Below are 144,179 nucleotides of genomic sequence, written 5' to 3'. Positions count from 1 at the left end.
TCACTATCCACCCAATTTTCAAAATTTCCCAAAACTTTGTATTATGACTGAAATGATAAATATCCAAACAGGGGTATAATCAAATATTAGAGATGATCCATCCCATGAGTACCTGTTAGCAACAAATTTACCTATTCAGAAACATTATTTAACAGTTTCTGAGGCAATTCAACCCCATGACCAGAACTCAAGTTAGCATTTCACATATCAGTAATATTTAGGGTTGACTCCAGAAAATGTCATATAGTGAACACAATTTCATTCCTGCGAGACACAAACACCCTCTTCTAAGAACAATAGAAATAAATTGACACTGAAAAGGGGAATATTTAGGCAATCTACATTTTGTTGTTTCAGATTTTGCTTTACACATACCTTCATTCTCAACTTCCATAGCGTCATCATGTTGATCATCGCTGCTAGCTCCTCCCCAATATAACCCCTCTGCATCTTCACTGTCTGCAAGAGGCACTAGACAGAGACCAAAAAAAAGCAATGTACATATAGCAGATCATTAATCAAGATAAATTATTGTTCTGGTTCCAAGATTTCTCTTCATCTATTATAACCAGATACCCATAACATAGCTGACACATTTGCTGATAGTGAAGTGAATGAATGAAAAAATCAATGAAACAATTAGGTAATACTTGGTCTCATATCCTAATTGCCCTTCACCCCCACCTCTTCGCTTTCTCATTTTTCATTTCAAAATATTTGTGTAATAGCATCCACAAATTGATCTAGATTACATGCATGTATTGAATTGTGATAACAATATTTTTTTCCAAATACATTTTCACTACACTAGACATCCTCTTCCAAGAAATGTGTCCTCAATGAAAATTATTCAAAGGGGAGGGTTAGGCAATCTTGGTTTTGTTATTGTAGACTTTTTGCATTGATTTATACCTTCATTCTCTACTTCCATAGCTTCATGGTCATCACTGCTCCTAGTTCTTCCCAAATGTAACGCCTCTGCATCTTCACTGTCTGAAAGAGGCACTATAGACAGGCAAAACAACAAAATAGGAAAACAGTTGAACATTAAATGAGGTTTAATGAATGTGAAGGCTGCTTGATTAAAACTTTGGCCCTCCTGTATATGAGCACATTTATTAATTCAAGTAGCTGACCCACATTTCTGTGGGATGATATAAGGACTTATTAATTGATAGCCTGAATATTTTACATTATATTCCACATACAAAGAGTCTTGCACTACGATTGGTCAAAAGTAATCACGTGATGAAAGATAGTTCGCCCATCATTGATGGCCTTTTGCCCGAATATTCACTTTCCAAAAATTGGCAAGTTTTCCGTTTTTTTCATGTCTCTCCCTTTTCCCATCCTTCACTTCTTTTTGTTTTATTTTCTCTTTTCCTTCACCTTTCTCTTTCCTCCTTCTCTCTTTCCTCTTCCCTCTCTGTTTTTTTCTGCCGACAGCAATTTTGAGGGGGGGGGGGGGGGTAGAGTTAATAAAAAGGGAACCCAGATTCGACTCAAAAATATTGTGGCAATCAGTATGTCTAGATTTAATCACAGATACTCACATTGTAGTATATTATGTTTTCTTAAAATTGACATCTTAATCAGTAAAATTTGACCATGGACAGCTGAACAGCAGCATTTTTTCCTGATTCATGACAATTTGCTTCATAAAAGTAACAAACATACCTTTGGCTCCACTTTGATTTCCATGAAGTCCTTCTACATCAGAGAAATGTATGCAGGCCACTAAATAGAGACAGAGGAATAAATCACAACTTTGTGTAAAACAGCAACAACTGCATAGCTGCTAAATACGTGCTTGTGGTACAGTAAGTGAATTTTCTAAAATTCATGCACCAAAATTAAACTGATTGGGTGGTATTCCGGTAGCGCGTAATAAGTTAGCGCGTAATAAGTTAGTCCACACTTTTATGTAGTGCCAGTTGCCAACTCATTTACCCTGTACAGATTATATTAATCCTTCAATGAAGTGTCCAAAAAATTAATTTTGCAATGAAATGGGAAGAAAAAGATAATATGAGTAATGAACTGAATTTCAACAAAGTCTTTGGCAGATTATCTTTGTCATGAATATTGAAGGAGGAAGATGAAACCTAGCATTCCATAGAATTGTAAACTAAAATTCTTGTTTTTTTAGTCGGCCGGCTTAACTTATGAGAATACTACCCATTGAATCTTTGTGCAGCACAAAACGTACGACCATTCAGTAAAAGGGTCTGAAAATCAGACTACCAGTATTACTTAAGTGATTGCAATCACTAAAGTCGTTTTGACAACTAATGTTCGTTATTTTCCCACTAAAAGCCATTTTTAAGCCGATCGTTTGAGGGTTGTTCTAAATTAGAATTGTCTTTCACATGCCGTTCAAATTTAACCTTTTCGTTTTTTGGGCCTGCAAATGGGACATACATGTAGTACCTATAAAGATAATATAGAGTTCTGGTAATATAAGCCCTCAAAATATTTTCGTCAGATTTCTTAGATTTTTGTTGACAAATAACAAGATACTTACAATACTAATTAAAACACAACTACATATTCTGAGATTTCCATGGTCGCAGCTACCATTACACGGCCGTAGGCGCTATTTGAAATTCATCCAAATATATCAAAATTGTCAAGAATCACTATCCACCCAATTTTCAAAATTTCCTGAAACTTTGTATTACCTTTATCCCTATTTCAGACCAGGTCTTTACTGAGGGGGGGGGGGGTCAATTTTGACCCCGTCTCCTAAGATCTTGGCCAATCGCCACAGAAATTTGCATGCATGTCGATTGAAGTGTATAGAATACTATGGTAATTTCAATTGTTTGAAAAATTCACTCATTTGCATATTTATGGTAATTTATGCAAATAAGGTAATACAAATTCACATTTTTACCTATGAATAATATATTATTCATATTAAAGCATTCTTTTTCACTACATATATTTGATAGACCATTTGGAATAATAATATGACCCAAAAAATGGGAAGAGCCAGGTTATTCCTTATGTTATCTTTTGTTTTGATAATTTCTTATGTTATTTCATTGTTTCTTTAACTTATGTATTTTATTGTTTTTGTTGTTTTATTTCATTTCTAACTACAATTCAACTATTTTGACACCAAAACAAACACCTAAACTTTAAACAAGACCAAAACAACCAATGTTTTATCTCTTTTTATGCGGTTCCAGAGTAGTCACTAAATTACTACAGGGGGGGGTCAAATCGAGCCCCCCCCCCCTCTTTAACATAGGGTTAAGCCCTGCATGCTTTGAAAAAATGGCACCATGGAAATTCCACATTTTTGAGGCAGACTTTAAATTTCAGATGGATGTAAAAGTATAAGATGACCATCCATGCCAAGTCATTAATGCTATAGACTGGATTGGACACAGTAATGGTATGAGCAGGTCCGAGCAGGAACTTGACCATACAACTTACTTGATAGTATTTTAGTACCCTCCTTACGTCCATCGAGCCCTTCAACATCTGAAAACTGGATTCTGCATTCCTCTACAGACATATCTGCACCTGCGTGTGAAATAACAGAATAATAATAATACAGAATAAACATACATGTACATGTATAGGCCTAATCAAAATCAATGAAAAAGTATCCCTTATTGAAGGGTATCATCACCTCTCACCAATCATCACTCCATCCATATTCCATTAAAAATCAACCAATGTTTACAGAAAGACAAAGTTGAAGTCTACTCACTCATAACTTCTTATAACTATTTTCATATGGCTCTGCGTCAATCAATAAACTAGGTGTACTACTTAACCTACACTCATGTTGATTAGCATATCAGACATAATAATTGTCAGTCTCACGAGCCCTCAGAGAATGGTCAGAAGTTCCAATAATCAAGATAGTCACATTGGCAACTATCAGAGGAAATTTGAATCTTGAAATATAGTTCTGGTCATTTTTGCCAGTCTGACAGCAAATTTCCTGAAGTGATTCTTGCAAAACTACCCATAAATGGGTATTAGACTAACTGGGTGTAAACCATTTGTATTATGGCAAGGAGTGGTAATAGACCAAATTTGGATACAAAGTGGCTATTAATTAGCCCTACTTATTAACAGGCTGAATGATAATTGGACAAGATGCAGTATTCTAGCTAGTGGACAAACCAGGTGTGCATGAAGTGATATAATAATAATTCTTATGATTTATAATATCCCAATCCCACTCTGTAGAGTGTTGAAGATGCAGAGTAAGATAAAGAAGTGAGAAAAATAAAGAGTAGAAATACAAAAGAAGAATTCAATAATCAATGGAAAGGCGCATTAAACAAGTAAGTTTTTGATTGCTTTTGAATAAATCTGAAGAACTGCAATTTCTAATTGGAGCAGGACCACCGTGGGCAAAAGCTCATCGTCCCCCCCCCCCCCATGTGTTTGTAGATTTAGAAACAACGAGAGAATCAGAGTTAGATGAATGTAAAGATCTGACAGGAGTGTATTTGTGAACTAGACTTACATTGTAATACGGAGCAGAACCCTTGACACAATGGAAAACGGAACCAAAAATTATTAAAATAAGGCGATCTCTGACTGGCAGCCAGTGAAGTGATTTCAGAGTATAGGGGTGAAAGGAGTGTGTTTCTAAAACAGCTAGGGTACCGTTGCGTGCTGCAGAATTTGGAGTTTGGACAACTGGGTTTATGGTAGATTCAAGTATTTGGTTTGATGGTTTATTTAACATAAATTCTATTTTACCGGCTTAGTAAAGGACCAAGTGGCACCGGACTAAATGGCAATAAACCATTTGTTACTGCTAATTTGACCGTATAACTTACTTGAAAGTTCTGTAGTACCCTCCTCATGTCCATCAAGCCCTTCTACATCCGAGAACTGGATTCTGCATTCATCTTCAGACGTATCAACTGTTGATTAGAAAAGAAAAATAAGTTTCATTTGCTATCCAAAGTGGAATAATGGTTTAGGAGGTTTTACTTTTTCAACCTTTTTTTATTGGAGTGGATGATAGGAATCTGGTGCAATTTTCTGTTTTTCACATAGAAAAATCCAAGTTGGATCATACAAGAGGATTGACAAAAATGAGATTGAAATACATGTACACTTTATTTTCATCTAGGAAATGCCAAAACTGTAGAAGAGTATATTTGAGAAAGCCTTTGAATCAGTCAAGCAGCATTGTTACAATTAAATTAAATCCATAATGACAAGTCCTATAACAAGTGACATCTAATTACCAATCATTGTGTCATATGTCCAATACCTATTTTTTCACTCTAAATATCCACACAAAAAAACCTGTTCCAATCCAACTAGATATATACATGTATAGACCATAAGAAATTGTAGATACTAATGGTAGATTCTCCATCTACATGTATATAAATTGTATACAGAAAGTGTGAAATTGGTAGTATTTATCAGTAAGATCCAAGTCAAGTTAGACCTATATAAAATATGTATGTCTTATTTTCTAAACTTGAAATAAGGGGGGATGCTATTTAACAGGTTAGCTAGGTAAAGGACCAAGTGGCACCGGACTAAATGGCAATAAACCATTTGCTGCTGCTAAATGACCGTACAACTTACTTGAAAGTTCTGTAGAACCCTCTTTATGTCCATCAAGCCCTTCTACATCCGAGAACTGGATTCTGCATTCATCTTCAGACGTATCGACTGTTGATTAGAAAAGAAAAATAAGTTGCATTTGTTATCCAAAGTGGAATAATGGTTTAGGGGGTTTTACTTTTTCAACCTTTTTTTTGGGGGGGAGTGGATGATACGATTCTGGTGCAATTTTCTGTTTTTCACATAGAAAAATCCAAGTTGGATCATACAAGAGGATTGACAAAATAGAGATTGAAATGCATGTTCGCTTTATTTTCATCTAGGAAATGCCAAAACTGCAGAAAAGTATATTTGAGAAAGCCTTTTAATCAGTCAGTCAGCATTGTTACAATTAAATTAAATCCTTAATGACAATAACATTGACTTTCCTCTTTCTTTTTTTGTATGGCCACAGAGCCACACTGAGGGTTGGCTGAAAATATATGAGAGGAGAAAGACGGAATGGGAATCATCTAGTCTAGAAATCTACTGCTTGGTCTATACATAACTTTTGCTCTCTCTCTCTCTCTCTCTCTCTCTCTCTCTTTAAAGCTAGATCAAGGTATGAAAGCTAAAAAAAATGTTGACAAAACATTTTTACAAGTGTGAAGGAGAAAATAATCTCTAAAAAAATAATCACCATGCAGCAAGGGTTTTAAAAATATGATTTACGAGTTTAACCTAGATGTAGTACTCTCTGATAAAGAGAAAGATCTCAGCTCTATGTTCATTTGTGCCTACTGCAGAATGCCTACCGGGTATACTGATTCATTTAACTTTAACTGGATGTTAGACATTTCCCATTAAAAAAATAAAAAATAAAGCGAAGTCCTATCATAAGTGATATTTACTTACCCTTCATTGTGGCATACATGTATGTCCACTACCTAATTTTCACTCTAAATATTAAAACCCTGTTACCCCTGTTCCAATCCAACTAGATATATATAGACCAAAATAAATTGTAGATACTAATGGTAGATTCTCCATCTAAATGTATATAAATTTTATACAGAAAGTGTGAAATTGGTAGTTTTTATCAGTAAGATCCAAGTCAAGTTAGACCTACCGGTACATGTATATACAATATGTACATGTATGTCTAATTTTCTAAACTTGAAAAAAGAGGGGGATGCTATTTAACAGGTTAGCTAGGTAAAGGACCAAGTGGCACCGGGCTAAATGGCAATAAACCATTTGCTGCTGCTAAATGACCGTACAACTTACTTGAAAGTTCTGTAGAACCCTCTTTATGTCCATCAAGCCCTTCTACATCCGAGAACTGGATTCTGCATTCATCTTCAGACGTATCAACTGTTGATTAGAAAAGAGAAACAAGTTGCTTTTGCTATCCAAAGTGGAATAATGGTTTAGGGGGTTTTACTTTTTCAACCTTTGTTTTTTGAGTCGATGATAGAATTCTAGTGCACTTTCCCCTTTTTTTTACATAGAAAAATCTGAGTTGGATCATACAAGAGGATTGACAAAAATGAGATTGATAACCCCTGTTCAAATCCAACTAAGGAAGCTATGTATAAGTCAAACAAAATTGTGAATACAAATGGAAGATTCTCCATATATGGGTCCGTCCAGAGAGTTAGGGCAGTTTTTGTGACAAACCAGAAACTATGTCTCCTATCAACTGTAACAATAACGTTTGCTCAAAATTGAGTTAAGCATAAAAAGCATAGCCAACTGTCTTTAGTAGAAGTACTCAAGCTTCATGGTGAATCAATATTATAGACCCAAAGTTTATGTAATGTTATATGAATGTGTCCATCATGTAACGCTGGTAAAAAGAGAAATGTGTATCAAGCAAAGATTTTGAAGAAAAGCAACTAAAGCAGAAACAATTCTGGCAGGGCAATATTTATTGCATAAAAATCTTCAACAGATAATTTCATCTTCCAGGTGTATAGTAGAAGTCATTCTCGTCATTCTAAATATTTAATTTGAAATTAAATTAAATTCATCTAACTCAAAAGGTTTACTAAAGCCTGCCATATCCTTTAAACGCTCCCGCAGGATAAAAATAAATGTTTGTATGTATCTTTTTCCTGATAATACAAACCGAACATGAATTATCACAAAAAAAACCTAATCTATGAAGATGCTCATTAATATATATGGCTCCATGAAATAATTCAAATTGAAATTCTCTTTGTTTTCTAATGAATATAGTAATTCTTGGTCTAACAAATATTTCTTTTAATTCTTTATCTATAAATTCATAATAGTTTTGCCCAACCCTTACCTGCAAATCATACGTTTGCTGTGGTAATGTCTTAACTTGTTCTTGAACCCACATCCAAAAACTTTATTTTTTTACCTAGAAAATGAAAATCAGTTTTACAGCTAATAACATCAACCTCGAGGAATTGTATTAACCCTGAATCATCCTTCCATAACCTGGGTATCGCATCATAAATGTCAATAATCATTAGCAAATTGTTACCTTTCATATTGAACAGACTTAACATGAGCTTTCTCAAACAAGTGATTAAATTGAAAAATCCCTCTTTCAAACAGTTAAATATCTATCAAATGTAGTTTTTTCCATTTAAACATATGTTCCGATTACTTTAAAAAAATGGATTCATATAACCATCCAAATATCTAAAATTATTTGTCTCTTTCCATGCTTGCAACATTCCGTATAGTATGGTGGAATATCTAAAACAAATTCAAACTTTTTTACATCATAATCACATACAAAAATAATTCTACCACCCATAAACTGTAAGCAATGATCAAAAAGCAATTTACATCTGAAATTTTTCTCACCATATAACAGACGTTTATCAAAATTATGCGCTGTATTTTAACGGGCATTTCAAAATTAATCATGCTTAATCCTCCAAAGTCATAATCCTAGTTTATTGCCCGTTTAATTCGATCTTTCCCCCTCCCTATATTTTCAAATGAAATTGTTGCAACTTCTGTGTATACCCAATGAGAGACAATAACGAGAGATGAGATATAATTTAAATTTGAAAGCACATAAGCTTTTAACAAATTTATTTTACCCATAATAGTTAAATCTTTTTGTGTCCACCAAGCAATTTTCTTTTTTTACTTAGAATTTATTTATAAGTCAAATCATCTTTTAGTCTTTGATCTAATGAATAACTAACCCTCAAATGTGTATTTCCTTAACCAAATTTCCAAAACATAACACATACTCACGCACACAAACGCACGCACACACACACACGAACGCGCGCACGCACACGCACACGCACACACACACACACACACACACACACAAACACATGTGGCAAGAATGTTTAGTCTAAACTTTTTAGCTTTTTCTTGAAATATATAGCAGCATTTGAAGAGCAATATTGAGTTTTCAGGGGAGATTTTACTATAATAATCTTCTAAACTGACATTACAAAATTTAGAATGTAATTTAAAGATAAGAAAGGGACTTTACAAATTCTGTCACCCACCCCTCCCCTCTTATATATCTCTCTCTCTCTATATATATTTCTCTCTTTCTTTCTATCTATCTATCTCTTTCTCTCTCCACTCTCTCTCTCTGCGCCACCCCTCAACCTTCCTCCCCACCCCTTCTCCTTTTCTTTCTCCTTCTCTCTCTCTCTCCCTCTTTCTCTCTCACTCTCTTTCTCTCTCCATCTCCCCCTCTCTCTCTCTCTCTTTCCCTCCTGGTACAGGTTTGTCTCACGATGGTTCTCCCGTTCTCATTCGAACTAAACGGAACCTTCTTCAGTTCGGTTGTATGATTAAGTGCGCCACCGGTCGCTCGGCCTTGGATTACATCGATTACGGCTGCTACTGCGGGAAAGGTGGGGGAGGAACCCCGGTGGATGAATTAGACAGGTGGGTTGGATAAAAGTTTGGACACGTGTGTTGATGAGAGTGTGGATAAGAGTGTGAATAATATAGCGTGGATAGCAGTGTTGATAATAGTGTGGATGAGAGTGTGGATAGTAGTGTGGATAAAAGTGTGGACGATAATGTGGATGATAGTATCGAAAAGAACCTGGATAATAGGAGGGGAAATAGTGTTGACGATCGTGTGTCAAATTTGAAAGAGCATACAATTCAAAGGCCAATTATACAACATTATAGCATGTGGTAAATAAATCGAAGGTTAAAACTGCCAAATATCACAGGCCATCTTAGTCACAGTACCTAATACAAGGCTAGTCTTATCCGTGGTAATTATTCAAACCATAACCAATGAATGTCCTAATCTCTAAAAACATGATTTAATTCCTATCAATAACTAAAATTTTACTGTAAATAGTAATTCACTCCGGTCATTAATTCATAGGAGACCGACGATCATTTTGGCGGCCATCTTAGATACGGTATCGAATACATGGCAACTCTAATCCTTTATAATTGTTTAAATTGTTGAAAATTCCAGAACTATCTCCCCGGCAAAGGCTCTGCCCCTTGGAACGCATCCGTAGAAATATAGGTGGGTCCGTAAGACAATTTTTTGTTGGTTAAAGGTAATACAAAGTTTTGGTATGGGGTCATGAATTTGGTTAAAATTAACATATTGGAAGCATATGCGATCTGACAATATTCAGTGATCGTTGTCGCGGTTAAAATATAGTCTCAAGTTATGAAATTGTAAATAATAAACTTGTTATGTTGTATAGCTCCCTCTCAAGGTCAAGATATGAATTAAGCTATAAAACAATGGTTCATGACTAAAATCGACCGATCAGCTATTCCCGTTTGGAAATTATTATATCACAACTACATATTCTGAGATTTTCATGGTCGCAGCTACCATCGTACGGCCGTAGTCGCTATTTGAAATTCATCAAAATTTACCGGGAGCACCGGTAAATTTTTATATTCAATTTTTCTCGAAAGCAGAAGTATTTCAGGGGCAAAATTTTCTAATGTTTATAATACATCCACAGAGGCATCCAAATATGTCAAAATTGTGAAGAATCACTATCCACCCAATTTTCAAAATATCCCAAAACTTTGTATTACCTTTAAGATTGTTCTCAGGAGAGGAGAGTGAGTTTTATGTAGGTAAGCTTTCGTCCATTCCTGTGGACCTTTGATTATTCACACAATTTATTTATTTATTTATTTATTTATTTATTTATTTATTGTTAAATGGGTACCCAGTAGGATGCAAGAGCTAATGTGCTAGATTAGCAAGTGTGCGCTTGTAAAAATGACGCCTGGCTGGAATGCTCCCCAGGGAGTGGAGAATGTGCGGGTAAGCATACATTGTGTGCGGGTAAAGCCTGAATCCGATGACTGGGGTAATAATATATATCTGTAAAGCGCTTTGATAGGGCCCTCCTGAAAAGCGCCATATAAAAAATAGTTATTATTATTAATATTATTATTATTATAAAAGATAGGTGACCATGAATAGCAAAAGTCTCTATACAGTGAAGGGTTAAATCCTCAGTTTTTTGTCCAGATTACCATTCTTGACTGGAAGTGCGTTTCAAACTCAATCATTGTGTGTATCATCCCATCGAATGTTGTGTCCGGCTTTCCAGCAATTAACTGAACATTGTTCTACTTATTTAGAAGTATACGATTGGCCGTAAGAATTTTTGGGTGAGTGGCATTCCATGTTTTGGACCGTTTAGCTTACATGGAAATCACATTTGGACCGCCAAAGAAAAGGTTCGAGAACCCACTCTCTTTCACGTTATCCCTCTCCCTTCATCCCTCTCCTCCCCCTCCCCCCCCCCCCCCCCCCCCTCTCTCTCTCTCTCTCTTCTTTCAGGCACAGCCCTACCCTTTTCACTAACATTTCTTATTTTCAATTCTCTCTCTCTCTTTCTCTTTCTTCTCTCCCTTCTTTTTCTCCTGTCTTCCTCTTCTCTTCCTCTCCGTAATATTCGTAACTTTTCTCCTCTTTTTCTAGACAAAATGTCGTCGAAGGAATGACATTTGAATGGTAAATGATAAATGAAATATTATTACATTGTTTAATTCAACAGGATTCATTTGTTAATCAACAAAACACCACAATACATGATCTCAAGCATTCACAAATCCCTAATAATGACTGAAGTTTATGGCTTGCAACATGATTAAATTTACAATTTCATAGTTTTGGTCACTCGCCCAAAACATGTACATTAAATGGAGGTCATAAACGATTTAAAAAGAGAGTTGAGTTCTGGTAAAGATGGAAAAGAAAACGATTTATGAGCTTTCTTATTAGTCAAACCTGCTATTAAATTAGTGACTGTCTACAAAGACCACATTTTTGTTTCCCATTAAAATGGTTTCTTATTGAAACATGTACTAAAGGAACCTGTCTACAAAGACCAATTTTTGTGTTTCCCTTGGGCAGTCGCTATAGACAGGTTTGACTGTATTTGTATGTCACAAGTTTGGGAGAATTTTATTGTAGAAGGATTTCTATTCATATATTTAAAATAGGAGTGTGTGTAGTCCCATATACACATTTCCGTGTGCAGTCAATATGATCTACAGCAAGACTGTCAATTTCATGCCATGGCACAAGAGACTTTTATTGCATTGTTATCTTCGATACTTAACCATATGAGAGGAATTAGTGCATGCATCAGTTAATTAAAGCAATGTTTGCATTGTGTATTTTGCATTCACTCCTTATAATACATACAATGTCTTCGATTTTCCCTTTCAAAAGTACATGGTGCATCAACACAACTGCTATTCTCGTCGGCAACAGTCAATGTCAAAAAAATGATACCGTGGGCCAAGCACATTACAAGTTACAAATAGCATCTGACGTAAAAATCATCATGTTAATATATTAAGAGACACATGCATATCATAAAAGTACTTGCGACCATGTCAAGTTCAACCCTTTAAAAGGAATTCAAACCATTTCGCATGTTCATAAGATCTATACATTTTAAAAAGACAGAGACGAAATGAAAAAGAATGAAAGAATGCACACTTACATGAAAATGGCAAGAAGAAAAAAAATACACACGACTACCACAATGGAAAGAGACAGTTAAAAATGAAGCTAAGATATATACAAACAAAATATGTACACAGAGGTCACCAACAAAAATGGGTGTAATGGTAATACTGATAGTTTGTCTGAAGCACACAATAATTGACATTAAAGGGAAATATCACTTTTATATCAAGGAGCTTTGAAGGAAAGAAATTTTTTGGTTGAGATATAGTGACATGCAAGCGACAGTCTGAGTGAATCAAATAAGCAAACAGAACGTTACAATAGTTTGACCAAAAAGATTTAAAAGTCATTTGAACCAGATCGATAAAATAAATGCATGAAGTTAAAAAATGACAGGATTTTGTGAAAGTTATGCCATCGTTATTGAATATTGTCTCTTGAGAGTAAGAGGGGAATTAACCAGTATTACAGTGACGTCATGCCCTTCCAGCAGCGAGCAGATGATATGCATCAATAGTATAGATATATTGACTGCTATGAGAGGCATAGCTGTTTCTATAGGCTCAAGGGGATGTTTCATCCTGTCATGACCCCAAGGCGGGCATTATGACCAATCAGATGACTAGATTTATTTAACATACTAAAGAGAGGTATATAAACCAGTTTACTAACATATTCAAATTGTATGCATACTATTTAAACAAAGTTTGTTCTTGACCTCCTGAAGGCTTGAGTGAGACTTGCCCGGCATAGCAACAAATTATGTATGCAGACTGGATTCCAAGTATTGCAGTTCATTCATTAAAAACAGGTTAATGGAATACCTCTAGATGCCCAGGAAAGAAACATCCATACATGTGTATAATAGTAAAACGGTCTATTGTGCATTCCATTATATCAGGTTTCATATTGAAAGGGAATTCACACGAGATCGCAACCAACGGTAGAAAATCAGAATATTCAAAAGTCTATCAAATTACATAACAAGTGCAATGTTAATGCAATCATTCATATATATCACCATAAAATCAGTAGATGTACTTTTATTAAAAAATCATTTGATTCTTTAAATTCATTACCATAGCAAGAAGCATGCCACGGTTCTACAGGTACAGTCTAAATATATTCACTTGAATTTGAGCATTGCGATAGCGAAAAGTTTGAAAAGAGTGGACTTTGGTGTAAAAATCCTTTTAAAAAACCCATATACAATCCCTATCATTATTAGCACACAATTTCATTTCAAAGTTCATTGAACTTGCACATTCGTTAATAAAAATCACGCTACTGTTATTGTTAATGCCCAGAAAAAGTTCGGCTAAGACAATGTCTGGCTGAACAACATGTATAGTATAGTGGGTTCAGTCATGTATAAGTAAGCATATCGTATTAATTATCATGAATAATAAGCACCGTGGCCTATGAAGATGGAATACATTTTTGTTCTTACATCTTTTCATGATATGATTCATGACGATAATAATGATTGATTCTTGATAGATAAAATTCATACATGGATCTTCTAGAAACATTATTGATCAATCTTTAAGGATTAATCTTGACGGATCAATCTTTAAGGATCAATCGTTATGGATCAATTATTGATCAGTCAAGTTCTGAGAGGATGTCAACTTTATCTATCCAGAATAATCATACTGTTACCATCATTCCATGAAAAGAGATCAGAAAAATTATTTCAACTTAATGGAGGACGATGATGCATGTATTTTCACTTTCAACTGTGTGCCATCATCCTTCAATTCCATCGAATTTCAAAACATTTTCAGCTCCGCAATCCAAAATTTATTTGGATATTTACATTTGAATTGCCACACTGACGTTTAAAACTTGTATGTCATTAAAATTCATGCTAAATATACATCTTATCATTCTTTGCTGCTAAATGTTCAGGTAAAATAATCGATAAAATTTGGCCATGTGGAGTCAATTTGAGGAATACACGTGCTACCCGATATCAATTAGACATTTAAAAAATCATTATCTCTTGCTGGTCTGCCTTTTGCACAAACATTTCATGGATACTTTTCATTGAATTTAAAAAACAGTGACATAAAAATCCATAGTGATCAGAATTCAAAATTTCCATTTAAAAGCCAAAGGACTCAGTCCACAACATTGGCAAATTTAAGAGGTAGAATGTCTTTGCAGCTGTGGTAATGAACTTGACTTACTTCAAACTAGCACCAGTAAGAAACTTGGAAACCTGTTTACACACGATTTAATTTTGTATTATTTCGCTTGGCAATTGTAGTGAACTCAATGGGGACACTATTTTTATGGGTGTGAAATTTACGTTTGAAGCAAAACGATTGCTTGCAAAACATAAAACTTTTGCAAATTTCATGATATGAGTAGTCAAGATTTGTGAAAGGTCTAATGGTTATATGCTTCAAAATAAGTGTATCACAACAAGTTTGGCAATTTGAGAAATTTTCTTGAGCGATATACACAAAATTTTGTTTCATAAAAATTGTTTCTTTAAGCCTTGTTAAGAAGTGTGGTGGTAAAAAGCTGCATCTTTTAATAACATAAAATGTAAAACCTTTCACATAACACAGAGCTACGTGAATACACATAGGACCTTTGTTGCAGGCTTTTGCAATTCATTTACATGTTAAAGAAACGCAGGGTTTTTGTTATCGTCATATCTGAACTATCAACGGGTGTATGAAAAATTAACTTTACTTGTTATAAGACTGACATGTAACAAGATTAATCAATGTTGGCTAATGTTGTTGCAATGCAAAGGACGTTGGAAGAGAACAAATGTCGTAAAATTTAATTTGTCTAACAGTTCCATGCATACACTCTTTTCCATTTAAGCGTCTTATTACATCTACAGTTAGAACCCTATTAGTATATTTCTACCCGCATATATTCCTCGGTATAATAATGAATGTTTTTGGTCCACTGGTTTCCTCAAAATACAGATTTACATCAGTAAGGTATCACACTTCAGAATAAAGACCCTAAAACCAATTTCTCTTCCGCCCCACCCCCACTGCAAACTAGGATGAAGGGTGTGTATAAATACTCCTAATACACTTTGAATGTAAAACACTTAAATCAAATGTGGTCCTATGCTTTGGGCATACTCCACTATAACAAAAAAAACTCCCTCCATAAAGTAAAGGAAAACAGAGAAAAAATGAGGTAAAAATGTATACTTAACTGTTAAATACATGCAAAGGAAGAAATGAATAAGCAATAATCTAAGTATTTACAAATCGTTTCATATGCAAATGCGAACACAAAACATGTATTCACCATCAATATCGAAGAGAAAATAGTAAAAAATAAGAGGCAAAGAATAATTGCCTGTTATATTTATTGTCATTAGAGAACATTTCATGCTCTGTTCACAGTGAGACTGCATATGATAACTTTCTTATAAAAATGGTTATCCTTAACAAACTAAAATGTACTCTGTACAATTCTGGTTTTCAGTGCGAACACATCACTGATATATTAGTAAATACTATGTTAGATAGCTGCTAGTAGTTTCAACAACAACAAAAAAGGATGATATAAGGTCAGAAATTCTATATCAAGTGAAAAAAGTTTACCGGTACTAAGAAAAAGTTTAGAGAAGTATTTCATTCAACAACTTTCTCACTAATTTCTAGTTTATTATTCACATTCCTACGTTATGCTCATGCAGAGCAAATTTTCTCAAGGTTTTCAAGATGCTTGGTCTATAGTTTTTGTTTCTTGTGAAATTTGAATATTACATATAGTAAAATGATCATGCCATGGAATAATACAAGAATATTAAATAAAGCAATTTTGTGCACAAATGTAATAATTTTTTTGGGACAAATCACTCAGCCTTTCATACTAATAAATTACAAATTTTATCTCTGCAGTTTCCAAACACAGGTTGTACATGAGAGCCACTACAAAACAATGCTAATCCCTTCACTCACTACAAAGGTGACCAAAAAACAGAGACTTAAGACATAAAACTCTTTATTCGGTTCAAGATCCTATTCTACAGTACTCTCTACTACCTCGTAGGACTGCATCAGCAACAGCGAAAGCTACGGCAATAGATCTGAACAAGCTTGCAGCATGGCAAGTGAAAGTTCATCTGTCTGTAAGACTTGACGCTCCTGGCCCTCCAAAGTTATTACCCCGGCTTTAGTATGGTTGCTCCTCCTCGCGTCTTACGAGCGTTTCTCCTCGTGTCTTACGAGCGTCTCTCCTTGTGTCTTACGACCGCTCCTCCTCGTGCCGTCCCGTCAGCATGAATAGCGGTTGCTCGGCGGCTACGTTGGCCGTCTGAAACTCATCGCGTAGTCTGAATCTCCACTGCTCCTCTAGGTCTAGTTGGACGACCTGACGCCGCAGCGAGTTCCGATCTGAACTGATCAGGCATAGCCGAGCACCTGGGGAAAAGAAATAGTGTCACTATTATAGCATTTAAGCACTCATCATGTAAGTCATACAAATGACTAACATATGTACATTATACATCCCGCATAATCAGTCTAGTTAAAGATGAACTTGAGTTCCAAAGGTCAAAATTCCCATAGAAACCAGTAGAGAAAACCAGTACAAATTTCTACTGGTTTCTACTGGTCTTCAAACCATTAGACTCTACTGTTTTGTAAAGGTTTCTACTTGTTTGACTTAGCATATTTACACCCATGTTCAAACCATTAGATCCTACCGGTTTCTATTGGTTTCTACTGGTCTTCAAACCATTAGACTCTACTGGTTTGTAAAGGTTTCTACTGGTTTTACTTCAAAGTTCCTCCTAAAACCATTAGATTCTACTGGTTTCTGGAAAACCAGTAGAAACCATTAGAATGTCTTTACTGGTTTCTACTAGTTTCTATGGGAATTTCAACCTGGGTCTGGTCATCGATTGCATTGTAAAAGAAACGGTGTGGAATCGATCAGAAAAGGTTGATCATCTAGCATATAAGTATTGGTGTGTACTGCAGGGTTCTAGAATTATCAAAATGATAGGAAATTTAGCCCAGTCTTGCATGGTAAAGTTACAAGCACTGTACACAGAAATATGTATATTGGATTAAACGAACATGTGGCATAAAAATCTGTCCTGATTTTCATGTTGTTACATGCCATATTTAGAATATTAAGGCATTTGAAGAGCCATGCTTTTCAGGGAACATTTTTTATCTGATATATTTCCCCACTTGCTTAGAAACAATGATAATGCTCACAAATTATCGTCCATCTCTTTTCAGAACTCAACCTTCTCTTTAATAGTGGTTGTGAGTACAATAAATCAAGTACAACTTAAGGCAGACCCAGATGATTTGAAAGTGTGAACTCACCATTGATAAACTTGAAATTCTTGAGGAACTCCCGTTCCATTGTTGAATGGCACATGAAGAGAAGAAGGCCACTGAACCGGGTATTCTCAATCAAGTCTTGGGATGGCTGCTGACTGGACGATGCAAAGTGCACTGGAAAAATGACAAGCAGTGGGATACATGACAATATTAAAGTAGATATTCATTGATTTTAAAAACGAACTTTATTTTCATTATTGCAAAGTTGAAACTTTGATTCGACAAGGTTATCAAAATTCAATGCTTGGAAACATAAGTAACGATTATTATAAATTACAAAACGCTTAAATACAGCCCCGGTATAGCACCTGAAGAGCTCTCCGAACGCTGCTGAGATGTGTGAGATCACAGTATGGACATGACTTGCACAAGCAGAAGATGCCCCATGACATCTCACACATTTTCAGTGCCTGTGTTTTCATCTTCTCTTGAGTTCTTTCTCTTCACAACCGTCAGGCTAAATGTATGATCTATTGCCTCACTCTAAACCCCACGCATGGTTTTATTTTGATGACAAATGCAGCGATATAAAAATAAAGGAATCTATCGCTTGTAAACAAAATAAGACGCTATTGTATATGCAGCTGCACACACTGGGGTATGTTCGGCGTTTCGAGAGGGAACAAATGCCGTTCTTAATATCATTCCGGGAGTTTTTCAAGTTGAAAGTCTGGTTTCTTTGATTGTTAATTAACCCCTATCCTGTATATTTACAAGCAATAGATTTTAGTATCAGAATCGGGTCATTTTCCCTTTTGAATGGTTTGACATGCCATTACGTTTATATACACTAAACTCATTATAATTTGAGAAATAATAGTTTTGCAATTATGTTCATTCTCTATGGGATGTCGTCTGCTTGGGCAGTGTTGGTCCATAGACGTCATTAATGCTAGGAGTCCACTGGGCCAGCGCCAGTTGGTGCCAGTTCGCGCCAAAGATTATGTGATTGGCGCGTAGTGGCTCGCAGTGGCGCCGAATTTATGTCCGCTCGGCATGTGTCGCCAAGTGGAATAAACTTGGTGCCATATGGCGTGCGCCAAATACCACCCGGCTTGCTCCAAAATGTTGCGCCAGTTTGCGCCAGTTCGCGCCATTACACGGCCATTTGATTCCAAAATTCACCCTGTTGGCGCCATTTGCGCCAATAGACGGCTACTTTGCGCCACTTGGTGAATAGTTTGTGCCAAAGGTCGCCAAATTGGTTTGAACTTGCCGCCGCTTGGCGCTACTTGCCGACCATATAAATACCGGCCATCGGCTACCTGGTTCAGACCCTCCTCAGCTGCTGTATGAACAACATCTCTACTAAATATTTACAATTTTGATATGTCTGAGGCTTTTGATAATGTTGGATTGATGATGCTGCTCCATCAGAAAATGATGAGAGATGCTGAGGTGGCCACTGCCTATTTGGCCATGTGGCGCGAAATCTCATTGGCGCAACTTGGCGCGCGCCATTACATTCCAGTGGATTCCAATAGGTGGATTGTTTGCGCCAAAGGGCGATATGTTCGCGCCATTTGGTGCCACTTGGCGGACACTTGGCGCTGATTGCTCGATGCAAGTGGCGCGACGAAAATTTCAAATTTTTTAAAATTTTCCTGCCGCCACATTCAAATTTGGTGCCATTACGGGCCACCACGAGCCAGTTGGGAGGCAGTTTGAGCCACTACACGCCACTAGGCACCTTATTGGCGAAACTAGGCGCTACAGTAAATTGCATTGGCGTAAACTGGCACCAACTGGCGCTGGCCCAGTGGACTCCTAGCATAAAACATCGCTATTTTCCCGGCGAATCTCTCGTGTATCCCAGCTGCTATGGAGGTGGTTGTATTTGCATTTTTATAAATCACCCGATATGTAGTTGACCTATAACTTGTACGATGGCCATCTGTTAGCTTACCAGTTTCTAGTGATACATTAGTTGACATATTTGTGATTTTCTTTGAATTTCACCTTTAATGAATTTATCATGAGTCCTGGGGGCGTAGGGGGCGTGTTTGTTTGAATTATGGTTTTTACCGACATGTATCAATCAGATATGATTATTTACATCTAGGGACCAACCTTGAGCGTCACCAACCGAAAGACATGACTCAGTTTCGAACCGACCAGGGTCGCCTGAGTCAGTTTGTAGGCAAAGACAGGGAGCTAACCAAGTGAACATGCCGCTAGACCCACTCACAAAGCCCTTTTTCAATGACAAATGGCAAGAATCAGTGACAAATCTGCTGATAACCAATCAGAAGCAAGGATTTCACAAGTTTATAACAAAAACTGTCTTTTGTCACTAATGACAAGTTTTGTGCAACGCCCCCTGAAATATCAATCTGTGACTACTTGTCATAGTAGTATTAAAGATCAGCAATGGCGAACGATTGTCCCTACAATTCTGCAATCGTCGGTTAGATTGCTTTTTCCTAAAAAAAAAAAAAAATTGTCTTGAAAACAGTCATAAAGCATTAGAACTAGAGTAAATAAGACACAATACTATTATGTTAACAAGTTAATTTTTCTGTATTAGTCCTCCAGTACCAAATAACGAAGCAAATCTCGAGATGACAATCATTTATCGTCTGTTGTCATGATTGTATTTTCTACTTTTTTCTTCTTTTTATTTGATTTCACTTTAAAATATGTACTCTAATGTTTCTTCTTTTCTCTTGATAATGTTTCAGCAAGGAATTGCGAGTTTTGGTAGACATCTCGGATCTAGTATAGCAATCAATTTTGGGTACATTATATTTGCATGATATAATTATGATAATTTGGATGAGAATAATAATAATGATAATTTAAGAATAATTGCAATATTTGTATTAACAATAATAAAACGGTAATTGCTATTATATTGACAACACTAATAATAATAACGGTAATAATGATCTCGATCTGCTGCTTTAATTTCTACTACTACTTCTTCTAGGAAGAAAAAGATGAAGGAGAAGAATCGTATCAGCGAGATAAGTGATTATTTTCTCGATGATCGAGTTTAACACATCCATGTTATATACTCTGTGCATTTGTAAGAAGGAAGAAGCAAGGTTATAGGAAGGCAATGACAAAAGGTGGAGAGAGAGAGAGAGAGAGTATAGCCCGGATTCAAATTCATTTTTCGTTATATTATTAAACCCGGTACTGTTGATCATTTTTTGGGCCATGTGATTGCCATGTTAAATAAGTACCAGAGTGTTGTCTATCGTCATCAAATATTGTTCAAATATTATTGAAAAGACGATGAACAAATAAGAATAATAATACGAGGTTGGTGGTCATGAGAACGTTTACTTCTCTTTTTGCTAATTAAATCGAACAATAGAATCAACCAAGAGGAATCAACTGTTTAATTTAATTTATCATGAGTCATGGGGGCGTGTTTGTGTGAAATATGTTTTTTACAGACATGTATCAATCAGATATGATTATTTACATCTAGGGACCAACCTTGAGCGTCACCATCCGAAAGACGTGACTCAGTTACGAACCAACCAGGGTCGCCTGAGTCCGTTTGTAGGCAAAGACAGAGGGCTGACCAAGTGAACATGCCGCTAGACTAACTCACAAAGCATTTTTTCAATGACAAATGGCAAGAATCAGTGACAAATCTGCTGATAACCAATCAGAAGCAAGGATTTCACAAGTTTATAACAAAAACTGTCATTTGTCACTAATGACAAGTTTTGTGAAACGCCCCCTGAAATATCAATTTGTGACTGCTTGTCTAGTAGTATTAAAGATCAGCAAGCGTTGCTTAAACTGCCTTTTCCTAAAAATTACCATACCACATAAAGCTAGATCGAATTATGAACGACAAAAATGATATTGTCTTGATAACAGTCAGAGAGCATTAGAGCTAGAATGACTAAGAAATAATGCGATTAGGTTAACACGTTCATTTTTCCTTGTTAGTCAGCCAGTACCAAATAACCAAGCAGAACTCGATCGAGATGCAAATAAGGGTATACTTAAAGACAATAATTCATAACTTATCTGTCATTGTCGTGATTGTATTCTGTACTTATTTCTTCTTTATATTTTACTTTATTTAAAAATGTGTATTATACAAATTTTTCTTTTTTCTCTTGATGATGTTCAGCAACGAATTGAGATTTTTGGTAGACATCTCGAATGTAGTATAGCAATTAATCTTGGGCACATGAAATTTGCAAAAGATAATCAGGATAATATGGATCAGAATAATACCACTACTCTACTACCAGGCCTACGACTACGTGCAGGCGCGTACGCAAAAAGGGTGGGGGTTCGGGGGGGGGTAGACCCCCTCAATGTTTTTTGTAAGTGGAAAGAAAAAAGAAGAACAATTAGAAAGCTCTTGGGTGTTGATTTTAAAAAAAGTGCTCCTTACCTTGATGGTGTGATTTTGATGGTTGGATATTGATAGTTGTATTAAAGAGCAGCCTTAACTGACACATAATAATCATTATCGCAACAATCATTGCGAAAATTGCTTTTGGGACATTAAGCTAAAATTAGACTGTGAGCGACGAAAATGATATTCTTTTGAATTCCCTAAAATTCCAATATGTTTTATTTGTTTTTGTTATAACGGCCCAGTGCTCACGTCCATCACCTACTTTACGGAAGCAGACAGACTATTACCACAAGCTTAAGGGGCAACAAGCATAATTATTCTGATAGGGAAGGGTCTTACATCCTATATCTGTACTACTTTAGCCAGAAGTTATTAGACCTCCCTGCATGGTCACTGACAGGTGGTTATCTCATCATATCAGCTCTCAATTAACATAAGAAAAAGGGGATCATGGGGGACCAACGGGTACCGCTTATGCATTGTTTGCTACACTAGGGCGCAAGTAGCTTTAGATAGTGCAGTCCGCCTTCATGATTGTGTCTTAGGTGGTGTGTTTTTCACCATATACGTGATATGTATACCAAGATACAATTTGTTTAGTTCTGCAACATTCTTTTGATAATGTAGAATGCTGCAAAAACAATGTTTCTGTAAAATTCAGGGTTTTTCAATCTTTTCAACATCAGCTTAACGTTTAAGAATCAGGTTCAAGTATAGCATACCACAGCTAAATGCATAAATGTTGTTCGGTATTCACGTTTTAGAGCCTTCACTTGTTTCCTGAATTACATTACATTTCATGTGAAATCCTTTTACAGATGGTGGACCTGAATATCAGGTAAAGTATCATAAACTAAAGCCAAAATATTGTTTCCATTTCTCACTTCAGTTAAATGTCATTCCGAGTTTTCACGAATATTATTTTAGCGAGGAATTTTTGTTTCAAAGCGGAACGAAGCATTACCCGCATTTTGACAAGCTTACACTTCAAAATTTGCTATTGTAATTTTACTCTGGAACAATTTATGCGAAAAACATGTTTTTGAGCTTCTAAGCACCCACGCTCCTCAGGTCACAATCACTGATCATTAACAAAGATCTTTCTTAATACAAAACCAACCAGCGTCAACATCTTTACAAAATTAATCAAGGTACGTTTCTTTTTAGAATTTTCCTTTCAAATGTGTTTGTCTATCTACTTTTCCCTTTGTTACAAGCCCAGTCGTATTAACCTACTGTGACATGATATAAAGAGCGTGCCAGTCCGTGTAACATAGATTTGTGTGGTTTCCAGACAAAGTCAATATTTTTGTCTCTCTCTCTCTCTCTCTTTCTCTGTTTTTGTGTTAAAAAATCCAGGGTTCCATGAGTAAACCAATATCGTTTATACATTATATATACTAAGAAGAAAAAGGAGGACAAAAAACAATACACACACCATCAGTTCCATACTACAATGTTTTTAATTTAGAGAAGAAAATTCGTTAGGCTGCGAGCAAGGTCATATGTAGAAATCTCAAATGTCACGTGATAAATTTGTTTTTAGAAAACCTCCTTCCTACATGATGCAATAATGACAAACTTATTTCATAGCTATAGTAATTTTAACAAATATTAGAATAATCCCTCTTACACGTCAACATGTCCAATCTACTAATTAAGCACAATCTTAAGTTGATTCCCCCTCCCGCTACAAGTCAAGAAAGTAACTGCCCACAATGCCATTGGCAGACTAAAATATAGTAATGAGTCTTGCAGGAATTTCCATCTTGAAAAGAATGTCAAAAGGACGACCGTCTACATTCGCTGATTGTTTGGTTGGTGTATGGAACAACTAACTTAACACATTTCCCGTATAAACTACACACGCACCCACCACCCACACATTCTCATTTTCTCTTCGTTGTTCCCCTTCAAGCACGCTCACAACCACCATGGCTGGGAATGAAGATGACAAAGAAGAGACAAAGTATTTAAAGGCCAGACCTACATTAAGCTTCGATGTTGTTTTTTCTGCCTCATTCGAACTTCATGAATGTTTTCTTAAACATTGTCGGGGAATTATATTTCAACTAAGTTCCTTTATGCCTTAGATTTAGATAGTAATACATAAACACATTTATAACAATTGTAATAAAACGAAACTCGATTGTAAAACCTCAAACATAATCAATTAGTGACTGGGAAACCAAAGCCTGGCATACCCTTAACCTCCCCAAAATAACATGTTTACATTTGCAACAGAAGATTTGGAATTGTCTAAGTTAGCTAGTACAGTAGATTTAACTATTTCAATTTTGGGAAAAGTACCCAGATGCAATTGAAGTCCCCTCGTACCACCACCACCCCCCCCCCCCCCCATCGTCATTTACATTAGTTTCTTTTCTGGGAACAGACTTAGGTTCCTATTTGTTAAGCGGAAAGCCAAGGCCACTTCATCACGTGATATTATTTGCATCCCTAACTGGGCGAGAGATATGTATTCTTTCGTTTGATTGGTTAGCTTTAATTATAGTATTTTCCTCTGGTTTCGTTTTTGGACCACGTGATTCAACCATGGACCTATCAGGTACCTGCTCAATGTCACGTCACCAGACGGTGAAATACAGACTCACGCAGCCTATATATTCTTCGACACACTGCGTGTGTTGGCATCTGTCAGACCGGACTCGTGACCCAGAGACAAACTCTCCTCTTATCTTGCGAAAGAGACATTGTTGACGCCTTCATAACACGTGCCAGAAGAGGACTCGACGCCTCATTTCGCATTTAGCAGGATCTAGGCAAACAGTGAGTATAATATATCATTTCAGTTTACAAAATTTCTGAGCTCGAGCAAAGCAAGCACAACAAATGTAGACATCTTTTTGTATAGATATTATACCTGGATAATGGATCAAATATCACATTTCCTAATATTTATAAAAATCTTCGCAAACTATGGTCACCCCCATTATGATAGGCAAGGGTACGCTTTCCGGAAGCTGGAGAAGAATCATTTTGGCATCGTATACTGATTATATTTCAATGATTTACACATCTTTCCAATCTGTCGCTATAGTATAACAGTAACAACCCATCTGTGACTGAGACTTCATTGTCAGACAATATTTAGTGACTGACTGGCTTTTCTCTTCTTTGGTAATAACATACATGAAATTAGAGGCGGATCCAGGATTTTCCAATAGGGGGGGGGGGGGGGCCGGATATTTGAAAATCGCGCAGACCGTTATTTCAACTCGACTTACCAATAGTGACAAGGTTATATTAAAAGCACGGTACCGGTACATACAAGCGGGTAATTTTTTTTTTCTCTCTCTTGTCCGATATCAACATTCCCCAAGTTTAAGTTATGTGCGAGCAATTTTTTTTACATTTTGATCAGGGGGGGGGGGGCTGAATCAACTTGCTAAAATATTAATTTTCTGGGTTCACAATTTCGCGAGTGAGCGAGCGACAAATTGAGCATATGTATGTTGTGAAAGTGTTATTTATCCCCAAAATACGCGAGATAAGACATTAAAAAACTGCATATTCGGTCAGGTTGTAATTTTTAAATTTGCGGGGAAAGAGAGGCTGTACCCCGCATTAACTGCAAGAAATGAAATTTGAATGCCTGTGGAGTAAATAAAGAAACAGCTCTGGCTGCAACCATGATTACATGAGAGCTTCCATTTTTGGGGAAATCCAGAACAATTAAACTCTTGTGGTGTTATATCTGTGTTTCATGACTGTCAAAATATATTTAACACTTTCTTTATATCTTTACATATTTATATTCATGAATTACTTCATCACTCTTGTTCGCTTATAAAATGCCAACGTGCTCGTCGTGCTGAGTTATTTGCTATAACTATGATTGCAATGAAAACTTCCATTTATTTGGAAATCCAGAACAATTAACTTGTGGTGCTCTATATGTGTTTCATGGCTGTCATAATATATTTAACACTTTCTTTGTATCTGTACATGTTTGTATTACTTTATCACTCTCGTTCGCTTACCAATAACAACGTGCTCATTTTACTCCGTATTCATATGAATACAATATAAATATTTTTATCAAATCCGCATCACCACCACTGTTACATGCAGGCCCCGTAGAACGTTTTTCAAAGTTGTTGGGGGGGGGGGGCTAAAGTATTTACGATCAGGTAGAGCGTAGCGAAAGAAACGAGTGAAGCGTAAATTGGCTTAGGGTCCAGGGGGAAAAGCCCCAGCGGGGGGGGGGGCAAGGGGCAGACCCCTCGGAAGCTCAGAAGTTCAGTTTAGGAAATTAATTACGGTCAGATGAGCATATTTTGATACCTTATTTATACCTTATCACTAATTAGCCCGGGGTCCAGGAGACTGAGCCCCATGAAACTCTGGGTTTTAGGCATTTAATAATGGTCAGATGATTTAAAGATAAACTTGAGTTCTGGTAAAAAAAAAAAGAAAATGAATTCTCACAGAATCTAACGAAACTTACACTGAATGTTCAAGATTACAAATAAATGTCATGTGTCACACAATTTTGGAAGAAAATGTATACTGGCTGAGTAATGAGCATAGAAAGATAAGGAAATCGGGGTAGTACTAGCCCCGACACCATTTGTGTTGTCCCATATACATGTTTCTGTGTAAGTGATTGTTACTTCACCAAGACTCTGCCAAATTTATGATGGTTTTGATGACTCCAGAACCTTGCATTACACACCATTACTTACATGCTTTATGATCCATTCCACACCTTTTCTTTCACAATGCAATCGCATTACCAGAACTCAAGTTTATCTTTAATTACGGTCAGATGGGCATATTTTGATACCTCATTAATTTTGTGGCACTGGCAGGTCACAATTTTTCTTTCTTCCTTTCTTTCTATTTTAATATCTTACACATACTTTTTTCTAGTGAGGGGGTGGCTTAAGCCCCCAAGCCCCGCCGTTCCTCGGGCCCTGACATGTGCCCATGCCTTGAGCCATAAAGTATGGCCGTACAGAGGATTTTTTCATGTTGGGGACCGGGGTAAAATGCAATGAGTTATTGATAATTTATTGCATTTTCTTCTTTTTTTTTTATTTGTGGGAACTGCCCCCTACCCTAGCCCCCGCTGCATACAGTCATGGTTCAGTGGCAAAGCAATGGCCTCGTAATTGAGGCTCCAGGATCAAAACCGTGTCGATGTGCCATATTAGTGCCCTTTTGTGGGGCATTAATCCTCATTACTGTCATTTATGACTTAAGGGCTTAGGCCCCTTAGTTGATAAGCATATTAGCATACACATGCTTTAGTAGTCACGCAAAACAAACACTGGCAAATCCTTATTCAATAATATCTGAGAATGTGTACTATTATCTAGATCTATTAGGAATAAATCATTGTCAAAATAATTCCATAAATTGGGGTAAAAATAAATATTCCAACGTTATGAGCGACAGTTTATATTCTCATAGTAATAACATTTTTTTTTTTTTTTTATCATAATCATACCTTGTCACATCAATACTATATCACATCGTTTCTTTTCATAAAAAAACATTATATTCTTGCATCACATGATATCGTATCTTATAATAAATATTTTGTTATCATTTCGTGCAATATTAAGTCAGGTGATATCACATGAATGCAATAACATAAAGATATCATATTTAGATCATGATCATATTATGTTATGTAATATCAATCATGTCGATCATATCTCCTTTGTATCATGATATTCATATGATTGTGCTGATAAAGTGTTAATTTGATTTCTTCAATCGTTAAGAGTTCATTTTACTGTACAAGTGTTGCCGTAATTATATGTCGCAATTATAATTTTGAAATATGAATGTAAATGTATTTATTCCATTATATTCTGGCCCGTTTCCTTGGTCCAGTGGTCAAGACATTGGCGTTTTAATAGCCAGTGACCCTTGTTCGATTCCCGGCGGAGTAATTTTTCCACATTCGCAATCAATTCCGAAAAGGGATGACAGCAACTAAAAGTATCTAGGAAATCAATGTATTTCCCTGGCTTTAGATTTCTGTTTTGTCTTCGATTTTCATACTTACTTTCAAAATAATCTTTCAACCTTAAATTCCTGCAAAATTCAGAACCATCTTATTTTTATGAAACTGCGGACGTAGTAAAAAAGTTAATTTCAAGGATTTGTATTTCAATTGTTTTAATCAGCATTAATAAACTCTCTTAGAGTAGGTTAGATAGAAACTTTATAATGGAAAAATATGCATCAGTATTAACAAACTTGACCCTTCTGTGGCGTGGAAAAGTGGTGTACCCTATTGTTCAGTGCTATCGTAAATAGACAGAAAGGTGGCAATTTAATTGTACTGAAAATTCAATAACCAACAGATGGAGCGTTCTCTTTTATACAAATATGGTTGTATTAACCAAAAAAATTGAAAATCGCACAGACCGTTATTTAATTAATTCAAGATCCCAATAACGACAAGGTCATATTAGAACATAATTAGTAAATTTTGATAAATTTCAAATTGCGCCTACGGCCGTACAATGGTAGCTGTGACCATAAAAATTTCAGAATATGTAGTTGTATATATGTAGTTGTATATGTATATGTAATTTCCAAATGGGAATAGCTAAATGGTCGATTTTAGACAAGAAACATTGTTTTAAAGCTTAATTAATATCTTGACCTTGAGAGGGAGCTATACAACATAAAGAGTTTATTATTTACAATTTCATAACTTTAGATTTAGATTTTAACCACGACAACGATCACTGAATATTGTAGGATCGCATATATGCTTCTCCTATGAACCAAATTCATGATCCAATACCGAAACTTTGTAATACCTTTAACTTTGAAATTTGTTATCCAATGAATACAAAAGATATATCATGAGTGCTTTTACATGAACCCTTTTTTAATAAATATATTATGCTGGATTCTGATCCAGATTGCACAACCTAAAATGATAAGATGGTCATCCCCAATACGCTTGCAGTTCTCAATTATGTGCACCCCTTCCTCCTTATTCCCTCATCTATCGTTACCGTCACTGCCATTGACGTATATGGCCGGCCCCCACTTCAATAAAAGCTCCCAAGACTTCTGGAATAACCCAAAATTCAGAAGTATTTTTTACTAACATTTTTAGGCACTACGGCTTAAAATAAACAAGCATGCTTACAATTTTTTGAAAATAAGCTGAATTCCGACTCAGTTTTGCACAACCTAAAAATTAGCCCCCCCCCCCCCCCCATGCGCGCGCATTTCACACGCACATACCCCCCCCCCCCCCCAGGTTTTCCCGTTTTCGTAGTTACTGTCACTAAGTGTCATTTCCTTGTTTTCCGGCTACTTTCTCACCCGGCTTCTAGCTCTCTTCTTTCTCTTTTCTCTCTCTCTCTCTCTCTCTTTCTTTTCTTTTCTTCTCTTTTCTCTTCTCTCCTCATTTTTTTCTTCTTCTTTTCCTCCTTTTTTTCCTTCCTCTCTTTTTTTGGCGCCGCCAATAGGGGGGCCGCGGCCGTTTCGGCTCCCCCCCTTGGATCCGCCACTGTGAAATGAGCTGTAAAGGGTACATGAGCATTTGTCTACATCAATAATCTACTTCTTGTAATGGCAAAATTAAACTGATTGAATCTTTGCGCAGCATAAAACGTACAACCATTCCGTACAATGGCTTGAAAATCAGACTATTACTTACTGGCTCTATAGCTCTTAATTCGATTCGACAACTTATAGTAGTTATTTTCCCACTTATCTTTCAAATGCCGTTGGAATTTAACCTTTTCATTTTTTGGGCCTGCAAATGGGACATAGTACCTTTAACATTTTTTATGGTCTTGCTGCTTCCAATCTTTGAGATGTAGGGATTGATGTCACACTTCCATCGGCTGACAGACAATCATCCACATAGACGATAATTTTAGGTGTTCTCAATGCCCATGTCAAATAGTATGTGGAAATATTTATCTGTTCAAACCCGTTAATAAAGTGCACAGTTCTATATAGAAAATCTGATATGATATGATTCAAGGGGGTTTAATGTCTTGCCTTTTCACCCTTAAAGTAGTAGCTAATTTGAATAGACCGGATTTTATCATTTTTTGTATCTAGTCATTTTATTGGTCATTATGAAAAAAATATATATATTTTCCTTTTTCATCAAGGTAAGTAGAACATTCTACATGCATCTAAATAATAGGTAATAAACTGGTACATACTCTTTTGTGAACATAGTAAACAAAATTATACATTAATTATCCCAAGCAAATTCTGAGGTTCCCAACAAAGGCCCCTGCAAACAACTCAATTTGATTGCCGCTAAGTTTAATTTGCCTAAAAGCGCGAGAAAAAAAATAGCAAAAGAGAGAGGTAAAAACACAGAGACTTCATCAAGCATGCCGGCAAAGCTTCCGAGTTCGGCAGTTTGTGGAAACATAAAATCAGTTCCGTAAAAGCGCTCGTAAAAGCCTATTTTGTTCAGAAAATTACACACTTTTATCTCCAGAATCTAGCCAAAAACACTCCATTCAGTTATACAGGTAGGCAGAAGACGACCTGTCAGTAATTTTTTTTTTTTTTTCAATCTGCACATAATTATATGCAAATTATATCGAACAAAATTAGTCTTATGCGAATTGTTTATTACTGTCACAGATGGGTCGGTACTGTTACACTATAAATTTATGGACAGATTGGATAGGTGTGTAAATCATTGCAATTTTAATCAGTATACGATGCGAAAATGATTCTTCTCCAGCTTCCGAAAACCAACCTGGGAATTTCTATTGTGTCGTATGCGGGATGCAATTACTCTCTGTTTTTTTCGAAATGTATGCGTGAGATTTGGTTTTTGGTGAGTCCAGGGGTGCGTTTATTGGGTCTTGCCACTAGATATGTACATATCGTACCCCACTATCATACCCCACTATCGAACCCCACTATACGAAAGTGATTTGCGGGATGTCGCGTTTATCGTCTCTTCACGATTCAAAATAAAGGCCTTGTGTCTGCGCAGCTGTTTTCCGCCGTTTGACCCGGGAAGCAGACAGTTTCTCGGAGGTCAACTACACACACACATGCTTGTACACAACATATGGCGCGCGCTAGCCTCCGAACCGGAAATTAACCTGGGTGGTCCGATTTGTCTGTGAGGTTCAAAACAGCTTTGCGTTTATCATCTCTCAGAAACGTGATTCTGGCTGTATGTCACATTCAAAACACACCTTTTTGCGTCTTTGGATATGCCCATATCTAAAGACCTTTAAAAAAGGCTTTGCGTTTATCACATTATAAATTTGCCTGCAAGACGTTTGAGAAATCTGATTCTAGCCACAAACTTGGTTAATAAACGCACCCCAGGACGCAAAAACACAACTAAAGCGCGACCCTTGCCTATGCAGTGCGTATACACAAAAAGTGTACCCAACTTTGGTAGCTATTAAATAGAATGTTACAATGTGTGTAACCTTGAATCATATTTTATTGTAAAGGAGAACTAATGCCCTGCTAATGATACCATGTTATTGAATGTACTGCAAAGGATGACTGAACAGCAGGCTTTTCAAAAAGTATTGTCAAAATCCCCTCGTACCAATTCAGGCTGAAGCAATGAATGTGGGTCAAAAGCCATTACGTGTGTGTTATTTCATTCCAGAACAATTGCTCCTTCATTTGCATTGAATATTAGGCAGTTGAAGACTCAAAGAATTGCTTATTACAAGCAAAATGTATGATATTCTCTTCGTTATGATGATTTCAATCTTGCCTTGATTTCAATCCCCTCCCCCTTCAAGGGGGGGGGGGGATGTGCTGAGTAAAACAAAATTAAAGCTCCTCAACCCCCCCCCCCCCCCCCACTGAGCGAAATATCGGTTGACGCGATTTGAATCGCAAATGTATCCTCAGTAGGCATTAGATATCATGAGACAAGAAGTTTAATAGTAGGCTGTTTAAAATCCCGTTTAATAATTAAAGGTTATCCTGCCGATGGAAGAAGGTTCTGAGAAAGCCTAGTTACATTGCATCATTTTAAACAATGAAGCACTGAAGCACGATGCATAACTTAAATATTAAATGGATTTAAGACTAAAGAAGCACATGCATATGGCGAGACGTATATTGGTCCCTAAAAATCCCGAACTCTCCTGCAACAAGGCGACTTTGACAACACTTTTAAAAGATCCTAGTGCTCATTCACCCTGGTAGAAATATTATAAAAATAAGTTACTCTTCAGCATGAAAGCAATTCCAAAGTCATATTGGTTATGAGTTTTCATTTAGGAGCTACCAAAGTTGGGTACACTTTGTATTGATACGCCCTGTATAAGCTCTACAAAGGAAATCTGCAACAAACTTCAGATATAAGTCAGAGAAAGAGATGATACGGTACCCGCTTGAATTATATTTCAAACAGAAATTTATATTTTAACCATTAATGTACTCATAAAATAAAGGGTCAACGTTCAATTTTCTATTCTTTAGCAAAGTAAGTGTCTCATTTGAATGAAATATTGCTTCAGACCATGATTTACGTCGTTCAAGTAAACAAAATATGGTAACCTGCCAGTGTCACAAATGAGGTACAGAAATATGCTCATCTAACCGTAATTGAATGCCTAAAAAAAAACTGAGCTTCAAGGGGCTCCGCCCCTAAACCTCGAGCCAAAATACTTCGCTGTACCTGATCGTTAACATTTAAGCCCCCCCCCCCCCCTCCCCCTCACTTTCAAAAACGTTCCACGGGGCCTGCATTCGCTGCATGCATGCACTGACGTCAAAGTTTTCGGACGACAAGCCAGGTCGCTCGGCCAGCCAGCCAGGCACCCCGCTGGCATACAGCAAAAAAGGCTAGGGAAATGGGCTCGGAATACGTCATCCGTATAGTCAGGCACGTGCCCCCCCCCCCCCCCCCTCAAAAAAAAATTCAAGATCGGTTGAACTTTTTTAGACCCCTGCCCAGGACGTCGATCGATATTATGTATGTGCCCCCCTCAAACAAACAAAAACAAAAAACAAAAAAAACATCAAACTCTGGCTACGCGCATTAGTATAGTGTGAGCGATGTGCGTTTTGTGCCGAAAGAGGAAGGTTTGCCGACCGTTACAGATTAAAAACTGTTTACATTTCGAATTCTTATCATAAGTATCTGCATAATCGAACTGGCGATTGACTTGTAAAACTCATGGGATTCCTGACAAACCTAAAAGTTTTTAATTATGATTGTAGCATAGGCTAGATCATTGATTTTGTTTTGGATCCGAGGCAAAGCTAGCTTTTCCCTTTAAGTGAAAGGGAACGGCTCCCATATCATTTTATATTTTATATCATGTAAGTTTTCATGCATGTCAGTGGTCCAAAACAAGCTGCAATTGCAATATATTTGGTTAACTGTCTAGATATCCTCAGATGCTTTAAGTATTTAAATTCCAGAACAAAAACATTAAAATAACAATAGACTGATAAAAAGGGGCTAGGAGGAGGGAAAGGGGCTAGGAGGAGGAAACGGGAAGATAGAAATAAATTTAATTTGGCCTAAACAATGATACATGTACACTGTAGATTAAATCGACTATCATATTTTGACCGTCACTCTTATTAACATAGGGAAAAAAAGGATACCGCGCAGAATGGATCGGAAGACATTGACATCACTTATTCTCCTCGTGACGATTTGCTTGTCGTGGGCCCATAAATCAGGTGAGTCTTTTTTTTTTTTTTTTTTTTTTTTGGGGGGGGGGGGTCTTCTTTTCTATCTTTCTTTCTTTCTTTTCAACTTTTAGTCCAGTCAAAATAGGCGTCCCATACATTAAACCTTGTGCACAGGTCATGTGATTAAATTCTGCAATAAACGGCCTGAAACGTGCTCACACACAATGTGGCATGATTGATTCGTCCAGACTTTTCTGCTTTTTTTTGGTCATATTTGAAATATAAAGCTGCATTTGAAGAGCAATTTCTATTATATCCCTCATGTATAGTTGTTTGCATTGCGATTGTACAGAGCACGAAAAAGGTATAGCTAAGTACTATCTACCTGAGATAGTAAGCAAATAACTACCGTTGGTGAAGGTGATGGGTCAAACTATCACTTCCGAGGCAATCTGGATGTAGCTATATTTCCGAAGCGAAGCTGAGGAAAGATAGCGTATACATTCTGATCGACGGGGAAGTGATGGTTTGCCATCACTTGAAACCAAAAGGTAATTATTTGCTTTATATTCCACATCTAAAACAATTTAACTACAAAAAGAAAAGGACGTGTATGCATCTACATAAAAGACACCAGGCCCAAATTCACACCAAAAAAAAGTTAAAAGTTTAACCCAACCCCTTGAGGGTACGGTGCGCGCATGTGTTTGCTTTAATTGCGCTCATTGGTAATGCGCGCTTAATTACGCCTGTTTTAGTGCGCTTTTGGATAATCTTCAGTGAAAGTGCGTTGCCCTTTGTAGATAGTACCTCTATCTTCAGTGAAAGTGCGTTGCACTGTGTAGATAGTAGTACTATCTACACAGTGTAACGAACTTTTTGCTTCTTCCATCAATAATGGGCGAACTATCTTTCATCACGTGATTTACTTTTGACCAATCGTAGTACAAGATTCTTAGTATGTGGAATATAATACTTATTGTAAAGTAATTTTTTGCTGCTACCCCACTTGCCCACCCTCGCCCATTGAATACGCATAGCAAAGTAGGTTACGCGAAATGTCAAAGTCAATGTCAATGTCAAATGAGCGCGCATCGACTTTATTACATGTATGCATGTTGCGCTTTGTAAAATCTAGCTGAAGCTATACTGTCTGCAGAATCAGTTCTTATTATTATGTAAAATTCACTTTAAAGGTAATACAAAGTTTTGGTATGGGGTCATGAATTAGGTTCAAATTAACATATTGGAAGCATATGCGATCCGACAATATTCAGTGATCGTTGTCGCGGTTAAAATATAGTCTCAAGTTATGAAATTGTAAATAATAAACTTGTTACGTTGTATAGCTCCCTCTCAAGGTCAAGATATGGATTAAGCTATAAAACGATGGTTCATGACTAAAATCGACCGATTAGCTATTCCCGTTTGGAAATTATATATCACAACTACATATTCTGAGATTTTCATGGTCGCAGCTACCATCGTACGTCCGTAGTCGCTATTTAAACATTTTCAAAATTTTCCCTGGAGCACCGGTAAATTTTTATATTCAATTTTTCTCGAAAGCAGAAGTATTTCAGCGGCTAAATTTTCTAGTGTTTATATAACATCCACAGGGGCATCCAAATATGTCAAAATTGTGAAGAATCACTATCCACCCAATTTTCAAAATTTCCCAAAACTTTGTATTACCTTTAAATGGACCTTATTGCCGATCTGGGATATAAAACAAATATTAACCTCCTTTATTCGGGCAATGGATACAAACTATCATCGCCTCGGTGATAGTTTGCACCATTACCCTCGTAGTCGATTAATATTTGCTTACTATGATATCCTTCTCAACTGACATTGAAAAAATGAGAATGAAATTTAAAGATATAAGAGGTAGTACATACAAAAAAAAACAAATATATACGAGGAAGTTCACAAATTCTCTCACCCACCCATCCTCTCTCTCTCTTTATCTCTCTTTCTCTCTCTTTCTCTCTCTCTCTCTTTCTCTCTCTTTATCTCTCTCTTTCTCTCTCGCTCTCTCTCCACTCACTCTCTCTCTCTCTTCACTCACTCTCTCTCTCTCTATAACAATTATAATGTTTGTTTTCTCTCTGCCCCATCCAATCAATCCTCCTTCCCACCCCCTCCTCCTTCTCTTTCTCCTTCTCTCTCTCTCTCTCTCTCTCCCTCTTTCTCTCCCTCTATCTCTCTCGCTCTCTTTCTCCCTCCCCTCCCTCCCCTCTCCCTCTCTCTCCCTCACACACACTCTCTCTCTCTCTCTTTCCCGTGCCGATACAGGTTCGTCTGACGATGGTTCTCCCGTTGTCACTCGAAATAAACGGAACATTGCCCAGTTCGCTAGTATGATTAAATGCGCCACCGGTCGCTCGGGCTTGGATTACAATAATTACGGCTGCCACTGCGGGATAGGTGGGGGAGGAACCCCGGTGGATGCAACAGACAGGTAGTAGTAGTAGTCGCTCTATACAGAGCGAATTTATTTGCATCTCGTTCAACATATTATAAACAATGACAGACAATAATAAACGTAATGATATAAAAGAAATTAGCATTGAAATATCTTTGACATTGTTTTATAGTCCTACGTACCTACTTGAAAGTAATGCATGTTGGGTGTAGGTTCGCACAATAATAATTAAACTTTATACATTAATGGCTGTAGTACGAAGCACTTTCCATCATCACCGATTACGTAAAATGTCATAATCATGTATCATTATCATTATTGATATCACTATTATTGATATTATTTTTAGCATCGTTATTTGTATCATCATTATTTTTATCATTATCATTAATATTGTCATTACCATTATTAATATGTGTATTACATTATTACTATTATTATTGTTAGTAGTAGAAGTAGTAGTAGTAGTTGTTGTAGTCAGGCGCGTACGCAGGATTTTTTCGAAGGGGGGTTTTAACATTTTAAAATCGCGTCGAAAATTTCGCGGGGGGGGGGGGGGGCCGGAGCATTTCTTTTTTAAATAATTCTTTGTCCCGAAATTACAAAATTTGACCAATCGAAATTTCTTTTTTTTTTTTTTTTTTTTTTTTTTTTTTTTTTGGGGGGGGGGGGGGGTGTAAGGTCACCTTTTTTAGGTCACCCATTAGCATTTTTTTTTTAATTAAAAAAAATAAAATAAAATTGGGGGGGAGGGGGGTTCCCTCCAAAACACACACAAACAAAATTTGAGGGGGTGTCGACCCCCCCCCCCCCCCCTGCGTACGCGCCTGGTAGTAGTAGTAGTAGTATCAATCAACCATACAGAATGAAGAGGAAAGACTTGATGCATGGTTGATCTTCAACGAAACGGAGTCAAGTCTTGTGTCAACTTTGTTTGTTGCTACGGCAGGCAGCCAGTGAAAACGAACTCGTTTAATCAAATCATAGAAATGCAAATATTAATTTAAAGAAACCGAACTTTATTATTCCTGGCTCTTTTTTCCTGTTTTAGGTGTCATATGAAAGGCAGGAATTGAACTTTTTAGAAATGTGATTTTCTCATCGAAATTCAGATACTAGAGGTCAGTGGTTTACGCGTAATTAAGATTGCGCCCATATGCAAATTATGATGTGAGCGCACAGCACAGGCAGTGACGCTACAATACATGCGCATCTGTAAACATTGATGACATCACTGCCTGCGCTGTGCGCTCACATCATATTTGCATGGGCCGCTTTCTGAAGCGTACCACTGACCTCTAGGGGTCAACGGTTTGTTTACTCGTAAATCAAAATGGCGCCCATTAGGCCAACCAAAAAAATTGTTTGGTTGTCCTCGATTGCTTTTCTGGAGTAGGGGCGGGCGGGCGGAATTTTTTTTTTTTTTTTTTTTTTTTTTTTTTTTTTCAAACTTCATTTTGTGTGTGTCTTTTTTTAATTTACTTTAAAAAAAAAAAAAATTTATTAATTTTTTTAATAATTTTTTTCCATAAAAAAATAAAATCATTGGGATTGTCAACCATTTAAACAAACAAAGTCTATAAAACTTCAAAAAATTGAATAAAAAAAAATGAATTAAAAAATAAATAAATAAATAAATAAAAAATATACGAGCGACCCGAACATGACGAGCGGGCGGTCGAGGACAACCAAACAATATTTTGTTGGGCCTAACCGTAAACTGGTGTATTATCGGAGATGTGTTATTATTCCTCTCTACAGATGCTGCGAGGCCCATGACAAATGCTATGATGATATCATCGCCGATGACAGCCTCGGCATTTTAGGGATTTGCTCCCCGTATGTGGCCACATACAAGTGGAGCGATAGCAGCTGTGACGATTCGCCGCCAACACCAACATGCATTACCAGTGAGTGCTATTGACCGGCTTACAGTAGAGCAAGAAGGACATTAACTCTATGTCAAGACGTATGAGTTTACGCCCTTCTTATTCTGACTAGGCAAAAATAAATGGAAGATAAGGCTTTATTACTCACAACCAGGCGCGTACGCAGGGGGAGGGGGGGTGGGGGTTAACCCCCCTTTTTTTCTGTGTTAGTTTTGCGTATGTTTTTTGGGAACCCCCCCCCCCCCCTTAGAGTTTTTTTTTTTTTTTTATTAAAAAAATATTTTAAAATCCTTATAGATGACCTAACAAAGATCACCTTACCCCCCCCCCCCCCCCAACTGAACGGAATGTCGATGGGTCAAAATTTCAATTTTCGGGACCCCCCCCCCCCCCAAAAAAAAAAAAAAAAAAAATATGGCCTCTTACCCCCCCCCCCCCCCCCCCCCCCCCCCCCCCCCCCCCCACCACCACTTATTCAGCGGCTGGCTGAGTCGTCGCGAAATTTTCGGCCCGATTTAAAAAAATTACCCCCCCCCCCCCCTGAAAAATCCTGCGTACGCTACTGATCACTATCGGAAGACAAGTGATCAGATGTTGGGATTTTCACGTCAAAGGTCAGAGGTCGTAAAGATCAGTCGACATGAAATATTTGACTTTTCGTTCTCATTGTGATATTTCCAAGAATAATTAAAGCCTTCATCTCAACTGTATTTAAGCGCAGGCATATTTGAGACGCAGTCGCATTTGTCTTGTTCTCCCTTTCTTACCCACCATTCGATTGTTTTGGGGGATTAGTGCCCCCTAGCTGGCCTCTACCCCCTAGCTATTTACACGCTTTGGGCTCTTTAAGAAATGTTTGTACCTCATTCTCGTTATGAAATTGGCGAGGTTGAGCGAATTGATAAGGGTGCATCCCTAAATGGCTCATCTTTTTATTAGAGACCGATGTCGGAAATATTTGAGACCATTATAACATGGACCTTATCACGATTATAACAAGCCATATGTTTAACTTAAGCAAGGGCTTCAGGGAAGGGGATTCTTGGTAACATGTAATTTATACAAAACTATTGGTGAATAGTAAGAAAATGACGTCATAAACTGATGAGCGAGTTGTCAATTTCTCGAGTTATTTACATAGGCCCCTAATTTTGAAACAGACTTTTCTTGCTATTGATCTCGTTGTCCTAATTCTATTTTTTTTTTCATTTTTAACCTAATTATTCTGTGACCACATTTGACGTTTTAAATATATATTTCTTGGTCGAGAAAAGGGGCAGGGGAGTCCGAATGGATGAATGGGTGTTATTTCTCAACATTTCTATTAAAGATTAGATTTGACTAATTGTATTGTTTTTTCCCCCTTTCAGCCGGGTGGTTAAACACGAACTGTAAGAAAAGAACTTGCCAGTGCGATAAGGATGCGGCAGACTGCTTCCGTGCAGCTCAAGAGACTTACGATGGAGAAAAGTACAAGGGCTACGACAAGGATAACTGTTCTTAAGATCCCAATCCAACTCCGACTCCAACTCTGACCCCAACTCCAAGTTCTAGTCATATTCCCATCTTGACCCCCCCCCCCCCCCCCCCCCGGGGTGAGAGGGGGGGGGTCTTTTAGCAAATATTTGTTCAATTACTTATTATTATTATTATTATTATTGTTATTATTATTAGGCATTTAGCTACGATATTCATAGTACACTATATCACAGCGCTTACAATAATATAATATTTTGTTTTGTATCATCACACTTAAAACCAGGCGGGATCAATAACAGAGGCGGTGCGGGGATGGGGTTGGGGAAATATGGCCCATTTTTGGCAGGTATACTACATCTACTTAAAACTTAAAAGTGCCCCTCTCTTTTTTATCTTTTTTTTTTACATCTGATAAAATGCCCTTTTTTATTTATACCAAGTGCACTTATCCTTCATGTTATGTGCCTATTTATATTCCTTTTTTGAATGTGCCTATTGTACTCTTGATGATTGCCCCCTTTTTCTTCTTTTTATTACATCAATAGCCGCATATTCCACGGCAAAATTCTTGAACTTTACTATTAATAGCTTAAGAGGAAAAAAATGGAATCTGTTTTTACTGGAAGTGGGGGTTGAAAAAGAAAGTGACCAGTCCATGATACCGAGATCTGTTCAGCGTTGTGGTCCCTTTTGCCTGGAGTTGGGAAAGGGAGTTATTAATCTGTAGACTGCCTGATGTTTCATAATTATGAAGTATAATGTTGAAGGAAATTCAGGCTCTGCAGTCTAGATTTGGAATTTAGAGCTTTTTAATAATTGATTTTATTAATACATACTAGTGTTCTCTTCAATCTTTCTATAACCTTACGTTAAGGAAAAGAATGTTGAGACAAAAATCAATTTTGATTAGAAAAGATAATAAATAATTTGTTTGCTTTTGAAGAAAAAAAATCCTTTCATAATAATTTGTGTATGTTTTATACAACAAAATAAGTGAAATGGGCTTTAGGCTTTTTACAAGGAGTATGAAACTTTTCTTAGTTATGTCTTTTCTTTTTTAATGATTCCTATAGGGGCATGGTAATAATGATTTATTTTCAATGTTGTTCGGTTAAACAAAGATATACTTTGCCACAAAATGGGAAGAATACTTTCCTTCTACCAAAATAAAAGAGATTTTATAAAGTAGAAATGTTAAGTTTTGTCACATTCATATTAGAATTTTATTGCGTATATCTTTACTTGATATTTATATCCATTTCATGCATTTGGTTGTTATTTGTGGTTCAAATAAGGTTTTATTCATGACTTGTCAAAAAGTCCACAGACTAAAAATGCAAGTTTACATCAAACATACAATCATATAAAAAGCATTCAAAAACATATGTACATATATATAAAGATAACATAGCAAATGAGAACAAATATATAACAATGAATAAATGTTTAAATCAAAACATTAAAGTAGTGACAATAACAACAACAAAAACAACAAAAACAAAAAAAAGAAAAGACATAATTAACATAGAAGTTATGTGGTCTATAGAGGTGTAAGTCTTATAATTATTTTTATGATATCTGTGTTGATGATTACCAATAAGTTTGCTTATACGTCTTAAGCATCAAACTTCTCGGATTGGTGGAATACCATGTACCTTTTGCACACGAACTTCAGGAAACTGATTGATTTGTTAAATTTCATCAAAATTTTGACATTTTAAAAATAAGGGCAACCGTCACCATTATAATTAAATGCTACGATATTTTTCTGATTTTGTTATTACAAATTTAAAAATATGTAACATTTAGAAATTGTATGGATTTCGATATGGAGAGTGTTAAACCGATGGTTTAAAAAAAGAAATTTGAAGAAATGGAATATTTTCAAGATAAAGACGAAGCCGTGAATAAATGGGAAGAGCTTTTATTGAATATCGCAGAAAAGTAAAGGCAATCTAAAGCAAAACGTGTAAAAACAAACGCGTGGTTGAATGAATTCCTTATACAATAATGAAACAGAGAGACTAAATTAAGCAAAAGGCTAAATATTTATTTTCTTGAAATGGCGAAGAATAACGCAGAAAAGTAAAGGCAATCTAAAACAAAACGTGTAAAAACAAACGCGTGGTTGAATGAATTCCTTATACAATAATGAAACAGAGAGACTAAATTAAGCAAAAGGCTAAATATTTATTTTCTTGAAATGGCGAAGAATAACGGGAAAAGTACAAACGCCCCAAAAATAAAATCACATCTGAAAAAAAAAGAAAAGCAAAATGAAAGTATTATGAAAAATAATATCAACAACCAAGGTAGAAATGATTCTTGGAGACATTTTAAAATGTAATTGTTACAAATAAAAATCTATTTTTATACTTTTCCAATATCTCCTTCTGACACTTTTCACAGAGCAAACGAGTTTATTTTACATTTTGCTAATGTAGTCAATGACATATTTAGTAATGCTTTTAAGAGATTAATTTCAATAAATATTAACCATAGAATTGTTTTATGTTCGGACTACTTAATACGTCAAGTCGTGATCGTATGTTTCAATAGGTGACGCTCAAAGCTGTCGAAATTGCGAAAGGGTGATTTAAAAAAGAAGTGGATGCATGTTCTATTGATGGTAATAGTGTGAATAGCGGTGTAAGTAATAGCGTGGATAACAGTGTGGATGAGAGTGTGAATAAGAGTGTGGATAAGAGTGTGGATGAGAGTGTGGATAGGAGTGTGGATAATACAGCGTGGATCACAATGTGGATAATAGTTTGGATGATAGTGTGGATAACAGTATGGATAATAGTGTGATTAATAGTGTGGATAAAAGTGTGGATGATAGTATCGAAAAGAACATGCATTATAGGAGGGGAAATAGTGTTGACGATGGTGTGGCTGATAAAGTGTGGTTATATCACGTATATGATGACAAACATACCACCTGAGACACAGTCTTGAAGCGGGACTGCACTATTTATAGCTACTTGCGCTCTCTATATAGCAAACAATGCCTAAGCGGTACCCGTTGGTCCCCCATGATCCCCTTCTCCTTATATTAATTGAGAGCTGATATGATGAGATAAACACCTGTCAGTGACCAAACAGGGAGGTCCAATCCCTCCTGGCTAAAGTAGTGTAGCTTTAAATGATTTTCCCCTGTTAATAAGGACCCTTTCCTATCAGAATATGCTTGTTTCCCCTAAAGTTTGTGGTGGATGTGACCACAAGGGCTATTACCATGTTAACGAATCCCGAACATTAGAATTTTAGAAAAATGTCATGTTAAAACATATTGTAAGTAAATCAATATATGTATTCAAAAAAATGAAATTAACGCTGCTTATTTTTTAGAAATAGAACTTTGGACAATTTCAAATGATGAATTAATCTTTTCTAGGACCCTCAGGTATGACAATCTGTCTGCTTTCAATAAAGTATGTGATCGACGTGAGCGCTGGGCCGTTATAACGAAAACGAATCAACAATATTAGAATTTTAGGGAATACTATGATTTTCAACAAACGGTAAACATTTAATAACTTCAGCTGTCCGTTTGATTATGATTTAAATTTGAGTCATTTCAAGTAACACGATAAGACCGTTGCCATAGAAACTAAATGTTAAAGAAGTCGTTATCTTTGAACCCCCCTCCAAATAAAGAAAAGAAATTTAACTAATCGCTACAAACCACAAAACAAGCAGAATAACAAACAATATCAAATGATACATATTTGTTATCCAGTACCCTCAGCCATCAGAATCTGCTCGTTTTGTCATAACTTTGGTGGTGGATGTGACAATCTACTATGGCCGTTGCCAATTTGATTTTTGTTTTAGATAAATATCACATTAATATAATTTAACAACAAATATACAAATAAATGTAAGCACCCAAATTTGTATCATTTTAGATTTCAGTTTGATTGCAATCCAATCTGAGGCATTTTAGGTCTCGATAATGTAGAAAATATTATCGATACTGAAAATCGTATTATACGACATTAAATATTGCGGAAAAATATTAATCTAACCGACTGATTTCAATAAGATATAATCGTGTCTCTGTACAAGAATGTCCAACTGTTTAACTGATTCAAATCCAGATCCAGAAGATTCTTTAAAGGTAAATATCATGTCTGATAGAGCAGTTGCTATGACACCTCATTGATACTAGGATGTGTTACCAAAGGTCCATGCTTTTCTTATGTCTCATGGTATACTCTTAGCACAACACCTTGCCTAAGGCAGCACTGATAAGTAACATACATTGGCAGTCAAGAGTCCTCACCAATATACCACAGTGCTCTATAATGTTTATTTTGCATATTCAGTAGCTGATAAATAACCTTATGACATTGTCTTCAATTTAATATTCAACATTCTCTTCAATCTTCACAATGAAGGGAAATTAAAAATATATATATATATTCTCACGATTAACGATAATGTATATTTAGATTTTCCCATTTATTTTAACACCTTTTCCATCAATTTCATACTTTTTTCACTCAAGTTTGTCCTAAAACTGTTTAAACTTGCACATGTCCTAGTCAATTTCGTCTGTGATAATTCATTTTTTTTTAAAACTTTGTCCAATTAGTTTCATCATTTGGTATCCAATTTCTTCCAAGTCAAATCAAGTTTGTCATCCTCGGCTGCCATGTTCACAATAATGTCTTAATAATTATATTTCCAATGTTTTCTATAAAAAAAATCAAAAGAATATAATTTTTGTCGATCACAGTTTAAATTTAGCTTAATGTCCCAAAAGCAATCTTCGCAATGATTGTTGTGATAATGATTATTATGTATCAGTTATTGCTGCTCTTTAATACAACCATCAATATCCAACCATCAAACTCCAACCATCAAGGTAAGGAACACTTTTTTTTAAATCAACACCCAAGAGCTTTTTAATTTTATTTTTTTTCCACTAACAAAATCATTGAGGGGGTAGTATTATTCTGATCCTTATTATCTTGATTATCTTTTTTGCAAATGTCATGTGCCTAGGATTGATTGCAATAATACATTCGAGATGTCTACCAAAGCTCTCAATTCGTTGCTGAAACATTATCAAGAGAAAAGAAGAAAAATTGATAGAATACATATTGTAAAATAAAGTAAAATATAGAGAAGAAATGAGTAGAGAATACGATCATGACAATAACACATAACTTATGAATTATTACCTTTAATTTTACCCTCATTTGCATCTCGCTCGAGTTCTGCATGGTTATTTGGTACTGGATGACTAACAAGGAAAAATAATCGCATTATGTCTTATTCATTCTAGTTCTAATGCTCTCTGACTATATTCAAGACAATATCATTTTTTCGGTCATAATTCTATCTAGCCTTATTTCACATGGTAATTGTTCGAAAAAAGCAATCTAAGCAACGATTGCCTTATTGTAGGGACAATCGTTCACCATTGCTGATCTTTAATATTGCTATGACAAGCAGTTACAAATTAATATATTTCAGGGGTGCGTTTCACAAAACTTGTCATCAGTGACAAATGAGAGTTTTTGTTAAAAGCTAGTGAAATTCTTGCGCTTGATTGGTTATCAGCAGAATTATCACTGATTCTTGCCATTTTTCATTAAAAAAAGGCTTTGTGCGTTGGTCAAGCGGCATGTTTACTTGGTCAGCTCTCCGTCCTGACCTACAAACTGACTCAGGCGACCCCGGTTCGAAACTGAGTCACGTCTATCGGATGGTGACGTTAAAGGTTGGTCCCTAGATGTAAGTAATCATATCTGATTGATACATGTCTGTAAAAACCCAATTACACACACACATACAAGCCCCCCCCCCCCCCCAACCAGGACTCGTGATTAATTCGTTTAACAGTTGTTTCCCACGATCGATTCTATTTTTCGGATTATTTAGCAGAAAGCGATAAAAGTAAACATTCTCATGACCACCCACCTCGTATTATTCTTCTTATTTTGTTCATCGTCTTTTCAATAATATTTGAACAATATTTTATGACAAAAGACGGCAATGTGGTATTATTCTGACATGGCAATGACATGGCAGAAAAAATGATAATCAGTTGGCCTACAGGGTTTAATTATTTAACGAAAAGTGAATTTGAACCCGGGCTATACTCTCTTCCCGGGGGTCTCGGTCATCTAAAAATAGTGTAAAAATGCGTGACCACAGGTTTTCAAGACACTCCTTAAACGACGATTTATTCTGAAGTTAAAATTTAAAATACAACCTAAATGAGGATTTCGCGTGGTCTTTCCCCCAAACTCACACCCTAAACGGGTATTTAAAAAAAGTGTACTCCTAAACAAGTATTGTAAAATTGTAACCCATTGAGCATTATAAAGTGCGATAAGCTAACAATGTAAAATAAATTAAATTGTGCTTCTGATCAGTGTAAAATTCACAATGTAAACATTTAGTTCAATAGAGAAGCAATGACATCAACTTGTATACTTCCAAATGGGTTTAGTGCACAGCCATTATAAGCCCTTTCTTGAAAGAAAAACACAATAACATTTCAAAATTGATCTATTTTATATAAATTACATGTATTAGAATGGCCCAAAATTGACGTTTTTGAACCCCTTAATTCGGCGTCCAATGTGAAAAAACAAACACAACCCTTTAAACGCATTTTCTTGGTCACGCATGCTTATACTTGACTGAGACCATACACGAAGACATACACACAGACACACACACACTCTCTCTCTCTCTCCCTCTCTCTCTCTCTCTCTCCCTCTGTCTTTTGTCATTGCTTCTTCCTTCTTATAGCTGCACGAAATATATAATGTGCATGTGTATGCCTCGATCATAGAGAAATAAATCACGCATAGGCGTTCCCCTTCTCCTTCATCTTCTTCTTTAGTAGTAGTAATAGGAGTAATAGCAGCAGTATCAGGATACTTATTATTATCATTATTATCATTGGTGTTGTTACTATAATAGTAATTATCATAATCATTATCATTATTAATGATAAATGATTATCATTATTATTGTATATTATTTATGTTGCAATAATTCTTAAATTATTACTATTATTCTTCTTATCCAAATCATCATAAACATATTTTGCAAACGTCATGTGCCCAGGATTGATTACTATATTACATCTGAGATGTCTACCAAAAATCTCAATTCGTTGCTGAAACATTTTTAAGAGAAAATAAGAAACATTAGAATACATATTTTAAAATAAAGTAAAATCTAAAGAAGAAATAAGTAGAAAATACAATCATGACAATACAAAATAAAATATCGTCTTTATTAAGTTTACCCTTTTTAAAATCTGTCTTGAGATTTACTTGGTTATAATTGGTACTGGATGACTAAAATGGAAAATGAACATGTTAACATAATCACATTATGTCTTATTTATTCTAGTTCTTATGCTTTCTGGCTGTTTTCAAGACAATATTCTATCTAGCTTTAATGCCCTTGGAAATATTTAGGAAAAAGCAATCTCTTAACAACGATTGCTGAATTGTAGCGACAAACGTTCGCCATTGCTGATCTTTAATACAACTATGACAAACAGTCACAAATAGATATTTCAGGGGGGCGTTTTACAAAAGTTGTCATCAGTAAAAAAAAAAAAAAAAGAAGAAAAAAAAGAAGAAAAAGAAAAAATATATATATAAATTTTTTTTGTTATAAGCTATAGTGAAATCCTTGCTTCTGATTTGTCACTGATTCTTGCCATTTGTCATTGAAAAAAGGCTTTTAGAATTGGTCAAGCGCACGTTCACTAGGTCAGCTCTCTGACTTCGCCTACAAACTGACTCAGGCGACCTCGTTTGGTTCGAAACTGAGTCACGTCTTTCGGATGGTGACGTTAAAGGTCGGTCCCCAGACGTAAATAATCATATCTGATTGATACATGTCTGTAAAAACCATATTTCACACGAAAACGCCCAAGGACACATAATAAATTCGTTTAACAGTTTATTCCACATGGTTGATTATATTGTTCGGATTATTTGGCAGACTTAACCCAGGTGATGTAAATGGGTACCTGGCAGGCATCAATTCTTTATAATGCTAGAGCGCCGTAATGGCAGCACAGCTAAAGTCGGGGTAATTAATATCCAAGTTTGGAAGCGCTATATAAAAACTGAGTACTATTATTAGAAGTAAAGTTTCTCACGACTTACGACCTTGTATTTTTATTCTTATTTGTTCATTGTCTTTTTAATAATATTTGAACAATATTTGATGACAATAGACTGCACTTTGGTACTACTTTAACATGGCAATCACATAGCAGAAAAAAAGATCTTCAGTACAGGGCTTAATAATTAATGAGACAATATACAATATGTCATAAATTATTGTCTTTAAGCTTACCATATTTGCATCTTGCTCGGGCTTGGGTTGGTTTTTTGGTACTGGATAATTGACAAGGAAAAATGAACTTGTTTTCAATTTCAAACAACGAAAATTAAACTGGCTTACTAACATTACTAACATTACTAACGTACATATTTATTGATGTTTCTTTCCTGGGCACCTAGAGGTATCTATTAACCTGTGTTTAATTATGAACTGCAGTACTTCGAATCCAGTCTGCAAAGATAATTTGTTGCTATGCCGGGCAAGTGTCAGGCAAGCATTTAGGAGGTCAAGAACAACATTTATTAAAAGGCATGCATATAATTTAAATATGTTAGTATTAAAACTGGTTTATATAATATATATATATATATATATATATATATACCTCTCTTTAGCATGTTGAAAAAATCTAGTCATCTGATTGATCATGATTCCCATACATGTCAGCATGATCATGATCATCATCAATATCATCTTGATGATCATCATCATGGTCTGATGATGATCATCATCAACATCATCATCATCATGATCATCATCATTAACATCATCATCATCATCATTATTATCATTATCATCATCATCATCATCGTCATCACCATTACTATCAAGATCATCATCATCATCATCATTGTTTACTTGTCTATATAACTTCTCCCTTTCTCAATATAGTAAATATTATAATCTATCATAAGACCTGAAGACAGACCACCTTATTCGTCCTCGTGACGAATTAAATTCTAGCGTTTACTTTGTAATTTTACAGCGGTTCAGTGAGCAGTGGTTGGATAGCTCCATCACAATAAATATGGGTGTTTGGGGTAATTACTATTAAATGCCCAATCCCTTCCCTCATCTAGCACACACGTTCATGTATATGTCCCGGGTATATGTTGTATTCATACATTGCACATGTTTACAGGCTCCCTGAGAACGCCCGTAGATTTGGCCAAGACCCGTTCTGAAATTATAATAGTAGCTTCTCGATTTTGCACACGAACCGCAGATTCTCCGTCCGCGTTGAGCTTTCGAAAACTCCCTAATGCCGTTTTTTTTTCACATACCCAGAACGAAATTTTCTTGAACCTATTGGTGTACCAGTGGTTGTAAGAATGAAAGGGAGGCTTGGGGTAGTTCCACGCAAAAAGTGGAGAGAATAAAGAAAAAAGAAAATCAAAAGAAAGAGCATTAAAAATAGAGAAGAAACAAATGAAAGAAGAAAAAAGGAGAAATGGATTTTCTGTTTCACATCTATTCGGCTCTTGCCACTTTTTTTCTTACAATTTAATTTGTTCCTATAACATCTACATGTAAGCGTCAAACAACCCCCTCCCTTTCCGTTGACTTATAGCCTTTCAAAACCAAAACAGATTTCACTTTTCGTACTGTATATGGTTTATTGAGGGTAGTAAGCCTAATCTCGATCCAGACGCTCTATACAGTTGGTATAGAAATATCAGAAGAGTACGTCCTTTATAAAGGTATATTACTGAGATTTCTTAGCATTTCTCCTCCATATAGAACGTTGTGACATAAGCCAACGAACCCCCTGTACCATAGCCTTAGATCTTATGCAATATCATTTCGTTCCCCCAGAAAATTGCTATAGCCGAGAGTGGCGGCCATCCCGGGGATTCTGAAAGCTGACAAATGGGAACATAAATATGAAATTATAGTTTAACGACATAGCACAATTTACATCAGCATTAATTTGGTGCTGGGCCTGTGGATCAGCGGGGCTCGAGGATGCTCTAGCCCCCCCCCCCACCCCACCCCCACACACACACTTTTTGGAAAAAGTATGTTAAAGAGAAATTGAAAGAAGGAAATAAAGAAAGACGCTATATCTTGAATCATGGTTAAATTTAACAAATCATACTTAATGGCTTTCCTTAAAAAACGGGAAAACTGACTTGATGTACCGTATAGAATATAATTTTATGTTAGTTTGTCAGTGTTAAGAAGGCTTAATTAGGCATGAAGGGATTTAAGCAAGGACGAAATGTGAAAAAGTCAGACGTGATTGGCATTAATATTCATGGATTTGTTGGTTTTACATTTGAAGAAAGTTTGTGTTACGTATATTAATTGTTAAATACAAAATGATACATTGTGCTCTTCACCCAAACCTCCTATTATAGCTACTAATACCAGGGAGCATCTTATTTCATCATGTGAGTTCATAACTATGATCTATTGTGCCTTAAAAGGATAGTTGAGTTCTATTTTCAGACCGCAAATGCCTTCAAAGTGCATGCTTATTGCTCTTATAATAATAATAATAATAATAATAATAATAATAATAATAATAATAATAATAATAGAGCGCAGAAACTATCCAACATTAAGTATAATACTGCGCTACAAGAGCTCCTGATATGCTTTGATTTACAGTTAATTAAAAGGATTATTTAGTGACATTATGTGTGTTTTAAACTATTGAACGATGACATCAATAGATTCTCCTGCCAGTGTCACAAATAATGTATCAAAGCACGCCCATCTGAATGTAATTGAATGCCACATTGCCTTGAGCCTTAAAAAAAAAAAAATTTACGGAAATTTTTTATTGTCAAAGGTCGACATTTTCTCATCGCATGAGCGAAGGCTCATATATACATTTCCGTCCATGGAAAGACAACTTCCGCCCATAAGGTGACATTTAAGTTTTTCACAGACCCAGAACGTAATTTTCTTGTACCTATTGGTTTACCAGTGGTTGTAACGATGTGAGGGAGGCTTGGGGTAGTTCCACTAACACCAGAAGATTTATCACATATCACTCCTATCTTGAAATCTCTGCACTGGCTCCCTGTTCAACAGCGTGTGATCTATAAAATTCTACTCTTAACCTATCGTGCACTAAATGATCTAGCTCCAGAATATATTTCATCCCTTCTATCACCCCACTTTGCAGGTCGTTCTGGTTTACGTTCATCACATAATATTAGACTTAAAGAAATACGTACCAAAAGAAATTGGGGGGATAGAGCATTTGCATCAGCAGCTCCTTCTTTGTGAAATAAGTTACCTCTCTCTATTCAGACGGCCAACACTCTTTCTTCTTTCAAAACTGGGCTTAAAACTCACCTGATGCTCAATGCATATTGTTACATTTATGTTGAATATTAATTTAAATTATTTGTATGCGCCTTGAGCATCTCTAGAGATGGATATGTTGCGTTTTATAAATATTGTTATTATTATTATTAAAAATGGAGAGAAAAAAGAAGAAAGAGCATTTTAAAAAATAGAGAAGAAACAGAAGAAAGCAGAAGGAAAAAAATGGTTGGTGTTACGTATATTAATTATCAAATACAGTGCTCTATACGTCAACCTCGTGTTTTAGATACTAATATCGATGAGCATCTTTGTCGATCGTGTGAGTTCATGATTCTGATCTATAGTGCCTAAAAATCTTCACTTTGTGACATTATGTGTGTTTTAAACTATTGCCAAATCACATTAATAGAGTGACCTGCCAGTGTCACAAATAAGGTATCAAAATATGCTGATATGCCCTTATTCAGTGCCTAAAATCCCCGGAAGCCCCACCCCAATTTACGCTACGGTCTACATCATCGCAAATAATTGGAACCAGCTCTGGTTCCAAGGTTTTTTCTGACATGTTTTTAATTACAGATCGAGCACGCGATCTTTATTTACTGGGTGCAAGCCAACAAAAATAATGTTTAAACAATCGAGATACAAAACATAAACGCCTTTATAAAACAGTCTGGAAGAGACCTCTCATGTCACTTGCCGCCAATTACTTTATTCGAACTGTGTTAGCTCGGCTATAATTGGATAACAAACTTTGAGGAGAGAACTCGACGCCTCATTCCACGATTCATTTTGCATTTAGCAGGAATTAGGCAAACAGTGAGTATAATATTTTTCTTTACTCGTTACCTCTAATTTTTGTTGATCCCATCATTAGCTAACTATATAAGCTATAAAATACAAATGAAATTTTGTGATAAAGTGGCACGGGTATTGACTGCTCAACAAGCTGTATAATTGAAATAGAGTTACATACAATCCATGTATATATTGCAGAAACCCTAATCTTTTATTAATGTAAAAAACAATTTGAACTGTTATTAGTATTGTGTTTGATGAGAAGGTGGACTATACCCACATTAGCATGTATTAAGTTTTTCAAGTCTATACCTGAGCAAGGATAAGGCATTTTGGCTTTGGTAGCGCATGGAACATCATCTTGTTTAAAGTTTTTCCCAAAAATTCCCCTATAGGATAGTGGACTTTGCATTTAATGATCCTAAAAAAGTGTCTTTCTTTTGAAGATTTGTTGTCGTTGTTGAAGATCATGGTATTGATTCGTGATCTCATGTCGTTAGAGAACAATTTCAATGTTGGGCAACTTGCATAAACTTTTGAACTTTTGATCAAAAAATGATATAAATGAAGAACATGAATTACCTTTTAGAATTATTCTTGATACAAGAACTAGATTATTCCAATATAAAATAAATACACGATGCTTACTGGTAAATGCAAAGCTGGAAAAATGAAAGTGATAGACAATGAAATGTGTTCTTTTTGTAAACAAGAGCCAGAAACGATTGCGCACCTGTTTTAAGAATGTTTATATACACGAGATTACTTGAACGAATTTCTAACGTGGTGGCATACTAGATTTAATAAAGAAATGTTACAAGTGACAGACGAGGAGATCTTGTTTGGGATACAAGCCAAACATTATGCTCTATTCAATCATTGTATTATCATTGCAAAGAAAACATTATATTTATGTAGATCTCTTGAGATACTCCCTTCTTTAATTTATTTCTTTTTAAATTAAATCAAACGTACCTTACAGAGAAAAAAAATATTATTAGAATAGATCCATGCATAAATTTCGCAAAAATGGAATGTGCTAGAATTAGGACGATATAATAACCTGTTTTAATATGTTGTTCTGTCTTTTGTTTTCTTTTTTTAATCCATAATTTCGGTTTCTACTCATACCTTATTTATCATCATTTTGTATTATGATAACTATATATTTAAAATACATGTGATTCATTTTAATTTGTATTAGGCTATGTATGAGAAGTTTTGACCGAAGAAACAAATAATATTTGAGCCCAATGTTCCATGATGATGCATGATACGTGTATTACGAGCTTCTGAAGGGAGTAGGATTCCATTCTGATGTTTATTTTGTAATTTAATGTCATGTATATTATATTTATAAATAAAGATCGGAATAGTTATCATGGAATATTGACAATGGATAGGTCTACTGTTAAATCGAAAAAAATATATCTTCATTCATTCATTCATTCGTTTTTGTATTATGTGTTCCATATGCAGGGTGGTCCCTACAGTACATAAAAACTGCTTTGCAAGATAGCCTTGTATTACATAATACAAATATTCCGAACATCTTCTTTCAGCTCCGATTAATCATAAAATAAGAACATTTCCATCCCATTATGTTTACTTAAATTAAAACAAATAAAAATGAGGGAAAGTGAAAATGAAATGTAAATCGTCCTAATTAACCCGCTAACGTCCGAAACTCCTCAACACTGAGTTGCGAAGATACCGGGCACACCAGTGAACAGTGAATGCAGGCTAAGTATAATCGGTAGATTCTACATGTGTTTTATTAGAAGTGCTGTGGTCGAGTGGATACGTCGCCGGACAGTCGATCACAAGGTTCGTTGTTCAAGTCCCGCCGCTGCACTAATGTCCTTTGGCAAGACATTGATCTACATTTGCTACACTCTACCCAGGTGAAATAAATGGGTACCTGGTAGGAATGTATTCCTAGGAATGAAATGCTAGCGCGCCGTATGGCAGCTGTACTAAAGCCAGGATAATAATCGGGACTGACATGAGCGCTATACAAGAACCCATTATTATTATTTTATTATTAGCGATGAATTTAAATGATTTTTATTTACTTTTTTTCTCCAATTATTCTCGGTGTCTTAGAGGAACTGAAAAATTAGTAAAATGTTCTTCTCATACAGCAAACGGGAAATGGGCGTTTCAAAACTGTTAAAACTTTACGATCGACGGTTTTATTTTTTCAAGATTCAAGATTCAAGATTCAAGCAACGGGAAATGGGTTCGAAATATGACATCAGTATAGAATGATGTATGCGGTGTTCGTTTCAAAACTGTTAAAACTTTACGATCGACGGTTTTCTTTTTTCGAATTCCGATCATAAATATCTTCATAATCAAACAGGCGATTGGCTTATAAAACTCATGGGATTCCTGATTGACCTAAAGGTTTATAATTATATATGATTGCAGCATAAGTTAAATCATTGATTTTGTTTTTTATCCGAGGCGAAGTTGATTTGATTGATTTGATTTATTTATTTCTGTTTGATTTTCTTTTTCTTTTGCATTTTTACAAATATAAAACAAACAAATCATTGCAAATTTTACACATTTCAAAAGAATATGATGTCGAATAAAGTAATGCTGGCTGTAACTAATCGAAAACATCAAACAGGAGGGTTGGCATAGTAAGCAAAGCTTAATAGCATGTCTACCCTCAATGGATACATAATAATACGAATATGGAGGAACAAATATTGGTAAAAGGAGAAAGAGAGAGAGAGTGAGAGAGGGGGGATGGGGGAAAAGAAAGAGGGGGTGTACATCAAGAATCATAGATGTATGTGGTGCAATGTTGATGGATTTCAATCTGATAAATGAAGTAAAAAAAGAAGATGCACATTGAATATTGGGTGGCCAACTTAGGATGTATTATAGAATGAGAAGACTCACGAGGTTTCTGGACTATATTAATACAAACGTTAGATCATTGAGCTGGTTTATATAGACTGTAAACCTTTGTTTGTATTCAAAACAGTGTTTAGTCAGTATCCCAAATATGCCACTCTTTATTCGTACGTTTAATTTAGCTTTTACCTTTAACTGAGGGGAAAATGGTCCAGTATTATTTGATATTTTATATGTACTTTTAATGTTATTGGTTCCATTTTAAGAGTAATAACAATATAATAAATGTACTGCCTTTAATTTTTTTCAAGCGTGTCAGGGGTCTAAAACAAGCTGTAATTGCAATATATTAGTCTTTCGGTTGACTGTCTAGATATCCTCAAATGCTTTAAATATTTAATTTCAGAACAAAAACATCAAATAACAAAATAAGACAAACTGAATTGGTTAGGAGGGAACGGGAAACTTAAAGATAAATTTCATTTGGCCTAAACGATGATACACGTAGTTTAATTCGACAATCAGATTTTGACCGTCAATCGTATTTAAATAGGGAAAAGGATACTGCGAAGAATGGACCGGAAGACATTGTCATCATTTATTCTCCTAATGACGATTTGCTTGTCTTGGGCCAATGAATTAGGTGAGTCTTTTTTTTGTTCTTCTTTCTTTTCGACTTAAAGTCCGGTAAAAATAGCGTCTCAATATATTGTGCACTGGTCATGTGATTACATTGTAAAATAAACCGCCTGAAACCAGTTGGGAAGGTTGATTTATATCTAATAGTAAAAAGGAATTTACGTGGGAAAAAAAAGGAAAGTCGACATCACGCTAAACAAACAAAAAATTGGGATATGAGACTACATGCACGCACACACTTTTTTCCATATCTATTTTTTATTAGAGATTTCATTCAAAATAAATCATGATATAAAAAGAACAATGTAAATAATCCATAGAAATACAAATCTTCATTTCATTTTCATAACACAAACATTATTAACAAAACAGTGAGCAGAGGAGGAGACTAATGGAATGAAATCACTAAATTTGTCTACTAAATACATATTTGTATACAATGCACCCTCTGTTACTATCCCCCGCCACCCATCAACCTATTTTGCTACTTAACCCCCCCCCCCCGTAAACATCCACATTAACACTCACAAGCTCGCACCTCACAAACATACACAGATATACACGCGCACAACACTGGACACGTCATGCCTGTTCGCATTCATAATCCTTATTCACTTTTAGTTCTTCCCACTTTTGTAGGTGCAAATTCAACTTGCCTACCTTCACTGCTAAGTTTTTTCTTCTCTATAAATTCCGCTATATATTTTTGTATCTTCACACTGGAAGGTACATGGCCTTGAGCCCGGTACAATGAAAGATTATATATTTAATAAATAAGATCAAAGAATTTTCACATTTATTTCTATTCGAATTATCAGGTAGTCCCATGGATATATCCCCCATTTCATATATCTTAATTCAGCCAAGCCGAAATATTGAATACAAAATTGCCATTACGGTTAACTTTCGTGCAGTTAAGAAATATATGTAAGTAAGACTCTGTCTCTTTATTACAGAATGAACAGTAATTGTCCTCCCAAAACCAAAATCAAAACCTCATCAAAAATGTATTTGTGTAAACACACACACGCACGCACACGCACACACACATACACACACACATGCACGCCTGCACACATATTTTTTATTTTTGTAAAGTAATTTTGTTCTATTCCTCCAAATTTTTAATACAAACACAAACATACAATTGAAAAAATAAACTTTTTAAAATTTGATTGCAAAAACTCATATGCAGTATATATAACTTAGTAACAAAGTAAACTTATAAATACCTTAAAATTACTATGTCCCTTTTGCAGACAACATCAAATAGTGTAAAATTTTGCAGGAATTATGAATATGTCATGTATGTCCTATCTGTGAAATTTAAACGTTAGCAGTGTCCTAATGTTCAAACTATGCAAGGAAACCCGTTTACTTGCTAGACTTCACTGGCAGACACTATTGAGTGACTGACTGGCTTTTTTCTTCTTTGGTATTAACAAACATAGAATGAGCTGTAAAGGGTACATGAGCGTTTGTCTACAGCAATAACCCACTTCTTGTAATGGCCAAAATTAAACTGATTAAATCTTTGCGCAGTATAAAAAGTATGACCATTCGGTACAATGGCCTGAAAATCAGACTATTACTTACTGGCTCTGTAGCTCTTAAGTCGATTCGAAAGCTAATTATTATTAGTTATTTTCCCGCTGAAAGACATTTTCAAGCCCCCCCCCCCCCCACCCTTTTTTTTTAGGGAAGTCCTAAGTATTATCTTTCAAATGCTGTTAAAATACAACATTTTCACTTTTTTGGCCTGCAAATGGGACAAAGTACCCTTAAGAAAATTTAATTTTCTTCTGCATTCTTTATTTCTTTAGGAAATGTATTCCTACCTTTCCCACTCTCAGTGCTATTTTCTTTTCCTCATTCCTATAATTAAAAATGCTTTTGTTCATCTTTTCTAAAGTCGGTACTTGCCACCCCCCCCCCCCCCCGCGCGATCTTGACATGAATATAACATACTTCACCATGAAAATTATAGTATTACAAATTGTTACTCTATCTTAACTACCTAACAACCCAACAACTATATCTCGCCATTCTAAATATTTAATTTCATCTAACTCAAAAGGTTTACTAAAGCCTGCCATATCCTTTAAACGCTCCCGCAGGATAAAAATAAATGTTTGTATGTATCTTTTTCCTGATAATACAAACCGAACATGAATTATCACAAAAAAAACCTAATCTATGAAGATGCTCATTAATATATATGGCTCCATGAAATAATTCAAATTGAAATTCTCTTTGTTTTCTAATGAATATAGTAATTCTTGGTCTAACAAATATTTCTTTTAATTCTTTATCTATAAATTCATAATAGTTTTGCCCAACCCTTACCTGCAAATCATACGTTTGCTGTGGTAATGTCTTAACTTGTTCTTGAACCCACATCCAAAAACTTTATTTTTTTACCTAGAAAATGAAAATCAGTTTTACAGCTAATAACATCAACCTCGAGGAATTGTATTAACCCTGAATCATCCTTCCATAACCTGGGTATCTCATCATAAATGTCAATAATCATTAGCAAATTGTTACCTTTCATATTGAACAGACTTAACATGAGCTTTCTCAAACAAGTGATTAAATTGAAAAATCCCTCTTTCAAACAGTTAAATATCTATCAAATGTAGTTTTTTCCATTTAAACATATGTTCCGATTACTTTAAAAAAATGGATTCATATAACCATCCAAATATCTAAAATTATTTGTCTCTTTCCATGCTTGCAACATTCCGTATAGTACGGTGGAATATCTAAAACAAATTCAAACTTTTTTACATCATAATCACATACAAAAATAAATCTACCACCCATAAACTGTAAGCAATGATCAAAAAGCAATTTACATCTGAAATTTTTCTCACCATGTAACAGACGTTTATCAAAATTATGCGCTGTATTTTAACGGGCATTTCAAAATTAATCATGCTTAATCCTCCAAAGTCATAATCCTAGTTTATTGCCCGTTTAATTCGATCTTTCCCCCTCCCTATATTTTCAAATGAAATTGTTGCAACTTCTGTGTATACCCAATGAGAGACAATAACGAGAGATGAGATATAATTTGAATTTGAAAGCACATAAGCTTTTAACAAATTTATTTTACCCATAATAGTTAAATCTTTTTGTGTCCACCAAGCAATTTTCTTTTTTTACTTAGAATTTATTTATAAGTCAAATCATCTTTTAGTCTTTGATCTAATGAATAACTAACCCTCAAATGTGTATTTCCTTAACCAAATTTCCAAAACATAACACATACTCACGCACACAGACGCACGCACACACACACACGAACGCGCACACACACACGCACACACACACACACACACACACACACAAACACATGTGGCAAGAATGTTTAGTCTAAACTTTTTAGCTTTTTCTTGAAATATATAGCAGCATTTGAAGAGCAATATTGAGTTTTCAGGGGAGATTTTACTATAATAATCTTCTAAACTGACATTACAAAATTTAGAATGTAATTTAAAGATAAGAAAGGGACTTTACAAATTCTGTCACCCACCCCTCCCCTCTTATATATCTCTCTCTCTATATATATATTTCTCTCTTTCTTTCTATCTATCTATCTCTTTCTCTCTCCACTCTCTCTCTCTGCGCCACCCCTCAACCCTCCTCCCCACCCCTTCTCCTTTTCTTTCTCCTTCTCTCTCTCTCTCTCCCTCTTTCTCTCTCACTCTCTTTCTCTCTCCATCTCCCCCTCTCTCTCTCTCTCTTTCCCTCCTGGTACAGGTTTGTCTCACGATGGTTCTCCCGTTCTCATTCGAACTAAACGGAACCTTTATCAGTTCGGTCGTATGATTACGTGCGCCACCGGTCGCTTGGCCTTGGATTACATCGATTACGGCTGCTACTGCGGGAGAGGTGGGGGAGGAACCCCGGTGGATGAATTAGACAGGTGGGTTGTAGTACGAAGCGCTTTCCATCACAACCGATTACGCAAAATTGTATAATTATGTATCAATATCATTATTTACATTATTACTATTGATGTTATTGTTATCATCGTTATTTTTCTTATAATTGTTTTTATTAACATTATTTTCTTTTATCATTAATAGTGTCATTACTATTTTTAATATTTGTAATACATTATCATTATTATGATTATTATCATCATTATTATAATATTAATTTGATATTATCATCCTTATCATCATTCTTTATATTAGTGTTGTTATTATTATTAGGCCTATTATTGTTATTATTATCATCATTAATATCATCATATTTTTTTTGAATTATTGTGTATCATTTTGATTATTATTATTATTTGTATTGGTTTTACCATTATTATTATTATTATAATTATTATCATTAAAGACAATTTTTTTTTTAAACGTCGTCATTATTGTGTATAGTTTATTATCATCATTACACTCATCATTATCAATATTGTTTATTCCCGTTATTGTGTTTTATTACCATTATTGTGTATTATTATCATTATTGTGTATTATTACTAGTAGCAGCAGCAGTAGTATCATAATGATCATCGTTATCATTGTTTTATATTGAGATATTGCTATGAATGAGCGGTCTCCTAAAAAAGTGGGGGTTTTCAATTCAAAGAATTTGTTCCTGAAGGTGTCGTGGTATAGTGATCATTCAATCCATGGGTTGGTGTTTCGAATCAAATCCCGGCAATTATATCTTTTGGCAATAAATTAACCCACATTTGCCACTGTATGTAAATGGGATGTAAATGGGTACCTGAAAACAGCTGGGAAACTAATAATTACAGGGCCCACATAAAGAACAGTGTTGATGCAGATGGTTTCCTTTTCATACCAAAATGTTATATTATTATTAGTAGTAGTATTAGCAGTAGTAGTAATAATAGTAACAGAAGAAGAACAAGGAGTATTGGTAGTAGTAGCAGTAATATAAGTAGTAGTAGTAGTAGTAGTAGTAGTAGTAGAAGTAGTAGTAGTAGTAGTAGTAGTAGTAATAGTAGTAGCAGCAGCAGTGGTAGTAGTAGTAGTAGTAGTAGTATTTATAATTGTAGTAGTAGTAGCAGTAGCAGTATGAGTATATAGTACCAACAGTAGGAGCATCAGCAGTAGTAGTAACAATAGTAGTAGTAGTAGTAGTAGTAGTACATGTAGTAGTTGAAGTAGTAGTAGTGGTAGTAGTGGTAGTAGTAGCCAAAGTAGTAGTAATAGGAGTAGTTGTAGTAGTATAAGTAGTAGTAGTAGTAGTAGTAGTAGTAATAGTAGTAGCAGCAGCAGTGGTAGTAGTAGTAGTAGTAGTAGTATTTATAATTGTAGTAGTAATAGTAGTAGCAGTAGTAGCAGTAGTAGAAGCAGCGGGAGCAGGAACAGTAGTAGTAACAACAGTAGTAGAAGTAGTAGTAGTAGAAGTAGTAGTAAAAGTATTAGTAGCAGCAATACTAGTAATAATAGAAGCAGCAGCAGTAGCAGGAGTAGTATAGTAGCAATGGTAGTAGTACTAGCAATAGTAGTGAAAGTAGTAGTATGTACAATGGTAGTAGCAGGAGAGGAGCAGTAGCAGTAACACATGTAGTAGAAGTAGTAGAAGTAGTAGTAGAAGAAGTAGTAGTAGTATTTTTTACTACTACTACTACTGGTAGTAGTAGTAGTAGTAGTGGTAGTAGTAGCAATAGTAGTAGTAGTATTTACAATGGTAGAACCAGGAGCAGGAGCAGTAGTAGTAACACATGTAGTAGTAGTAGTAGCAGCAGCAGCAGAAGTTATAGTAGAAGTAGTAGTAGTAGTAGTAGTTATAATTGTACATATTGCTCCGTTTAGTCTCATTTCACAACGCCCCTTATCGTCAGAGTCAGCAGCCTAACATGTTAGCCTATGGAATGTTACCCCCAAAAAATTCGTTAAAAATTCATGTTTTGTTTAAACGAAAAGGACATCCACCCCGACGTACGTTATCACTAGCTCTTTCAATGGAATCTTTATGTCTCATTGACTTTTGAAAGTTCACCCACTGTAATTTGATCAAAATAGGTTGCAAGCTCGTCATTGCCTATAATACACATGTGAAACAAGTCGAACTTTGGACTCAGTTTGCCAAGCGATTTTAAGATTATAGGTCAAGCACACGAAGGATAAGAAGCATGAATTATCATAGATCACTTCTGCTTGGTTCATTTAGTCCATTTCATCCAACCCGCCATCGTAATTTTTCCATTTAGAAAAAGCAAACATTTTGCCGAGGTTTGCAAAAACATGAATATTCATGAACGGTCAGACAATACAGCCTTTTGATCCGTCCAGGAGGTAGAGGTCAGTGGTTTGTGCTGGCAAAGTTCCAGCGAGCGAAAATGAGACAACCGGAGCCATATGAGTAGTATAGTAGTAGTAGTAGTAGTAGCAGAAGTAGCAGCAGCAGTAGTAGTAGTAGTAGTAGAAGCAGTGGGAGCAGGAGCAGTAGTAGTAACAACAGTAGCAGTAGTAGTAATAGGAAAAGTATTAGTAGCAGTAGCAGCAATAGTAGTAATAATAGAAGCAGCAGCAGTAGCAGGAGTAGTAGTATGAGTAGTAGAAGTAGTAGTAGTAGCAATAGCGGTAGTAATAGTAGTAGTAATAGTACTAGTAGTAGTAGTAGTAGTAGTAGTAGTACATGTAGTAGTAATAGTAGTAGTAGTAGTAGTAGTGGTGGTGGTAGTAGTAGTATTTACAATGTTAGTAGCAGGAGCAGTAGTAGTAACACATCTAGTAGAAGTATTAGAAGTAGTAGTAGTAGTAGTAGCAGCAGCAGCTGTAGTTTAGTAGTAGTAGTAGTAGTAGTAGTTATACTTGTAGTAGTATTAGTAGCTAAGCTAAGTTGTCACTGTGTTCCGTAAGGACGTGGCTCCACAAACATATTCAGTGAAATCCTAGTAGGCAGCACCTTCTAGAAGGCATATATTAGTAGCAGTAGATCTAGCTATTATGCTCTATAAGTAGTATCAGAAGTAGTAGTAGCAGTAATAGTAATAGTATACAAATATACACTGTCTTGAGAGGTTCTAGTTTAAACTATGCGCAAGAGGTGACTCCAATAGTACTATTTGCTGAGGGGCGCAGCCCCGAAGTAAATCTTTTTGAGTCATCGAGGCCAATAGTTTAACCACTACCTAGATTAGAAGGATGGTATATTTGTTTTATATCTTGCATCAAAATTTAATATATATTTTTTTTTTAAATACAATTTTTGGAGGAAAAAAAATTGGGAACAAAAGATTTGAAGAAAAAAAAAAAATCTCTTTTTCTTTTCCAACTCCCAAATAGTACTCCCAAATAGTACTCTCATATAGTACTTTTTCAGATGTATTTTTCAGAAATATTTCTGGTCACGTGACAAGCTCTCAACCAATCAAAAACCAAATGTTTGGTTATGCATGATATAATAGTTATTATTTTGTTATTATTCTTCTATACAGGTGCTGCAAAACCCATGACGAATGTTATGATCAGCTAGCTGGCTGGGGTTGCAACGTTTTCTCGCGTGCATACAGTTATAGCTTAGATGCCTGCAAGTCTACTTCGTATCGCCCTCGAATAAGTTGCAGTGAGTACTATTTACCGGCTTACAGTAGAGCAAGAAAGACGTTAACTCTATAAAAAGATGTATAAGTTATCGCCCTTCTGGCTACCACGAAATGGAAGATAGATATTTCTTACTCAAAACCTACATTAGAACAGCTATCATTAAAAGTTAAAGGTCGATAACTGCATATCAAAGCATACACTCTAAACAAAAATTATATAATAAAACATCAAAAGTGGATATCGGGTAACAAAATACCCAATTTGTTGGTAAATTTTACTTAATTTGAGCAAGGTATTACCCAATGATTCCCGATATCGGGTTCATAATTACATAGTTTTTGGATCGTTGTACCGATCAAACATGCCTGTCCCTATTTTTCGTCAATATAAGGGTACAATTTTACCGAACTTATTGTAAGTAGTTTATTAGTAAACCCACTTCTGACTCTAATGTTGTTGTTGTTTTTTACTCCTCTCAACCGGCATTCGGGGGAGCAGTCATTGAAGGGCACTGACATCAGGGGAAAGGGGTCACCGTCAAACTTGCAAATAAGCTTTTTGGTTTGGTTTTGATATATCATCCGTTTTAAAGTCAAACAATACATTTGAAAATAAAGAAAACTATTAGAAAAGACCTCCGATTGATTGCTCGATCGATTAGATTTTACTAATAGTCTCGTTCTTTCTTTCTTCCTCCTCCCCCCTCCCATTTTTGTTTAAAGACTCTAACGCATGGTGTCCGCGAGACCTGTGCGATTGCGACAGGGAAGCTGCATTATGCTTCGCTACAGCGACTTACTACGGGTGTTACAAAAACTACAACCAGAGGTTATGTTAAGATCCAGATCCAACTCTGACTCCAACTTCAAACCCAACTCCAAGTTCTAGTCCTACACCCAAAACGAGTGCTGGGATGTGTTTCATTGAGCTTTAAAATGGATCTTAAAATTGATCGTATCAAATTTAAGAGCCTAAAATAAATTGATCGATTTACGGCCCTATTCCATCAAAAACCCTTAAACTCAATTTTAAGCTAGAATATGGTCCATATCAATTTCAAGATCAATGTTATCCCTTTTTATCACACTATTGATCAGATATATTTTCAGCATTTACTTGCTTGAAAAATCATAAATGACAACTAACTTCGTTTTAATTATAGTAAAATAGAGAATCCTCTTCAAAATCAATGATTTTTTTTTGGGGGGGATGGGGCCTTGACCAGTGGGGGGGGGGGCGGGTCTTTGAGCAAATCTCTGTTAATTTGTTTTATTGTATTTAGTATCATCAAAGTTAAATCAGGTGGGACCAATAACAGAGGCGGTGCGGGGGTGGGGCAAAATGTCCCATGTTTTGCAAGTACAAATACTTAAAACTTAAAATTGCCACCCCCCTTTTGTTTTAATTGTAATTTGTTTACATTTGATAAAATACCTGTGTTTTTTCATTTATACAAGGTGAATTTTTTTCTCTAGAATGTGCCCAATTTTTTAAAATTTTGTATATGCTTCTTGTACTTCTAATGATTGCCCCTGTTGGCTTCTTATCAATGCCCCTTTTCTATATTGTATTACCAATATCGATTACAAAAATGTTTCCTAATTCCTTTCATTTACTCTCTCTGTCTCTCTGTCTCTCTCGCTCAACGCACAAACACACTCCCATCAAAACTCTTTACTTTTATTCCCTTTCAAAGTGATTGTTTTGTTCTTACATGCCCCCATCCCGTTTTGTATGTGTGTGTTTTTAATAGATAAATAAATTTAAAAAATAAATATTTTTTTGTTTAAAAGCTTAAAAAATAAGTAATAATAACACTTGCTTATGACTAAAAGTGTATATTGCTTGTTTATTTGGATATCCAAATTTAAAAAAACACAATCATTGAATCACATCATTGCCCTTTATCACGTTTTCATGATTACTACAATGCGCAAGAGTACAATCTCATCTATCAATTCTTCGCCTCCCCCTTATTTTCTCAAATGACAAAGCAAACAGTTCTCGCATGAACAAAATTAAATAATTATTTCAAGCTTTAATGTTTAACCATTATGATTATTTTTTAATGAAAGAAATTCATGTAAATTATGAGCAATAGCAAATTCATTTAAAGGATACAATAAGAACATTTTAAATGACAAAATGCTAGTACTGCTATTCAAGTGACAGCCAGTTGTTAAAACTATTGCAGCTGAGAGTTACCACTGTCTAGTCGAGGAACGTTAGTTGAGACTAAAAGAGTAATAATTGTGGTAAGGACTGCTGTTATACGTGGTTGTTAATTTAAGGGTAATACACATTGTCATGTAATGTCATGCAGTTGATGAAAATGTGTTTTTCTTGATACATTAGTTTTTCAATATAAAATAAATAATCAATTTGTTTCAAGGACAACACAAGTTCGAGTTGATATGTTTCCTGCTGGAACATTCTGTTTCCACTGCAATTACAATGTTTTGCATTTGATGCTACGATAGACACGTCAGGGTTCAACAGATAGTTATCGACGCATAGTCATGCTAGCAGTTCCTCTGGGAAGAGTCCCAAATAGGCCACCAAATTGGTTCACTGCTACTCAGATGAATTGCTACTTTGAAATGTCCAATTTTTATATTTTAAGATTTATTCCCATGAACAGAGTTATCTATGGAATGTCAGTTTGGAAATAATAACCTCTATGACAGAATCATTGCTTTTTAGATCAACAACAACACTGAACATGTTATTTCTCGAAGATGCAGGCCTAAAATATAGAACTAAGTATGGATTGTGATATTTGTTTAATCCTCCAACTGTAACTAGTTCCTTGTCTCAGTTTCTTCTGCAAGATTCTTAAATTATCTTTAAAAGACTGGAAATCTTGAAAGTATCCTTGTAAATGTTACTTTCTCTATAACAGTATTTGATAAAATCGTATAAAACCAGTAACCTCATACTTTAAGGCAGAATTCTTGAACTTTGAATGGAGCACTTTTAAAAGCTTCAGAGGAAGAAATTGAAAATCTGTTTTAACTGGAAGTCGAGGTTGAAAAAGAAAGTGACCAGTCCATGATACCGAGATCTGTTCATCGTTGTAGTCCATTTTGCTTGGAGTTGGGAAAGGGGGCTTTTGTCTGTAGACTGCCTGATATTTCATATATAGTTTAATGTTACAGGAAATTTAGACTCTGCAGTCTAGATTTGGAATTTAGAGCTATTTAATAATTGATTTTTATTAATACACACTAGTGTTATCTTCAATCTATCTACAACCTTAGTTTAAGGGGGGAAATTGAGACAAAAAGCAATTTTGATTAGAAAAGATAATAAATATTTTCTTTGCTTTTGAAGAAAGAAAAAAATCCTTTCATAATAATTTGTGTACGTTTTATACAACAGGGTGTTGATAATAGTGTGGATGATACTGTGGATAAGAGTGTGAATAATATAGCGTGGATAGCAGTGTTGATAATAGTGTGGATAAAAGTATGGACACGAGTGTGGATGAGAGTGTGGATAAGAGTGTGGATAAGAGTGCGAATAATATAGCGTGGATAGCAGTGTTGATAATAGTGTGGATGAGAGTGTGGATAGTAGCGTGGATAAAAGTGTGGACGATAATGTGGATGATAGTATCGAAAAGAACCTGGATAATAGGAGGGGAAATAGTGTTGACGATCGTGTGTCAAATTTGAAAGAGCATACAATTTAAAGGCCAATTATACAACATTATAGCATGTGGTAAATAAATCGAAGGTTAAAACTGCCAAATATCACAGGCCATCTTAGGTACGGTACCTAATATAAGGCGGGTCTTATCCTTGGTAATTATTCAAACCATAACCAATGAATGTCCTAATCTCTTAAACATGATTTAATTCCTATCAATAACTAAAGTTTTTACTGTAAATAGTAATTCACTCCGGTCATTAATTCATACGAGACGGACGATCATTTTGGCGGCCATCTTAGATACGGTATCGAATACATGGCAACTCTAATCCTTTATAATTGTTTAAATTGTGGAAAATTCCAGAACTAGACCTCCAGCTAAGGCTTTGCCCCTTGGAACGCATCCGTAGAAATATAGGAGGGTCCGCAAGACAATCTTTTGTTGGATAAGATTGTTCTCAGGAGAGGAGAGTGAGTTTTATGTAGGCAAGTTTTCGTCCTCTCCTGTGGACCTTTGATTATTCACACAATTTATTTATTTATTTATTTATTTATTTATTGTTAAATGGGTACCCAGTAGGATGCGAAAGCTAATGTGCTTAGATTAGCAAGTGTGCGCTTGTAAAAATGACGCCTGGCTGGAATGCTCCCCAGGGAGTGGAGAATGTGCATACATTGTGTGCGGGTAAAGCCTGAATCCGATGACTGGGGTAATAATATATATCTGTAAAGCGCTTTGATAGGGCCCTCCTGAAAAGCGCCATATAAAAATAGTTATTATTATTATTATTATTATTATTATAAAAGATAGGTGACCATGAATAGCAAAAGTCTCTATACAGTGAAGAGTTAAATCCTCAGTTTTTTGTCCAGATTACCATTCTTGACCAGAAGTGCGTTTGAAACTCAATTATGTGTGTAAAGTCCCATCGAATATTGGTCCGGCTTTCCAGCAATCATTGAACATTGTTCTACTTATTTAAAAGTATACGATTGGCCGTAAGAATTTTTGGGCGAATGGCTTCCCATGTTTTGGACCGTTTAGCTTACATGGAAATCACATTTGGACCGCCAAAGAAAAGGTTTGAGAACCCACTCTCTTTCACGTTATCCCTCTCCCTTCATCCCTCTCCTCCCCCTCCCCCCTCTCTCTCTCTCTCTTTTCTTTCAGCCACAGCCCTACTCTTTTTACTAACATTTCTTATTTTCAATTCTCTCTCTCTTTCGTTTCTCTTTCTTCTCTCCCTTCTTTTTCTCCTTCTCTTCCTCTCTGTAATATTCGTAACTTTTCTCCTCTTTTTCTAGACAAAATGTCGTCGAAGGAATGACATTTGAATGGTAAATGATTAATGAAATATTATTACATTGTTTAATTCAACAAGATTCATTTGTTAATCAACAAAACACCACAATACATGATCTCAAGCATTCACAAATCCATAATATGACTGAAGTTTATGGCTTGCAACATGATTGAACTTACAATTTCATAGTTTTGGTCACTCGCCCAAAACATGTACATTAAATGGAGGTCATAAACGATTTAAAAAGAGAGTTGAGTTCTGGTAAAGATGGAAAAGAAAACGATTTATGAGCTTTCTTATTAGTCAAACCTGCTTTTAAATTAGTGACTCTCTACAAAGACCACATTTTTTGTTTTCCATTAAAATGGTTTCTTATTGAAACATGTACTAAAGGAACCTGTCTACAAAGACCACTTTTTGTGTTTCCCTTGGGCAGTCGCTGTAGACAGGTTTGACTGTATTTGTATGTCAGTTTGGGAGAATTTTATTGTAGAAGGATTTCTATTCATATATTTAAAATAGGAGAAGTAAAAAGTTCAAAAGATTGGACCAAACAATTGTGTGTGTAGTCCCATATACACATTTCCGTGTGCAGTCAATATGATCTACAACAAGACTGTGTCAATTTCTTTATGTTGTAATCCGGTCATTCTAAAATTTCAGGGGTAACCTTTCCCCGATTACTTCCAGACAGTGCAGTACGTGTCTTTCGCAATCCAATCACATTCCCAGAACTCAACTTTATCTTTAAAAGAGTCTGTGAAAAATTATGCCAATGCTTGCCATGGCACAAGAGACTTATATTGCATTGTTATCTTCAATACTTAACCATATGAGAGGAATTAGTGCATGCATCAGTTAATCAAAGCAATGTTTGCATTGTGTATTTTGCATTCACTCCTTATAATACATACAATGTCTTCGATTTTCCCTTTCAAAAGTACATGGTGCATCAACACAACTGCTATTCTCGTCGGCAACAGTCAATGTCAACAAAATGATACCGTGGGCCACGCGCATTACAAATTACAAATAGCCTCTGACGTAAAAATGATCATGTTAATATATTAAAAGACACATGCATATAATAAAAGTACTTGCGACCATGTCAAGTTCAACCCTTTAAAAGGAATTCAAACCATTTCACATGTTCATAAGATCTATACATTTTAAAAAGACAGAGACGAAATGAAAAAGAATGAAAGAATGCACACTTACATGAAAATGGCAAGAAAAAAATACACACGACTACCACAATGGAAAGAAACAGTTAAAAATGAAGCTAAAATATATACAAACAAAATATGTACACAGAGGTCACCAACAAAAATGGGTGTAATGGTAATACTGATAGTTTGTCTGAAGCACACAATAATTGACATTAAAGGGAAATATCACTTTTATATCAAGGAGCTTTGAAGGAAAGCAATTTTTTTGTTGAGATATAGTAACATGCAAGCAACAGTCTGAGTGAATCAAATAAGCAAACAGAATGTTACAATAGTTTGACAAAAATGATATAAAAGTCATTTGAACCAGATCGTAAAATGCATGAAGTTAAAAAACGACAGAATTATGTGAAAGTTATGCCATCGTTATTGAATATTGTCTCTTGAGAGTAAGAGGGGAATTAACCAGTATTACAGTGACGTTATGCCCTTCCAGATGCGAGCAGATGATATGCATCAATAGTATAGATATATTGACTGCTATGAGAGGCATAGCTGTTTCTATAGGCTCAAGGGGATGTTTCATCCTGTCATGACCCCAAGGCGGGCATTATGACCAATCAGATGACTAGATTTATTTAACATACTAAAGAGAGGTATATAAACCAGTTTACTAACATATTCAAATTGTATGCATACTATTTAAACAAACTTTGTTCTTGACCTCCTGAAGGCTTGAGTGAGACTTGCCCGGCATAGCAACAAATTATGTATGCAGACTGGATAAAAAAATTGCAGTTCATTCATTAAAAACGGGTTAATGGAATACCCCTAGATGCCCAGGAAAGAAATATCCATACATGTGTATACGTTAGTAAACCGGTCTTTTGTGCATTCCATTATATCAGGTTTCATATTAAAAGGGAATTCACATGAGATCGCAATCAACGGTAGAAAATCAGAATATTCAAAAGTCTATCAAATTACATTACAGGTGCAATGTAAATGCAATCATTCATATATATCACCATAAAATCAGTAGATGTACTTTTGTTTATTAAAAAATCAATTGATTCTTTAAATACATAACCATAGCAAGAAGCATGCCACGGTTCTACAGGTACAGTCTAAATATATTCACTTGAATTTGAGCATTGTTATAGTGAAAAGGCTGAAAAGAGTGGATTTTGGTGTACAAATCCTTTAAAAAACCCATGTACAATCCCTATCATTATTAGCACACAATTTCATTTTAAAATTCATTAACTTTGCAAATTTGTTAATAAAAATTCACAGCTAATATGTATAGCTACTGTTAAGGTTAATTCCCAGAAAAAGTTCGGCCAAGACAATGTCTGGCTGAACAACATGTATAGTATAGTGGGTACAGTCATGTATAAGTAAGCATATCGTATTAATTATCATGAATAATAAGCACCGTGGCCCATGAAGATGGAATACATTTTTGTTCTTACCTCTTTTCATGATATGATTCATGACAATAATAATGATTGATTCTTGATAGATAAAATTCATACATGGATCTTCTAGAAACATTATTGATCAATCTTTAAGGATTAATCTGGACGGATCAATCTTTAAGGATCAATCGTTACGGATCAATTATTGATCAGTAAAGTTCTGAGAGGATATGAACCTTATCTATCAAGAATAAATCATACGGTTACAATCATTCCATGAAAAGAGATCAGAAAAATTATTTCAACTTAATGGAGGACAATGATGCATGTATTTTCACTTTCAACTGTGTGCCATCATCCTTCAATTCCATTAAATTTCAAAACATTTTCAGCTCCGCCATCAAAAAATTTATTTGGATATTTACATTTGAATTGCCACACTGACGTTTAAAACTTGTATGTCATTAAAATTCATGCTAAATATACATGTACATCTTATCATTCTTTGCTACCAAATGTTGAGGAAAAAGTCAATAAAACTTGGCCGTGTGGAGTCAATTTGAGGAATACACGTGCTACCCGATATCAATTAGACATTTAAAAATTCATTATCTCTTGCGGGTCTGCCTTTTGCACAAACATTTCATGGATACTTTTCATTGAATTTAAAAAACAGGGACATAAAAATCCATAGTGATCAGAATTCAAATTTCCATTTAAAAGCCAAAGGACTCAGTCCAAAACATTGGCAAATTTAAGAGGTAGAATGTCTTTGCAGCTGTGGTAATGAACTTGACTTACTTCAAACTAGCACCAGTAAGAAACTTGGAAACCTGTTTACACACGTCGCTTGGCAATTGTAGGGAACTCAACAGGGACACTATTTTTATGGGTGTGAAATTTACGTTTCAAGCAAAACGATTGCTTGCAAAACATGAAACTTTTGCAAATTTCATGATATGAGTAGTCAAGATTTGTGAAAGGCTTTAGGGTTTTTATGCTTCAAAATAAGTGTATCACAGCAAGTTTGGCAATTTGAGAAATTTTCTTGAGCGATATACACAAAATTTTGTTTCATAAAAACTGTTTCTTTAAGCCTTGTTAAGAAGTGTGGTGGTAAAAAGCTGCATCTTTTAATTACATAAAATGTAAAACCTTTCACATAACACAGAGCTACGTGAATACACATAGGACCTTTGTTGCAGGCTTTTCCAATTCATTTACACGTTAAAGAAACGCAGGGTTTTTGTTATCGTCATATCTGAACTATCAACGGGTGTATGAAAAATTAACTTTACTTGTTATAAAACTGACATGTAACAAGATTAATCAATGTTGGCTAATGTTGTTGCAATGCAAAGGACGTTGGAAGAGAACAAATGTCGTAAAATTTAATTTGTCTAACAGTTCCAAGCATACACTCTTTTCCATTTAAGCGTCTTATTACATCTACAGTTAGAACCCTATTAGTATATTTCTACCCGCGTATAGTCCTCGGTATAATAATGAATGTTTTTGGTCCACTGGTTTCCTCAAAATACAGATTTACATCAGTAAGGTATCACACTTCAGAATAAAGACCCTAAATCAAATTTTTCTCTTTCCCCCCTCTTGGTGTGTTTACATACTCCTAATAAATTTTGAATGTAAAACACTTAAATCAAATGTGGTCCTACGCTTTGGGCATACTCCACTATAACAAAAAACTCCCTCCGTAAAGTAAAGGAAAACAGAGAAAAAATGAGGTAAAAATGTATACTTAACTGTTAAATACATGCAAAGGAAGAAATGAACAAGCAATAATCTAAGTATTTACAAATCGTTTCATATGCAAATGCGAACACAAAACATGTATTCACCATCAATATCGAAGAGAAAATAGTAAAAAATAAGAGGCAAAGAATAATTGCCTGTTATATTTATTGTCATTAGAGAACATTTCATGCTCTGTTCACAGTGAGACTGCATATGATAACTTTCTTATAAAAATGGTTATCCTTAACAAACTAAAACGTACTCTGTACAATTCTGGTTTTCAGTGCGAACACATCACTGATATATTAGTAAAATACTATGTTAGATAGCTGCTAGTAGTTCCAACAACAACAAAAAAGGATGATATAAGGTCAGAAATTCTATATCAAGTGAAAAAAGTTTACCGGTACTAAGAAAAAGTTTAGAGAATTATTTCATTCAACAACTTTCTCACTAATTTCTAGTTTTTTATTCACATTCCTATGTTATGCTCATGCAGAGCAAATTTTCTCAAGGTTTTCAAGATGCTTGGTCTATAGTTTTTGTGAAATTTGAATATTATATATAGTAAAATGATCATGCCATGGAATAATACAAGAATATTAAATAAAGCAATTTTGTGCAAAAATGTAATAATTTTTTTGGGACAAATCACTCAGCCTTTCATACAAATAAATTACAAATTTTATCTCTGCAGTGTCCAAACACAGGTTATACATGAGAGCCACTACAAAACAATGCTGATCCCTTCACTCACTACAAAGGTGACCAAAAAACAGAGACTTCAGACATAAAACTCTTTCTTCGGTTCAAGATCCTATTCTACAGTACTCTCTACTACATCGTAGGACTGCATCAGCAACAGCGAAAGCTACGGCAATAGATCTGAACAAGCTTGCAGCATGGCAGGTGAAAGTTCATCTGTCTGTAAGACTTGACGCTCCTGGTCCTCCAAAGTTATTACCCCGGCTTTAGTATGGTTGCTCCTCCTTGTGTCTTATGAGCGTTTCTCCTCGTGTCTTACGAGCGTCTCTCCTTGTGTCTTACGACCGCTCCTCCTCGTGCCGTCCCGTCAGCATGAATAGCGGTTGCTCGGCGGCTACGTTGGCCGTCTGAAACTCATCACGTAGTCTGAATCTCCACTGCTCCTCCAGGTCTAGTTGGACAACCTGACGCCGCAGCGAGTTCCGATCTGAACTGATCAGGCATAGCCGAGCACCTGGGGAAAAGAAATAGTGTCACTACTATTATAGCATTTAAGCACTCATCATGTAAGTCATACAAATGACTAACATATGTACATTATACATCCCGCATAATCAGTCTAGTTAAAGATAAACTTGAGTTCCAAAGGTCAAAATTCCCATAGAGACCAGTAGAGAAAACCAGTACAAATTTCTACTGGTTTCTACTGGTCTTCAAACCATTAGACTCTCCTGTTTTGTAAAGATTTCTACTTGTTTGACTTAGTATATTTACGCCCATGTTTAAACCATTAGATCCTACCGGTTTCTATTGGTTTCTACTGGTCTTCAAACCATTAGACTCTACTGGTTTGTAAAGGTTTCTACTGGTTTTACTTCAAAGTTCCTCCTGAAACCATTAGATTCTACTGGTTTCTGGAAAACAAGTAGAAACCATTAGAATGTCTTTACTGGTTTCTACTGGTTTCTATGGGAATTTCGACCTGGGTCTGGAGATCGATTGCATTGTGAAAGAAACAGTGTGGAATCGATCAGAAAAGGTTGATCATCTAGCACAGGCCTTCTCAACTGGCGGCGCGCGCGCCACTTGTGGCGCTTGCGGTCAGTGGGAGTGGCGCGCGACTGTTGCAACAACAAAACAAAAAACAGAAAGAAAGAAAATATATATTTTAGAATTAAATACTCAGCTAAATCAAAAAGTTGCAGTTGAATTTGAGCCCAAAATGCCTGCTTAACAAACAGTGAGAAAGGGGAATTTATCGTTTTTTACCATTTTATACGATTCTAATTTATAAGGTCTGTACAACAAATAAGCTTACGATGGGATACCAACTTTAACATTGCCAATCTCTGGAAACATCTTGTTTTTGTCTATTTGATTTTCACTTTGTTTTGACATTTCCCATGTTTATTGCACACAAAAAACTACATATAAATATACCTCCAGTGTAATTGTACCCAGGAATTGTACTGTTTTTTCACATCAATATAAAATTAATATGATTGATTATATTGTGGAATGAAATAGTGTTAGAAATGCCCCATTTGGGCCTTTTGAAAGCCCTAATTCCACCATCTTCAGGGGGCACCGACCCCTGCTACCCCCGTTAGGGCTTCACCCCTGGACCCCACCCATTTTCGGCTCAGTTGCTACGCTCCCTCGCAGAACAGTCAACCATACAGGGTGGCACTTCAACTACAAATTCTTTTCGTTTTGGCACTTCTAATAAACTAGTTGAGAAGGCCTGATCTAGCATATAGGTATTGGTGTGTACTGCAAGGTTCTAGAATCATCAAAATGATAGGAAATTTAGCCCAGTCTTGCATGGTAAAGTTACAAGCACTGTACACAGAAATATGTATATTGGATTAAACGAACATGTGGCATAAAAATCTGTCCTGATTTTCATGTTGTTACATGCCATATTTAGAATATTAAGGCATTTGAAGAGCCATGCTTTTCAGGGAACATTTTCTATCTGATATATTTCCCCACTTGCTTAAAAACAATGATAATGCTCACAAATTATCGTCCATCTCTTTTCAGAACTCAACCTGCTCTTTAATAGAGGTTGTGAGTATACCGATACAATGAATCAAGTACAACTTAAAGCGAATATATCCAGATGAGTGAGAACTCCCCTTTGATAAACTTGAATGCTTGAAATTCTTAAAAGGCTTCAACTGATTCAAAAGTGTGAACTCACCATTGATAAACTTGAAATTCTTGAGGAACTCCCGTTCCATTGTTGAATGGCACATGAAGAGAAGAAGGCCACTGAAGCGGGTATTCTCAATCAAGTCTTGGGATGGCTGCTGACTGGACGATGCAAAGTGCACTGGAAAAATTACAAGCAACATTATACATGACAATATTAAAGTAGATATTCATTGATTTTAAAAACGAACTTTATTTTCATTATTGCAAAGTTGAAACTTTGATTCGACAAGGTTATCAAAATTCAATGCTTGGTAACATTCAAAGTAACGATTATTATAAATTACAAAACGCTTAAATACAGCCCCGGCATAGCACCTGAAGAGCTATCCGAACGCTGCTGAGATGTGTGAGATCACAGTATGGACATGACTTGCACAAGCAGACGATGCCCCATGACATCTCACACATTTTCAGTGCCTGTGTTTTCATCTTCTCTTGAGTTCTTTCTCTTACTTTACTACCGTCAGGCTAAATGTATAATCTATTGCCTCACTCTAAGCCCTGCACATGGTTTTATTTTGATGACAAATGTAGCGATATGAAAATAAAGGAATCTGTCGCTTGTAAACAAAATAAGACGCCATTGTATATTCAGCTGCACACACCGGGGTATGTTCGGCGTTTCAGGAGAGAACGAGTGCCGTCCTTAATATCATTTCGTGGGCTTTTCAATTTGAAAGTCTGGTTTCTTTGATTGTTAATTAACCCCTATCCTGTGTATTTACAAGAAAAAGATTTTAGTTACCAGAATCGGGTCATATCCCCTTTTGAATGGTTTGACATGCCATTACATTTATATAAACTAAACTCATTATAATTTGACAAATAAAAGCTTTGCTATTATGTTCATTCTCTATGGGATGTCGTCTGCTTGGGCAGTGTTGGTCCATATAGTGACGTCATTAAAACATCGTTATTTTTCCGGCGAATCTCTCGTATATCCCAGCTGCTATGGAGGAAGTTGTATTTGTATTTGTATAAATCACCCGATATGTAGTTGACCTATAACTTGTACGATGGCCATCTGTTAGCTTACCAGTTTCTAGTGATACATTAGTTGACATATTTGGGATTTTCTTTGAATTTCACCTTTAAAGATAAAGTTGAGTTCTGGTCACGCGATTGCATTGTGAAAAAAAAGTCAGAAAAATGTGATTACGTTACATGTTAGTATTGGTGTGTACTGCAAGGTTCTGGAGTCATCAAAATCATAATAAATTTGGCCCAATCTTGGTAAAGTAACAAGCACTGTACACAGAAAGATGTATATGGGATTACACAAATGGTGCCGGGGCTACCAACCTTGATTTCCTTATCTTTCTATGCTCATTATACTCAGCCAGTATACATTTTTACCAAAATTGTTTGGCAAATGACATTTATTTGTATTCTTGAACATACAGTGTAAGTTTTGTTTGATTCTGTGAGAATTCCTTTTTCTTATTTTTACCAGAACTCAAGATTATCTTTAAATCTAGTATAAAGCATATTCAAGAGAAAATCCCTAACCGTTGTTGCATATGCTGCACGTCCAATACATCATAACTCTTTTGCGATATTCGTTCTGTGTTGTGTAGTTCTTCCAGATTACAAAAAACTACAAATTCTGATGGCCTCCGAACTGGTCCCAGGATAGGATTGTTTAGATCCAATCTCTAATCCACATTTCTAATTCTTATCATTAAGTTTTTCCTTGCCGCATTAAAGTTCAAAATCCACCCATCTAGAAAGGTTGCTTTTCTTTTCTACCTTGATTTTCTCCATCGAACCAACTACATTGCATGCATATCATAAAGCATTCAATGTATTTGGAACCTTGAGTTCTTAAAATAACTGTATCTAGATCCAATTAACATTAGTGTGACCATCTGTGAAATCGAAAATGTCAGAATTCAATGCGCTTGAGATCAACTTACCTGCTATCCGAGGGCCTAGGTTGAAATAGCAATCGACTGCCAGCACTGGATTATCCGCATTATCCACCGCTGATGGAAAGATGCGCTTCTCGCTCATTCTCTCCAGAAAGCGCTCCATCAGGAACTGGGGCGGGGCCGCCAGGGGGATCAGCTCCTCCGAATCAGGGGCGCGGACATAGCTGGAAGGGTTGATGGTGTGGTGGGAAGGGGGCTTCTTGTGGGGCGTGGCCATCGGGTGGGGCTTGGGGGTAAAATGGGCGAGGTTGTTAGCCTCGATGGACTTGACCATGACGGAGAGGTAGTCCAGGCGCACCAAGGTGTGGCCTTCTGATGCGAGCTTCAAGTTGAAGTCGATATCCTCGTTGAAAAATCTGGAGGATAACATTAAATATTCTAATTATTGTCGTGTCATTGGAAGACGGTTGACCAGCGGAATATCTTCTTTGCAAATATATTACAACCTACATGTATCATATCCAACTCTCAGTATCTCTCTCTACCTCTGTACTCTTTCTCTGGCATCTGTCCACCTTCTCTATCTCCTCTTCTCCCATTCTCCCTCCCTCCCTCCTGCTCAGTCTCATCTACCCATACTACCCATACACTTTGACCGTCTCTCTTTTCCACCCCAACCATATATTCCTCTCCCTGTGGGTATGTTTCTTTCGTTCCATCTATCTATATAATAACAATAATATTCAGCTTTTATTTAGCGCTTAATACATCTCGTACGTCTTTACAGATATACTATTACCCCAGTCATTGGAGTCAGTGCTTGCTCGCACACAATATGTGCACAATCTCCACTCCCTGGGGAGCATTCCAGCTAGCTGTTACTTGACGCTCAAAAACTGTTCGACCATCAATGACGGTCGCATCCTACCGGGTACCCATTTAACACCTGGGTGGAGAGTAGTAAGTGTATATCCCCTTTCTCTCTCCATCTCCCGTTCTCTATCTACATGTATCTCTCCCACTCTCTGTGACCTTTCACTCTCCACTGACCTATTGAAGCCATAGTCCACATTCCTGGCTTTGTCCACGTTGAGGAAGATCATGTTGAAGAGGTGGCACCGCCTCGTCGGGGTCGTGGAGGTCATCGAGGTTAAAACGCTGCCTGTCGCTTGGCTGCTCCATTGCTGAACACCAAGGGCAGTGTACGTTTCAATGTCTGGGATGCCTTCTATCGTCTCCAAGACGGTCTTCAACGGCACAACTTTGTCGCTCCTGAGAATTTGTAAAAACCAGTCATCCTCTTTAAGACCAAACTAATTGTTACTGTTAGACAGAGCATGCACTTGAACCTGTATACATGTACAAGACCACTTAAGATAGGCAAGGACGAAGGTCTCTGTGTAATCTGGCTTTTACAGACGTGTATCAATCAGATATGATTATTTACTTCTGGGCAAGACAGATCTTTAACTAGAATACTCGAAAGGAATGACTCGAAGAGAAGCAAGGCATGAGGTTACCAATTACCATCCATTTAACATAACAAGTATCACATGCTTATCGTCATACAATGTACAAATTTACCATATAGTGCATAGATCTAGTCACCAGTAATGACATTATATTTGACCTTCGACCTATGACCTCAGTGAAATATGACATAATACTCATGCATTCTGAATCTGTTGGGTCACATAATTTATAAAATTCATACAATGGCTAGATCTTATCGAATCGTATTGCTGGGGGCACCCTACAAGAGTCCTATCTCGCACCCCGGGGCAACGTGCCTGACACGGCCGGTTGTAGCAACTACTCTGAAGATCAAGTTACATTAATCTTGATCTAAGGAGACACGAACGAACGAATTGAACTTACTCATGATGTTCGGCACCACTGCCAGAGGTCAACCTCCAGGTCACACAGTTGTCCTCCATCAGAGCAATGAAAGGCCAGACGACATCGGGCTGTAGGCCAAGCTTGCTCTGACGGTTCTTCTCTAGTTCCAGATTCCTGGATGCAAGCTCTTTGATGAAGTACTTGGCAGCACCTGGAAGTTGAGAGGCCGAACAGATATTTGAGTTGAGTTGAAATTAGATGTGTAAAGGTTACTTAGAAATGATAGTTATTTAACGGAAGTCTTGAAAAAATTGGAGGGTTCTTGAGATTGTAGGCTGTAGGCCAAGCTTGCTCTGACGGTTCTTCTCTAGTTCAGGAATTCCTGGACCCTAGCTCTTTGATGAAATACTTGGCAGCACCTGGAAGGTTATAGGTCGAACAGATTGTGAGTAGAGTTGAAATTAAATGTATAAAGGTTACTTAGAAATGAAAGTTATTTCACGGAAGTCTTGAAAAATTTGGAGGGTTCTTGAGATTGTAGGCTGTAGGCCAAGCTTGCTCAGACGGTTCTTCTCCAGTTCCAGATTCCTGGACGCTATCTTTGATGAAGTACTTGGCAGCACCTGGAAGGTTATAGGTCGAACAGATTGTGAGTAGAGTTGAAATTAAATGTATAAAGGTTACTTAGAAATGAAAGTTATTTCACGGAAGTCTTGAAAAATTTGGAGGGTTCTTGAGATTGTAGGCTGTAGGCCAAGCTTGCTCTGACGGTTCTTCTCCAGTTCCAGATTCCTGGACGCAAGCTCTTTGATGAAGTACTTGGCAGCACCTAGAAGGTTACAAGTCGACCAGATATTTGAGTAGAATTGAAATAAAATGTATAAGCGATTTTACAAACCAAAACAAAAGCAATTCTTTTTCATATACATGTATGACCTTTTGATCTTTGACCTCATGACCCTCAAATCTAATCAGTGCATTCACTCTGCAAGATTCATACACGTCCTGAGTTTGGCAGGAATCCTATTGGTTCTTGAGATCACAAGCTATTTTTGCAAACATAATGAGCCCCATGACATTTGACCTCATGACCCTCAAATCTACTCAAGTTCATTGGCTCTGCAAGAAACATACATGTTTTGAATTTGATGGTAATCCGTCCATCGGTTCAAATGATAATGCAATCACAAGCTATTTTTGCATACATAATGAGCCCTGTGACCTTTGACCTCATGACTCCAAAATCTAAGCAGTTTATTGGCTCAGCAAGATGCATAGGCCTACATGTTCATGACCCAAGTTGGCAGGAATCCATCAATCGGTTCTTGAGATAACACGATCACGAGAACGGGACGTATGGACGGATGTATATGGCCAGACGGACAGACAACCCGAAAACATAATGCCTCTGGCTACTTCGTAACGGAGGTATAAAAACATTGACATGTAAATTGAATCATCTGACATTGATCAACCCACCTGTCCCCGCTTCGTTGGCCACAGAGGGCAGTATAAGCAGCACATGATTCGGCCACTGCTTCTCGTAGGCCAAGGCATCCTTCTGCTTGCAGACGATGATGTGAACGTGTTTGCTGCCCTCCATGGTGTGATAGAGGTTAATCAAGGCTTGCTCCTGGCGACCGAAGGATGGCATGAAGATGGGCGTCTTCACAGCATTAGGACCCTGTTTAAGATGGAAGCAAGGAATAGATCCACAGTCACTTCGTATGCATGGCAACATTCAAGGTCAAATACAGTGTTTGAAATCTTTCAAATTCCTTAATTAATCCTGAAAATATGAAATTAAGCAAGGAATAGATCCACAGTCACTTTAGATGAATGGCAACATTAAAGGTAGAATTTGGTGTTTGAAAGTTTTCTGAATCCCAAAATTAATCCTTTAATTTCTAAATGACCTAAATAAATTTTTGATACAAGTGAAAGCTCTACTGGGTTTAGCTTTTGGAAAAGTGAGATTTACCAAAGCCATCCAAAGGACCTCAAACATAGACACCTTCAAACTACAAGCAACCAACTTTTTCCGCAACCAAGACTCAAGCAACAAGGACTATATAAGCAACAGTGCACACCCCTTCATCCTCCTCGTTTGGTTCCTATAACAGGACGTTGAGTATACCAAAGAAGAAGAAGAAGAAGGAGAAGAAGAAGGAGAAGGAGAAGAAGAAGAAGAAGAAGAAGAAGTACAAACCTGTTCTTGTTTAGTTGGTAGGACCATGCTGGACAGCTGACCGCTCTGCTGGACGAACACAAAGTGTTTCTCCTGTTGGGCTGGTATCACAAACTGCATCTCCACCTCACCGTAATACCTGGTGTTCAGCTGCACGCTGTATGCCTTCGTTTCCCTTGCCTGCAAAAAATGTGGAAAATAGATACATAAAGTATAACTTTGTGATATTTGCAATCGGTTAATACTTGTAAATTACACTATGTATTAACTGCTTTTTTCAGGTAGATATATAAGGTCATTTTCATTCTTTAATTTTTTTAGGGGTGTTTTTTTTTAACCTAATCACTTTATTTTCCAAGTAATGTTCAATTGTGCAACATTATAATACATCTGTGTATTTAAAAGAAATTCTCTTTAAGATTGACATAAAATTTTCCCTGCTTCAGACTCTATCTTTACGACTACAAATGTGATGTTAAAAAAAATTACAGTGAGGGGCTTTAATAAAGGTCCATGTATGTTCGTCTACATCTACATTATAGGGGATGTAGCATGGTAAATACTGGTTAACACCATCTACGACTTCTTTTGGACAACTGTACGTAAACGAATGGACTTGATTATCGGTCAGCGCAAGCAAGCGTTCGCGAAAAACTGCGGTCGCGTTGTCTGTAGTCGTATTATACCCGATTGGCCCTGAGTCAGGCCACGGGAAAGACATGTATCTTCGTCATGCTACCCCCCCCCCTTTAAACTACAAATGAGAAGTTGACCTACCTCGGTAGCTGTCAGGTACTTGTAATGCTGACACTGCTCACAGTGGTGGAAGGCATTGTGAGCGCTGTACTTGGTCAGTCTCATCGACGTCGTCTGCCTCTTCGGATCTTTCCTCTGGTCCAAGGCAGAAAACACTACAGCATGCAATGAACAAAGAGATTGAAGTTGACTTAGATCAAACATTCAAGATATCATTTGATCAGCACTTAGACACTAGCATTAACCCTTTCACAACAATTATTCCACATTTTGAGGTAAGTGGCTCAATAACCTGACCCTGGACCTGACCCTTACTTTTACATGAAATTATGATATGGCTTAACTTTAGAATACCCCACCAATAGGGTTTATATAAGGGGACCAGTTCACTGAGAAATTTAAAAAAAATGTCAATTTTTTTTTTCTTTAAATTCCATTTTATTTAGTATTTCATTAAGCTAAATCCTCAATTTAGGGTAAAAATTTGAACTAGAGTTATCTTATATAGTTGATTAATAGCAATTAACTTGTGTGAATTAATGACATTCAGGTGATTGAAAACTAAAATCTGAACTAAATATCTAAAATGGTGCAGTTTCTTTATTTTTCAATCTAGTTTGTAAAGTAAGAAGATATCATTTTGAAGGGCACTTTCTGCTCTCCAAGAATCACTCAATGTGTAAGTGTTTGCTGCCATCTGTAGGTGAAGACCTGGATAATCTGCCTACCATACCATGTGAGTCATTGCATGCAGTCACAGTATGATTGATTGATTGATTGATTGATTTTTATTCGACAAGCTTCCAACATACAACAATATACAATAATAACAGATCAAAAAAAAGTCAGCTTGAACAGGATAACCCACGAAAGCTCGAGAGCTTATTTCCAGTGGGTACAGACATGTATAAAATTAATAAGTTAAAATAGTAATATTTACAGACAGATAAGAAAATTAAAAGAACTACTTATTAAAGATAATAATAATAATAACAACATTAAACTGATGATAGAAATGATATTAAGTACAAGAAGAAAAAGAAGAAGAAAAAGAAGAAGGAGAAGAAGAAAAAGAGGAGAAGGAAGAAGAGGAAAATAATGATGAATTTGTAGAATTTCTATAACGTACGAAAACATAAGTATATACAACATGAAAAAGTATGAACCGACAGAAGAATAAAATTTCAATCATATAACATGTCATTCACTCCTCTTCTCTGACTGTCAAGTATTAGGTATTCCTTTAATTTCCTCTTAAAATGATCATAGTTTCCTATTTCTTTTACACCATTGGGATTGTATATCACATTTGTACACCAAAATGCCACGAAAACACCAGGGATTTGTCAAAAAGAGGAAAGGTTTCAATGGAACCAGGTGGGATGGTGTCAAAAGAGCCAAAAAAGATGATGCTACAGTTCCTCTACAAGAGACAGCTTCAGAAAGGAAGCTGAGACTAAACAATGCACCTGCAGCCCAAAAAATACAGCCCTGTCCCACCCATAAGGAAACGCGTCATGTTTTGGAGGGCTATTACCTGATCAGTGGGCCTCTCCTGACATCTGCCCTAAAAGAAGCTCATGTATGCCCAGGAGGTAAAATAATGTTAAAACATGTGTTTCATTTGATGAGTGTAATGTTTGTTTAGTTTTTGCTTACTTTAAAAGGATAATGGTTATAAAAAAACTCTGATTAGATATATCAAGCTCGAGTGAAGCTCAAATTTAATCTGCCTGAAACTGAAAGCTCATTGTGGTACAATAATTTAGACATTTCTGGAATAGATCTAGACCCTATATATTTCTTATAATCACGAAAGTAAATATGAAATATAGTGTAGAGTAAAGGAGGGGGTAATCAACCATCTCCAGTTTTCGGCGGACTGGTTGGATGCATGGCAGAGACGCTAAGTTCAAAGATCGGCAATGCTTGACATTTTCATGATCTGGCGCGTGAGAGGGTATAACACATGTAAAAGGTATAGCGTTTTTTCAAAATCTAGCGCGCGCGTCATGCGTAAGAGCATTTTCAGACCCTTGAAATGCGTGATGTCATGCCTAATGCATGATACTTGGTAGCTCTGGCATGGTAAAATCCCTTTAAAATACATACCATACCATGCCAGAGTCACTGAAGAACCACGTACATTTGCAATGGAAAATATATCCTAAAATATCATATTTTAGCGATGTATCAGCGGTCCCGCTACTTGAATCTGAAAAATCAAGTATCTTATGCGCGTCTGTAAGAAATATGGGTAGGCCTACCATAAAATGAGCTTTATTTCAAGTATTTTTCAGATTTTGAGCCCGATTTTGTGCGAGTCGCAAGCTTAAAAGTATCTCATCGCATGTATTAAATCAATGCAGCCGGACAACACACACACGATATCTCTGTCTAATTCAGATTCCAATTTCCGATCAATGCAGTGCTAGTTTTCGACATGGCGAGGACCGGGGAGCTCCGGCGTGGGATACCTGCTCCGCCCGCTAGTGCTATAAATCAGCGCGGAAACGTGCGGCGCATGCACGCGCTTCCTATTGACTTAGCACATGCGGTAGAAAACTGGCTCGCTATGTTGGTAACTGCCTCCAAAACAGTAAAAATTGAAATGAATATTGTCATGGCAATTCGTGAGTTTTTTCTACGATTCTTTTTTTGTTTAAATAATAATATATTTGCTTCATGATTTAAACAAGAAATGATAATAAATAGGAAGTAAAGAGTCCCAAAAATAGGATTTTGTCTCAAGTGGTCGAAAACCCCCTCCTTTACTATACATCATTAACATGTTTCTATATTATATGATTGCAATTGCAGGACACCTAATTCCACTAGAGGATACATCACAACGACATGGGTTACGATCATTCCTCATCCTCCAGTGTTCTGTCTGTAAGGCAGAGCACTCATTCCTGACCTCTGAAAATATCTTCAAGGGAAAAAGGCCAGGGACCTGTTCCGATATTAACAGGAGGGCAGTACTGGCAGCATCAGAGGTTGGACTGGGCAGAGTGGGACTTGCTGATCTCACCAGTATACTTGGACTCCCCCCGCCACCAGTTCAGAAGAGCTACCAGCGCCATTTGAAAGCCATAGCAAAGGCTATAGATACGGTAAGGAACATCATTCAAGTATTTGTCAAAAGGAAAATATCAGAATGAAGCTATCATTTTAGAATATCTCATGCTTTTGCATAAACATGTCACTAATTTATTTTTATTTTATTTTTATTTTATTGACAGGCTGCCAAAGACCAAATGAAGGAGGCCACACAGCGCCTGAGGGACAAGGCTAGGGAGAAGGACCCCTCCATCGGACCTGACGATATTGTTGATGTGGCAGTGTCATTCGATGGTACATGGCATAAGCGAGGGCACTCGTCGAATCATGGGGTGGGGGTGGTGATGTCAGTAGATACGGGGGAGGTTTTGGATCGGGAGGTTTTATCAAAAGTATGTAATAAATGTAGTGCTCGGAAGGGATGGGATAAGGAGGGGGATAGGTATAAGAAGTGGAAGGCAGGGCATGTATGTCATGGGAGTCACAAGGGTAGTAGTGGGGGGATGGAAGCAGTAACAGCTCAAACTATGTGGCGTAGGGCAGAAACTCATTATAGATTAAGATATAAATTCATGCTTAGTGATGGGGATAGTAGTTCTTTTGAGAGTGAAGAAGGGATCTATGGGGAAGGGCATAAGGTATATAAGATGGAGTGTGTAGGGCATGTAGGGAAAAGGATGTACAAAGCATTGGACAACTTCCGTAAAAATCATTCAGGTCAAAAATTAGATGATGGTAAGTGGGTAGGGCATGGGAAGAACAGGCTAAGGGGAACATCAGATACACAATCAATAGGAAGATTATGCAGGCTTTATAGGGGTGCAATACGTAGGAATGCTAATAGGGACGCGTTAGATAATGTAGAAGATAAGGCTAAAGCTGTAGAAAAAATGCGCAGGGCGGTATTGGCTGTTCTTTATCATTCGGTAATGCTGAGTGATAATGACGTGCGTCACCAGTACTGTCCCGACAATGGCTGGTGTGAGTACAAAAACAAAGGCAAACTGGATTACAACGAGAATCACTTAGACCCTGTGTTTCTCAAGTATCTGTTGCCTATATTCACGCGACTTGGTTCTCCAGATCTCCTTGAGAGATGCCTCCCAGGTCTCACCCAGAACCAGAATGAGAGCTTCAATGCTCTCATCTGGAAAAGGTGTCCTAAACACCTGTGGAGAGGTTCACGTGTTGTTCGAACTGCAGTCAACCTTGCAGCTCTTTCGTTCAACTGTGGCGCAGAGAATGGTCGCTACAGAACTTTCAAACATCTAGATCTCAGAATGGGAGCTCATGCCATTAAAGCAGCGCGTAGAAGGGATTTCATTAGAATAAGTAATGCTAAATATAAAGCTAGCAAAGTAATGAAGAGCATTAGGGAACTACGTAGGAGAGCTAAGAAAACTAGGGAAGAAGCAGAAGAAGAGAGGGATGGGGGGTCATATTCGACGGGTGCCCACTAATGGTTATAGAGACAAGATCATTTTCAATGTAACTACATTATATTGTGCGTCAATTGAACCATTTTGAAATTGGTCTTGGCTCTATAGCATTATAGCATGTATATATTTGAATATTTTATCATGTTTGTAAATATCTACTAACATTAATTTTTTAATTTTCCTTTTGTATATATATATACTCGTTATAGTTTTTATCCAATTTTCACGATGTAAATATAGATTTCTTTTTTATGAATTTAGATTTCTTTTCTTGTTCTGTTTCCTTTAGTTCTGTAGTCTAATTTCTAGCTATAGGTTACGATTGGATACCAGCACCGCACTGCCACATCATAAAACTCCCTGACAGCAACTGTATTCGGGGAAGCTGGGCTACATTAACCCTTTGAGAGCTAGCCCACGCACGGCGATTGTCTCCCATGTGAGGAAGAGATATGGGTTACATCGCCAGTAATGGAAAATTTGGAGGGGCTTTCTACTTTCATTGCTCATTGCACCTCATTGTCATTTTCGTGATTTTTAGTAAATGAAAGATCAGACTTTTTTCTTTCTAAACATATAAGTTTTGTTCATCAATACGAAAAATAAGGTCTGTTATTTTTGAGGGAAATTGCAGTCTTATTTTGCTGAAGCTGCACGTTTTACCTTTTCAATACACTCACAATACAAATTGCATAAGCACCGCCGCACGCGCAGATCGTTCGATACCTCCATTCATTCCCCCATTGTCAATGATTGTCGTCTGCTAAAGCTTGGCCGATTATCAACAGAGCCATAAATAATAGGCCTAAGGCGGCAAGCCTTCGTTTTACATGGGTTTTCAACACATTTTGTAACTATATTCTGACCAACATTATGCCATGATATATACTAAATGCCCTTTCTTTTAAATGTGCAAATCAAATATAGGACTATTTGGGAAATGAATTTTGAGATGAACATTGTTTTATTCTCAAAAAACAAAAATTTTATTTACTTTGAATGCTTTCGACTTTCGTTTCTCATAATTTGAAATATTCGTTTTGTTTTAGTTTTTGCCTCCCGCTTAATTTTGTTTATTTTTTCTCTATCTATACATCTCTTAGAACCCTATTTTGATATGAGGTTGCTGTATCAATAACATATTTATTGAATTTTGTATGCATATTTGATTTGTTTTGTTTGTAATGGAAAGAGCTAAATGAATGACAGAGATTAGAACAAAATCATAATTCATCACAATCATCTCTCTCTCTCTCTCTTTCTATCTATTTATCTATCTATCTCTGTCTGTCTGTTGAACATCTAGACTGGTTTTGGTTATCCCTCGTGAGAATTCAATTTATTTTTCTTTGTCTCCATTTGTGTTCTCGTTCAACCTATCGTGTCAATAAAACTTTGTTAATCCTCGTTTCATGATCAGTTCTGTAGATGGCATATACATTTATACATGAAATGATGATGATGACGATGATGTGTTTTACAATATTGTAATAAAATAGTAATGATAATAAAAATAATTTTTTTCATCTTGCACTCGCTTTTCTTCATTGCCAGAAAACTTGTTTTTCTGTTGCCTTGCATTTTTTTTTCAACAATGGTAGCATCTTTGCCCAGGAAAAGTCTCATATTCGTGGCTATACCGCTGGAGTTACTCAAGACAAGAGTGATATAGAGAGGAAGAGTATAAGGGATCGTTTTTCCGAACAAAACATTTGAACAGACCGGCTTTAGGTTGATCAAGATATTTTACTCAAACCTGTTCTAAAATGGTAACATGCCTTTGTAAAGGTATATAAGTTAGAGTGGTTGTTTGTATTGTCATGTAGATTGACCTACGCATAGGCCTACATCCTCTTCTTAAACGGTAATCTTCCAGAGTAGTTACTTCTTTACATTTGTTTGTTCCTCTTAGAGTGGGGTTCGGTCCAGGCAGCTGAGATAAGCGTTTCATAAAAGAGGAGGTCTATACATGAATGATTCGCTAAATTGGTCAAGTTGATAAAATGAATAGCGTATTGTTAGAGTTCCGGAGAAGAATTACCAAGTCCTTTTATCAATGCATACTTTTATACTTACACAGTTGAGAGTAAGGTCGGTTATTTGTAGCCAAGTGAAACGCGGCGTATCGCAAATTTTATTTAAAAGAATATCCTAGGTCTTTATGAATAAGCCTACTATAGGCCTAATAATATTAGTATATGAATAACTACAATACATCGATGGAAATGTGAGGAAAACAGCCTCGCATATTGCCCAGAGAAAATCGTCCAATCACCGATGGAAAATCGCCATGTAATAATCTTCATCATTCATCAACAAAACCAATAATCCAAAGCCTTGAATCATAAATAATAAAATGCAATAATAAAGCTGTCTCGTAATGCCTTTTTTTCTTTATATCATAGATCTGCCAATGTTTTAATAACTCTTTTTGTGTCTTATATTCTACTTTCTAGCTATGCATCAAAAATCAGTTATGTAAATACAATGACGTAAAAGATAGATGTGGAGTCAAAACTTTTGAGACGACAGGCTTTATAGATAACATATGGAACGGACGTGCGCGTACGCGTCAGTCTCCAGCTGTACGGGTATTTCGAGGGCCTTTTTTCGATCCGAACACTAACTTAGGGTAAAGTTGAAATGATATCACTCTTTCTCAATTTTTTTCCATGGAACGTTATTATTTTTTAATAGATGAGATGAAGGAATATATCTAAATAATCCTTAATAGCTAATAATAAGCTGAAAAACTTTGTCAAAATACTAGGGATACACCGTCGTCTCCAAAGTGTTAACAGATATATACGCTGGTAGCTCAGCTTCCCCACCAAAGTAGTTTAGTTATTTATTTATATTAGTGCTGTAACATCACGGATATCTCCAATTCCGTTTAACCGCCTGTCAAAACCGGACGGTTTTCGGTTAAACGATTTATTAAAAAAAAAAATTAAAAAAATAAATAAAAAAAAAATAAATAAAAAAAAAAAAAAATCGTTTTTTTTTTTTTTTTTTTTTTTTTTTTTTTGTCCTTGTGAAAAAGCTGGAAGGTAATTTAACTGAAGGCGCCGATTTGTGCTTGTGAACTAGTCACAAATAATAGTAACAATGTCGTTTTAGAATAATGTGTAAGATCATTAAAGTAAATTTAAAAATAGTAGAGGACCTAGGATAGAACCTTGTGGTACACCATGTGTTAAACTTGGATGAATATATATTGAGATCTATTACAAAGATTACTTTCAAACCAAGATGACAGACAAATTGGATTGTTGTTCTAGTTTCCAAGTGGTAAGTCATCACACCGATTACTGAGCTGGGAGACATTGCCAGGCATAGTGCCAGGTGGAGGGGCATAAATCGAAACTTTAAAAAAAATAATAAAAAAAATAAATATTAAAAAAAAAAAAAAAAAATTATAAACGGGTAAACGAAACTGTCCAATTGCAAACGGAATCCGCCATGGGCGGTCGGATACCGGACGGTTAAACGTTTGACTACAGCACTAATTTATATACATGTATTTCTAATTGACTTCTCTTATAAAATGTATTTATTTTGATCTCAAATATTGTAAAAATAAAATTATCTGTATATATCGGAAAAGAACGAGGGACGCATCTTTTGTGAACGTCTTGGTAACATATGTATGTATCTCAAATGCAAGGCCCTTTAGTTTCTTTATTCTCTCAAAAGTAAGATTTTCAGTTGCATGGTATGATTGTATTAATGATTTTGTAAGAATGCAATGATGGATTGAGTTCAAACCTGGTGTTCTGCTTGTGGAGTGTATGTACTGATGTTTGTATTGATCCATTTTTAAAAAAAAGTTACCATTTTCTCACAATTAGCTTATGAATATATAATTAGCTAATCCGAAATTTGATAGGACAATAAAAATCATTAACAAATAATGACAGATGTTTGCTAACAAAATATCGAATACAATCCATCAACATAGCAACAGAGCACATTTCCACAAAGTTTCAGGGTGACCCCATTCATGAAAGAGAGCAAATAAGTATTTCTTGTGTATTTCTTTGTATGCTAATTAGCCACACTTGGTGTCATATTTCAAGTACAAAAAAATATTCCTTAATAAATAACCTTTGCATGTAAAAACTCTTTCCGGATTGAAATGATGTGGAGAGGAAAAAATCAACATGACTTACATATTATTGATGTACTATATACATCTCCTTTAATTTATGCACATGAACTTCCAAGACCGAGGGTTAGAGTTAGGGATAGGAATAGGGATAAGGATAGGGTTAGGATTAGGTTTAGAATTACCTACAAAAAAAAAGAAACTTAAGTCTTCAGATTTAGCTCCTCCAATGTTCAATCTTTTATGAAATAGAGAACCCCTGGATTAAATGTTGCCTAAGCATGTGTTGGATCACTATTACATTGCTTGAAACGAATCAAAAAACAGAAAAAAACTAGATGGAACTTCGACTGTCCAAAATGATGCCTCTGCCAAAGAGCGATTTCACAAACCAAAACAGAAGCAATTTTTCAAGTTAATAGTAATTCATTAAGAGGTTCTCAGAATATCGTGATTACAAGCTATTTTTCATATACATGTATAATGACCCTTTAATCTTTGACCTTGTGACCCCAAAATCTAATCAATTCATCGGCTCTGCAAGATACATACATGATCTAAGTTTGGCAGGGATCCACCCATCGGTTCTTGAGATACCGCGATCACGAGAACGGGACGTACGGACGGACTGACAACCCGAAAACATAATGCCTCCGGCTACTTTGTAACGGAGGCATAATAAAGATAAATATCAATCGTACCTTGCTGTTTATTGCCAGGTTGCCAAATAGGGCTATGTCCTTTGAATCTGCCTTCTCGGAGTTGACTGTCAAATCCCGTTCGGCTGGCGACACCATCAGCAACCTCCTCACTCTCGAGATCTTCCGCAGTGCCTTCCAGTGCTGGTGGGATGTCGAGGTAGGGTTCGTCAAAGACTTCCACCTCCTGCAGTCTGATAAGCATGCGCAGGAGGACGCGGGCAAAGTGAAGGTAAGCGCCAGTCTTGCCCACCTGGTTATTAAACGGAGAGGCAAAAATAGGAATGGTTCGTTAATAATAATAATATCGAATATTTAGGAGCGCTAAAAACAGTAAGTACCATAGCGCTTTCAAATATATGAAAAGAGGAACTAGATTTAGTCTCACAGGAAGTAGATCACATAGATCACTGGGGGAACGGTAAGTTTTGAGGGATCTTTTGAAGGTGGCAAGAAAGGTAATTTCCCTAATATGGAAAGGGGGGTGTTGTTCCAAGTCTCCAATGCGGCTACTGCAAAACGTCTCATTCCACGAGGTTGGGGAGAACAAAGTGGACAAAGTCTACTGATCGAACACAGTTTTGAGATCTTGTATCACACAGTAAAGATAAGATTATCTGTTGAAAATTGTTTAATCAGTGCTAACATACATGCCTGCCAGAATCGTGCTTGTTTTAGATATCAATGGAGTCTTTGAAGGTGAGCTGACAACTTAAAAAAAAATTCTTTTAAAGAATGAAACTAGATGTACCTTCGACTACGCGCATTACAAGCTTTTTTTCACAAACATGTATGACCCTTTGATTTTAGACTTTATGACCCTAAAATCTAATCAGTTCATTGGCTCTGCAAGATACACACATGTCCTGAGTTTGATGGTAATCTGTCCATCGGTTCTAATGATAATATGATCACAAGCTATTTTTGCATACATAATGAGCCCTATGACCTTTGACCTTGTGACCCAAAATTTTAGACAGTTCATTGGCTCTGCAAGATACATCCATGACCCAAGTTTGGCAGGAATCCATCAATTGGTTCTGAGATAACGCGAGAACGGGACGTACAAACGTACAGATGTACGGACAGAAAACCCGAAAACATAATGCCCCTGGCTACTTTCTAACGGAGACAAAAAATACTAGAGACTAATGTACCTCACCAACTTTAATATATGGAGCTATTAAATCTTTCCGATTTCAGTATTTCAGGCATGCCTAGAATTCCCTATGAAGAAAGATAGAGAGGTGGTTTTGTTTTGAAAACCTGAGATGATGCTTTGTCCATGTGCAACTAGTTCCGGAAAGTTCCACAAAGTCCATAGCTTGTAATTTTTAATTAAGCTTAGTAGACAGGCAGCGTATCGAGTACAGTCTATTATCATAATGAAGAGCCAGGGAGGGGGGGGGGGGGTAACGTACCTGAGGTGGGCCATAGAGGAGCAGCCTCCTCGGATGGTAGTTGGCAGAATCCTCGCTCCTCTCGTAGTCATAGTGATAGGACTTGGGCTCTGTCCACTTCCGGTAGAAAGCACTCTTGGCCGGTCCGGTGTTCTTGGTCAGTGCTGGCCTGAGAGCGCCAGACCATGAGGTGTCCAGGCTTGAGGAGAGGGCAGCGATGGCAGGGGACTGCTGTTTGGAAAGAAAGAAAGAATTTAGAAAGGAGGAATGTTAAAGGAATTGGGTATCTTTGCCTCAGATTCTAAACAAAATCCTTGATTTAGCTCATGCTGCTATCATAATTATAAACATTGAGGTCATACATGAATCCCATGACTTTCACAAGCTAATCGGCTGTCTGACTATCGAGATATTTATGATTGAAAATCGAAATCAGATTTTACGCTTGCAAAACGGTTTTCATAACACTGCAGTCTATTGGGGAAAACGAGTATGGTAAAACCGGTTTTTACTTTTTTGAGGCACTTCTTGATCATTTTGAAGCGCAATTTTTTAGGGCTTCAATATAACACCATATCACAGAAACTGATAACACGTACATGTAGGGCCGTGCATCTCAGATTTAAAATTGTTAAACGATCCCTTTAATGGCCCATTCATGTATAGTGAAACCTGTCCATAAAAACCACCCAAGGGAGACAAGAAAAGTGGTCTTTAGAGGCAGGTGGTCTTTATGTACAGGTTCCTTCAGTACATGTTTCAATGAGAAACCATTTTCAAGGGAAACAAAAAAATGTGGTCTTTCTATACAGGTGGTTGTTAAAGCAGGTTTGAATGTGTTTATATCTAGCATTTGAAATACAGAAGAAGTAAACAAATCAGTTTTGAGTTGAGATACTCTATCGTCCTGAGAAAACTGCTATCATAATCAGTTGTTATACACACAAGTAATATATAACAATTTCAAAAGACATGATTACAATATGAGACCTAATAATTTCAAATAATGATCAGTGCCTTAATTGACTATGATATAAGCAGTATGTTTCAATTTGTTGCAATGTGATAATACAGACTCGTTATGACTGCTGTAGACACAATTTCGTCTTTTATTCCACCCTCCCCCAATTTTGTTGATGTAGATCATCAGAAATATGACCATGAAGAGATTGCCTACCACTGATTCTTTCTTGTGCAGTAGGTTGAATGCGGATCCTGACAGAATCATCATCGGCAGTCCGTCTTCATTTCCAACGGTCTGTTTATCATCCTCTCCTTTGCCATCTCCTTCCTGCATCTCAACATCCTCCTTAGCAACCATTGGGGAATCCCCAAGCCCTGTCCCTCCCCCGGCAACAACTTCCATCTCCGCCCCCGCATCGTGCTTTGGGTAGCCGTTGCTGGTAGGGGTGGGGTGGTCAGGGTGGACCAAGGGGGCGGGAGATTGGGCCTTGGTGGGGGTGAGAGATGGGGGTGGGGAGCTGAGGTGCATCCCGGGGCTGGAGACGGGGCGGGTGGTGGTGGTGGTCGAGGGTGGCGCCCCTTCCACCGATGGGGGTCGGGATGTCTCCATGACCGATGACTTGGGGGTGGAGCGAGCACTGCTCATGTTGTCTGCTAATCAAAAAATCATGCAATAATATAATAATATCAATAATTCAATGTTTTCATATAGCGAATAAAACACAGGCTTAATTGCATGTCTCTATGCGCTTTACAGAACAGAATACAGAAGGAGTGGAAATGGTGCATTTTGTTTAAAATTGTGAGATCTCACAAGGTGCTAAATGGACATGCTTTTAAATTACTTCTGAATTTTTCATATATTTCTATATTTCTAAGGTATTCTGGCAAGTTATTCCATAAAACATTGGATGCATATATGAAAATGACCTTTCCGCAACAGATTTTGTAAAAGTTTGTGGGACATAAAATAAGGACTAATATAATACCATTAAACCATAACAGTTCTTGCGCATAAAACTTTCACAAATGTTGTGAGTGGAACAGATTCACGAATGTCATGTTGTGACAGGATAGAAACACAACTGACACAATGCTAAATTTTTGCAATTTGCAAAAAACTTCATGTAGCAAAAGTTCCTTGTTTTGAAGTAATATTTAACATTTATACTGTGCACAATGAGAATACTTATATGCCCTTTACAATGTTATTATTACCCTCTGTCAATAAATTTCATGAACGTGTTGTTGTTGCACGTGCCTTCATAAAAAAAAATTGATCCACGCAGAGGTTATTGGATATGGCAAGTACCTGCTCCAGGCACTTGTTTGTTCCGCGGAGATGAAAAACAAGCAAACCGTGCATCCGATGCAAGTATGTGCAGAGGCACAGAGGTGCACGGCCAGTTGTGACCATGGAATATCTTGTGAAATCTCTTTACAGAAAGAATATGTGAAGCTGATTTTGTGAATACCGGTATACATTGTGGGATACCAGCATGGTATAAAAAACGTACAAAAAAAAAAAATTGGTGATTACCCAGACCAGTTTTGGAAACGCCCCCCTCTCCAAAAGTGAAATGGAAGCTCGTATTACCAATCATGTCAAAGAATATGTTTTGACTAATACGTGATGATACAAAACGCCTACTAATTGATATACATGTATTTGGTAAATTATGTTATCTATCCAGACTGGATAGAAATCGCGTAGTCCCATTTACATCTGTCTGTGTACAGTGCTTGTTACTTTACCAAGACTGGTCCAAATTTCTTATCATTTTGAAGATTCCAGAACCTTGCAGTACACACCAATACTTATATGCTAGATGATCAACCTTTTCTGATAATGCAATCGCATGACCAGAACTGGTCTATACCTTTAAAGTAGCATGCATCATAAACCTGTTGGATTTCCACTACACTACAATATTCTCCTTACCTGATTTAGTAGAAGCGTTATCCCCTCCAGCCTGTGACGATGCGACATCGATCTGCAGGGGGTGCGGAGACCCGCCCATCTCGTAATCCATCCTCTCCTCGAAGACCCCATCCTCCTCCTCATCATCGCCATCGTCGTCGTCATCGTCGCTGTCCTCTGCCACGGTGACCACCGTGGGGATGGCCGAGTCGGGGCAGTGGGTGCAGCCCAGGCCGAGCTCCTGCTCCAGGCTGGTCAGGTCGTAGACGCCGTGGTTGACGAGCCGCAGGTCAATGACCTTTAGTGACCTGATAAAAGATGAAAGCCAAAATATGTGCGTTCAGATCAATCAACGTAACATTCAGCAACCACTTCTATCCTCTCGCTCCACTGTTTTCTCTGGTTTTCGTTTCTACAGCACATATTGTCCAATGAGTATCAACAAAATAAATGGCAGTATATAAAGGCATTCAAATTTTCTTTCAAAGTATCAATCAAGTAAAAATGTCCATTTGTTTGTCATGATATATATGTTTTAAAAAAACTGCCCTGCGAGCAATATCTTTAACTGACCAAAATGTTAAACTCCAACCTTGGAATGAACACTGTACCTAACCCCATGTCTCTGGCTAAACAAAGTCCAGGGGGGTGTTTCACAAAGACTGAGATCGACTTTTATTTTGACATAACTATTGCAGGCAGTTCATGCTACTGTTTGCTCTCACCATTTACTAGTATCGGTCTCTCAAGGAACGTACAAATCATGGTCACAAATCTACAGAACTTACATTTTTTGATAATTCATTATTGAAGGGAAAATTATTATCTAAAGATCGTAATGGTGAGAGCAAACAGTGGTATAAACAGCCTGCCATAGTTAAGTTTAACTTAAAGTCGATCTTAGTCTTTGTGAAACACTCCCCCTGAACAATCGTCATCGGAGCGTCTTTTGGAGCTTCTTTCAACCCGCTCCCTTCTGTAATGTCTTACTTTGGCATTTTTTCTCCAGCAAGATGCGTTCAGGATAGTGACACCGTGCAAGGCAATCTTTGAAGGCCCTCATATCCATTATCAATTTCCTTCAATATGGCATTCAATCAAAGTTCAATGAACTCCTTTCCGTACTTATTTTAGGCATCTTATCTCCATCAAGATTATTTTCTGGCCAGTAACATAAAGAAAGGCAGTATATGAAGAACTCATAGCCAGTATACATTTCAGTAAAAAACGCAATTCAAATACAGTTAAAGGGATAGTTGAGTTCTGTTTTCAGAACACAAATGCCTTTAAAGTGCATGGTTATTGCTCTTATTCTTATCTATGACATTTCTAGTGCCCTTTTAGAACCTAGAATTGATATGAAGGTAATTTTAGACCCAAAATGTGTGAAATTTAAAAGGCGCTATTTCAACGGCTTTTTCAAATTATCTAATATTCGTGGTGGTACACAAGTATTAGAAATCGTTATATTTATGGATATTTCAGCCGTCTCTGAACCAATTTTGATCAAACAAAGATGATTTTGTCGTTTAAATTGTATGTTCTTTCAAATTTGACATTCGGTTTTTCATTATCTCACAAAAAAAGTATTTCGGGTAGCGCCCTCTGCAACAGAACTAAACTATCCCTTTAATTCTCTCCTTCCCTCAAATTGTTGTACTCACTTTGGCATAGTTTCTCCAGCAAGGTGCTTCCCAGCCAGTACCACGATGCAGGGCAGACGATTGAGATCTTCGTAGCTCTGTGGTCTCCAGTCAGAGTCTGTGTCTCTCCATCCCTGTTTGAGTCACATACAAAAGAATAATTATGCCAGTGAAACCGGTATACAAAGACTGCTCAAGGGGCTCAAGAAAGGGGGTCAGGGGGGTGTTTCATAAAGCTGTTCGTAAAGTTATGCATGACTTTAGGAATGACTTATATATGAAAATCCAAATGAGATGCTCAATCAGTTTTAAGTGCATTAATTAAAGTTGAACTGTGCAGATGTAAATTAACATTCTTATTATAACAAACATTTTTAACGCAAAGTATATTTTTTGCCATAATTTAATTGAGGTTATTGAAAATAGAGTCACACTTCGTTAAAACATCAGGAAAAACTTTGGGCATCCTATCTGGCACTTTATATTCAAGTCGTTTGTAAAGTCATGCCTAACTTTACAAACAGATTTATGAAACACCCCCCTGGAGGTCTTTACATACAGGTTCTTTTGGCGAGGTTTCAATAAGAAACATTATTACAGGGGAAATGCAAAATGAATAAATTAATTAATTAATAAAGATATAAATAAATGAATAGGTAAATATGAAAGATAGAGGTGTTGTGGTCTAGTGGATAAGTAGTCAGACTGTAGATCACAGGGTCCGCGGTTCGAGTCCCGTCGCAGCACTGATGTCCTTTGGCAAGACATTAATCTACATTTGCCACTCTCCACACACGTGTTAAATGGGTACCGGTAGAAAGGAATTCCTTGAATGCTGTGAGCACCCAAATCGGTAGCCTAGCAGAGACTGGGGTAATATTGGAGTGCCTTGAGCACCTTGCAGGGTGGATATTTGCACTATATAAATATCCAATATTACTATTATTATTATTGCTATAAATGAAAAAATATAAAAATCTGAGATAAATAAATAAATAGGCAAATATAAAAAGAAGAGAGTTCAAGGGCCATACCTGAAGTCTCTTGAGGAAGTAGTCATCCAGAAGGATCTCCTGTCTAGAAAGACCACAGTTTTTGTTTCCCCCGAAAATGGTTTGTCAATGAAACATGTACTAAAGGAACCTGTCTACAAAGACCACTGTTTTTGCTTCCCTTGGGCGGTCGCTATAGACAGGTTTGACTGTATAAAAGAAGAGAGTTCAAGGTCCCTACCTGAAGTCTCTTGAGGAAGTAGTCATCCAGGAGGATCTCCTGGTCCTGGGCGCAGAGGACAATGTCCAGCCGATACTGGTAGCCAATCTTATCCCTGACGGCCCTCAGCTTGTCGTGAGCCAGGATGGCCAGCTGCGGCGACGGGATGCGCAGGAGCACCATGTGGCCGGCCCCAGCCCCGGCGCCGGGGGTCTGCTGGAAGGGCGCCAGGGCCAGGTCCCGAAGGATCTTGTAGGTCAGGCTGGTGGTGTCGCTCTGTATCTGGGGGATGCCGGCCAGGGCCATCAGGGCAGCGGAGTACTGCCGGATGAGGAGGTAGGTCCTTACCACCATGCTGTGCAGTCTGGGGTACCTGCAGGCACGGAGGTGGGGATAAAAAAACAATTAGACCCTTAAGGTGACTCGATAACTTTGTCTCAGATCCTAAAACAAAATCCTGGATTTAGCTAATGCTGCAATGATAATTATAAACCTTTAGGTGAGTCATGAACCCGATGACTTTTACAAGCCGATCCCCTGTCTGATTATCAAGATATTTATGATTGGAAATCGTTTCCTAACGGTTTTTATAACACTACAGTCTATTGGGGAAAATGAGTATGGTAAAACCGGTCACATTTTTTTAGGGCTTCAATATTACGTACACCATATCACAGACATTGATTACGAGTAGGGTCATGCATCTCAGATTTTTTAAAACTGGAAACATTGTTAAATGATGCCTTTAAAATCTAAAAGAAGAAAATAAAATAGATAAAAAACCTGTTGGCAATGTAGTTCAAATTGTTATCATTTCATGCTCATCTTACCTCTTTGTGAGGGAATCAGCCATTGTTTCATATCCATCATCGCTCTGCAGCAAGGGCATCCTGTTACTCCACTTCAGAGTCTCCCTGTATTTCTCTATTCCGAAGTAGGTGAGCGGCGCGTCAGAATCCGTCTACGAGAAAAATTGAAACGGTACGGTTAATGGGAGTTTATCATGGCAAATACTGGTTAATGCCATCTACATGTATGTTTTCTTTGGGACAACTGCACATAAACAAATGGACTTGATTAACTGGGTCAGCATGCGCTAGCCTTGCAAAACAGACCGAAGTTGTCCGGTTTCGCGTATGTTGCATGCACGTGAATGCTGCGGTTGCGTCGTTCGTAGTCGTATTATACCGGATTTGCCCCGAGTAGGCCCACGCGAAATACACATAGTCAGGTCATGACACACTCCCTTTAACATAACTTCTAAAAAACTGTATACAAACATAAATTTTGTACGAGAAGCTCTTTTACTCTTGCCTGAGCATAGCGATGGCTCATTTGTAGAGCAGTGGTCGACTCGTAACCGAGAGGTCCCTGGTCCGAAACCAGGTCGAATCACTTGTGCCCTTTGATAAAGCATTGATCCTCATTATTTGCCAAGTCCCTTTGAGAAGACTTAAAGCCATTGGTCCTCTAGTTGTTTACTTACAAGCACATACAGTGAAATCTGTATATAAAGACCGCTCAATGGTAACATGAAATGTGGTCTTTATAGGCAGGTGGTCTTTATCTTTTCAATTTGAAACCAGTTTCAAGGGAAACAAAAAAGTGGTCTTTCCATACAGGTGGTTGCTAGAGCAGGGGGGTGTTTCACAAAGACTTAGATCGACTATAAGTTGGACTTAACTATGGCAGGCCGTTCATGCCACTGGTTGCTCTCACCATTATGATATTTAGATAATATTTCTTCCTTCAATAATGAATTATCAAAAAAATGTAAATTTTGTAGATTTGTGACCATGATTTGTATGTGCCTTGAGAAACCAATGTCAGGAATGGTAAGAGGATCTATAGTGGCACGAACAGCCTGCCATAGTTAAGTCCAACTTAAAGTCGATCTTAGTCTTTGAGAAACACCCCCCAGGTCTCACTGTACATGCTTCTTAGCAGTCAGGTAAAACAATCATCATTGTCAAACATCAAACGAATGCTGAAAGTCAGAGAATCAAAGTGGAGATGGGCTGGGCATGTAGCAAGACTCCACGACAATAGATGGACAAATAGTTTAACAGAATGGCAACCAAGGATGGGAGAGAGAAGAAGAGGAAGGCAGAACAGAAGATAGAGAGATGACCTAGCATCGTACATGGGAACGGCTGTTTGGACTAGGATAGCTAGAGACAGAAGAGAATGGACCTGTTATGAGGAGGGCTTTGTCCAACGTCTGGATGAACTATACCCTGATAGATAGATAGATAGAAACAAATGCTGCGTTGCATCATATTACCTGGTCCGGCATGGTGGCTGCGTGTGGCACAGAGACGGGCATGGGGATCTCATTATGAGGAGCAATCCTAGATTTCTTGGTCTGTAGGCTGTAGGGCTGGCTGCTGATGTGCAGGGTCAGGAGGTTGGGCGCGTCGAGGACGCCGTGGCTGTTCACATACCTGTGAGCAAAGCCCCCGGCAGAGGCTTGTTGGCCGGTAGTTGCCACCCTGAAAAAGACAAAATACATTTTTTTATGTTCTTTATAGGTTTATACGATGAGGCAGAAGAGTCAGGAAAACTTATTAAAGGGATCCGGTAACTTTGTCTTAGATCCTCTAAAACTAGATGGAATTTTGACTGCGCGCAGTCGAAAATGATGCCTCCGCCATAGAGCAATTTAAACAAGTTTGGAGTTTTAATCTCCAGTGGTTCTTGAGATATCATGATAACAATCTCAATGTATGGAATTTCATAAGTTGACCTCTGTGACCCTTGACCTTTGACCTACGTGCTCCAAAATCTAATCAGATTGTCTTCCTATGGTGATACACACTATCATTAAGTTTGAAGTTTAAATCTCCAGTGGTTCTTGAGATATTATGATATGGTGATACATACTATCATTAAGTTTGAAGTGAAAATTCTCCAGTGGTTCTTGAGATATCGCGATAACGATCTCAATGTATGGAATTTCATAAGTTGACCTCTGTGACCCTTGACCTTTGACCTACGTGCTCCAAAATCTAATCAGATTGTCTTCCTATGGTGATACACACTATCATTAAGTTTGAAGTTTAAATCTCCAGTGGTTCTTGAGATATTATGATATGGTGATACATACTATCATTAAGTTTGAAGTGAAAATTCTCCAGTGGTTCTTGAGATATCATGATAACAATCTCAATGTATGGAATTTCATAAGTTGACCTCTGTGACCTGTGACCTTTGACCTACGTACTCCAAAATCTAATCAGATCGTCTTCCTATGGTGATAAATACTATTCCCGAGTCTTAAGTTTAAATCTTAAATGGTTCTTGAGATATTGTGATAACGGTCAAACGGGACAGACGTACGGACGGACGTACGGACGTACGGATGTACGGACGGACAACCCAAAAACATGATGCCTCTGGTACCACCTTCGGTGGCGGAGGCATAAAAATCCTTGATTTAACTCATGCTGCAATGATAATTATAAACCTTTACGTCAGTCAGGAACCCCATGACTTTTACAAGCCGATCGCCTGTCTGATTATCAATATAATTATGATTGGAAACTCACCTAACATCAAGATGGGCTTGGTCCTGAACTAGAACAAACAAAGTGTGAGGCATGGTCTTGACCTTGTTGATAAACAGGTCAAACTTGGCCTGGTTCTCTGCTGCACTGTCGCACTGCATCACGTAAGGCTCAGCAGACTTGGCATCGTTAGTGGTCACCAGACCCAGGTCCACCAGAAGGTCTAAAAATGGCGGAAGAAAGATTGGGGGGTTAAAGGCATCGTATAACAATGTTAAATCTGAGACACATGGCCCTACGTGTCATCAGTGTCTGTGATATGGTGTAATATTGAAGCCCTACAAAAATTGCGCTTCAAAATGATCATGAAGTGCCTCAGAAAAGTAAAAATCTTTGACTGACCGGTTTTACCATACTCATTTTCTCTAATAGACTAATAGTTTTATAAAAACTTTTAGGAAAACAGATTTTTAAATTTCGATTTCCAATCATAAATATCTTGATAACCAGACAGGCGATGGGCTTGTAGAAGTCATGGGGTTCCTAACTGACCTAAAGGTTTCTAATCATGATTGCAGCGTGAGCTACATCCATGATTTGTTTCAGAATCTGAGACAAAGATACCCAATCCCTTTAAGAAAATGGAACCATTCATACTAAATGTGTCCACTGAGGACATCAACAGGGGATTTGTTTTGTTTAATGGGGGAAGGGGGTAAACAACAATTAATCATTCACTTTAGGAGCCAGAAGAATTGAAATTAAAGCTGTGTTTAATTATGAATTAGCATACTACTGGCTCCAAATGAATGAAATAACATACATGCTCATTAGGCAAAGTTTTGGGGAACACACTTGGACAAGTGTCCCTTTCTTTTTTACTCACAATAAGGCACTTCATTAAATGTAAATAATGTTTCAACTGAAAGAGTACTCTTTAACATGTTACTCCACTTTCCAGGTCAACAAATTCATCATCACCACCATCACCATCACCATCATCGTCATCATTGTAATCCTCATCACCATCATTGTAATCATCATCATCACTTATTCGTCTTCGACTTACTTGACTGAACAAGTCTGGTCAGTGTCTGACTATAGAGGGCCTTGGAGGGTGGGACGATGATGAGGAGATGGACCTGTATGAAGCGGCCCAGGTCCAGGGCCATCTGGTCAGAGTCTGCGATGGTACAGACCTGGGACAGGATCTTCATGGCTGCAGTGATCTGGGCCTGATGAAGGGTGAACATGGGTTCTGGTTGATCTAAAAGAAAAAGCATCAAAGATACAAAGAATTTAGTAATACAGTCAAACCTGTCTATAGCGATCGCCCAAGGGAAACACAAACAGTGGCCTTTGTGGACAGGTTTCTTTAGTACATGATTCAATGAGAAACCTTTTTCAAGGGAAACAACAGGGGATCTTTGTAGACAGTTGGTCACTAAAACAGGTTTGACTGTAGTACTGCCATAAAAATAAAGCCTGTCCAACTGTTTACATCATACAAATGGGACCTGTTCAACCTTGCAAATTTGAAAGGCAAAAAGAATATGCAAATTTACATAGAATACAGTTCGTAATCCATGGAAGCTTTTCATGTGTTTCAGTCTGGCAAGAGATAGCAAATAGGAATATGAAATCATACAGGTAGTACCAACATTTTGTATACTTTCTTTTTTACTGGTACGTCTATTTGTGATGATATAGGAACCCTGTGGAAGGGTGTAAAACAATTTTATTTTACCCCCCAAAAAAAAATGTTTTCAAGGATAGAAATTGACACGTACTGTAGTGTATAAAGAGACCAACACAAAATCAAAAGCCCATGAGGAAAAAATACCAAAGACAAACGCACTATAGCTTGGTTGAAACAAAACATGAGCAGCACATGTAGTGCTCAGGGGGAGCTAGTTAGTGGAGCACAATCCCCGTTTCACAAAAACAAAATAAATACATGATCTGTGTTGTGTACTGTACATTCATAAGCACATGCATCCACTGCCCTGGCTTATAAGGGAGTTTACAGATAGCACATGGTACAAATGACCCCAAATATCCACAGATCTTTTACACATGGAGAAGTTCCACTTTGAGCATGTTAGAATAATAACTGCCAAAGTCCTAGATGTGCTTCATGAATACCTTTTGTTTGCCCTCTTGAAAAGAATACTTCCACCTGCGTATCATAGAATGTACCGTTGGTGCATAAATGAATAATGTTATATAACTTTCATGAGCGCATATCCAGTATTCATCTCTGTGGGTTTTACCTTTTTGGTACAAATGACCTTTAGCTACCCATGCGCAGATTGTATCTCTAAACTCCCTTATTGAAAATTTACAAATAAAATGTAGGATGGGGGGGGGGGGCGGGCGGGTTGGGTGTTTGGACACTTAACAAACATAAAGCCTTCACTTTTGCCTTTCGATTGAACGAAAAATGTTTATCAAATAGTACTACCCATTATGAATATTTTTCCTTTATATTGTCCAACATAAGCCTTAGAAAAGTTATGAAATATTGTTTGTAAACTTCTTCAAATTGCTGTTTTAAATCAACCATTCGGATACACATTCGGATACGCCTGTCCGGACACAAAACGTCTGGGTTTACTTGCCAATAGACTGCTACTAATTACCTTTAGAAATAACAATCATATCCTGTGCTACTGATTCTGGGGTCTTCTGTAGGATGTCTCCATCGAATGGAATAAACACCTCTCCTCCGAGACTGGCCGAGAAGCTCTCCAGGAGAGCATCAATGTCATGTCCAGCTGAAACAGAAAGAGTGAGAGCAAGAAAATAGTTTGTTGTTAAAGGGGGTGTAAACTGACGAGACAACGTGTCTTTCCTGTGGAATATATATTCACACATATATTCTCGCAAAACTTGCGATTAGACATGGTTTAAGGTTTATAATACGATTTTCAAAGTAGCCGTTCTCCTAAACGCAACCTTCTAAAGTGATAAGCTAAACGTTCTTGTGTTTTTCATGCACTAAGCTTGAAAAGGGCGTATATTTATGTTTGTTCGGTATTCCCCTTTAAGTATTTTTTGGCCTCATTGTAAGCTCTGTGATTGACCATGCAGACTAATGGTCAAGGGGGAGCAGATGACTTACCTGGACTATTCTTGAAGAAGTGGCTCTCCGGGAGCTGCATCTTGCCCTTCATAATCTAAAAGATTCTTAAGCATTTTTTGGCCTTATAATTGTAAGCTTGTATAACAAACTTCAGTTAAAAATCTGTGACTGACCACGCAGACTAACGGTCAAGGGGGAACCAATGACTTACCAGGACTATTCTTGAAGAAGTGGCTATCAAAGAGCTGCATCTTGCCCGCGATAAACTCATAAATTCTCCAGTATTTTTTGGCCTCATTGTAAGCTTGAACAACAAACTTCAATTCAAAATCTGTGATTGACCAGACTACCCGGGTAATGGTCAAGCCTCAAGCGGGAACCGATGACTTACCAGGACTATTCTTGAAGAAGTGGCTATCGAGCAGCTGCATCTTGCCCGTGATGATCTCATAACTGATCTCCTTGAATGTCTCTGCGGTTGAGAGCTTTGACTCTGTGATTGCACGCACCTGGTTGCTACCTGATTAACACAAAAACAAACAGGTGGGAATACACTATACGCTCTTTGCAGATGTAGTGATATTAGTGGTGATGTACGTAAAACCACAAACTTTTGTGACATGAAACTTTAATTGTCAACATTCAACAATGACTCTTTGTGCCTAGAACTTTTGTTAAATTGCAAAAATACAGCAGTGTGTTAGCTAGTACAAGTATATATGTCAGTCATGACAGAAATTTTTAGATTGCACCCAGTAAAAAAAAGATTGTGTGCTTGATCTCCACCCAGGTGTTAAATGGGTACCCCGTTAGGATGCGAAAGCTAATGTGCTTAGATTAGCAAGTGAGCGCTTGTAAAAATGACGCCCTGGCTGGAATGCTCCCTAGGGAGTGGAGAATGTGCATACATTGTGTGCGGGCAAGCCTGAATCTGTTGCCTGGGGTAATAATATGATTGCAGGGCCCTCTTGGAGAACAGTATGAATACTGATGAGGCTACCCTGGGTAAACAAGACATATTATTATTATTATTATCTTGTAATTGAAAAACAAGTCAGGAAAAAAAATGGAACCAGCTGGATTTGAACCTAGCCATCATCTGCTTGTTTTTCAATTACTGGTTGCATGTAAGCCAAAAATGTCCTTACAAATTGAAATTACTCCGAGGAGGTAAATCATCCGAAGCTATTGTCCTGGTGTCCTGGACTGGTGACAATTAATAAGTCACAATTAGTCACGAGAGCTGAGGTATTTGTTTCCAGTTCATAATGACTGGCCATGGTGGTAGAGTTAATTGCTGCCAAGAAAGCAGTTAACGGCAGATTCAAATCCTGCTGGTCCCAACAAAATTCTGACTTTGTTTTTCTTTACCAAGTAAATCCTTCAGGGGTGATAGAGAGCACTAAAAATTCCCCTCAACCACACCCCCTTGAGTAAAAAAAAAAAGAAGAGGATTCTGGGGGGGGGGGTGGCATCTTACAACATTCCCCCCTCCCCCGATTTAAAACCGATTGAAATCAGGTAAATTATCAGGCCTGATCCTTACCTACGACAGCAACGCAGAACTCTGTCCCTCGTTGTCTAGACACATGAATGACCACTACGTATTTGGGGCGAACTGCCTCCTTTGACATGGTGGCAAGCCATTTCAGCATATCACTCAAACCCTCTGCGATGGAAGCCTGTAGAAAGAGATGTAGTGCTATTATACAAATGATGCATGCGCATGAGTTCATTATACGATCTATCCACACTCGAGTTGAGGCTGTGTGTATCTATTGCACGAAGCCGTTAAGCCGTTAGGCTGAGTGCGATAGATACACACAGCATCAACGAGGGCAGATAGGTCGTTTAATGAACGAATGAAAACATGCATCATTTGTTTTATACAACGAAACTCCTAGATCCTTGGTATTTGATGTAAAGAGAATTCATTCAAGATTGTTTCGTGACATTAAAGTATGGCTGACAAATAAATCTCAAGTTTAAAAAGGCTAAATTTAGTGCGCAAACATAGATATAGTAAGCGCACTTACCTCTTTATCCAATTATGCATAGTGCACGAATAGGCTCATGCACACACAGTATTAGGGATTTTACGCACACTACTACACATCATGTACATGCACTGAAAAAGCGTGCAATATAGTCTAAGTAAATGAATCACACGTGACCGCCCATGACCAATCATTTGATTAGGATCTGGGAGTGAGCTGTATAAATGCAGTTATCAACTAAATTATTCATATACCTTACCACCTTACCTTTTTAGTTTGTTTAATATATTTGAAAATTTGATTTGTCCTGACTTATCTTTCTTAAGAATGTGATATATTAAAGGGAAAGTCCACCCCCAAAATAAGTTTGTTTCGATAGAGGCAGAATAATAAGAAAATCAGGTGAGTGAAAGTTTGAGCAAATTCTGAATGAAAATAAGAAAGTTATGAATTATTGAAGTTGTGATCAATCAAATACAAATTGGCAACTCTGTGACTTATCATACGAGCTCCCCTTCATTTGCTTTGTGCATAATATTCCATAAAATCATGTTTTCTTCGTTATTGATGACGGAATATATATTTGTTCCTTGCAGGGGGAGTATAGAAACATATTTGCAATTATTATATTTAGGGTGCATGTATGGTTGAAATTTTTCTTGAGGGAAAATGAAAATTTTAGATTTTTTTAGTACTGAGCAAATGGAAGTTGAGCTCGCATGATACGTTTGATTGATCACAACTTCAAAAATCCTAACTTCCTTATTTTTAATCGGAATTTGCTCAAACTTTCACTGACTTGTTTCTCTCATTTTTCTACTCCTATTAAAACTAACTTAATTTCAGGGTGGACTTTCCCTTTAAAGCTCACATCTATCAGTATTCAACAAAAGCCCTATTTCAACCATTCCACCTTTTATTCTTGAGTTACGAAAAACATTAGTTTATCCTCACCTGCGCAATCAGGATTTTGACACGCCCATTGGAGGAGGCCACGGCCAGTTTGGCCAGCAGAGGGAGCTGTGCAGGAGCAACGGTCGTAAACTGCGGAATGTTATGTTGGCCCGGGTGGTCCTTGATAGAGGTATCCTGTCTCGCTCGTAGCATCGCAGCGTCGAGCTCTCCCTTCGTGGGTGCCTCGTCCCCTGGTACGTAGAACAACAAAGAATAATCAAAATATTCGGTCTTTTTACAGACATCATTTAACAATGTTAAATCTGAGATGCCTGGCCTTACATGTTATCAGTGTATGTGATATGGTGTAATATTGAAGCCCTCAACAAAATTGCACTTTAAAATGATCATGAAGTGACTCAAAAAAGTAAAAATCTTTGAGTGACCGGTTTTACCATACTTATTTTCCCCAATAGACTGAAGTGTTATAAAAACCATTAGGAAAACTGAAATTTGATTTCTATTTCCAACCATAAATATCTTGATAATCAGACAAGCGATCGGGCTTGTAAAAGTCATGAGCATGAGCTGAATCCAGGATTTTGTTTCAGAATCCGAGACATAGTTACCCGATACCTTTAAAAAGGCTTTACAAAATACTTGAATACTTGAATTGCAAGATGTTACCTGTATCATTTACACACACTGTAGCATGTTTGATGGGAAAGAATTTCTAGAGAATATGTTCTTTTGGCAAGAAAGTGATAGGGGCGACTAGACTCACCAAGCTGGACAATGTACTGGATCATCACCAGAGCCATGGTCTCAAAGTTCATACTCTGGACCCCGACCAGCCCCAGACTCTCAGCCAGGTGCGGGGAGATGTGCTGCCTCGGCTTGAGGCTGTCCCTGAACTGCACGCTGACCAGGATATCCATCATGTTGCCGTGGAACACCGGCAGGTTGCCGCTGCAGTCCAGGATGATGATCTTGGTGCCGCAGGCCTCGGCCAGGCCCGGCGGCACGAAGGTGCAGTCCTGCACCGCGGCCTGGACGGGAGGGGGCACGAAGTTGGGTGGGTGCATGAGGGCGGGTGGGGGCAGGGTGGGAATGGAGGCCCGCTTGAGGTGGTGGGTGGGGCGCGATTGTTCTGCAGAAACCAAAAATGGAAAATGAAAAATTGAAAGAATATAGATGGACATGTCTGAACTCACTATGACTTTAAGCAAGTTTTTATTTCAAATCATATATACAATTAAATATAATCATCGCAAATAATTTTGTTTGCAACCTATGTATGGAGAAGAAACTATTCCATCATCAATAACGAAAAAAATGAAAGTTGGGATGGGAGCTCGCAAGATACGCAACACAGTTGCCAATTTGTGATTGATTCTTATTTTTCAACAGAATTTCCTCAAACTATCACTGACCTGATTTTTGTTTAATAATTCTTAAAAACGACTTAATATCGGGGTAAACTTCCCCTTTTAAGGCTTTTAATTGTTTGCATATCAAACCAGAAGCTATTTCCTCTAAATAGACCAGTTCCCGGTTAGCACATGTCCCAAATGACCCCGAATATCCACAGATCTTTAAAACATGTCGAGGTCCCACTTTGTACAATTTGAAATAATCACTCCTACAGTGATGGAGGTGCTACATAAATAGCCTTTGTTTCCCCTTTTCAAAGAATACTGCTTGTGCGTAAATGAATAATGATTACATAACTTTCATGAGCACGTATCCAGTATTTTGTCCCTGTGTATTTCACAATTTGGTCTGCAATGACCTTTATCTGCTCATGCTCAGACCACAACTACCGGTATGAACTGGCTTAATTTGAAAGCTCTTCAGCAAACAGTCCATTACCTTGCCCAGGACGCAGCTTGTCATCGTCCATGCTGTGAAACCGCCTCCTCTTCTTCAGAGGTTGCTGAGCCGTGCTCGGCGACTCCGACTCCCCCGGCCGGGGATGGGCGTCGCCGGACGACGGGGACGAGGCCTGCATCCTTCCAGCCCCGCCGTGAGGATCCAGCCCTTCTCCTCCAGCCTGGCCTGGTGAGCTGGTGTGGCCAGCGACGCCGCTGTTGCCATAGTGATTGATGTTGGCTGATGGGGATGTTCGGGGTTGGGGAGAGTCTTGGCTACCGGGGGTGAGAGTGTTTGGTCGGCTTACGATCACTGTTGCAGAAAAAAGCAAATGTGAGTACAGGGCGGTGTTTCACAAAGATTTTAAGTGGAGAGCCATTTGTAGCCTTTAAATTAAATATATTCAAAAGCAAAATTTCAAATATTTAGACTTTTCATAAATTCACCATCAAGAACATGAAATCTCCCATGATAATAGAAAATATGAATGATTGGAATCAACATTTTACGCTTTTTAAAAATAATTTTTATTAAATATTTTCAAAGATGCTAATGGCTTTCCATAAATGTTAAGTCCAACTTAGAGATTATAAACTTAAAATCTTAGTGAAACACAGGTCTGTGTACAATTGAACCTGTTCATTTAGCCCACCAAAGGTAAAAAGAAAAGGGGGAAAATATGTCACATCATATTTAGGCTTCTTGATTACGATCTCAGGAACAGGAATTTTGACAAAGGTTTTAGTTGCTCATGTATTGTTAGGTCCTACCAGATGAGTGCGAACATAAATTCTGATCATTTTCCCCACTATTTTATTAGTTTCACAATACAATGATGAAGAAACAATAATAGTCACATTAGCATAGCCCTTAATATTACGTTTCTAAGCACTTTATATTGTAATCGGTCATTGGATTCAATTGCCAATCCACCCATGATAGTGCGCAAGCTCCGCTCCCTGGGGATTATTCTGGCCAGGCACCATTTTACAAGCGCACCCATGCCAATTCAATAATTAAAATGAACCATTCACGAATTAGATGTTGCATTGAAGTGTCTTTCTTCTTGACCTTTATTTACACAGCACAGTAAGTTTAGATAAATGTAGCATTATCTTTTTTTCTTTGAAGTGACATAGTGAGTTGTGTCTAATTCACAGGACTTTAATAGACCTGAATATGATTATCACTCGGATGAAGTGAGGAAATTAAAGATGGAGTTGAGTTCTGGTCATGCGATTGCATTGTGAAAGCATCGGTGTGGAATCGACCAGAAAAGGTTGATCATCTAGCATATAAGAATTTGTGAGCATTGCAAGGTTCTGGAATCCTCAAAATGATAAGAAATTTGGCCAAGTCTTGGTAAGTTTCAAACACTGTACACAGAAAGATGTATATGGGACTACACGAACATGTGGCGTAAAAGTCCTACCCCCGAGTTTTACGATGTTACATGACATATTTCGAATATGAAGGCATTTAAAGAGCCATGCTTTTCAGGGAACATATCTTATATGATGTTCTTCCACACTTGCATAATAAGAATGATAATGCTCACAAATTATTTTTCACCTCTTCCCAGAACTCAACCTTCTCTTTAAGTGTACCTGATGTTTGCCCTGCCATACTCGGTGAAAGAGCCCCATGGTAGACAGATGTGGATGAATAGTTGGTCTTTCTGCATTCTGGGAGGCGTTTAAAAAGAAAGATTGAAATTTAATGTTTGAAATGTTTTTAACAAGTTACACATGTATACATCGTCATCATCAAGTGTCGTCCCTTCAGAAGGAGTTGGCAGCTATATATCAGGACATAAATAACATAGCCTCAATTAATTTCCTACTAATGAGTGTTTCATTAATTAATTAGGTTTATTAAATCAAACAAGCACAGTCTAAACCATTAAGACATGGACATCACGATTTCTCACAGTCCCAGAAATATTAGGATAATGTTTTTGATAGTAAAGCATGAACTCTATTAATTTCTATAGAGAATTGTTACATGCATATTATTGTTCAAACAATAATAATAATAATAGGCATTTCTATAGCGCCATCTTTCTAGAAATTCTATTCAGAGGCGCATTAATTTTTACCTGCTTTAGCCTAGCTGCCATTACAGCGCTCTATTTTTTCAAAGAATTAACTCCTGCCAGGTGGCAAATGAAGATTAATGCCTTGCCAAAGGACATTAGTGTCGTATCGGGGATCAAACCACGACCTTTGAATTACAAGTCAAGTGCTTAAACTATTCGACTACGACACTTCTAAAGGTTAAAGGGTGTACATAAAAATCCTCTTATTATTCATTATCTTTACCTTTCCAGGGTATATTAGGCCCCCTGACCAGGTGGCCCTGTTTGTTGCGCACGATGTAATACTTGAGATGCTTCTGCTTCTTGGCTTGGGTTGTGAGCTTGAGATTGATGTGATGCGAGAACTCTGTGAAGTATCGAAATCCCTTCTCTCCGCATCCCACACAGTTACCACTGAAACCTGGGGTTCAAAGAATGTAAAGGGGTTATTAAAAAACGCAAATAAACAAAATAAGTGAAACCATTATCACCATCCGTTTCACCATCATCATCACTGTCATCACCATAATCATAAATTACAGTACATTATCAGTATCATCACCATAAGCAGGATCATCACCACAAGCATTATTATCAGCATCATCATCACAGACATAATCATCACCACCAACACCACCACCATCATCATTATCGTTTGCTTTGAATGTTTTTTAACAGAAATGGGACACTATATTCATGCTGTGAATCATAATAGTCATCATCATCATATTATCAACATCATCATCATCATCATGGTCATCATCGTCATGGTCATCATCGTCATCATCATCATCACCATCACCATCACCATCACCATCACCATCACCACCAACACCACCACCACCACCACCACCATGACCACCACCACCACCACCACCACCACCACCACCACCATCATTATCATCATCATCATTATCACTACCATCACCACCATCATCATTATCATCACCACCACCACCACCACCATCATTATCACCATCATCATTATCACTACCATCACCACCATCATCATCATCATCATCATCATCATCATCACCACCACCACCACCACCACCACCACCACCACCGCCACCACCATCACCACCATCATTACCATCACCACCACCACCACCACCACCACCATCACCACCACCACCACCACCACCACCACCACCACCGACACTGCCACCACCACTACCACCACCACCACATCCACCACCACCACCACCACCACCACCACCACCACCACTACCACTACCACCACAACCACCATCATCATCACCATTTGTTCACTCACCTAGGAGAGCAAGATTGGTGTTGGGGTCTGGGAGGAACCTCGCATCCACCGCTGCAACCAGGATGTTCTCTGGGAGGTAAGGCGACTTGGTGCCTACTAGAACAAAACCCTTGGGTACCTCTATCTGTTTGTCGCTGAGCTCTGTCAGACGGATGTCAGATCCTGCCTGACAAAAACCTGTTAGAGAAAATAAATTTTTAGTTCTCAATTTGAACTGGCATCGAAAATGTATTTGAGTGTGAAACCAAGCTGCTCTGCTGGACCTTCATTTTATCCTTGGTCCAAGCCGAGTGAAATAAGCCTTTGCAGCATATCCAAAAGGGTGTTTGGGGAGGACCAAAGACATTTCACAATTTGGTTGGAAGTATAATATAATAATAATATAATATTGAATATTTAGGAGCGCTAAAAACAATAAGTACCATAGCGCTTACAAATATATGTAAAGAGGACAAGAAAGTACAGTACAGGAAGTATATCACATAGATCATTGGGAGAAAAGGTGAGTTTTGAGAGTATAGGCACTGACAAATTAATCAATCTTGTCAGAACCCTTGTCAGGGAGAATTTATCCTTGGTTCTGGATTTCTCAGCTCCCCCTCCAACTAGCTATCTGCACCAAATGTGTTAAACACTGGTAAGAACCCTGATTGCAAATAAAAAACAATGTGAATGTAGATCTGTGCATACATGCTAGGGTAAAAAAAGAATAGAAATAAAATCATGGTATAAAAAGGTGGGATATCCTTAAAGAGAAGGTTGAGTTCTGGGATGAGGTGAAAAATAATTTGTGAGCCTCATCATTGTTATTATGCAAGTGTGGAAGAACATCAGATAAAAAATGTTCCCTGAAAAGCATGGCTCTTTAATATGATATGTAACTGCATAAAAATCTGGACAGATTTTTATGCCACTTGTTTGTGTAGTCCCATATACTTTTTTTTGTGTACAGTGCTTGTAACTTTACCAAGACTGGGCAAAATTTCTTATCATTTTGATGATTCCAGAACCTTGCACTACACACCAATACTCATATGCTACATGATCAACTTTTTCTGATCGATTCCACACCATTTCTTTCACAATGCAATTGCATGACCAGAACTCAACTTTTTCTTTAAGAGCGAAATATTTCAAGACAGGACCCCAGTAAGTTTCAGTCTGTTTAAATAGTGGACAAAAAGCATGAAGCCTATTTGAAGCCACATACCAACTTCTTGACAGCCTCTAAGAGTAAGCGCCCCATACAAAAAGCTGGAGTTCTCAATCTCCTCCCGCCTGTACACGCTCTCATCCTTCATGAGCCGCGGTGATGTCGTCCGAGAGGAGGACGCGGAACTGGGCGCCGTGGAAACGGTGGGTGGGATGCTAGACTGTGAGATGCGGGCCTCTTGGGCGGGTCTGGAGGAGGAGGAGGATGGGGGCTGCTGGATGAGAGGGGGTGGAGGGTGGGCGGGATACTGGCCTGGTATGATGAATCTGGACAAACAGAAGTCACAGAGAGAGAAAAAAAGAGTTGTTGGTTACAATCATACGTATTAGTACAGATATCATTTCCACATGTTGGAAGAGCAATAAGTTTTAACCTGTAATCCTTTATACCGGTACATGTACATGTACATGTATGTGTATACTCATGACAGTTCTCTTTTTACTCATTGCTGTATTTAACCATTGCCAAATATGATCATGACAGAGAAAGCAAAAGAAGTGAAAAGAACAATACTTAGATCTATATAACATGTTTTACATAATAGCAATGTCATATCAAAATAATGTTCTCTTGAATTCTACTGGGTAGCCATGTCACACCTTGGTGGAGAGTAGCAATGCAGATAAAATGCCTTGCTTAAAGCCCGTCTGCACTAGTTTGCCCTGGGGAATTAGACCTCCCGGCAAGGTCACTGACAGGTGGTTATCTCATCAAATCAGCTCTCAATTCACATATAAGAAAAAGGGGATTTTATTTTTGCTATATACAAGTAGAGGGCGCTAGTAGCTATAAGTAGTGCGGTGGGGATTTAAGATCAAAACTCTTTAATACCTTTGGGCTGGAAGATAGGGGGATAAAGGTAGCCTTGGTGATGGGAGCATGACTGTTGGGATACCGGGCTGGGAAGGATGGACCACCGATGGGTGCAGCCCTAGGGGGCTGGGTAAGGGGGTCTTTGGGTGGGGCGTGGCGTAGGAAGAACTGCTCCCACTGGTTCTAGGTTCCAGGGGGGTCTTTGGAGAGGGGGCGGTGGAAGAAGAAGTAGAAGGCATCGTTTCCTTGTTGTTGTTCTCGGTGGACACGGATGAGACGGATTCCTTCCTCCGCTTGGGCTCCGAGGAGCTCCCGTGGGGCTCAATGTCTCGCACATTAGGCTTGATATCTTGGGAAAACACAAAAAAATATATAAATACCTGTTGAATATTTCTCATTACTTACTGTTAGAGGCAACATAGCCATGAACATGTACTGTACATATGATTATTGACAGTGTACATGTAGGCAAACAGGTAAAAGAAATAAATATTGCCTGGCTTCTAAGCTATTTATATAAGCACTAGAAAATTTAGCTCCTAAAAAACATCTGCTTTCGAGAAATTTACAGGTGCTCCCAATAAATTTCAAATATTTCAAATAGCGCCCAAGGCCATTCCATGGTAGGTCAGAACATGCAGTTCTGATAGATAATTTCCAAACATGAATAGCAAATTGGTCGATTGTAGTCAAGAAACATTGTTTTAAAGCTAAAGTAATATAAATCTTGAGAGGGAGCTATACAACATAAAGAGTTTATTATTTACAATTTCATCACTTTAGACTCGATTTCAACCGCGACAACGATCATTGAATATTGTAAAATTGCATTATAATGCTTTCAATATGTTCATATATGTATTACCTTTAAATTACAGTATAACCTGCATACAACGATCACCCAAGTTAGCTAAGACATGTTGTCTTTATAAGCAGGTGATCTTTATGTGCAGTATACTTTTGCACTGGTTCAAATAAGAAAGACTTTTCGTGGGGGCAGGAAATCTAGCTCGATCTACAGGGGGTCACTATTAAGGGCATTTCCCCTACATTTTTAAAAACATTTGTTTTAACAACAACTACTAAAAGCCTTTTGAAATTGAAATGTATCTTGGTTAATCCCCACGCATTGGTTGTTCCTGTTCTTTTCTTTCTTTTTTTCTTTTGTTATTTAAATTATCACAATTATAATAATATTTGCGTATGCTTGCATTGTCTATTTTTTTATTGTTTGATGTCGAGTTCCTGGATATTGAATAAATGAATGAATAAGTAAATAAATACATAACTAAATAAATAAAACAATAAATAAATCATGATTAAATATTTGGTTGAACTTTGCTTAACTTGTATACTATGACCTGGGTTATTTTCCTAACACAAAATAAATTGCACAGTCGTAATATATTTTGCAATGGTTTGTCATAACAATATTTTGCATTGTTCCCATAAATATCTTTCCATGTTATGAATATGTTTTATTGTTGAAGGATTTTTGTTTTAATGGAAAATCTTTCTTTTTTTCAACGATAATTGTCCATTAACTTGATGGCAAATGTCTTTGTACCCTGTATTTCTTTCTCACTCCTCACTCTTCACTGGGATATTTACAGCTGTACAAACAAAATTGTCAATTTCAAGTGCCCAGATAAACTTTAGTTCCTGATATGAAATACCACATGGAGGTCAAGGGCCTCTTCATATTAGAGTTTGATTATTGTGTCAACAAAATTTGTTCCAGGTGTACATGTAGGTACATGTATGTAACCTCTGAAATAAAGGTGAAACACAAGACTGTTATGTCATTTCAAAATGACAAATTTCTTTGGGGAGAAAAGAGGTAAATATTCAAAATTTTTAAAAATATTTCTTGGACATTAACCCTCCATCTATTTTGGGGTTGTTTTCTTTATTTATCATGATTATTATATTATTGCTCTCTTTTAACACTACTTTTTATCAAAATACATGTATATTTTTTTTTCTTCCTGTTTTCTTCCTCTCTCTCTCTCTCTCTCTCTCTCCCTCCCTCTCGGGGAGGGGGGTGGTATTTCTACATATTCTGTTGTTTCTTTCTTGGAAAAAAAAAATTCTATTTCTGTACATGAATGGGGTGTTTTCTTTTCTTATTTTTTTTTCTTATATTACCGGTATATTATTACTCTCTTTCTCTTTTTCTCTCTCTCACGCTCTCTCTATCTCTCTCTCTCTCTCTCTCTTTCTCTCTCTCTCTCTCTTTCTCTCTCTCGCGCTCTCTATCTATCTCTATCTCTCTCTCTCTCTCTCTCTCTCTCTCTCTTTCATGGGGGGTATTACTATATATGTTTTCTTGTTTTCTTTTGGGGGAAGGGGCTGTTTGTATCTTCTTACAATCATTTTTTTTTTTTAATAAAAAAAGAGCTAGCTCATGCAACGCAAATTTCCAAATCAAATTTTACCTTTATCTAGATAAAGCTGGGAGAAAACGGGTTGCGGAGTTGCTGCACTGGATCTAAGCGATTGCTCGATGGACATATGAAGAGCGGCTTCGAAGCGAGAAGACTTCAGCTGGCCCTGTGAGTTACCCATGGTGATGGGCAATGTTCAGATACCCACTGGAAGAAAGAAAAAAAGACAAGATAAAAATTGGAGATCATGACATCATCGTCTATCACACAAAAATAATATTAATATTGATAGCATTCTGTTCTTTTAAAGCCCCACTGTACTTCTTATAGCTACTGGCGCCCTCTCTATAGCAAACAATGCCTACTCAGTGCATGTTGGTCCCCCATGATCCCCTTTTTCTTATGTTAATTGAGAGCTGATTTGATGAGATAACCATCTGTTAGTGACCTTGCGGGGAGGTCTCATCTCCCCTGGCCAAACTAGTGCAGACAGGCTCTAAAGCACATCGTAATGTAACATAACTTATCATACATGTACGTATCATTTGAGGCGGCGCAATATGGCTCAGTGGTAGAGCAATGGTCTTTCAACCAGTAGATCCCAGGTTCAAAAGCAATTCAGCATTCACTACTGATGGAGCCGCCCTACTAAAATAAGACTACCGGTAATAAATAAATAAATAAATAAATAAATGCACTTGTGTCCTTTGGTAAGGCATTAATCTTCATTAATACCAACAACAAAAAAATTAAAATTCTCAAAGTCCTTGCCTCAGCTACAGTACATATTGATGTGCATGGTTTTGTACAAACATCTTCATAATTAATTTCCTTTCATGTATCCAGAAAATCCTAATGTCTCATTTTTAAAGGCCCACTGCACTACTTTTAGCTACTTGCGCCCTCTATATAACAAACAATGCCTAATCGGTGACCATTGGTCCCCCATGATCCTCTTTTTCTTATGTTAACTGAGAGCTGAGTTGATGAGATAACCACCTGTCCAGTGACCTTGCAGGGCAGTCTAATCTCTCCTGTAAACCACGGCAGATAAGCTTTAACACCTTTTACATACTAAAGAACTCCCTGAAAGAAAGAAAAAGTAATCTTCTTTATTACTAATAATGTATACATGAAAATGTTAGCAAAATAAAAATACATACAAAACTTTATAAAAATACATGTTCAAAGTATCACTGTACTACCTTTGGACATTTTCATAATTAAATTTTAGGGACTGAATGCTCCAAAGACTACTACAATAGCATTGTTAGAGAGTCTGAGAAGTAGACCACATCATACCAAGCCTCCTTTCAAGTCAGGGTCCCTGAATAGCACTCTCTACTTAATACTAGGTAGCTTCAATAGGGGGGTTTAGGACTATTTGTCTGGGGAACAATAGCTCTCGCTATAAAGAACCGCCACATTTCACTATGGCCTTGAAGGACTATACAGCTGCTATAAACGGGTCATCCTGACTATTGACCACTTGACCAATGGGCAGTCCGCTTGACCAATAACCCGTCTGCTTCCCTCTTTCCTTCCTCTTGAACACTCACTCAGGCGTTTTGTGCTGGCGTGGGAAAGCGTCCCACCCTCACAGGCACAGCTAGTATAGGCTGGATTTTGTCCAAAGTACTGGTATACGGTCCATGGTCACATAACAGTACAATTACAAACAAGAATATCCTGGTACATTACAACTCGACTCTTACACATTCTCTTCTCAACCATTTCAGATTTTCAAAATATGAAATAAGAAATTAAAAATCCCAAAGCGTACAGACAAACTACATTGCTCTGCAAATATTGTCTGTTAATTTAGAGTCAGAAGGCAGAAGAACAATAACTCATATACTTTAGCAGAGATAACACCCTTTTTGTTGTGCCTGCCAATTAACAGCAATATTTTATTTACCGTTTGGTTGCAAATATGGTATGCCTTGAATCAATTCTCTTTTAAGTTTAAAACTATGAAATTCTAATCAAATTGTATTTTTAAAAACTTGTCCTGTATATCATACCCTGAAGCCATGCACAGAGTATGGACAGAGCATGAGTATTATTAAATAGTAATTCTCAAAATAATACTAATGTCACTAATGATAATAATTGTAATAATCATGATGAAATCTACAACTAGAGAATGTTGCACCTTGGATTTTTCTGTCTTACCCCTATAATCTTTTCTTTGTCTGCATTGCAAGCTAATTAAGACTCTAATTTCACACTAAAACAAAATTTCTCAAGCCTTGAGCAGATTCTAGATCTATCAGAGGCGTGATAGCTCAGTTGGTAGAGCAGTGGTCTCGTAATCCGGCGACCCGGGCTTGAAACCAAATCGATGCGCTAGTGCCCTTTGGTAAGGCATTAATCCTCATTACCAGGTCCCTCAGTGGGGACCTTAAGCCTTCGGTCTTCTGGTTGCTTTCTAACAAGCATTTATGCTTTCTTAGCAGTCAGGTAAAATAACCACCACTTCTACTGGGCCTATAGTTACAGGCTGTGTCCGGAACATCTAAAGTGCTGCAAACTACAATGGTTACACGCCATCGAAAAGCAAGAATTTTTGGATGATGCCCCCCAATAAAACACATGTTACTTAAATCAGTTAGATGGCCACTGTTCATCCACATTCAACTTAATAATGCTCAGTGTCTTTACATGTACTATTATTACGCTTAAAAAAGTTCAGCATACTTGTAACATATTGTTGTCAGATAATTATAAGGGGGTATATAGAAAACATTTGGAAGCATTCAAAACACCCTCAGCCCCCCCCCCCCCAAAAAAATGGGAATGGCTAGCTGTGAAACAAGGAACCTGGGGGGGGGGGCTCACCCCTCCCCCCCCCCCCACCTCTACACACACACATACATACATACCTTTTTATAGTAGACTTCTACTATTCTTCTTCTTCCTTTTGAGGATCTTTACAGAGTATTATCGAACTATACTGGGGGTGTGTGCAGGTGGACCACTACACCGGGGTTGCCCCCTACCCTTTTACGAATAGTGCAGTGGGTTCTTATAACGTGCGAAGGTAGTGACTTTTCTCTACACGGGGCCTCCATTTAACGTCCTATCCGAGGGACGGAGTGTTTTCCACTTGACATAACCTGCGTCTATGAACAAGGGAAGGGGCACGTTGACACACAACGCAGGCTTCATTATCAATAATGGCATTGGTACAGCATAATAAACTCTGCCCCACCCCCCACTTTCAATTTCAAAGGCATGTATACATCTTTTCTTCTGCAAGCCTTTTTGGGCTAGGCAGGGTATTATTTCAAATCACTCTTCTTGTAGTTCCTCCTCCTTTTTACTCCCCCCCCCCCCCCCCCTCCCTTCCCTTTTCTGTCTGAATCAACCTCCTTTTTTATCATTTTGTTGTTTTGACATAAAATAAAGAAGTTTCTCAGGCCCGGACCTAGACAATTGGGCAACTTGATAAAACATTTAAGTTTGTGTACACACCCAAAAAAATTACCAACTTGTTTTGAGCATCTACATTTATGCAATTTTATCAAGAACTTTGAGATAGCATAGTCTAGCCTAACTTCAGGAATATAGGACCCCCTCAACATTTTGTTTCCTTCTTAAATGTAAATCAGAAACTACGAGTCATAAGCTTACTTGGTCTAATATTTAAAATAATGCCCTCGATCCTCCTCCTTCTTCCTTTTTTTTTCTTCTCCTTTTCTTCACTTCTTTTTTTTTTTCTATTCTTCTATTTCTCATCCTTCTTTTCTTTTTTTTTCTTTTCTTTTCTTTCTCATCTTTTTTTTTTTTCCTTCTTCAATTTCTTCTTCTTAATCTTCATCAAAAATCATTGAACATCTCAAAAGTTTGTTTCAGAGTCAAAGCTAAATTGTTTTTTTTTTTTTTTTGGCTAGAGTTCCATATGTTCCCCCCCCCCCCCCCCCCCCCGCCCCCACACTAAAATTGGAGAAAAAGATATATAGATATGCTTCAGAGACTAATAATATAATATATAAAGATGGATAGGGTTTATAGGGTTAGACAATGAGAGATAGATAGAAAGTGTAATAATATTTAGCAGGGGTAGATCTATATGGAGTTCTTTCCTTTTTTTTAAAAAACCACATTAGATATAAAAGATGTATTGAAAATTTAATTCTGTCTCATTTAGAATGAAGAAAAAATTGTAGGAAAAGTCTAAATCTGTCCATTTTTGGAATGAAACACCACTTTTTATGCACGTCCAAATTAAAAGAAATGGTCTTTTTGTATCATGCAGAGAGAGTTATCAACTTCTTCTAAACCAATGACTGTATACCATCTTTAGCCATCGGCTCTGGTTAATAGCACAAACATAAAGAGCTGTTTATTCAAGCAAGAAAATACGATATGGCTGCAACGACAAGAAGATGAAGAAAGTCGATTTTGTAAAAGTCGTACACCCACAACTTGCGTTTCTCGGCGCTACACACACAGAGCGCGATGGATACGTTTGCCACTCAAGGACATCAACATAAAAAAAACGACGGCGAATTGGGTCGTCAATCGCAGGGTCGTTCACGTGTGAATCACATCTTTCCTAGATAAAATCACACTCAAACTCTTCACACAGTCACGATCTAAGCCATGGTCATCGCAGTTTCACATATTTAAGAACGAAAATGGTTGAATTTTGAGGTATTTGTAAACTTACCACTTCGTACAATCGTCGATTGAGTCGCCCGCACAGGACAAGTTGATCCCCGGGATTGTCTAGACCGATTCGTGACGTCATGGTACGTCGCGTACCGAACCGGACCAGACGTCCCTTGCGGCGGGCATAATACTAAGTAGAAGGGGGGAATTGGTCATCGGTATGTGAGGGACGAGGTAAAGATGCTAACGATATCAACCTTGAAATTATATAACGGGCAGGATATTGTTGAGTTTTAGGGCAGACAATTATATATTCGTGAGTAAACACTTCTGACCGGAAATGACCGCTGTTTTGCAGTGTTTTTTTGTTAATGTTCGCGTCCCCCCGCTCGTTTCATCAAAGTGAGCGCGCTGTGACGTTACGAAAATTCACAAAGTGCCTTTCAATGATATTCAATGGCAGAGAGCCATAGATCGCTGTACATCAGTGGCGTACCTGGGGTACTCCGTCAGGGGGGCAAGCGACCGAAACAAACAAAAAAGGCGATGCTAATTTTCACTTCTGGCGAGCGAGCGAGCAAAAAAAATCTTTAAGTAACGTATGGTATATAAACTGGTATTGTTGCAAGTTGGGGTGGGAATAGTCTTGTTAGCGACGTTAATTTCATTTTTTTGCAAACGAGCGTAGCGAGCAAGAAAAAAATCACTCCTTTTTTAATAATTGCCACTTAAACTTGGTTCAATTGTCCCATGCAGGGTGCGGGAACAATTGTGTTTAGGGTGATTTCATACCCATTTTAGCTAGCGAGCCTAAATACATCTTTCTCTCAATGAATTGCTATATAAATTTTGTTTCATTGTTGCAGGTCGGGGGTGGGCACAATCGTGTTTAAGGCAATGTCAATCCCATTTTGGCGGGCAGGCAACCCCCTACATTTCTCTTTTTAATGATATTGTAGCAGGTTAGTGGTGGGCACATGATTCCACGAGCTAGCGAGCGTAGCGAGCGAGCGAAAAAAAATCACTTCTCGTTTATAGGGAAAATATGGTACATAAAACTTAGGTTCATTGTTCCATGTCAGGGACGTGATTATTAAAAGCGGTGTTATTTCTATTTTGGCGAGCGAGCGTAGCGAGCGAGCAAAAAAATCACTTCTCTTTTGTAGGGAAAATATGGTACATAAACTTGGGTTCATTGTTCCATGTCAGGGACGTGATTATTAAAAGCGGTGTTATTTCTATTTTGGCGAGCGAGCGTAGCGAGCGAGCAAAAAAGTCACTTCTCTTTTATAGGGAAAATATGGTACATAAACTTGGGTTCATTGTTCCATGTCAGGGACGTGATTATTAAAAGCGGTGTTATTTCTATTTTGGCGAGCGAGCGTAGCGAGCGAGCAAAAAAATCACTTCTCTTTTATAGGGAAAATATGGTACATAAACTTTGGTTCATTGTTCCATGTCACGGACGTGATTATTAAAAGCGGTGTTATTTCTATTTTGGCGAGCGAGCGTAGCGAGCGAGCAAAATTTTTGTAATGATAATTGGTTCATAAATTTCAGATTTTTTTTGTTGCAGGGCAGGGCTTACACAATCATGTCTAAGGTGATGTTAATTCCGTTTTGGCGAGCACGAGCACACCAAAACTTCTTTGAATAACGTTTGGTACATAATTATTAACTGGTTGTTGCAGGTTGGGGCGGGCACGTTAGCGGTGTCAATTCCATTTTGGCGAGCGAGCATAGCGAGCACGCAAAAAAAAATTCTCTTTTAATATAAATTAATAAATAAACTAGTTTTTATTGGTGCAGGTCAGAATGGACGCAATCGTGTTTAACGCGATTCAATTCCTTTTTGGCGAGAGGGCGTAAAAACTCTTCCATTTTTAATGATATTGTTGCAGGTCAAGGGTGGGCACAATTGTTTCCAAAGCAATATCTATTCATTTTATTCGCGAGCAAGTGTAGCGAGCGAGAAAAATGAATTACTCTCTTTTAGTAACATTTGGTACATACACTGTGTGTTATTGTTGCCATGGTTGCAGGTCGGGGCCCGTCGGGGCAGGCACTTGTATTCTAGGCAATTGTATTCTAGGCAATGCTAATCCTTTTCTTTTTTCAGGGGGACGAGCAAGTGAAAACATTTAATACAAAATAGGCTAGCAAGCAGGCGCGCCAGCGAAGAGTTTCGAATTTGTTATATCACTTATATTTTCCTATTTTCATTTGTCTAAATTTTTCAGGGCCGTATGCGGAATATTTTTCTGGTGGGGGAGGGGGAAAGATGTGTTAAAAGTTTTCGAAGAATCTCAAAAGCAAAAGGAGTGAAGGGAGTTCGAGCGACCGAACTGGTCATGAGGGTACTTTTGCATTTTCAAAAGTAGAATTGAAGGATTTGGTATAGGCCTACACTACATTTTTAGGAAAAAAACTGTACGTTTTCAAAATACCTGGGGTCAACTGCCCCCCCCCCCCCTGGTGCGTACGGCCATGGTCTTTTTTTTAATTTCCCCATTTTTTTCCTTTCCTTTTCTTTTCCCTTTTTCTTCCTTTTCTCTTCTTCTTCCTTTTTTCTTTCCTTTTCCTTTTTTTCCTTTTTTCTCTTTCTTTCCTTTTTTTCTTCCCTTTTCTTTTTTTTCTTTTTCTTTCCTTTCCTTTTTTTCTTTTCTTTCCCCTTTTTCTTTTTTTCCCCTGGAGCCCGTCAGGGGGGGCACTCTGCCCCCCCTGCCCCCCCATAGGTACGCCAGTGCTGTACATTATTATACCGTTATTCCCAAAATGGCTGCTTCTTTGTGGACAAAAGTAACTGGTATCCCCCACCCCCCCCCCCCCCTCTTTCTCTCTCTCTCTCTCTCTCTCTCTCTCTCTCTCTCTCTATTTCTCTCTCTCTCCCTCCCTCTCTATCTCTCGCTATAACTATCATTTTCTAATTTCTCTCCACCCTGTATTAATGGCCCTCACCTTCTCGATCTCTTTCCCTCTCTCAGTACATCCCTGCCCCTTTCCCCTCTCTTTCTCTCTCCCCATCTCCATTCATCAGCCGCCCACCTATCTTTCTCTATTAATAATCATTATAATAATATTATTAATGATAGTAATAATAATATTAATAATAGTAATATCAGTTATTATAATTTTGTCTTCTTTTTTTTCCTTTGTGTTACTAGGCATACTGATAAAAAATATGTTAAGACAGCGAAAAGGAAATCGAAATGAAATTTGTTGATGTGTGATGATCGATATAGATGTGTAAATAAATGTATAAATGAAAACATTAATGAATTCATAAATAAATAGATAAATAAATAAATGAAATGAATAAAGAAATAATTATACAAATAACAAATTAAAAATAAAAATAATGATAATAAATAATTAAATAAATAGATAAACAAATAAACACATCAATTAATGAGTAAATAAATAAATAGATAAATTCAGTTCAATTCAATTCAAATCATTTATTTCCGAATTCCAACATCAATTAAAACAATGTGAAAAAACAGCCAAAGGGCTATTAAACATTATAAAACTATGACATGGTCAATCAAACGATTAAGAAGATAAAAACAAAACAAGTATAATACACTATTCAGTATTAACAGACTACATTTAAAAAAAAAAACATAACTGGATAATTGGGAAAATAGTGAACACAATGAAAGCCAGATTTGTGGATTGTTGAGGGTGTGTTCACCTAGTTTATGTATTTGTTTGTTTTTACATTATTATTATAAAATTTAAAACGTCGGACAAACAATACGTGAAATATAGAACATGAGAACATAAACATGAAGAAGAAGAAAAAATCAAACATATAAGAGCATCAAACAGAATGGTATGGTTCCACAGGATAATTTTCGAAAAGATATTTAACAAATTAAAAGTTATTAATATGAACAAATTAAATGTTTCTTATATTGCCTCCTGAATGTATCATTAAATGAAATATTGAATTGGTTACATTTTACATTATTCCAAAGAACTGGACCCGAGAGTATCTTGAATAATCATTAATATAATGTCCACCAATGAAATTTATTTGCATTTCTTGTAGGACACTATGAATCTGAGAATTTTAAGGAAACATATTCATTAAATATAAAGACAGAGTGTGGGTTTTAAATCTTTGCATAAGGGAACATATTTGTAGTTTGTTTATAATAACCTAAAGAGAAGGTTAAGTTCTGGTCTTGCAATTGCATTGTGAAAGAAACGTGGAATCGATCAGAAAAGGTTGATCATCTAGCATTTAAGTATTGGTGTGTACTGCAAGGTTCTGGAATCTTTAAATGATAAGAATTTTGGCCCAGTCTTGGTAAGTTACAAGCACTGTACACAGAAAGATGTACTCAAAATACACGGGGGCGATGGGCGATTCGCCCCCGTAAGCTCCATATTCGCCCCCGTCAGGTTGCTCAGGGGGGCGGTTACAAAATTAAAAATCGCCCCCGTGGAATTATAAAGATTATCTTTTCTGATATAACTTTAACACAATATTGAGTATCAATTTTCAAACCTTAAACCAATGAAATGGAACTTAGATGGCGCTTTCTCTCCCATCTCTATGAGTATTACCGATACAAACAACGGAAGCTCGCAGTGTAGCTGACGCCCGATATCCGCTGGAGCTGGAGACGATTGCGCAATGACTGAAACATGGAGAAGTTTTTCGTTGTGAAAAGTGTGAATCCTCTGAAATCTGGTTATTCTAAAAGACCATCAAATAATGTAACTCGACCAGTAAATCAATATTGAGAAGAAGATCAGCAAAGATGTTGCTGGGGCGGGTCTAGGCGGTTTAGGGGTTTAACCCCCCCCCCCCCCCATCCCCTTGGGCTGCCAAGTGAAAATGTGATGTGCATAGAAAAATACTATCATATATCCAGACCTACACAGTAGTAGCAGATGTCAGTAGATGCCAGGAAAACATCACTATCGGGGGTTCAAAATAGCAACAACAGCAAAAAAATCGCCTCGCCGCTACGCGGCTCGTTGACGATGCTCCACATCGTATGTAGGTTACCCCCACACACCCTTAGCAAAAAGCTCGATCCGCCCCTGTGTTTTGGAAGGATATGATAAAGACTAAAAGTAAAGAAAGAATGTAAAAAAGGTTGCTACGAATAATGAGGAGGGCAATTATGTGCAGAACGGGAAGAAATGGAGATCACGGGGATAAAGAGTCAATAACAGCTATGTAACAAGTAAATTTCTAAGAGGGAAAATGCTGACTTAAATAAATGATGATAAAATACCGGAATTCAGGAGTTTCATGGGTACCAATTCAGTGAAAATTTGTATTAAAATAAGAGCCCCCGTCAGCACTCAAAAAGCCCCCGTGAGCCTTCTCACGGGGGCTCTTTTGTTTTTGGAAGAGCCCCCGTGGACAAAAAATTAATTTGAGCCCTGACTCTACACGAACATGTGGCATAAAAATCTGTCCCAATTTTTATGTTGTTTAACCTGCCGTATTTATAATATGGAAGCATTTGAAGAGCCATGCTTTTCATGGCATATTTTTTATCGGATGTTCTTTCACATTTGCATAATAACAATGATAACGCTCACAAAATGTTTCACCTCTTCCCAGAACTCACCTTCTCTTTAAGCGTACATAATTTATTTAATAGTGGGGATGAGGGTGCCATATAACTAGAACTAGTACATATACGTATTGCTTTACTCTGTAATATAATTAATTTGTGAAAGTGTGTACAATAAGTATTTCCCCAAACAGTAGTGCGGTAAGAAATAGTGGATAAAATAAACGACTTAATGTATAAATAAAATATTTGAATATTCAGATTTGGAGGGCTGTAAATTCTTCAAGGAGTAAAGTGCCTACCTCAACACCCCCCCCCCCCCCCCTCACTCTTGATACGCTCGTATCTCTAATCAATGCCATTGTGAGTTATTGCAATGTACTTTTTCATGGGCATAAATAAATCGCACTACTCGTATTTTCATATAATACATGTAGGCCCTATAACTGTTTTCCATCCCATTGTCATTGATGAGAATTAATGATTAGCAGGTATACCACAGGATTTTGAATTCATCGGGCAAGGCCACACAAATAGTTGCTCTGAAATCATTATACAAGCACAAGGAAAATTATATTTTGAAATGGTTTAATTGAAGAATACCAACTTTGGTGTTGCCTTGAACAAAGAAAACCGACGACCGAGAGGGCGGTAGACTAGAATAAGAATGGAGGGGGTTGAGAGCTATAATTGAGAAAGGGGTGTGGGGTTGGTGGTCGGAGAAAGAAAGAGAGAGGGAGAAGGGATGGATAGAGAGAGGAAGAGAAAGAGAGAAAAAATAGAGAGAGAGAGAGAGAGGGCGAGAGAGAGAGAGAGAGAGAGAGAGCGAGAAAAGGTGGAGAGACGGGGGGGGGGGGGAGAGTGTTTGTGTTTGATGATCTTACCACTTCGTAATTTCCTTTAGTGTATTTTCCATTTTAGTGGTTTATCCATGTTTGCAAGAAACTATTGTATTCTTTGCCTTTGTATGTTTTTATGAAAGGGGTGAATAAATTCAATTCAATTCAATTCAAAATTCAATAAGCCAGTTCGTACCAAAAAGGTATAAAAACCCACAGAGATGAATACTGGATATGCGCTCATGAAAGTTATGTAACCTTGTTCATTTATGCACCAACGGTGCATTCTAACATACGCAGGTGGAAACAAAAGGTATTCATGAAGCACATCTAGGACTTCGGCAGTTATTATTCTAAGATGCTCAAAGTGGAACTTCTCCATGTGTAAAAGATTTGTGGATATTTGGGGTCAGTGTACTATTGTGCTATCTGTAAACTAAATCCATATTTCCTAATGATATTACTGTAATGTCGAGAAAAGTAATTTAGGGCCCCTTTTGTTAAACACATCAATCGCAAATTCTCTTCTCAATAGCAAGTATAATAGTCGCGATTTATATTAATCCCAAATAAATTGCGATTAAGCGCTAATTATAACCTCTTTATAAGATGGTGTTGTTTTTTTAGAGATTAGGATATCCATTGGTATGGTTTGAATAATTATTATAAAGGCTTAGAGCAGCCTTGTATTCGATACTGAACCTAAGATGGCCGCCATTTTGCTGCCGGTGTGACCGCGTAGAATGTATATAACCCGCACCGATCGTCCGACTATTAGAGATCGATCGAGAGCGGACGATCGGTGCGGATTTTATCCGCGCAGAATGTCCGTGTCGGACATTCCGTGCGCGCCTTAAATGTCTGACGGACAATCCGTGCGGAAGAGGTCTCGCACCAATAGTCCGCCTGCCGCACCGAATGTCCGTACTCTAGTCCACACGTATACATAGTCAATATAGTGGAGGTTGTTAGGGCTAAAAAGGGGTTGTTTGGTGCAGATTCTTCTAAAAGCACCAAATTTGGCCCAGAGGTAGATTATACCATACTTTTACGATTTCTTCCGGACGCCAAGAAGGGCACCCTCTGGGTATGCCATATTGGGCAAATCCAAAATGGCCGCCATCTGAGTTAAAGGTCAAGCGTAGTTTCAAAAGGAAAAGGACCAGTATGATAAAAGTTGATGAATTCATGGGGTTTCCGGGGTCGGATAATCTGATTTTGATGTTCTTTTATCAATTTTATTTCACCATCCTGTCCTAAGGCTACAATGAAGTCCATTTCCTGGTTGAAGAAGATGAGGGAAGATGTGCCAAATTCACACTTGAGTTGGTTTAAATCTTGGCCTGCGCCCAATTTGCAAACTTTCCTCTGTGAAATGCATAATAAATTTGTCAGATGTGATCATTCACAAAGGAAAGGCCAGCACACACAAAAAATAAAGTTCCTCTCAGCTCTCTTTATGTTCATGTGACCTTTGTAAAAGTTCGTTCCCGATTTTGGCGCATGCGGAATGTGCAATTACGAACTCGCTTATGGATACAAGAACATCATAATCAGATTATCCGACCCCGGAAACCCAATGAATTCATCAACTTTTATCATACTAGCTCATTTCCTTTCATAACTATACTTGACCTGTAACTCAGATGGCGGCCATTTTGGATTTGACCAATATGACCAGTAAGGCAGCCCCAAGGAGACCTCAAATCAATGAAAGAACATCAAAATCAGATTCTCTGACCCCCAAAACCCTATAAATATATAAACTATAATCATACAAGCGCTTTTCCTTTTGGAACGACGCTTGACCTTTAACTCAAATGGCGGCCATTTTGGATTTGCCCAATATGGCAGTCCCAGAGAGCGCCCTTCTTGGCGTCCGGCAGAAATCGTAATAGTATGGTATAATCTACCTCTGGGGCAAATTTGGTGCTTTTAGAAGAATCTGCACCAAAATATCCCTAACAGCCCCCACTAATGCATGTATAATTATACTTAATGAATGAAACGACTAGATAACCCATATTCAGCTTTGCCAGCTAGCTAGGGACCACACTACAGGTCTTTTCGGCGCGGGTCCAGGGGGAGGGGGGGGGGGGCGAGAGGGTCTTGACCCCAAACCGCCAACAAAAAATGAAGAGAGAGAGAGAGAGATAGAGAGAGAGAGAGTCAGAGAGAGAGAGAAGGTAAAGCAGAGAGTAAGGGAATGGAAGAAGAGGAAGAAGAAAAGAAAAGGGGGAAAAGAAGGAGATCGGGGGCGAAAGGCCTTCGCCACCCCTCCCCCCTCCCATCAGCAAAAGAGAGATAGAGAGAAAGAGAGAGAAAGAAGGAAGGAAAAATAAGGGAAAGGGAAAGAAGAGACAAAGGGAAAGGAAGAAGAAAAAGAAAAGGGGAAAGAAAGAGATCGAGGGCCGCCGAAAGGGCTTTGCCTCTCAGGCTGTTGCCCCCCCCCCCCCCCAAGCAAAAATAAAGAAAGAAGGAAGAGAAGGGAAAGAAAAAAGGGAAAAGAGGAGATAAAGGGAAAGAAAGAAAAGAAGGGGGATATCAGTTGCAGTTTTCAGTTTTAGTATTTCTGCATTTTCCATAAACAATAACAAAAATAACAATGAATACATTTTAGCAATATAATGATGAGTAATACAAGTAGTAATTCACAAATAAATAAATATAAATAATCAATAGTACAATTAATCGTATTTGAAAAGAAAGAAAAGGGAGAGAATGCAGAAGACCGATATCGTAAGCAGAGCTTGAAATGATACCGGCCTTACAAAAGGAGGAGAGGAGACAGTTGCAGTTTTCCCGCCAACAAGTTGGGGATCGGGGGGGGGCAAATGGCCCTTGTCCCCCCCCCCTTCTACAGCAAACTTAAAAGAGAGAGAAAGGAAGAGAAGGGAAAGGGAAAGAAAAGAAAGGTACAGGAGATCAATTGTGATTTTTCCCACCAACGCGGTGTGGATCGGGGGCGAAAGGCCTTCGCCTGCCCTCCCCTGGCAAACAATTAGAGAGAGAGAGAGAAGGAAGGAAAAATAAGGGAAAGGGAAAGAAGAGACAAAGGGAAAGGAAGAAGAAAAGAAAAGGGGAAAGAAAGAGATCGGGGGCGGAAGGGCCTTGACGCCCATGCTGTTGCCTCACCCCCCCCCCCCGCAAAACAAGAGAGAAGTAAAGAAAGGGTAAGAAACAAAAGAAGAAAAGAAAAGAAGGGATATCAGTTGCAATTTTCTGCAAACAAGATGTGGATCGCGGAGAAAGGCCTCTGCCCCCCCCCCCCCCCCCCGACCACCCCACCCCCTCCCCGCCAAAAAAAGAGAGAAAGAAGGGAAAGGGGAAGAGGAGAGCTAAAATGGAACACAAAAGAGGAAGAAGAAAAGAAAAGAGTGAAAAGAAGCAGAAATCAGTTGCGATTAATCCCACCAAAATCGTGTGGATCGGGGAAAGGGGCGAAAGGCCCCTGCCTCCCTCAGCAAACTTAAATGTGAGAGAGAGAGAGAGAAGTAAGGGAAGGGAAAGGGGGGAAAAAAGAGGAAGAAGAAAGGTAGGGGAGATCAGTTGCATTTTGTCCCGAATTGTACCCCTCCCCCCCCCCCCCCACCCCACCCCACCTTAGCAAAAGAGAGAGAGAAGGAAGGAAAAGGGAAAGGGAAAGAAGAGAAAAGGAAGAAGAGAAAAGAAGGAATATTAGTTGCAATTTTTCTGCAAACAAGATGTGGATCGCGGAGAAAAGCCCACCCCCTCCCCACCAAAAAAAGAGAGAAAGAAGGGAAAGGAAAGAGGAGAGCTAAAATGGAACACAAAGGAGGAAGAAGAAAAGAAAAGGGTGATAAGAAGCAGAGATCAGTTGCGATTAATCGCGTGGATCGAGGGGAGGGGGCGAAGGGCCCCTGCCACCCTCAGCAAACTTAAATGAGAGAGAGAGAGAGAGAGAGAGAGAGAGAGAGAGAGAGAGAGAGAGAGAAGTAAGGGAAGTGAAAGGGAAAGAGGAGAGAAAGGGACAGAAAACAAAGAGGAAGAAAAGAAAAGGAATTAGGGAAGATCAGTTGCGATTTTCATTGGTTCTTCTATCATCATTTTACAATTATCATTGTACAAATGTATTTATATATTCATTTATTTATTCCTGTTTGAAAACAAAAATATGAATATAAACTCATAAACTCATAACAGCAACAACATTAAATGTAGGAGGAAACTATCTTGCTGGGACCAAGAAGCGCAAAAATGATCATGCATTTGCATGTACATGTAAGTGTATCATTAATATCATTCATATTGTTTAATTACATCTTGTGAAATAGTATGCATTCAAGCTTTGGGGATTTTTTGTTGGTGTATTTGTATGAAAGAAAGCGTTTGGAGCTTATAATGCACATATTGCAATTTCAGGTGCAACTTAGTGTTCAAATATGGGACACGCACGGCCAGGCACTAGTGTAGGAAATCTTCAAATGTTAATCAGGTATATAACTAAATTACCTGTCTGTTGCCTTACGAAAAAGTTTATATTTAGTCAGGCCTGAATTGAGTCGCAAAACAATCATTATGTTAAAAGGAAAAAAAAACATATTCGATGACTTTCGAAATTCCCCAATAACCAATACGATTGGAGAGCGATTACTCGTTTTGTTTTTCTTCAAAACTTACTCAACTATAAATAGCTGGCCCGGATACTTGAGCCTCTCACAAAACGCAAGTATAGGCCTGATGTGTCGTCAGTGGCGTCGCTAGACCTTTTTCAGTGGGGGGGGGGGGGGTATATAGAGGCTAAAGATTCCCGACAAAACAAGCCACCAATTAATTACCGACAAAATTAAATGTTCCAATATCTACAATTTGACCCTATAAACCCGGGGCCAAAGGCTAAATTGTTATGCGCAAATGGTCATTTTCGTCGACGACTTAAATATACAAATTATTTCGTCAACTTAGTAAGCATCATAGCTAAATATTTTAATGCAGGCGCGTAGCTAGGATCTTATTTTAGGGAGGGGCGGTATTGAGCAAGCGAATCACTTAAAGAGCGCGCAAAACGCTCCCTAGGTGGGGGAGGGGATGGGTGAAAGGTATCCCGCGCGAAGCGCAGTAGCTTAGACGGTCCATTAAATTATTATGAAAAGAAGACGATTTGTTGTACCGTTCTCGACTCTTAATCCTTGTCTGAATTCAGTTTCCCCATCCCACACGAAGCGCGGAGGCTTAGACGTTTCATTAAATTATTATAGAAAGAAGACGATTTGTTGTATACCGTTCTCTACTCTTAACCTTAATTGTCTGAATTCAGTTTCTCCCCCTCTCGCGCGAAGCGCGGGAGCTTCGACGTTTCATTAAATTATTAGAAAAAAAAGACGATTCATTGAACCGACTCTTAATCATTGTCTGAATTTTCAAAAATGTTTTTTTGTCCGATAAAAAGTCACAGTTCTAAGGGGAAAAAATTGCTGGCCGACCGACATAAAAAAATACCACCGACTTCAACCCCACACCCCCCCCCCCTTTAGCGACGCCCCTGAATGTAGAGTGGCCTGAGCGGGTAGGCACAGGGCGTGGTTCTAAAATTACAGAGACACTTCGATGAAGACACCCTTATTTCATGATTGCATGTGTTGAACTGCCATGGGCTTTACAACTTTAAACCTCCAGGGTTTATTTTGCATATATAGGGATTTACATGATCATTATTTTACATAATAAAAGGAAATAATGAATATTCATAGGTAGCAAATAAAGGATGACTAACAGAGGAATGAAGAAAAAAAACAGATAGGAGAGGATGATCAAGCATAATGATGTGCACCAATCTATAAATGTGAATTACTAAGTAGCCTGTTCACACTACAGCTCTACAATAACAAAGCATTTGTAGCCTTGCTTTTAAGCAGTTGAAGAAATTAATAAAACTAGGCCTACTTGAAGAAATCGTTGAATTATAAGATATTCAGTTTATTTTATTAAGTATGACACAACACAAATTTTACACCTATGGAAAAAATAATACCCCAGGAACGTGAAAAACAAAACTTTTATTGTCACACATGCCTATAATCGGACATATTTAAAAACTGAAATGTGGCACCACCCAAAAATATAATTCTGAGATCCTTCTTTGTCTTTAATTTGCACCTGAAAATAAATTCTCTGTTCCTCGTCTATGTCATCGCGGCGAAAATTTCAGACTTTTCTTCTTCTCATGCAGCCTCAGACAAATGTGCCAAAGAAGTTTTGTCTTCTTGTGTTCCTGGAAACAAAATTTGGGCAATAGTTTTCAAGTTCAGTTTATCTTTACGAGATTTATATATGTATAATATTAAGCTTTGGTTGAGCTTTCTTTGGGTCATTGTACTTATCAGAGAAGTTTTGATCCGTTTCAAGACAGAGAATGTTCTCTCGCAAGTTGCCGTTGTAACCGGGATTGTAAGGTAAATGAGAAGAAGGATGTGCACCTCTGAGAATGATCTCTTATAGATTGGACTGTTGTTGAAAATCTCACAGATTGTTTTAATGTATATTTGATAGGTTTACTCTCATCGTCACACACGTCTTGGAGGCTTGTTAGCTGCCGAGTTAATGCTACAAAGTCAATATCTCCGGCATTCACTTCCCTCAACTCATCAGCACGAACAAAATATTGGGGAGGGGGCTCATGATAACAGAGCCCGGCCGAAATATTTTTTTTTTGGGGGGTGGCTCAATGTTATCCGGGCCCCTCAAAAATATCGGGGGGCTCCGTGATGTTATCCGAGCCCCACCAAAAACACTTGAGGGGGGGCTTATGATATCTGAGCCCCACCAACATATGGGGGGGGGGGGGGCTCAATGATATCAGAGTCCCTCCAAAATATTTGGGGGTTTAAATGATATCCGAGATCCACCAAATATATTTTTGGGGTCAATGATATGCGACATCCGATGTCTGAGCCCCCCTCCCTCCTCCCCAAATAAATATTTATAAAATGTTTATATTGAATGGTACGTCTGTAGATTATAGGTATACATGAGTTTCATGCCTATTGGGGAGGACGGGGGTTCATGATATCCGAGCCCCGCAATAAGTCTCGGGGGCGGCTCAATGATATCTGAGCCCCACTTAAAATATTGGGGCTCAATGGTATCTTAGCCCCTAAGGACTCAATGATATCTAAGCCCCACCCAAAGATTTGGGGCTCAATTAATGATATCTATAAGCCCCGCCAAAAATATTGGGGGGGGGGGGGGCTCAATGATCTTTGAGCCCCCCCCCCCCCATATTTTTTTTTGGGGGAGGGGCTGTGCCCCCATCCCCCTCCCCCGGTTCCTAAGCCTAATTACAGTTCAATGAAGTCTACTTTTTGAAACTTAAAGGGACTGGGTAACTTTGTCTTAGGTTCTGAAACAAAAAATCCTGGAATGATAGTTAGGGCTAGTTCTGATCGGAAAGAGACCCAAATATCGGAGTATGGCTACCTGCCCCAGGGCCTTGTCCTATATATGGATCAGAGAAAAATACTTTTATGACTTTCGGGGGCTCTTTTTGGCATTTCGGGGGCTAATTCACCCCGAGCCCCCGTGTATTTTCCTCCTGATACGCATAAGTGAGTGCCCTGATGGGTCTACTTCTAACTCGTGTTTTTAGCCATTCTTTCTTTACTTTCTTCCTTTCCTTTCTTTTTTCTTTCCTTTCCTTTCTTATTTTTTCAAAGAGGGGGGGGGGGGGGCGGTCCATCGCCCCCCGTATATCCGCGCCTGAGTGACACCCACACAAACTAACCTTATTTATTTTTTACCGAACAAAAAAATGAAGAGAGAGCCCCTCGACACCATAGGTGTAAGTATTCAGCCAGTTCCTACCCCCCCCCCCACCAAAATAAACTTTAAAAGTGATTTTTTTTTTTTCTAATTTGAAACTAGTGATATACAGATGTTGCTGAAATGGCCTAATTTTCCGGGATTTTTCCTCGCTTTTTAGTAAATTATACTTCGTATGCGTTTGTTGAAGAATGACATATAATAATTTACAGTCAGGCAAGAAATGTGCTTATTTACTATTTAGAGGCCCCGCGTCAGGTCCCGCGGAACGGCGGGCTTGGGGGCTCAAGCCCCCCCCCCCTCCCACCCCCACACTTTTGAAAAAGTATATTAAAGAGAATTAAATAGAAAGAAATAGAAAAGAAAGTATGCTCATGTAACCGTAATTAAATGCCCATACCCCTGAGCTAATTCCGGGGGCTCTGCCCCCTGGTCCCCATCTTGGGCCCTAAGGCTGGCCCCTGGATGCTAATCTGACCTTAATTGTAATGCCTAAAACCCCTGCGCTTCCGGGGGCTCCGCCCCTTGGTCCATACGCCAATTAGTGACCTGCTAGTGTCATGAATATGGTATTAAAATATGCTCATCTGACCGTAAGTACGAAGCCACGTACAATCGATTACAACAGTAATTGTGGGGTCGATATCACGAGTACGCCTTCATAGAATAAAGGTTTTAAGAAAATATTCACTACTACTTTCAAAAGGACTGGCCCATTTGCTTTAAAAAATTGTAGAGAGTTATTATTATGTAATTTCTAGAAAAAATGCCAACCACATGATTTACAATGAGTCTAAATACATTGATTTGCCGAGTTTCTTCCTTTTATCAAAATATACACGTAAAACAATGGGGGGACAGACTGCGCGGATAGCAAACCGCACGGATCGTCCCTCGGACGATCCGTGCGAGCAGAAAACCCGCATATTATGTCCGACGGACAAACGAAACTGGTAGGACAAACGGCGCGGTCACACCGGAACCTACAATCGGGAAACATTCATGGGGGGGGGGGGGGGGGGGGGGGGGAGTAGTAAATAATAATGATGAAAAAATAAAAACGTTACTTATAAAGCGCTTACCACTGAAATATCTAAGCGCTAAATCCGTATTAAAGACCAATTTAATTGTATGATCCAAGATGGCGTCAAAATGGCAACACAATCTCAATAAAAGGTATCTCTGTTTTCTGTTAAATTAAATCAATTAAATACAACTGACGCCCGCGCCGATGTCAGTCTCCATAACGCGATCAGTATATTTGCCATTAAGCCCGACTCATATCGGATAGGCTAGACTGCAATGGGACAGAGTCTCCAATTTTTCATTTAAAGGAAAAAAAGAAATCCCAAATGTGTCAAGGAAATAAACTAAATTAAAGAAAAAAGATCAAAAGGTAAATAGGAGAAAATACTGAACAGAGAACTTTGTCGGATTCAGGTGAGGGCAAATTCAATTTAATTACGGTCAGATGAGCATATTGTGATAACTTATTTGTAACACTGGCAGCTATTGGTATTGGTATTTATTTTCCAAATCACATTATAAAAACAATACAAAGAAAATGCATGTACATAGTAAAATCAATGTGTATAGTGAATGGCTGGATAACCCATTCAGCTTTGATAGTATAACAGTTATTAACAAAACTGTTCTTCCCTGGGGTCCAGGAATTAAGATATCAACAGTTATCAAACAACATACAATACAACATAAAATAATATAATTTGAATACATATAAAACCTAAAACATATTAGAGAAGCATAAACACCCCCCACCCTCGACCCCCCCCCCCCCATCCCAAGCATGTTCCATTACAGATCAGGGCAAAACTGATTTCTTGAATTTAGATTTTTGCAAAAAGTTTTTAAGCTGTTGGATAGCTTAATAGTTAACGGTAGGTCATTGTACTCACGTGAGCCTTTATACACAAACATTTTACGGCAGCATTCACTCTTTTGTTTGGGGAGTTTAATATTTCCTTGCGATCGTAGATAATATGGATAGTTACAGTATTTGAAGGACTCCTCTAAATAAGGACGAGCCAAATTGTTCAGGAATTTATAGACCATTATATTTAAAAGCAATTTACGTCTTGAATGGAGAGATTTAGCAAATTATCGTTATTTGTCACTAATAAACTTGGGGTCCAGGGGACAGAGCCCCCAGAAGCTCTGGTGTTCTAAGCATTAAATTGCGTCAGATGAGGTGGGGTCCAGAGGGTAGAGCCTCGGAAGCACTGGCGTACCTATGGGGGGGGGCAGGGGGGCAGAGTGCCCCCCCCCTGACGGGCTCCAGGGGAAAAAAAAGAAAAAGGGAAAGAAAAGAAAAGGAAGGAAAGGAAAGAAAAAGAAAAAAGGAAAAGGGAAGAAAAAAAGGAAAGAAAGAGAAAAAAAGAAAAAAAGGAAAAGGAAAGAAAAAAGGAAAAAGAAGAGAAAAGGAAGAAAAAGGGAAAAGAAAAGGAAAGGAAAATAATGGGGAAATTAAAAAAAAAAAGACCATGGCCGTACGCACCAGGGGGGGGCAGTTGACCCCAGATATTTTGAAAACGTACAGTTTTTTTCCTGAAAATGTAGTGTAGGCCTATACCAAATCCTTCAATTCTACTTTTGAAAATGCAAAAGTACCCTCATGACCAGTTCGGTCGCTCGAACTCCCTTCACTCCTTTTGCTTTTGAGATTCTTCAAAAACTTTTAACGCATCTTTCCCCCTCCCCCACCAGAAAAATATTCCGCATACGGCCCTGAAAAATTAAGACAAATGAAAATAGGAAAATATAAGTGATATAACAAATTCGCAACTCTTCGCTGGCGCGAACTGCTTGCTAGCCTATTTTGTATTAAATGTTTTCACTTGCTCGTCCCCCTGAAAAAAGAAAAGGATTAGCATTGCCTATAATACAATTGTGCCTGCCCCGACGGGCCCCGACCTGCAACCATGGCAACAATAATACACAATGTATGTACCAAATGTTACTAAAAGAGACTAATTCATTTTTCTCGCTCGCTACACTCGCTCGCGAATAAAATGAATAGACATTGCTTTGGAAACAATTGTGCCACCCTTGACCTGCAACAATATCATTAAAAATGGAAGAGTTTTTTTCGCCCTCTCGCCAAAAAGGAATTGAATCGCGTTAAACGCGATTGCGTCCATCCTGACCTGCACCAATAAAAACAAGTTTATTTATTAATTTCTATTAATTTTTTTTTTGCTTGCTCGCTATGCTCGCTCGCCGAAATGGAATTGACACCGCTAACGTGCCCGCCCCAACCTGCAACAACCAGTTAATAATTATGTACCAAACGTTTTTCAAAGAAGTTTTGGTGTGCTCGTGCTCGCCAAAACGGAATTAACATCACCTTAGACATGATCGTGTAAGCCCTGACCTGCAACAAACAAATCTGAAATTTATGAACCAATTATCATTACAAAAATTTTGCTCGCTCGCTACGCTCGCTCGCCAAAATAGAAATAACACCGCTTTTTAATAATCACGTCCCTGACATGGAACAATGAACCCAAGTTTTATGTACCATATTTTCCCTATAAAAGAGAAGTGATTTTTTTTGCTCGCTCGCTACGCTCGCTCGCCAAAATAGAAATAACACCGCTTTTAATAATCACGTCCCTGACATGGAACAATGAACCCAAGTTTTATGTACCATATTTTCCCTATCAAAGAGAAGTGATTTTTTTTGCTCGCTAGCTCCTGGAATTATGTGCCCACCACTAACCTGCTACAATATCATTAAAAAGAGAAATGTAGGGGGTTGCCTGCCCGCCAAAATGGGATTGACATTGCCTTAAACACGATTGTGCCCCCCGACCTGCAACAATGAAACAAATTTTATATAGCAATTAATTGAGAGAAAGATGTATTTTCGCTCGCTAGCTAAGAAGGGTATAAAATCACCCTAAACACAATATTGTTCCCGCGCCCTGCATGGGACAATTGAACCAAGTTTAAGTGGCAATTATTAAAAAAGAAGAGATTTTTGCTTGCTCGCTACGCTCGTTTGCAAAAAAAATGAAATTAACGTCGCTTACAAGTGAATGTTCCCACCCCCAACTTGCAACAATACCAGTTTATATACCAAACGTTACTTAGAGATTTTTTTTTGCTTGCTCGCTCGCCAGAAGTGAAAATTAGCATCGCCTTTTTTGTTTGTTTCGGTCGCTTGCCCCCCCCCCTGACGGAGTACCCCAGGTACGCCACTGTCTGAGTGTCTATATGTTTAGTTTCCTTGCTTCTTTTTATGTTAAAGAATTGGTGTACACATCATATTTCGTCAAGTTTAATATATTATATGTTATTGTGCGGCCGAGGTTATTTTGTAATTTTTTATTGTTTGAATATTATAATAATAATAGTGGGTTCTTGTATAGCGCTCATGTCAGTCAGATTTGACCCTCCTGGCGCTCCCGATTATTACCCTGGCTTTAGCACGGCTGCCATACGGCGCTCTAGCATTTCAAGGAATAAATTCCTACCAGGTACCCATTTACTTCACCTGGGTGGAGTGTGGCAAATGTAGATCAATGTCTTGCCAAAGGACATTAGTGCGGCGGCGGGACTCGAACCGCAGACCTTGTGATCGACAGTCCGGCGACGCATCCACTCGACCACAACACCTCTACATGTCATTAAATAGTGCATGTATCGAACTTTTGTGGAAATGATTATGTTGATAATTAATAACAGAACCCTGTGGAAGGGTAAATAGAGAGAAAAATTATAAATATTAATTCAATAATTTTTCATTGAGGCTTAACATTGATAAAGTGCATAGCATAGTATTGTAATCGGATAGACGGACTGGGCCCATAATACCACTCGACTTGTCTATGGCTACCCGTATATTTCATTAAGAGTCGCACTTATTCGAGAAATAACACTCCCCTTGATGGTTTTAATCATGCATAGGCTTTGACATTGTGTCTGTGTATGGGGGCAATGGGGATGTCTATATTATATCACACGTTTTACAATGGCTAAATCCAAAACGTGGAACAGCTGTATTCCACTTTTAATCAGAGATAGTTTACTTGCCCCTTTCAACGATCCCTTAAAACATACTTTTTCAATTAATAGACCAGTTCACGGTTAGCACATTATTCCAAGTGACCCGAATATCCACATTTCTCCAAAACATGAAGAGGTCCCACTTTGTACATTTTGAAAAAATCACTCCTAAAGCTTGTGCATAAATGTATAATGATTACATAACTTTCATGAGTACGGATCCAGTATTTTGTCTCCGTGTATTTCACGATTTGGTCTGCAATGACCTTTATCTGCTCTTGCTCAGACTGCAACTATGAACTTTCTTAGCCTATACTAAAATTTATCTCCTGAGTCTAATAATGTGCTTTGGTATATGTTTCTCGTCAAATTTGTAATTTTGTAAGCCTTTATTGTTTTTGAATGATCACTATTGTTATTAGTGGTATCATATCATATATTCATTTAAATTGTTATGATTATAATTATTATCAAAATCATTATTGTTATTATTATCAGATTGTTTGGTGATTGTATCTATACAAATCTGAGTTACATTTATAGAAAAAGTATACATTTTCGCAATTTTCCTTTACAGCTTTCCACATGGGTATGAAAAGATCACAAATTCTATTCAAATAAATTAGAACTCATTCTTCTCTACCAATCTAGGAAGGAAAAGCTTATATTGGTCGCCATGGCAAATAACAGATCGGATCGACCGCTCCTCGAGATTAAGAAGTCATACGCAGGTCAAAGTTCAAAAGAAGAAGAGGACCACATCGAGAATACATCACATTCTTCAGTAAGTTAGCATGGTTACGGCAACTTCTCTCATGTTGTAACCCATCTACCAGAGCAAACAGTTTGACCTAATACGAGTCACAGTGAATAGATAACTGGTTTAATTCAAAGTCTTTTAAAAAAATATTTAAAAATACAATGTACAGTGCGTCCCAGAAAAAACGAAACCGAGAACTAGCATAACTTATAATTAATAAATGACACATATTTGGAAAGCTTAGATCCTCTTATTTTATTTGATGCAACTCATATGATTCATATCTCACGCATGAGTGATTAAAAGCAATTTGAAGAGAGGAAACCAAAAAGTCATTTGGCGGGCGGTATCTGAATTTCAATGAGAAAATCACATTTCTAGAAAGTTCAATTTCTGCCCTTTCATATGACACTTCAATCAGGAAAATTGAGCCAGGAATAACAAAGTTCTGTTTGTTTAAAGTAAGGCTTCCATTTCCATGATTTGATCAAACGAGTTCGTTTTCACTGGCTGCCTGCCGTAGCAACGAACAGGGTTGACAAAAGACTTAACTCCGTTTCGTTGACGATCAGCCACACACAGAAAAGACGAAAGTCCTGAGGCATGGCTGATTTTCAACGAAACGAAGTTAAGTCTTTTGATATATCAAATGAAAGAAGAGGATCTAAACTTTCCAAATATGTGTCGTTTATTAATTATAATTGTGATTAAATTATGATAAAACATCGATAGTTCTCGGTTTCGTTTTTTTTTCTGGGACGCACTGTATATACAATCAGAGCATAAGGGGCAAAGTGAAGTTAAAGATAAGGTTGAGTTCTGGGAAGAGGTGAAAATAAGTTGTGAGCGTTATCATTGTTATTATGCAAGGGTGGAAGAACATCAGATAAAACATGTTCCATGAAAAGCATGGCTCTTCAAGCGCCTTTATATTCTACATATGGCATGTTAAATCGTAAAAATCGGGATGGATTTTTACGCCACGTGTTCCTGTAGTCCCATATACATTCTTCTGTGTACAGTGCTTGTAACTTTACCAAGACTTGGCCAAATTTCTTATCATGTTGATGACTCCAAAATCTTGCAATACACACGAATACTTATATGCTAGATGATCAACCTTTTCTGATCGATTCCACACCGTTTCTTTCACAATGCAATCACATGACCAGAACTCAACTCAACTCAACTCAAGGACACTCAATAGGGACTTTTAGATATGCGTGGACTGATACGTGTGACGTCCATTCAAGGCAGTGCATTAAAAGGACGCCGACCGTAGCAATCCACATTGTCTTCGTGCAAATCTAAAAGTCCCTTTTATTAGGTTTGACACTCCCTCCTAATGAAAATCTTTTGTCAGTTTTTTTTAGACATTTTGTGATGTACACCTGACGAATCGTGGTCAATGGACTTCACGGGACAACTCGACCCAAATGAATTGGGGTAGTTTGACGAGCCCAATCTCGATCCTCATCCTCCTTTTTCTTCGGATAATGTAAAGACATATTATTACTTATATTACGTATATATAGATGGAGTGAAATCGACTCGACTTTGAGGTCTGGTTCGGGGTCTCTGGGGCCTAATCTTGACTGCAATGTCGGATAGATATAGTACCCCCCCCCCCCACCCTACCCCACATTGAAATGAATAAAATGGCATGAAATAAAAACAAACAATCTAATTTTTAATTTTTATTTTCTTCTAGCAATTCAACCGTATGGGTCTGTCGGTCATGACTGCTACAGCACTGATCAGTGGAAAAATTGCCGGCTTAGGGATTCAGATACTTCCTGGTGCCGTCGCAAGAACAGGTAAGATCAAGCACACCCTACATACTGATTGAATGAAAACATAAGAGATTGTGATGATATTATAATATCATTAATGTATAGGAAAAATAAGAGTGGTCCGAGAACTAATCCTTGAGGAACTCCAATATTTAGGCTATTTTCGTAATGTAATTCTTCTATTTTAAATTAATAGTTTATGAAATTCAGAGCTTGGTTTAAACTAAATTATTTTAGAATTATTTCAAACAAAGTAAATATGTAATTTGTCGCACAAAGGAAATATATAGAAAGTTCAACAGTTCATTGGTCCTGTTGGAATACCAAATGTAACTGTTGAACGAAAAAAAGAATTCTTTTTTTTTTCTTCTTTGGTACTTATATTGAAAAACTCTAGATTGGAAATGTCATATTGATTACGTTTGTTCTAAGGTTTCCAGAAGTATTTGTGTCTTGTCTGAATGGGAGGATTCAATGAATATTTACAATGCAATAATTCTTCCCCAATTAAATTACTGCAATAATAGTTATTTAGGGCAATACATACA

The 144,179-nt window shown here is 37.5% G+C and overlaps 4 protein-coding genes and 1 long non-coding RNA gene across 7 annotated transcripts; 2 read left to right on the top strand and 3 right to left on the bottom strand.

Moving 5' to 3' along the window:
• Positions 1-4,822: 4,822 nt before the first annotated feature.
• On the bottom strand, positions 4,823-6,912 carry LOC105442506. The gene is made up of 3 exons (XR_972430.2): positions 6,829-6,912; positions 5,584-5,670; positions 4,823-4,901 (listed from the first exon to the last, which is right to left on the bottom strand). It is a non-coding gene; the product is annotated as an uncharacterized LOC105442506 (long non-coding RNA).
• An 8,409-nt stretch (positions 6,913-15,321) lies between these two features.
• Positions 15,322-17,965, bottom strand: LOC100889883 (GREB1-like protein). The gene is made up of 2 exons (XM_030983216.1): positions 17,812-17,965; positions 15,322-16,893 (listed from the first exon to the last, which is right to left on the bottom strand). The coding sequence occupies exons 1-2, from the start codon at positions 17,864-17,866 to the stop codon at positions 16,718-16,720; spliced, it is 231 nt and encodes a 76-aa protein (XP_030839076.1). The 5' UTR covers positions 17,867-17,965; the 3' UTR covers positions 15,322-16,717.
• Positions 17,966-24,818: 6,853 nt separating this feature from the next.
• LOC105443781 (basic phospholipase A2 pseudexin A chain-like) lies at positions 24,819-39,681 on the top strand. The gene is made up of 5 exons (XM_030983215.1): positions 24,819-24,955; positions 33,734-33,826; positions 36,077-36,242; positions 37,968-38,116; positions 39,466-39,681. The coding sequence occupies exons 2-5, from the start codon at positions 33,757-33,759 to the stop codon at positions 39,597-39,599; spliced, it is 519 nt and encodes a 172-aa protein (XP_030839075.1). The 5' UTR covers positions 24,819-24,955; positions 33,734-33,756; the 3' UTR covers positions 39,600-39,681.
• A 28,135-nt stretch (positions 39,682-67,816) lies between these two features.
• Positions 67,817-122,073, bottom strand: LOC580469 (GREB1-like protein). Of its 3 annotated transcripts, none has more exons than XM_030983211.1 (31): positions 121,948-122,073; positions 117,324-117,479; positions 114,904-115,234; positions 114,070-114,338; positions 112,860-113,036; positions 111,828-112,004; positions 111,114-111,191; positions 109,507-109,818; positions 108,419-108,784; positions 107,695-107,885; positions 106,290-106,425; positions 105,135-105,263; positions 104,301-104,435; positions 102,728-102,925; positions 101,701-101,881; positions 100,437-100,644; positions 98,983-99,113; positions 98,174-98,525; positions 96,962-97,074; positions 95,319-95,605; positions 93,591-94,030; positions 92,435-92,644; positions 91,017-91,266; positions 81,727-81,860; positions 80,971-81,129; positions 80,241-80,445; positions 78,801-78,972; positions 77,973-78,194; positions 76,968-77,338; positions 75,038-75,169; positions 67,817-73,345 (listed from the first exon to the last, which is right to left on the bottom strand). In XM_030983211.1, the coding sequence occupies exons 2-31, from the start codon at positions 117,451-117,453 to the stop codon at positions 73,170-73,172; spliced, it is 6,372 nt and encodes a 2,123-aa protein (XP_030839071.1). In that variant the 5' UTR covers positions 117,454-117,479; positions 121,948-122,073; the 3' UTR covers positions 67,817-73,169. The 3 variants fall into 3 exon arrangements, with proteins under 3 accessions (XP_030839071.1, XP_030839072.1, XP_030839073.1); XM_030983212.1 differs by having other exon boundaries at positions 92,435-92,641; XM_030983213.1 differs by having other exon boundaries at positions 93,591-94,027.
• LOC100889978 lies at positions 83,010-87,711 on the top strand. The gene is made up of 3 exons (XM_030983214.1): positions 83,010-83,300; positions 84,526-84,821; positions 84,951-87,711. Exons 1-3 carry the CDS (start codon positions 83,027-83,029, stop codon positions 86,226-86,228), a joined length of 1,848 nt encoding a protein of 615 aa, XP_030839074.1. The 5' UTR covers positions 83,010-83,026; the 3' UTR covers positions 86,229-87,711.
• Positions 122,074-144,179: the final 22,106 nt, after the last annotated feature.

Source organism: Strongylocentrotus purpuratus, unplaced genomic scaffold (genome assembly GCF_000002235.5).
Source record: "Strongylocentrotus purpuratus isolate Spur 01 unplaced genomic scaffold, Spur_5.0 spur5_scaffold_13, whole genome shotgun sequence".
Taxonomy (NCBI): domain Eukaryota; kingdom Metazoa; phylum Echinodermata; class Echinoidea; order Camarodonta; family Strongylocentrotidae; genus Strongylocentrotus; species Strongylocentrotus purpuratus.
This window is presented reverse-complemented; position numbering and strand designations above follow the sequence as displayed.

Coding starts and splice junctions, on each gene's coding strand:
- LOC100889883 (XM_030983216.1), bottom strand. CDS start 17,866: ATGTGCCATTCAACAATGGAACGGGAGTTCCTCAAGAATTTCAAGTTT. Junction 16,894..17,811: donor GAATTTCAAGTTTATCAATG/GTGAGTTCACAC, acceptor TCTTTTCCCCAG/GTGCTCGGCTATGCCTGATC.
- LOC105443781 (XM_030983215.1), top strand. CDS start 33,757: ATGGATCGGAAGACATTGACATCACTTATTCTCCTCGTGACGATTTGC. Junction 33,827..36,076: donor GTCGTGGGCCCATAAATCAG/GTGAGTCTTTTT, acceptor GTGCCGATACAG/GTTCGTCTGACGATGGTTCT. Junction 38,117..39,465: donor AACACCAACATGCATTACCA/GTGAGTGCTATT, acceptor TCCCCCTTTCAG/CCGGGTGGTTAAACACGAAC.
- LOC580469 (XM_030983211.1), bottom strand. CDS start 117,453: ATGGGTAACTCACAGGGCCAGCTGAAGTCTTCTCGCTTCGAAGCCGCT. Junction 115,235..117,323: donor CCAGCTTTATCTAGATAAAG/GTAAAATTTGAT, acceptor TGTTTTCCCAAG/ATATCAAGCCTAATGTGCGA. Junction 75,170..76,967: donor CCTAGGCCCTCGGATAGCAG/GTAAGTTGATCT, acceptor TAATTTTTCCAG/TGCACTTTGCATCGTCCAGT.
- LOC100889978 (XM_030983214.1), top strand. CDS start 83,027: ATGCCACGAAAACACCAGGGATTTGTCAAAAAGAGGAAAGGTTTCAAT. Junction 83,301..84,525: donor AGCTCATGTATGCCCAGGAG/GTAAAATAATGT, acceptor TTGCAATTGCAG/GACACCTAATTCCACTAGAG. Junction 84,822..84,950: donor TAGCAAAGGCTATAGATACG/GTAAGGAACATC, acceptor TTTTATTGACAG/GCTGCCAAAGACCAAATGAA.